This window comes from Dama dama, chromosome X, assembly GCF_033118175.1.
Source record: "Dama dama isolate Ldn47 chromosome X, ASM3311817v1, whole genome shotgun sequence".
In the NCBI taxonomy this organism is placed as follows: Eukaryota; Metazoa; Chordata; class Mammalia; order Artiodactyla; family Cervidae; genus Dama; species Dama dama.
In genome coordinates, this window is record NC_083714.1 from 156,228,169 (window position 1) to 156,372,347 (window position 144,179).

Sequence of the window (144,179 nt, forward strand, 5' to 3'; positions counted from 1 at the left end):
AATAGTGCTCCCAAATGGAGGTTTCTCTGGTACCTGGGTATATCATAACCCAGAACTAATTTTATATGAATATGGAAAACAGGCAGTAAAATCTGATGGTGAAGAATCTGCCTGAAGTAAGAGACCTGGCTTCCATCACTAGGTCAGGAAGATCCCCTGGATTTGGAAATGGCAACCCATTCCCATATTCTTGTCTGGAGAATCCCACCAACAGAGGAGGCTAGTGGTTTACAGTCCATAGGGTTGCAAAGAATCAGAGACAACAGTGAGTAACACTTTTAGTTTCACAGAAAAGATGTTTCAATACATTTTATAGTAATATTTAAAACTAAGGGTGTACTCCATAGAGAGCATTAAGTTTCATCTGTGTAAAGTTTTACATAATATTGATTACATAATTTACCTTATTTACATACACCTAGGATTTCGAATTTCGTAACTGACTGAACATATGAGATGGCTGCTGTCATCACAGTTGTATAAAAGAGGGCAGAGAGGTATTAGTTCATAGTAAGGTATACAATTCAAGAGTGAGGAATGGAAATCAGTCAGCTGAAGCCACAAACTTGAAATTTTAAGCTGTTACAGTATGTCATCTAGTCCGTCCCATTCTATGATTTTCCTCTATTTCTTTGCACTGATCCCTGAGGAAGGCTTTCTTATCCCTCCTTACTATTCTTTGGAACTCTACATTCAAATGAATATATTTCCTTTTCTCCTTTGCCTTTTGCTTCTCCTCTTTTCTCAGCTATTTGTAAGGCAACCTGAGACAACCATTTTGACTTTTTGCATTTCTCTTTTCTTGGGGATAGTTTTAATCACTGCCTCCTGTACAATGTGATCAATCTCCATCCATATTTCTTCAGTCATTCTGTCTATCGGTGAATCTGTTTGTCACTTTGACTGTATAATCATAGCAGATTTGTTTTAGGTCATACCTGAATGGTCTAGTGGTTTTTCTCTACTTTCTTCAATTTAAGTCTGGATTTTAAAATAAGTTAATAATCTGAGGGACAATCAACTCTAGGTCTTGTTTTTGCTGACTGTATAGAGCTTCTCCATCACTGGTAGCAAAGGATACAATCAGTCGGATTTTGGTATTGAGCATCCGGTGATGTTCATGTGTAGTCATCACTTGTGTTGTTTGACAGTTCCAAAGAATTGCAAGGAGAGAAAAGAAAGCCTTCCTCAGCGATCAGTGCAAATAAATAGAGGGAAATAACAGAATGGGAAAGACTAGAGATATATTCAATAAAATCAGAGATACCAAGGGAGCAGTTCATGCAAAGATGGGTTTGATAAAAGGCAGGAATGGTATGGACCTAACAGAAACAGAAGATATTAAGAAGAGGTGGCAAGAATACACAGAGGAACTGTACAAAAAAGAACCTCACAGCCCAGATCATCACAATGGTGTGACGATCTGTGAGCCAGACATCCTGGAGCCAGACATCCTGTGAAGTCAAGTGGGCCTTAGAAAGCATCATTATGAACAAAGCTAGTGGAGGTGATGGAATTCCAGTTGAGCTAATTCACATCCTGAAAGATGATGAGGTGAAAGTGCTGCATGGAATATGCCAGCAAACTTGGAAAACTCAGTAGTTGCCACAGGGCTGGAAAAGGTCAGTTTTCATTCCAATCCCAAAGAAAGGCAATCCCAAAGAATGCTCAAACTACTGCACAATTGCATTCATCTCACACGCTAGTAAAGTAATGTTCAAAATTCTCCAAGCCAGGCTTCAGCAATACGTGAACCGTGAACTAATTGAACTAATGTCCAAGCTAATTTTAGAAAAGGCAGAGGAACCAGAGATCAAATTTCCAACGTCTGCTGGATCATCGAAAAAGCAAGAGTGCCAGAAAAACATATATCTGCTTTATTGACTCTGCCAAAGCCTTTGACTGTGTGGATCACAATAAACTGTGGGAAATTCTGAAAGAGATGGGCATACCAGACCACCTCACCTGCTTCTTGAGAAACCTATATGCAGGTCAGGAAGCAACAGTTAGAACTGGACATGGACAAAGAGACTGGTTCCAAATAGGAAAAGGAGTATGTCAAGGCTGTATATTGTCACCCTGCTTATCTAACTTCTATGCAGAGTACATCATGAGAAATGCTGGGCTGGAAGAAGCACAAGCTGGACTCAAGATTGCCAGGAGAAATATGAACAACCTCAGATATGCAGATGACACCACCCTTATGGCAGAAAGTGAAGAGGACCCAAAAAAAGCCTCTTGATGATAGTCAAAGAGGAGAGTGAAAAAGGTGGCTTAAAGCTCAACATTCAGAAAACTAAGATCATGGCATCTGGCCCCATCCCTTCATGGCAAATAGATGGGGAAACGCTGGAAAAAGTGTTAGACTTTATTTTGGGGGGCTTCAAAATCACTTCAGATGGTGATTGCAGCCATGGAATTAAAAGACGCTTACTTGAAAGGAAAGTTATGACCAACCTAGACAGCATATTAAGAAGCAGAGGTATTACTTTGCCAACAAAGGTCTGTCTGGTCAAGGCTATGGTTTTTCCAGTGGTCATGGGCGAGTTGGACTGTGAAGAAAGCTGAGTGCCGAAGAATTGATGCTTTTGAACAGTGGTGTTGGAGGAGACTCTTGAGAGTCCCTTGGACTGCAAGGAGATCCACCCAGTCCATCCTAAATGAGATCATCCCTGGGTGTTCTTTGGAAGGACAGATGCTGAAGCTGAAACTCCAATACTTTGGCCACCTCATGTGAAGAGTTGACTCAGTGGAAAAGACCCCGATGCTGGGAGAGATTGGGGGCACGAGGAGAAGGCAAAGGAATGGATGGCTGGATGGCATCCTCGACTCGATGAACTTGAGTTTGAGTAAACTCCGAGAGTTGGTGATGGACAGGGTGGCCTGGTGTGCTGTGAATCATGGTGTCACAAAGAATTCGACATGACTGGGTGACTAAAATGAAATGAACTGTGTTGTTTGAAGAGGGTGTTTGCCATGACCAGTGTTTTCTCTTGGCAAAACTCTTCTTAGCCTTTGCCTGCTTCATTCCATACTCCAAGGCCAAACCTTCCTGTTGCTCCAAATATCTCTTGATTTCCTAATTTGGCATTCCAGCCCTCTATGATGAAAAGAGCACATTTCTTTTCTTTTTTTCTTTCCCCCTTGCTGTTAATTTAAGCAGGTATTATAGTTCTTCATAGAACTGTTCAACTTCAGCTTCTTTACTGAAGCTTTACTGGTTGAGGCATAGACCTGGATTACTGTGATAATGAACAGTTTGCCTTGGAAATGAACAGAGATCAGTCTGTCATTTTTGCGATTGCACCCAAGTACTGCATTTCAGGTTCTTTTGTTGACTATGAGGGCTACTCCATTTCTTCTATGGAATTACTGCCCACAGTAGTAGATACTATGATCATCTGTATTAAACTTGCCCATTACAGTACATTTTAGTTCAGTGATTCCTAATGTGTCAATGTTCTCTCTTGCCATCTCATTTGAGCACTTTCAGTTTACTTTGATTCATGGAGCTACCATTCCAGGCCCACATGTAATATTGTTCTTTATAGAATCAGATTTTACTTCTATCACCAGTCACATTCACAACTGGGTGTTACCTTCCCCTTTGACTCCATCTCTTCATTCTTTATGGATTCATTGCTCCACTCATTTCCAGTAGCATATTGGTTACCTACCAACCTGGGGAGTTGAACTTTCAGTATTTTTTTTTTTTTTTTGCCTTTTAATATTGTTCATGGGGTTCTCAAGTCAAGGATACTGAAGCTGTTTGCCATTCTCTTCTCCAGTGGGCCACATTTTGTCAGAATGCTCCACTAAGACCCGACTGTCTTGGGTGGCCCTACACAGCATGACTCATAGTTTCATTGAGTTAGACAAGGCTGTGGTCCATATGATCAGTTTGGTCAGTTTGCTGTGATTGTAGTTTTAATTCTGTCTGCCCTGAGATGGAGCAGGATAAGAAGTTTATGGAAGCTTCCTGATGGGAGAGACTGACTTTTGGGGAATCTGGGTCTTGTCCTGATGGGTGGCTCTTGCTCAGTAAACCTTTAATCCAATTTTCTGTTGATGGGTGGTGCTGTGTTCCATCCCCATTTTTTACCCTGAGGACAAATTATTGTAGGGGTAATGAAGATACTATCCTCCTTCAAAAGGACTTGTGCAGGTACTCTTTTATTCAGTGCCCCTGACCATTCAGTAGGACACTGTTGACCCATGTCTCCACCAGAGACTCCAGGACATTCACAGGGAAATATGGCTCAGTCTCTTGTGGGGACACTGTTCCTTTATCCTGGCTCCTGGTGCATACAATGCTTTGTGTGTGTCCTCCAAGAGTCTATTTCCCCAGTCCTGTGGAAGATCTGTAATCAAATCCCACTGGCCTCTAAACTCAAAGGGATTCTCAGATCTTCAGGTAAGGAAATCTGTTATGGGCCCTAGAACTTTCTGAACAGTGCAATTATTTCTTTTGTATACTTGTTCTGCCATTTGTGGGTCATCTTCTCAGTGACTCAATGGGGGCTAATGGAGACCTCCTCCAAGAGGGCTTATGCTACATGTTTTGTGACCCATGTCTGCTGCACCCAAAGCCCCTGACCTCTCAGCAGGCCACTGCTGACCCAAGCCTATAAAGAGGCCCTCAAACACTCAGTCAGGACTGGCTCATTCTCTCTGGGGTCTCTGGCTTTTGGTGCACACAAAGTTTGCTTGGGCCCTCAAAGCATCTCTGGTGGATATGGGGTTTGATTCTAAATGCAATTCTGTCCCTCCTACCAACTTGTTGGGGCGTGGCATTTGCCCTTGGATGTGTGGTATTATTATTATTATTTTTTTTTTCTCTTTTTTGGTGGGCTCCAACATTATCTTCTTGATGGCTATTCAGCAGACTTGTTATTTTGGAGTTCTCACAGGAGAAGATGAGCATAGGTCCTTCTACTCAGCCCTCTGGAGAGAATACTACTGCCTTCAAAAATTTCCTAGGCATGGTCATGATAATGAATCCAATACACAGCAGAAGATCAAGAAGGCAATTCAGGAGATGGCTTCACTCACACCCCAGATCAAATTCAAGGGAAGTGCTGTGAAGCTCATTGTCCTTGTGGGAACAAACATTTGTGGAGAAGCACTGTGGGTAGTGTGGACTAGTAGTCACCATGTGTTGGGCCCGTTGGATGACCTTCAGTTGCACCTTTCCACTCAGTGCCCTGATGCCACTGGCATGCCAGCAATCCATGGGCCAGGTCTTTCCTATGGGAAAGGCTAAAGATCTCTTCAGGAAAACTAGACACATCAAGGGAACATTTCATGCAACATTGGGCACAGTAAAAGACAGAAAATGTTTGAACCTAAGAGACTCAGAAGATATTATGAAGAGATGGCAGGAATACAGGGAAGAACTATAGCAAAAAAAAAAAAAAAAAAAAAACATCTAATGACCCAGATAACCACAAAGGTGTGATCACTCACTTAGAGACAGACATCGTGGAATGTGAAGTCAAGTGGGCCTTAAGACGCATCATTATGAACAAAGGTAGTGGAGGTGATGGAATTCCAGTTGAGCTCTTTCAAATCCTGAATATGGTGCTAAAGTACTGCGCTCAATATTCCAGAATATTTAGAAAATCAGCAGTGGACACAGGGCTGCAAAATCATATTAAAAAGAGACATTATTTGGGGATGAAGGTATAGTCAAAACTATGGTTTCTCCAGTAGTCATGAATGGGTGTGAGCACTAGATCATAGAGAAATCTGAGAATCAAGAAATTGGTGCTTTTAAATTGTGTTGTTGGGGAAGACTCCTGGGAGTTACATGGACTGCAAGGAGCTCAAACCAGTCAATCCTGAAGGAAATCAGTCCTGAATTTTCATTCAAAGAACTGACATTGAAGCTTAATCTCCAGTACTTTGGCCACCTGATTTAAGAACGGCCTCATTGGAAAAGACCCTGATGTTGGGAAAGATTGAAAGCAGGAGGAGAACTAGAGGACAGAGGATGAGATGGTTGGATAGCATCGCTGATTCGATAGCCCTGAGTTTGCCAGAGCTGGGGGAGTTGCTGATGGACAGGGAAGCCTGGCATGCTGCAGTCCATACGGTCTCACGGAGTCTGACACGACTGACGGAGGGAACAGAACTGAAAGTATGTGCTGTTGCGGTCGGGGGGAACACCTATGGGAAGTTTTACTTCTTTAAATTTTCTTTTTCCACCAAAATACACTGGATCGAACTCACAGGCTCCTGAACGTTCTCTATTTCTTGTTTTGATAGGCCAACACTTTACCACTGAGCTATGAAGGCAGTCCACAAAAACGATGTAACTACTGTATTTTACTTTTTACTTTGAACGGATTTTAAAATGGCAAGCCACTCCAAAGTTATTTACTGGAGAATTACATGGACAGAGGAGCCTGTGGGATTACAATCCCTGGTAGGAAACGACTGAGCTAGTAACACTAGTGATTGCAACCACTAGAGGGAGCTGTCTTCCCACTTCCTGTGGCACACGTAATGACGTCAGCCGTATTCCCTAGTGGGCGTGACAGAGAGTCAGGAAACGCTTTCGACGACAAGCGTAGCGGTCGCCATTTTGTCTCGGCGTTTGAGGTAAAAATGTATATCCGCGAAAGGGACAGCAGGGAGAGCAGGGAAGGCTGAGGCTGCAGCAACTATCCTTAGGTAGTCGGAGGGGGCGGAAGAGCAAAAAGAGTGCGGTGTCGGGTTTGGCTTCTGTTCCACGTGGAGTTGCCAGCGGAGCCACCTGGAGAGTCGGAATTGGTAACAAATGGCTTTTCTCCGCTGCCCTCCCTGGCAGCATTATCGGGAAGGGATTTTTAGGCAGCTATTTTCGGTAGCGTTTTCGGGAAGGGTTTTCAGGAGCTCCTGGGATACAGGAGAAGGGACAACAGAGGGTGAGTTGGTTGGATGGTATCACTGACTCAGTGGACGTGGGTTTGGGTGGACTCGGAGAGTTGATGATGGACAGCGAGGCCTGGTGTGCAGTGTTTCATGGGGTTGCAAAGAGTCAGACATGACTGAGCGACTGAACTGAACTGGGATACCCTAAACTGAGCTTAAGGGGCGGTGTAGGTGGAGGCACAAGGGCATAACATTCAAGTACAGGGTGGATGTTACCGTTTCTTCCCTTGGGTTGCAAAATCGAACCTCAGGGCTCCGGAGGCCCTGATTTCTGCCTTTAGAGGCTCAGGTCCAACATATCTAGTCAAAAATCTCATTCCCTAGTATGTTACAGCACCAGGTTCAGAATTGCTAGTCTTGTATTCCTATGAAGACCTTAAATTAAAATTATTACCCTCACAGCTTCCAAGAGGAACTAGAGCCCAGGCAAGGTCTGTTTACCCTTCAGTTTCCTCGAAGAGACCTTTCTCTGACATCTTTGCTTAGACACCATTTCACTCCCTCGTTTTCTCCTCCTATTCACTTTTAAGAGATTAATATGTTTTAATTAATTAATAGATTTATACACACACACACACACACACACACACACACACACACACACAAGTCTAGTGAATACTACTGACCCTAACACCTGCTCAGAGACCGCGGCCACACTGCTTAACCTGATTGTAATCGCTTACCATGGAGATCACACTGAGCCCAGTATTTCCAGTTAAAATACATTTTTTTTAACATGTCTGTTTAAAGACATTTCATTTCTACACCACCTTTAAGAAATGTTCCTGTACCCAAGATTTCTGCTTAGTTGCCCAGCTCGGCAAACTCGACTTTAGCATTTGCATCAAGAAACGCCTCTGAACCCAACTTTGTTGTACAGTAACATGCTTTCCTCATAAGGCATCATATACTGTTGGAGAATACCCAGTTTCTTCATTGTGTCACAGTTCTTTTCAAATAACCCCAAGTATCAGCCCTCAGAACCCCCTAAGGAGTAAGACACCAGGAAGGAATTCTTTGGATATATAATCGTTCAGACATCCTTCCCCACTTCCCTTCATCACTGTGGCAGCGTTTGAGAACGCCATGTCAGATTTTGGTCCTAAGATTTCTGTTAGAGGCTCATAGTCCCAGGCTTGCCTGGAGCTCTATCTGTGGATTCAAAAAGTAGCTAACTTTGTAGCTTTTTAAAAGATCCTGTAACTCCACATCTTGCTTTATAGTATACCCTAAGGGCCTTGGGAGGCCCTTGGCATCCTCGTTCAGAAGCTGGAAATCTTGACTTTCAGTCTCATTGGCGCATATAGCATTATCATATCCCCTCCTCCAACAGCCTTAGATCAGAAAGCATCCCCTTCTCAGCATCTATTCAGCCTGCATGAAACCCAGCCAGACTTCATGATGTAGCCATTGGGTGGTCACTGAGTGTTTAGTCTGTTATCTTCCTGAAGCTTTTCTTTTTTCTGTTCCTAGGGTATGTCAGCTGTCTGAGCTCGGCCTTCTGTTTCCTTCATCTCAGAGTGGCTTTGGTACCTAGCATATTTTCATTTTTCTTTTCTTAAATGAGATTATTAGTACTAAATCCCTTCTCTCCCTCAGAGTTACCATTAACAAAAAAGTCTGCCTACATCTGGCTCATCTCTGACTTTTTTTCTAAAGATGTCTAGCTTGCCACTGTCAAAGAAACAGTGTATGTCTGGGCCTGATTCAAAACCAAGTCCTGATTTCTCCTCCGCTTGTTCTGTAGTGTTCGAAGAGCCATCAGGATCAGCCAGCGTGAGTTTCTCTAAGATAAATCTTAGAGGTGGGATGGTGTTGTGGTTGGTGGGAAAGTATCTCTGTTATTTAAGCTTTTACTTTATCTTGTTGAAACTTTTTTCCCTCCATTCCTAGGGAATGCCAAAAAAGGGCAGTGAAACAGACATAGATGAAGGTCTTTACTCTAGACAGTTGTAAGTGTGACTAAACCTGGTTATATGAAGCCACAGAGGGACACAGAAGATAAAGGAGGGTTAGCCAAGCCCTAACCAAGTCTTCTTCAAATCTTGCAGGTATGTCCTCGGCCATGAGGCTATGAAGCATCTCCAGGCATCCACTGTGCTGGTATCAGGACTTCGGGGCCTAGGGGTGGAGATTGCCAAGAATATCATCCTTGGTGGTGTCAAAGCTGTCACCCTGCATGATGAGGGCACTGCTCAGTGGGCTGACCTCTCGTCCCAGGTATTCTTTCCTGACTCCCTTCCCTTGCCCCGGCACCAAACAGCTCGATCTCTGCATTCACATCACTTTTTTCCTTTCTGTACCTTCTTGTAGTTCTACCTGCGAGAGGAGGACATTGGTAAGAACCGTGCTGAGGCATCACAGCCCTGCCTTGCTGAACTCAACCACTATGTGCCAGTCAGCACCTACACTGGTGCCCTTGTTGAAGACTTTCTTAGTGGTTTCCAGGTATCTTGCAGCATCAACTTGCCTTCCTTTTCTCAGATTCATTTTCTGGTTTGTCCAATATATTTTTTAATGGACTGGGCCTGTGGGTGCTGATACTCTGCTTGGGGTTTCCTAAAGAACTTGGGCACTGGAATTCTTGTTATAGTGGTAGGAACTTACCCTTGTGAATAGGGAAGAAGATTCGGACAAGGACTCTTTCCATATTGTTGCTGAGCAGGGTTAGTTTTGTCCTGTTTTGTTTAGTATTAAAATGGAAAGTAATGAAAGTGTAGTGATTTGGGGTTAAATGCCAGCTTTTACAGAGTATGTGAAAGGGCATACTGGGTTGTAGGCAGGTAGGAGTGGGTGTCCATTTTTCAGAGAAGTGAATTAGTTGGTCTTCAGATTCTGTCCCATTAATACCTCTTTACATTTCTTGTCATAGTCTGGGAATTCATATTTATCTTGCACTTTCACCCTCACTGAGTATTGTTACAGTCTTTGTAGACCGGGACCTGGGGATTAGAGTTGACCAGAAGAGGGAAGCAGGGGACCCAAGTCTCAAAACAAGGTTGCTTTATTTGCAGAAACGCACATTTATATATCTTCATACAAGGCAGCTTTAGGCAGTAAAAAAATGAGCAAAAGCAAAGCCAGGCAAATAGCAATCTTTAAAGGGCCAGAAAGCGTTCCATGTCCTGAATAAAATGGGCATAACTGAATAGATTACATTTAAGTAAAAGGTCACTGAAGAGAGTCACTGAAAGGATTCCAAATAGGTGCCCTTTGTCATGATCTCAGACTTGAGAACTGCATGCAACTTTGCTCATTCCTGTTTTCCAGGAATTGATAAGAGAATAGAGAGTCCTTGAGAAATGACACCCAAAAGAAGAGAATAACATATTGGATCCCTTAAAGTTGAACATCCCCCGATGATTCCCCCTTTTTGATTTGTTCATAATTGGGGGTGACTGTAGACACTTTTGTGAAAAAGGCCCTGACCAATTGAGCTTGTTTAGTTTGAACAATTTTAGTTGAAAGGCATCGGTATACTACAAATGTAATCACCAGGACAGTTATCAGTGTTATAGTTTCAGATCCGATACTACATGTAATGTTTTAAAACCATCCTTGAGGGTCCAGCCCAGATAATTTATCAGTTAGCTGTTCAGCAAAGGTTTCCAAATTGTTGGAAGAGGGGAGACTCTTAGAGAAGGTTTCCAAAATTTTGTTTTGCCACAATTGCACATTTAAGGAAGTGTTATTATGTATATTTTGCAGTTTAAATTTGGTTTGTTCTCAATTGTAAGCATTATGGTTGAACCGAACAGCAGTGATACAATCTTGTGTAGGATTCCAACCACAGTTTAATAATATTTGTTTTAGTAAATCTATTAATTGATCTCCAACCCATTGGATGGCTATTTCTAATTTCTGAATTTTGTCTTGAACTTTTTCGTCTATCTGAACCTGAGTGACCCATATAGAATGAGCATCTTTAGTCCAATTTTGAATAAAGTTTTATGTTTGAACTGAAGTTTGTAAAGCAGTGTCTGCAACAATAGCAGTAGTGCAAATGGCTATTAATCTCAAAATGCCAAGAATCAGCCATCCAATTAACTGCTTAGATCGTCAGAGTAATTTACTGAGTAACTGGGAGGCAAGTCCTGTCATAGGACTTTCTTCCCACTGTCATTGGAGATCTGCTGGCAACCCTAGACTAAGTGGAGATCCAAGAATCGAAAGGGATTTCTTTTTTAGAGAAATAGAGGAATTAAGACAAGTATACAATTTGTAATCTATACAAGTCATAGAAAGTAAAGCCTTATTAAATTTTAAGTTTCCTGTGGCCGTAACAAACGGAAGGGGAACACGAGCTTATATAAAATATGAATGATTATAATGGAAGGAATAGTTACTGTGATTACAGCTAGTCTCTGTGAAATATCTAGTGCAAGTTTCAAGTTTTTCAGTACTCACAGCAAGTCTCCAGATGTCCCAATGTTTAGGTCCAGTCTGTATATTGAGGACAATTCGAGGGCAAGGAGGTGCCATTCCGCCATCAAGCCAGCCAGGGAGTCCTTTGTCATGGAAGTGTTCCATTGAACTGTTGGTAATCTTCCATGTTACTTGAGTAACATAATAACACATAGTACTGTTAATATCATCTGAGCAGTTAGATAACCACATATCATAGGGTCCACAGTCAACAATGGTGTAATTGGCCACAAACATTAACTTCCCTGATTTAGCTTGACATATATCCCAAAAAACAGGAGTGTATTTAAAGTCCTTATAAGTAAACACCTTATATTCCAACTTTTTTCCTTCTCCTAGAGTTTTGGTCGTATTGACATGGTTCTCATAAAAGGACAGGGCAGTAAACAGTCCAAGCAATGTGCGGAAGTTGTTTTTTTGGAGGCAGGACAAAAGTCCACGTTTCTTGAACATGAATACATGATACTGCTGGGCCCATGCGTAAAAGGAAGGATTTACTAGCCTAGAGAGATGTTAATCAATCTGCCTTCTTTCTCAGGATGAGAGGGCCCCTCCAAGTTCCAAGGAAAAGGCATATGTATTGACTTATTAGTGGATTGATCAGTCCTATGTCTGTCCATTTCGTGACCTGCAATAAAGGAGGGTTAGGTATGGCCCAATAAGTGTGCTTAATCAAGTCAGCCTGAGTGGGAGAAGCAAAAGCAAGCATAGCGACAAAAATATTTTCAGGATTCTGAGGAATTCTCTGTTGAGAAACGAGAGTTTCAGCTTGATTAGTAAGGATTTTTATCTGTCCCCAAGTAGGGAAATAAAAGGGCGATGACGTTCAGTGTGGCATTTCTTGGCAGTTTTTAAAGCCACCATGGCTTGTACTGGAAACTCTTCCTTCTGGGGATGTTGCCGTTTCGTCTCTGTCTTGAAGACCAGTGGCTCCCCTGGGGCAGCTCTTCTGAAGAGGGAGCCAACTGATTTCGTTGGATCCAGCTGGAGAAATACAAGCATACCTCTTTTCCCTGTAATAGTAATTTTCCAATTTTTCATTGTTTAGTCAACCCATCTTGATACCAAATAGGCAGAGGAAGGGAGGTGTTCCTTCAATGCCTCAAAATGTTTCTCTGCTTTTGTCAAAATATCTCCTTGTGGTAAGTTTAAAAAATGCAAAACAAAGCTGTATTAATAGTAGTTATAGGATTAAAGAATATATTGTGTTGGAATCTAGTGAAGTCTGCTCTGGATAAGGAGGATAGATGTGTTCCTGTGTGTTCCCCCTTTTTTAATTGTTTTATTTATAGTTTCAGTGTTCAACTGTGTCCTGTGCTTGTGGATTATAAGGAATACTTACAATATGTTTAATAGAAAATGAGTGTAAAAATTGTTGGAATTGTCTAGAATATAGGCAGGGCCATTGTCTGTTTTTATAGAACTAGGTGTTCCCTTTATTGCAAAGCAAGTTAACAGGTGGGTTATAACATGTTGTATAGTTTCACCTCGGAGAGGTGTGGCCCATATAAAAGAAGAATTTGTGTCAGTTGAGACATGTAAGAAGGCAGAGGGAGAAAGTTCAGGTCAATGAGTTATATCTATTTGCCATAGTTCATTGGGTTGTAATCTTCGAGGTTTGATACCTTGTGTAATGGGTTGAAGATGTAGGGGCCTATAAGTAGAGCAGTTATTAATGATTTCTTTAGCATGTCGGTATGGGATTTTCCAAATTTGATGTAATGAGCCAGCATTATTGTGTAATAGAGCATGTTGGCCACATAATATTGACATATAATAGGAGACTTCATCATTTTTTGAGGCAGTACAGTCTATTGATATCGTTTGTGAGGCCCCCTATGATTAGGATAAGGGAGAGAGGAAGCATGTCTCTCTAGGTCTAGAGGGTGTAAAGGTATATAGTATTCTAGAAGGGACTGTTTGAGGAAAAAGAAGAGAATCATTTATGACTGGTATATTGACGGCAGCATTGTTGGATGCTGCCTGGTTTTTGTTGATGGGGACCTGGTGAGTCCCCATCTTTGAGTTTCCTGAAATAAGATTTCTCTCAACATCATATTTAGATTGACCTTTTTTTAGCCCAGTGTGAGAGTTGGACTGTGAAGAAAGCTGAACGCCGAAAAATTGATGCTTTTGAACTGTGGTGTTGGAGAAGACTCTTGAGAGTCCCTTGGACTGCAAGGAGATCCACCCAGTCATCCTAAAGGAGATAAGTCCTGGGTGTTCATTGGAAGGACTGATGCTGAAGCTGAAACTCCAGTACTTTGGCCACCTCATGTGAAGAGTTGACTCATTGGAAAAGACCCTGATGCTGGGAGGGATTGGGGGCAGGAGGAGAAGGGGACGACAGAGGAGGAGATGGCTGGATGGTATTACTGACTCCATGGGCATGAGTTTGACTAAATTGCAGGAGTTTGTGATGCACAGGGAGGCCTGGCGTGCTGTGATTCATGGGGTTGCAAAGAGTCGGACATGACTGAGCGACTGAACTGAACTGAACTGAACTGATCCTCTTATGACAGTGAGGGCAGACTTTTGGAGGCTTTTGAATAGTTTCAATTTGTATATGTGTGTGTGTGTGTGTGTGTGTGTGTGTGTGTGTTAGGGCAATTATTTTAATGGCTCTTATCTCCATAAACAAAACAACTTTCATTTTCCTTTTTAAAGGTAGCAGCCATTGTTTTAGCTAATATTTGCGTTTTCTGAGTTTTTAATCTTAAGTTGTGACAAGCCTTCAAATAATAAGATTCTTGGTCTCATGAATTGGAGCAGTGGCTGTTTGATATTTCTGATTTGCATTCTCATATATAAGCAGTTTTTCTAACTGTATTTTGGCTTCTTCTCTGAGAACATTATGGGAGATGGCAACTCCCAGTCTAGCTAAAAAATCAGCATAGGCTTCATTAGGTCCTTATAATATCTTTGTGTAGCTACCTTTAGGTTCCCCTTGAGGAGTAATTTGATCCCAAGCATCAAGGGCAACTTCTTTCAGTTGTTCATGCAATAAAGGACGGCATTGTATCTGAACTTGCACCGAATCAAATTGCCCTTTACCGGTTAACATTTCAAAAGTAATTTGGTTTTGGGGAGTGCCAGTTCGAGCATTAGAATTGGCATGATCTTGGGCCACATTGTGAAACTATATTATCTACTGAAGATATTTTCTTGGTTTAGGAAGATCTTATATCAAAATTGGCCAACCATAAGGAATAAAATTTTCAATAGAAGATGCCACAGAGTTTAGAAGTTCCTTAGTAAAAGGTGAATAAGGGCCATACATTGTTACAACCTTTTTCATTTGTTGCATGTGAGAAAAACCAGTGCCTTCATATTGAGCTGTTAGTTGCCCTTGAGCATTAATATTTCTTTACACAGGAAAGGCAAGAAGATCATTGGCCTCAGAGACTTGAGATTGCAAAGTCAGTAAATCAGAAAGCCTTCATCGTGAAGAATGAGTGGATCATCTGTATTCATAAAAATGAGTGTGTGTCATGGGCTTATTATTGTCATCAAAAAGTATCGTTGGCTTTAGTGTCAAAGAGAGCAGCAGAAGAATCATCATCAGATTCATTTTGTTTTTTAATTGAGGGGACCTTAGTTTTCGTTCCTGTTACTAGAGGAAGAGGAGTGCTTGGGGTAGCCGGAGCAGGGATGGTGGGAAAGTTTTGAAACATTTTATGTTGCTCTAATTGGGCCTTTTGTAAAGTCTTATCATTTAATTTATATTCGTATAATGAGAGTTACGTTTGTTGATGATTATCGGGGGGCTAGAATTGCCTTGAAATGGCAAGATTATGGCTTTAATGAAGGCCCACAAGGGCCAGAAATCTATTGGAATATTTTCTCTCTGTCTTGTGGTTTGTTTAATTTTTTTTTTTTAACCCAGTTCCAAATTTTTAAATTGGAACTGCTTTCATCAGGGAACCAGGGATTATATTCAACCTCTGTTTGTAGACAAGCCTCTGTCTGCTGATGTGAAACTGAAAGTCCTGAACCTTAAATAAATGATGAAGTAAAGTAGAAAAGTGGTTGGGGCATTCCAGCCATTTGTCACATAACCCTGCAATTACCGAACTCCGTAGGTCCTAACAGTCACTCCATCTGCTTGTCAAGGGCATTCACCAGGTCCCTGTTGGGGCGCGACTTGTCACAGTCTTTGCAGACTGGGACCTGGGGACTGGGGTCAACCAGAATTGGGGTGCAGGCGACCCAGGTCTCGAGTGAAACAAGGGTGCTTTATTTGCAGAAACGCACATTTATATATCTTCATACAAGGCAACTTGTAAGGGAGTAAAAACTTTCAGCAAAAACAAAGCCAAGCACGTAACAGCCTTTAAAGGGCCAGAAAGTATTCCATATCTTGAGTAAGAGGGGTGTAACTGAATAATTACCTTTAAGTAAAATGTCACTGAAGGGAGTCACTGAAAGGAGTCCAAGAAGGTGCTCTTTCTCATGATCTCAGTCCTGAGAACTGTGTGCACCTCTGCTCGTCGCTGGTTTCCAGGAACTGATGAGGAATAGAGAGTCCTTGAGAAATGGCACACAAAAGAAGAGAATAACATATTGGATCCCTGAAAGTTGAACGTCCCCTGACAGAGTATAAAACATGTACTTTATATTTGTAGAAAAGGTCAGAACTAGTAAGCTGGAGCCCTGACCTTCTGCCAGTTCCTGACTTGCCTTTCTCCTTTTTTTTTCCTTCCTCCCCTTCACCTCAGTGCCAGTCATTTTTTCAGTGAGCTGCTTTCTTGTTACAGGTGGTGGTCCTTACCAACTCTCCTTTGGAGGACCAGCTGAAGGTGGGTGAGTTCTGTCACAGGCACGGAATCAAGCTGGTGGTAGCAGACACTCGAGGTCTATTTGGGTGAGTTCCACCTTCTCCCTTTATCCCTAACTCCTTCCTAGGCCAGGCCAAAACCCCCCTGGCTCTCAGTGCCCTAATGATACTCTCAGGAAAACCATGTATACAAGTCTGCATGTCCACCGCTGCCCATACTGCGTAAGCGCTGTCATATTACCAGCATGATGCCTCAGTACCCAAGTTCCAGGTCTCAGTCCTGTTTTCTCCTTTTACAGGCAATTATTCTGTGACTTTGGAGAGGAAATGATCCTCACGGATTCCAATGGGGAACAGCCTCTCACTGCTATGGTTTCTATGGTTACCAAGGTATGGAGTCTGGCCCAAGGCAGGCATGTTTGTAGCCTTGGTCCTTGTCTATGCGCCGGGTACCCTGATTCTACATGTGAGACTTTCTTTAACTTCTCTTCCAACCAGGGCAACCCTGGTATTGTCACTTGCCTGGATGAGTCCCGACACGGATTTGAGAGTGGTGACTTCGTCTCCTTTACAGAAGTTCAGGGCATGAATGAACTCAATGGCATCTGTCCACTAGAGATCAACGTCCTGGGTATGCTAAGCTGGGGGTCAAGAAATGATTACCTAGAACAAAGGGAGAATTGTCCCTGTGGTCATATGTATGTATACTGAATTGCACCACAGACCAAGAGGATATAACTCTCTGATCTCTCACCTGGGATTTACAAGACATGTGTCCATGTAGCCTTAGCTGAGAACTGTGAACTGAACCTAGAAGCAGAAAGATGAATACCGCTAGTATTTGATTCCATTTGGCTCATTGGTTGCACCTCTCTTTTATTTTTTCTTTAACTTTTAGACTGTGTAAATGTAAATTCTGCATTTGCTTTTCCAAGTAATACTTTATCACTGCGCACACACACACCAAAATAATTGCAATTTCATGTGCGTCATAAACCTCTTCAAGCATTAAAAACTAGAAGAGCTTTTTTATTTTATAATTGTCAAATTAAAATTATTTGTTGGGGTTTGGCAGTTACATGTTCTCTACATTTAGATGTGCATCCAAGTACCATTTTGCTTCCACTCAGGCTCTATCATATGTTGTACTTTAGTGGTGACTCTTCTTGCTTTTTGATGTTTGAAATTGTCTTTATTTCAGAATGCCTGATTTTGAAAAAAAAATATTTTTGCAGAGTGTAGCATTCTAGATATAATTGCTTAAAGATGTGGTACTCTTCTTTCCTGCCTGTTTTCCCCCACAAAGTCTCCTGTTCTTATCCTTGTTCCTTCGTATTTAACATTCTTAAATTTTCTACCACTGATCTTAAGAAATGGATTGATGATTATATACCTTAGTAAATTTTGCAATTATGATAGTAGACCTTTGTGTAATTTTCTCGGTGCTTCCTTTCAAATTTATATTACCTCTGAGATCATAGCTTTATCAGATTTGGAATATGTCTGTGCCCTCCCCCACCCCCACCACTTTCTTTCGTCTCAGTACTACTTTCTCAGCCCACTCCCCACTCCATCATCTCTTTGCAGATCTCCAGTTACATGCGTTTTAAGCCACTTTGCTCTTTGGTTTTCTCCATGCTCTTTGTTGTATCATGGATAATTTCTTCTACTTTATTAAATCTACTACTTTTTTCTTGTGTGTTAATTTGTTAAACATACCAAGTATATAAAATCAGCGCACACATGCATGCATGCTAAGTCACCAAAGTTGTGTCCAAGTCTTTGCGACCCTACAGACTGTAGTCTGCCAGGCTCCTCTGTCCGTGGGATTCTGCAGGCAAGAAAACTGGAGTGGAATACCGTTTCCTCCTCCAGGGGATCTTCCCACTGAGGGCTCAAACCTGGGTCTCTTTTAATGTCTCCTGCATTGGCAGGCAAGTTCTTTACAACTAGCACCACCTGTCAAGTCATAAATATATTTCAGGTGTCAACAGAGTTCTCCGTAATCATGAATATAGTACAGAATGATTTGGAAGATATAAAAAAGACATATGGCTGCTTCAAGTGAAAAAATACATGGAATCTAATAAATCCCAACAAAGGTGTGAGGCAGAAAAGCTTTTTAAAGAAATAATATTTCAAAGTTTACAGATTTGATGAAAATTAAAGCCAGAGATTCATGACCTGGAAATTTTTGATGGATGGAAGATAATTGTGGATTTTAGAGGTTCAAGCTGCATTTTCGTGTTCCTTTCATAATTTTTGAGCGTATCTCATTGATGTTGGATCCTTTAAGTGCTTGCTTTACTTTTTGCTCCAGAGTGACATATTGGACATAGAGTACCTATGCTATTGAAGAAATCAGCATTGTGGGGCTTTTTGTTTGTTTGTTTGTTTTTCATTTATTTTTACTAGTTGGAGGCTAATTACTTTACAATATTGTAGTGGTTTTTGTCACACATTGACATGAATTAGCCATGGATTTACATGTATTCCCCATCCCGCTCCCCCCTTCCACCTTCCTCTCTACCCGATCCCTCTGGGTCTTATGAAAGTATTTTAATTGAAGTGCAGTTGACTTAGAATCTTGTGTTAGTTTCTACTTTATAGTAGAACTATACTACTACTATAGTTCTACTATAGTCGAACTACTTTATAGTGGTTTAGTTGTATATACATTCTTTCATGTGTTCCTTTCCACTATAGTTTATCACAGGGAATTGGATATGGTTCCATGTGCTGTACAGCAGGACCTTGTTGTTATCCATCCTGTGTATAATAGTTTGCATCTGCTGATCCCATACTTTGAATCCAAGGGAGAGGTGGGTGGTGAGAGGGAGAGTTGGGTGGTTCTTCCATTCTGGTTTTGGTAGTCCTGTTGATCTTGGGAGGGTGTGAATTGACAGATAAATCTTAATGCTTTTTATCCTCTAGGGCCCTACACCTTTAGTATCTGCGATACCTCAAATTTCTCTGATTATATCTGTGGAGGCATTGTCAGTCAGGTCAAAATAACTAAGAAGATAAGCTTTGTAAGTATGTGCAGGAGGGTGTACTGTAAGGTTCCAGGTATTTCTCACTTCATTTTGTTTTGCTTTTTTAGTTCTGATGTGGTCTTCTCTGTTCTCCACCAGAAATCCTTGCTCAACTCACTGGCAGAGCCAGACTTTGTGATAACAGATTTTTCCAAGTATTCTCGCTCTGCTCAACTGCACATTGGTTTCCAGGCCTTGCACCAGTTCTGTGCTCAGCATGGCAGGTCCCCTCGGCCCCACAGTGAGGTAGGTGGGTGAACAAGCCAGCCTGGGTCCTTGCACCAAAGCTCTACCATTACTGCTTCTGTTTACTTTTTCTACCCCTCCCTCTCCTCACAGTGGCATGACTGGGTCTTTGTTTCTTGTGTCCTACCAGAAGGATGCAGCAGAACTGGTGACCCTAGCAGAGGCTGTGAAGGATCAAGCCCTGCCAGCAGTGCAGCAAGACAGTTTGGATGAAGACCTCATCAGGAAGCTGGCTTACGTGGCTGCTGGGGATCTAGCACCCATGAATGCCTTCATTGGGGGCTTGGCTGCTCAGGAGGTTATGAAGGTAGGTGTGGGTAGAAGGATAGTGGTGGAGTGGGCTCGGTTTCTTTCTGACTCTGCTACTTGCTGTCGGGCTCTGATTAACCAGAGATCACTTCCCCTTTCTTACCTCCTCGTCAGGCCTGCTCTGGAAAGTTTATGCCTATTATGCAGTGGCTGTACTTTGATGCCCTTGAGTGTCTCCCTGAGGACCAGGAGGCTCTTTCAGAGGACAAATGCCTTCCAGTATGTGATGGGGGCCCACAGAGAAGGTATTACTTTGGTCCTCTCCGGTGTACAATTTCTCTAATCCTCTCCTCCCTTCACATGACGCAGTGCCAGAACCGTTATGATGGGCAGGTGGCTGTATTTGGCTCCGGCCTGCAAGAGAAACTGGGCAAGCAGAGATACTTCTTGGTGAGAACTCCTATTGGGAACAAGCTCCTTTTATTTATCCTAGCTCTGGCCACCTCTTCTGGAGTCTTTGCCTTAGAAGGGAGGGTGTTTGATTGTACCCTCATCTCTTTTGTTTAGCATTTTGTTTTCATACCAGTTCCTTTGTTCCTGGTCTTCTGCCTCTTTCCTGATGACCTTGCGTTTTAATACTCTTGGAATTTAAATATTCAATACTAGAGTCTCTTGCCCAGCCCTCTCTTACAGTCTCCAGGAGGAATAGGACTGGGGTGGCTTTGTTACCCGAGTGCCCCTAACCATTACCTGTCTGTCTTCTTGACTGCCTCCCAGGTGGGCGCAGGGGCCATTGGCTGTGAACTGCTCAAGAACTTTGCCATGATTGGGCTAGGTTGTGGGGATGGTGGGTCAATCACAGTAACAGACATGGACATCATCGAGAAGTCAAATCTGAACCGACAGTTTCTGTTCCGTCCTTGGGACGTCACGGTGAGTGAGATGGACAGGGTTAAGTTGTTGGGTTTTTCTCCTTTTCTTTGTTATCCGTCATGCTAACTTAGGTCTCTTTTGTTTACCCCTTTCCTTCAGCTCCTCCCTTATTTTTTCTCTATGGTTCAGTCTTTGAGCAGACAGTCACTGAGTACTTATATCTTGCATTTGTCATTTTGCATCTCTCCCTACTTTTTTTCCTTTGATTTTTAGTTATGGCTTATGTGAGACTACAGAAGCTAGGATATAGAGGGAAGTTTTATGTAAAAGTCAGGGTTATTTTTTGCGTGCTAAGTGTCTGCCTTTCGTTTTATCATGCAGATACTAGGCACTGCTTTGATAGTTGAGATATATAAGAACATAGAGAAGTTTCTGCTCTTCTCTGATGCAGTGACATAACATTGAGAGTTTCTCAAAATTCAGTGGAGGTAGATAGCACTGTTTCCTCAAGTCCATAGATGTTTCAAGATTTACTAGGACACTATTTTGCTTTTATTTTCATTTCACCAGCTGAATGGTGAATCTCCCTCTCTACTTTGAAAAGCTGTCTGACAAGGACACAGGGTTTTCCAAATGACTCGATCAGTGTATGATGGTACAGAATTGTGCATTAAGGAAATTCACTTTCAATTCAAAAGGAATTGAAAACCAGTGAATGTTGATATGGATTCCACATTTCACCTTGCAGTTACATTTGTAAACACCTGTCAAGTTTTCTGTAGTTTTAAAATATCACCTAAAAATTGTTAACTGAAACATTTTTTGTAAGGCCGAATATTCCTTAGGTTCATTTAAACAAAATATATAATGCATTGACTGCAGTAGTTATGAAAATTCATCTGTCTTCTAAAATAGCTTAAGAGAAATGTGCAGAACTGTAAATACACTTGAAACCTGTCTTAAAGTCTTCATGTTGCAGTGTTTTTCTTAATGATGGTGTTATGTAATGGAATTATCATAGTCTTAAGCAGACTAATATTATTTAAACCTTTCTCTGTTTAAATGTCTAATGTAGGAAATAGTGATGGCTTTGCATCACATTAAAAAACAATCCTTTTTAAGACCTCTACATTTTCAACTGCTAGAATGGATAAATACTAATAGCAAAATGTATAGTTTGAACATGGGGTGAAAAATAATGTTTTAGGGTAAGAATCATTATCAAGATAAAGAACAAAGTGTCATGAGAGGGTAGTTTGCAATGTGGTAAAAAAGGTCTCATTGGAAAGGTGACATTTCCACAGAGAATTAAAAAGGAGAGAGGTGGAGTGGAAGAAATCTCAGGAAAGAATATACTATGTAAAGGTAGCAGCATGAGGAAAATCTCAAGGCTGAAATATTTTTTCTGTGGTTAAGAGATAGAGACGGTGGGAGATCATAGGAATAGAGAAACTTGTAAAAGTAATAGGGGCCACTTCATCTTATCCTTAGTTGAAATTAGGAAGTGATAGAGGGTTTTGAACAGAAGAGGAACTTGAGCTAATACAGGGTTTCAGAGGATCCTGGTTTTGTAAACCAGACGATCTTGGTTTTCTTTCAGTGAACACACCCCATGTGCATTCTGGGTGCTGGTAACTAAAACTAACAATACGTGTTGGGTAGATAGAAGAAACAGGTGCTCGACCCATTGTCTCCTGTTGGATCACTGTTTTCTTTTTAAGCCCTGTTGCCCATTTGTTTCAGCCTCAGCTATGTGGCATTTGTCATATGCCACCGAGCCCCTGAAGTCACAGTGTTGGTCTTGTGCATCATTACTTAATCAGTTTCCAGAATAGGCCTGCACAGGTGAGTTGGGTGATTATATGGATGACAGTTCTGTTTCCTCTGCCACTACCCAGAAGTCAAAGTCTGATACAGCTGCTGCAGCTGTGAGCCAAATAAATCCACACATCCGGGTCATAAGCCATCAGAACCGTGTGGGCCCTGAGACAGAGCATGTGTATGATGATGACTTCTTCCAAAACCTGGATGGTGTGGCCAATGCCCTGGACAATGTGGACGCCCGTAAGTGTTGTGCATGGGTGAGAACCAGGACAGAGCCATGTTTGTGTTTTGGGGAGGGAGTGTCATCTGTACTGATGTTTACTTCCCCTTCATCTGTTGACTCTTTGCCGCAGGCATGTACATGGACCGCCGTTGTGTTTACTACCGTAAGCCACTTCTGGAGTCAGGAACACTGGGAACCAAGGGTAATGTACAAGTGGTTATCCCCTTCCTGACAGAGTCATACAGCTCCAGCCAGGACCCTCCTGAGAAGTCCATCCCCATCTGCACGCTGAAGAACTTCCCGAATGCCATCGAGCACACATTGCAGGTGATCAGCTGTGGGGGTAGAAAGAGGTAGAACAGACAGGCATCTAGACAATGCCAAGCTCTTTTTATTCCAGTCATGCAAGCCTCAGTGTATATAAGATGTGCCCTCCCTTCAAATCTCCTTCATTCATTTTAGACCTACAACCCTAACCTTTTTGGAATGCTTTTTCTTAACTTGGGAATTTTATATTGGAAACATACAGGGAAGTATTATGTATACTATGTAAAACATTTTACTTAAGAAGCATGAATCTAAGATGTGAAGATGTCTGTCTTTGTGTAGAGGATACTGTTTTCTTGCTAAACAAAATCAACTTCTTAATATCAGCTCTGCTCGTTATTTAAACCCCTCTCTACTCAGTACATATTTACGACTAACATTTTGATTTTTGTCCAGAACACATTTAGCAGTTTGTTTGTCAGAATAATTGTTTATATAGTGTGTGTGTACATATGTGTGTGTGTGTGTGTGTGTATATATATATATATATATATATATATGTATGTATATATAAGAGCATATCTGTCATCTAGATTGACAATATAAAAGCCTCCCTTTTGCAGCCACTCAGAACCTGGCCCGAATCCCATCTTCTTTTTGGTCCCAAAATAACCATCATTTTATCAAAATAATTCCTAATGCAGTTTTTGAGGATGTTTAGGAAGTATGGGAGTAGTAAGAAAATGAGAAGAAACAGTTTAATCTGTCACTTTTCCTCTCAGGATGAGTTTTAACTTACAGACTCAGTACACAGTGTGTCTCTCCGCCTGTCCATGCCTCCCATGTTTGTGTGTGTATGTATATATTTATAGTTAGAGACTATATATCTATAGTTAGAGACAGAAGGAGAGGTAGTAAGATGTGTTGGAGTGTGTGTCTGTTTGTTTCAATATGTAAAACCTTTGCAAGATTATGGTTCTGTTACTTTGTTTCTTTCTACTAACATACAGAGAGGCCAGTAAAAGGGCTTTTGAAAGGAATACTGGTTTGATACTTGGACTTAAGTTCTTCATGCTTCAGATCCCTTATCTGTAAAACAGAAGTGAAAGTAGTAACTCTCACAGGACTTTTGTAAAGAAGTTACATTTGGTATGTCCTTGTGACATTCAAAATAAGTTTAAAATATATACTTGTGTGCTTATTCTATGATATTAATTCCTTGAGGTGTAGATACTAGTGATACAGAATTTTGAAATGAGGATATAAAAGTCAAGATGTACCTGAAGGTCACACAAGTGTGGCAGAGCTGGCACTTGAATCTGGATCTCCACCAACAGGATGGTTTACACCACTTTGCCTGGGACTATATTATCTCTTTAATTCTCCAGGAAAAGTGCTATTATTATTTTCTGCACAGGCCCTGCAAGATCATTGTAGAGAGATCATTCATGTTTTATTCTTGGTGTGAACTTTTTTTTTTTTTTTAATTTGAGGCATGACATACCTTGGGTAACGTGTTCAGCCTCAGAATAAGTTTACCACAGACTTACACTTGTGTAGGAATCTGCCCAGATTAACATCATTGATTTTTAAATGGAATGGTGGGTGTTTAAAAGTTTGAGGAGTCCCACTGGGATGGGTTCATTCCTGTTTTCCCATAGCAGCCGTGGTTTTCCTGTTGACTGTATTTCCCTGATGATCTCTCTAATGCCTGCAGAAACTTAACTTTGTTTCTCATACCTCATTTGTTTCCCGTATCTCAGTGTAATGTTTTCTGCTCTGTCTGCAGTGGGCTCGGGATGAGTTTGAAGGCCTTTTCAAGCAGCCAGCAGAAAATGTCAACCAATACCTTACGTGAGTACTTTGGTGCAAGTGCCTGCTCACCCTGTCTCTGGCCTGTCAGTCAAAGCATTTTGTGACCATTTAACAGTTAGGACCTACTGTACTTTTTTTTTTTTGGTGGGGGGAGGGTCAGGGACATACCAGGTATCACACAGTGGTGTGTGGACACTCAGGGATTGTATCCATACCCCCTGTGGTGGAAGCACAGGGAATTCCCTGGTCTACTTTCTGAATAAATTAGTGGTTGCTTGGGCCTTATACCTTTGGAAGTCAGGACTGACTTTCGCAGATATAAGCTTACTCCTGGAATCACTGTGTAATTCTGCATTGGTTTCCCTTCTGATTCTTGATAGAGACGCCAAGTTTGTGGAACGAACGCTGTGCCTGGCAGGCACCCAGCCTCTGGAGGTGCTGGAGGCCGTGCAGCGCAGCTTAGTGCTGCAACGGCCACAATCGTGGGCTGACTGTGTGACCTGGGCGTACTATCACTGGCACACCCAGTACTCCAACAACATCAGACAGCTGCTGCATAACTTTCCTCCTAACCAGGTAGTAACACAGTTGCAGGGACCATTTGTCAGAACCGTTTTACTGGGAACAGCCTGCCCCAGGGTTTTTTTAATATTTTTTAATGTATTTTTAAATGGAGGGTTGTTGCTTTACACTATTGTGTTGGCTTCTGCCATGCTTTTGACATGATTCATTCCAGTTAATTCAGTTGTGTCAAGCTTAGCAAGGCTTTGAGAGCTCTTAAAATGAATAAGCAAATGATTTTTGAGGTCAAAGACTGCTACCATTCTCCTCTAATGCCCAGTCAAACTTTTCTTCTAGCTGTCAGATACTTGGTATCAGTTTCCTTTAGACGTAGGATGTGTCATTCCAGATTCCCAGTCAAGACTGTCAAAACTGTAGAAGAAAAAATTCGGAGTTAATGGCATAGAATCTAGCTGTGTTCTCTTGGCACAAGTTACGCAGTTGCTCTCTGCACCTCAGTATACTCATGGAATTAGGAATAGTGATGACCTAATTTCATGAGAGTTTTGTGAAGGTTAATTGCTCTTTGTTAAGTTAGTAAATTAATTTGTTAGTACAGTGCCTGGTGGGCTTCCCTGGTGTCTCAGTGACAAAGAATCTGCCTCAAGTGCAGGAGACCTGGGTTCGATCCCTGGGTCAAGAAGATCCCCTGGCAAAGGGAATGGCTACTCAGGCCAGTATTCTTGTCTGGAGACTCCCATGGACAGAGGAGCCTGGCGTGCTGCAGTCCATGGGGTCCCAAAGAGTTGAACATGACTTAGCATCTGAACAAGAAGAGCACAGTGGCTGGCAGTCTGTAAAAGTTTCATAAATACCTATCTGGTAGAAAATGAGTGTCAAAGTATAGTGAGTTGGGCCTTCTGGGACTGAAAATGAGGAGTTGTGGTTATCAGAGAGACTTCTTGTGGCAGGGTCTGCTCCCCTAAATCTTTCTGTCTTCTAGCTTACAGGTTCAGGAGCCCCTTTCTGGTCCGGGCCTAAACGCTGCCCACACCCACTCATCTTTGATGTCAACAATGTAAGTCTACTCTCCTGGGTCTCCTGCAGTTGGGTGGAAAGTCGCTGAATGGGTGGTAAGGAGGCTGAGCCTCCGTAGGGGAGTACAGATGTTCTTTCCCTTCCTTACCTTGCCTTCTCTTAGCCCCTGCATCTGGACTACGTGATAGCTGCTGCCAACCTGTTTGCCCAGACCTACGGGATGATGGGCTCTCAGGACCGGAGTGCTGTCACCATACTCATTCAGTCTATGCAGGTCCCTGAGTTCACCCCGAAGTCTGGCGTCAGGATCCAAGTTTCTGACCAGGAGCTGCAAACCAGTTTCTCCGTTGGTGAGATACTTTAGCTGGGCTGGAGCCACCACGCTACTGTGGCCCATGTCCATGCAAGCCTCCTGCACACTGATATTTTGCCCCTGGCTCTGCTCTGAGATCTCCTGTCTGAGATTGATCCACCGCCCTCTTTCCTTCTTCAGTTTCCAGTGGGCTGGATGGAGACAAATTCTCTCTCGCGCTACTTCTTTCTTCTCCCTCTCTGAGTGGACCATGTCTTTTCTTTGTGTTTTTTTTTTTTTTTCTCTTTGTTTTGTTCTATTTTCCGTACTACTTTTTGTGTGCTTCTGAGGTAGAAATGGATATGATTTCCACCAGTAGTCTCTCTGCCTGATTTCTTCCCTGGTTCATCTTGACAGATCTCCTCATCTGCATCCCTACTTCTCTCTGATATGTATCTTTAACCTGTTATTAATCTGTGTGTATGTCTTTCTTCATCTCTCTCTCAATATATTCCTCATCTCTCCATCTGTAACTGTCCCCCAACTCAAAATTCCATGTCTCCCCTCCCCACCTCGTGTTCTAGAAGTCCTTGCCTACATTTTATCTTGTTTGTATCCCTCAGTTTCTTCCTTTGTATGTCTGTCGTCTCCTCTTACATCTTTTGCATTTTGTGTCTGAAATAGCTACTCTCTCACATTCCTGTTTGTATAGTTCTCTTTATGCATTTCCCTACCTGTCTCCCCTTCAGGTACTTTCTACTGTCTTCTTTCCTGTACACTTTTTTTTTAAACTGCACTGTTTATGCCCCTCCTTCCTTCTCAGATATGTCCTGTTTATCCCATTTCACTACTCTCTTCTTTCCTATCGGTGCATTTCCCTGCAATATTCCTTTCTGTAACTTTTATCCCCTGGTCTCCTGTTTGCTTTTGCGTCTTCCTTCTTATCTCCCCTTGTCTGTGTCGTTCTTCTTTAAGATGTCTTATTTTATGTTCTCATTGACATCCTGCGTTTGTTTGTTTAATATTTTGGTAAAAAACACAAGAGATTTACCATCTTAATCATGTTTAAAACTATGCTTAAGTAATATTAAATACAGTCACATTGTACAGGAAATTTCTAGAACTTAACTTGCAAATCTTAAACTCTATACCCATCAAACAGTAACACCCCAGTCCCCTTCCCCTCTGCCTCTGGCAAACACTAAGGTATACTCCGTGTCTGTGATTTTGATTTTTAGGTAACCTTATGCAGTACTTGCCTTTCTACCTCTGGCTAAGCATGTAGTTCTGAGGCCATTTGTGCTGTTAAACTGCCAGGATTTCAAATGTTCCTCTTTAAGGAGACTTAATGTTTCACTGAATTGATAGACCACGTTTTTGTATACACTCATTCATCAGTGAGCAACCTGGGTTGCATCCATCTTTATTGAAAATAGTTTTGCTGTCTAAACCTTTCTTAGTGTCTCAGTCGTTGTCCCTCAGTGTCTCTAGTTATGCTCCTTTTCACGTCCCACACACCTGTCTACTTCTTTTCTCTTTGGGGTGTTTCTGCCTTATCTTTCCTGCTTCCTTTTACTCTCTCACGTGATGTCTCTCCTTTTTAAATCCTTGATCTGCGTGAACTTCTCTGCCTTACTTTGGACTCCTGCTTTCACCTCAGACCCTGGCCTGGAATCTAATGTGTATCTGAGGACTGACATGTACTACCTCCTCTTGGCAGATGATAACCGCCTACAGGAGCTCAAGGCCATGCTGCCAACCCCAGAGAGCCTTTCTGGGTTCAGGATGTACCCCATCAACTTTGAGAAGGTGCTTGGGAGAGGGGTGCCCTCAGCAGGATAGGAGGATAGGCTGAGCCATCTTTAGCTTTTGTGGGGTTACACGCCTACCATATGGCCCATTTTTTTTTTGGTGGTCTGGGACATCTTTGGCTGCATTGGCAGGTAATGGGGAAAAATAGATGTTGGTCCGTAGTACTATCTAGAAAGCCTTTTGCTCCTGATCTGCTTCCTCTATTCTTCCTCTTGTCTCCACTCAACAACAGGATGATGACACCAACTTCCACATGGATTTCATTGTGGCTGCATCCAATCTCCGGGCAGAGAACTATAACATTCCCCTCGCAGACCGGCATAAGGTAACAAAAATTTGGATCTAACCTTGAACCCTTTCTAAATTTGAATCTGCCACATATGACCTTTTCAGTGGGCTGTCAACTTCTCTTAACAATCACCTCTGCTCGTCACATTCTGTGTCATAGAGCAAGCTGATTGCAGGGAAGATCATCCCAGCCATTGCTACAACCACAGCAGCTGTAGTTGGCCTTGTATGTCTGGAGCTGTACAAAGTGGTACAGGGACACCAACAGCTTGAGTCCTATAAGAATAGCTTCATCAACTTGGCCCTGCCCTTTTTCTGCTTCTCTGGGCCCCTTGCCCCACCCCGTCACCAGGTAAATTCTTGTATTTATGGGAACCTTCGGTATCACGCATCAGTGAGTGACACATGTATGTATATGAGTGGGCAGTATATGTATCTTATCCTTGGAGAACTGGCTCTGGTTTTCATCATTCTGGAGGTTTGCTTTAATTTTGTGCACCCCGTGTTCACTGTTGGAACCTGTGCACTGTGGAAATGAAACTCTCATATCTGTGATTTAAAGAGGAGAGTGTAACCTCGGCTTGTCCCCTGATTTACTCTGCTGTGCTTTATCCTGCAGTTTTATAACCAAGAGTGGACACTTTGGGATCGCTTTGAGGTCCAGGGGCTGCAGCCTAATGGTAAAGAGATGACCCTCAAGCAGTTCCTTGACCATTTTAAGGTAAGACTCCTTCTTCACTTACTACACGTAGGGTAGTGCTTGTCCAGGTCCTTGGTATTGTCCATCCTAGTGACACCGTGGCCCCTCCTTTCTACTATCTTCAGACAGAGCACAAATTGGAGATCACCATGCTATCCCAAGGTGTATCCATGCTCTACTCCTTTTTCATGCCACCCAGCAAGCTGAAGGAGCGGATGGATCAATCGTGAGTTGGGCTCACTGGGCAGGGAGAAATGTTCTGGTCCTGTCTCGGCTAGGAAGCATCAGCTATCTATGCAACTCATGTTTACCGTTTTCCTTAGTTATTTGCCCCTTTATGTCCTTTCCTCTTTTTCTACTTACCTGACCCTGTTATTCCTCATACTAGGATGACAGAAATTGTGAGTCGAGTATCAAAGCAAAAGCTGGGACACCACGTGCAAGCATTGGTGCTTGAGCTGTGCTGCAGTGATGAGGATGGCAAAGATGTGGAGGTTCCTTATGTACGATACACCATTCGCTAATTCCTTTATGCGCCTCTTCCATGTTTTCAGTCAGCTCAACTTTCTGGCATAAGCTGAGCCTTACGTCCTTTTGAGAATTTCTTGTTGCTGCTTGCTGTGTGTAGTGTTGGGATTCTTAATAAAGAGGAGTTCATTCAAGCGTGTCCTATCCTACCTTTGGCAGAGGCCCGAACCTAGTTGTCTTCAGAAGGAGCAGGTTCACATATTAATCCAAAAAGCTCCGCACTGCACCCGTGTGGAATTTCTCTCAAATTCAGGGTTATCAGATAAGATTACATCCAGTTGTTCTGCCGGATGCTTGCCTTGGTCCATTTTCCTCCTGTCCTCTGCTTACAGAGAAATAGAGACATTCTAGGTTGGATGTAGAGCATATCTAGTCTTACCGCTTACATTAAATCTGGTTGAAGTTCTACTCCCTTCCCTTCCCACAAGTATCTTGCCATAGCAGTTTTCAAGGTGGTAGACTCTGGGTCTGGATTATGGGTCTGAATTCTAAATCTTGCCAGAGTGAATATTCTTTGTTTCATCTCTTGAATCATCAGATGAAGAGTTGTTTGGAAGAATAAAAAGATTTTATTAATACCTATAAGTGTTGCAAGTAGTATTGCACATGGTTTTTTTTTTTTTTCAGTGAGAATATACAGAGCTTGGTCTTCTTCTAGCTTACTTGCACTCAGATGGTTTATAACCATGCTTTTTACCTGTGCGGGAGCCTCATCTTAAGCTCTGCTCAACTGTTTAATGTCCTTAAGATGTCTCGTACACTTAGGAAGAAATTATTGACCAGACAAGAAATGTCCCTTTGTGCTGTGCCCTGCTTCCCTCATCTGTGGGTCTCCCTGTTTTTCCCTTGAATATCAGCAGACTGGGGAGACGTAAAGGAGTTTTTCTCATAGGTCAGCAGTGAGAGTACCAACAGTGGCCGCACAAACACTGTCAAGCACACCAGGCACACTGTCCAGATGGCTGAAGAAATGAGTGTTTTCACCTGCCACCGTGTCCCTTCCTTACCCTCTGGTACCAGCTTGGGTTCTTAAAGGTAACTACTCATACCCTCTGTATGTCATCCAGATATGTAAGACCCTTGTTCTTAACACACCGCTTGGAAACATCCCTTATTCTTCCACTCAAACCTGGGTATTGCAGCTAGCTCAGCCAGTCCATCAACCAGGCAGGCCTGTCCAAATCCGGGCTACTGTCTGGGCCGTCTACAGGCCAGACACTGTGTATGTGTCCTTGACTCTTCAGGGCCACACTATTAATCTGCTGGGTGACCTCAGTTCTTCCATATGTTCTTTTTGTTCCCAGAAAACCTCGGACACAAAGAACAGAATTTCTTTACCTCTGGTGTCTTACTGAATGGCAGTGTTATTTGCCAAGCTTAAAACAAGAAGTTTCTCCAGGATAGGTGCTTTTACATCATCGTTGCTCTACATTACTGAAGACACTAACATTTGTCCACTGTTTCCATCATCGTAGTGTTCGAAGGTTACCTAGAAACTGTATTCTTCTCTTTTTTCCACTCTCACAGGTTCAGATCCTCTAGCACAGGATTGTGGGACTGTCCGGACAAATAGTTCTGTTGCTCAGCACTGTAACGCTTAAACCTCGTGTGGTTGTGTAGCACTTGAACTGAGGCTGCCACTACTGATTAACTTAATGCTTCATTTTTTTTGTAAATTGAAGCATCTACATATAGAAAGGGGCTATGCACTGAAAAGAAAAACGTCCCTGCTCCTCGGCCTTCATGTAGATCAACTTGTGAATCACTCAAGTCATACACACTGCCAAGGATGAGACCCAAGAATTCACGTGACGACTACCAGGCTGAGCAATGGGGCATCTTCAGAAGGACCACTATTACCTAGTCCCTGGAAATGAATACCAGCAGGCTCTGAACTGACCCCAGGGCCTTCCCTGTCTCCTACTGCCCCAAGGTCCCTTAGGACAAGCAGCCAGCCCACCATCCTTGCTTCCTACCTGTTCCCTCCCTCACAGGCACACGCTGGCAGAGGGGCACACATGTACACCCCACACCTGCGCTTTCCTCACCTTTCTGTACTGCCAGGGAGGTTGCCAAGTGCCTGGAGGCATTCCACACTCACCCCCTGTCTCTGCTAGGGTGCCTGGGGTTTCACACAGACAGCCTACCTTAGCACGTCTCACATTTTGTGTCGCATCATGCCAGTGTATGCCACCCTTGGGAAGGGAGCATGCTGCCGGATGGGCTGATCCTGGGCAGCACAGGCCCAGGACCTTCCCGGGTATCCTTCTCAGGTGTGTGGAACAAGTCTCCAGTGCAGCAGGCTCTCTGTGCCTCTTCCTCCTTCAGGTCTCTGCCCTCTCTTCAGGACCTTAGCGTCCTTACCATCCTGGGTCCTACTGTCGCCACGTCCACCATTTCCACAGACTGGCACATTTCCCCACAGACTGGCATTTTCCCCACAGACTGAGCGGTCCACAAGCAGTGGTTTCAAATTCCCACCCCATCTGATTTGCTCTGGGTGAATCCTCACACCTTACAACCCCAACACAAGAAAACACAGTAGAAATTATAATCATGTTTATCTGTTGATTTAATTTTGATCTAAATCCAAATTTGTGCAGCCCTGGTCCAGAGTTATCTCTGGCCATCCTTCCCTCATTCCTGTCCTGGACAGGGGCACTGCAAAGATAGGTCAACCATCCACCCCATATCTGGGGACCTTCCATGCCTCCTCTTTAGGTTGTTCCATGTCTTGGCTCCTTTTGCTTTCATCACTGCATCAGCCCTGGGCGACACAAACAAACCAACACAGGTGACACAAACACACGTATGTACACACAAACATGCATGACACAGGGACAGAAAGGCAAAGAGGAAATACAGGTGTTTCAGTAGCTGGAGATGGTACTTAGTGTCAGGGGAAGGATGCTTCTACAAAGATGCTTAGTTCACCCTGCCTCTAGGAGAATCATCTAGGACTCTTGCATTACAACCACACCTGCTTTGAGGGAGACTTGCTTCACTTATGGACACACAGAGTCCCCAAGTCCCCACTCTCAGCACATCACCTACTACATGCATGACCTGAATACAGGGTCCACAGCCAGGTTGCATGAGCCTAAGCATCCCCATTTGGGAAAGGACAGTGTCCCAGCCTCTACACAACTGTCACTTCAGGGCCCACCTCCAGATTCCCTCACCACCTGTGTTTCTATCAGTTACCTCTAATGGCAGAACCTTCCTCCCTGGGGTAGTACTTCAGGGGATCATCCCACATGTCTTCACTGATGATCTGCTGGCAACAAGAGCAAGGTCAGCCCTGGGCTGACCAGGCCCCTGACCCTCCTGTGAGCAGCCAAAGGCTCCAACATCAATCACCAACTGTGTGTGGGCCCAAGCCAAATCCACCTCAGCAATCCTGTTCGATTCTGGGCAGTTGTGGCTGTGGCCTGACAACTAGTTGAGAAAGTTAAGGCTCCTGGTGACAGGCCTGTGGCTGGGTGCTCCCTGTTCAAAGTCCCAGAACCAGTGGACTGGAGTGGAACGACATGCCCTATACCCTGGACAAAGGCAGGGGAGACAAGGGCAGATCCAGCAGGTGGAGCATCCAGCCCCTTGCACACCCACACTCACCATCCTGGGAGACTCGTTAACCAGTGATGTCAAAGTAACACTCCTAAATGAGCACTGTGTTCCAGAAGTACGGGTTGTCCCGAAAGGAGAAAATCAGCTTGCAGCGGGACAGTGGAAGGCTCCACACCTGCACCTGCCAGCACAGGGAGGAGGGAAAAAGTGCAAGCTCCTAGGGGCCTCAGCTTGCCTCCCAGGTGGGCATTAATAGCCTCCATGATATCTCTCCAAAGTCTCACAGCACAGGCCCATGGATAACACCATCCCCCAACTCCCCATCAAGTGCCATATCAACCCGTCCTCAGTCTCCCTCACTGACATTCAAGTCTATCATGGAGCTAAGAAAGTCTTCATCTGGGGTGCTGATTATGATGGACACTTGAGGGTGGTTCATAATCTGCTTTTGGTCAAGGAGCCATTCAGGCCACATGCCAGGCCAAGTAGAGCCAGGAGCAACAGCCCTAGTCTGGGGTGGAAGAAGGACACTGGATCAGGCATCTGCAAGGATGCTGGGCACTCCCACTTCCCCGGCCACCACTGACGTCTTCAGGCCTTGTCATACCATCAGACATGCTCATGGCTCTGGGTTCCCTCTGCTATTCTGCAGCTCAGGTGGTCTGCATCCCACAAGCAGGGGCTCTTTCTGGCTGCTACTGCCTTCCTCCTGGCCGGTTTGTTCGGGATAGTGTCAGGTAACTGATTACATGGTCAGGACTTGCTGTCCTTGTGACAAATCGTACCTCAAAGAAAGTGGGGTGTGTATTTATGTGTGTGTGTGTGTGTGTGTGTGTGTGTGTGTGTGTGTGCGCGTGTGTGAGTGTGTGTGACTCCCATGTCTAAGCAATTTCCTGGGATCATCCACATTTACAATAACTCTCTACAGTTTCTTCTCTCATGTACTGTCTCTGGTCATTCCTGACTTAGAGGCCTTGGATGCTGCTCCTTCCTCAGACGCAGGCCTGAAGGAGACACCCAGAGTCATGGCTGCGACACTTACAAGTGTGGCCCTTCCCAGATTTGACTTGGCTATGTCTTTGGAACCTGCCACTGCCCAGGACCACAGTTCCTTCAGGGGCTTCCATCGCCCTTCCTGTGTCCTCGCCCCCACCCATCCTCCTGCTTCTGCCCCTCCTCCCCTTCCTCCTGAGAGGCAGACCACTAGGAGCAGCAGTAAGGATACAGCTTTGGCCCAGAAGCCATGGATGACCCTGGATGATGGCGGTCCTCCGAGCCAAGTGACACTTCCTCCCCTGATGATTCTTGTGCATGAACCGAACCTGGGCCCCGCGGTTATTCCCATGCTCAGAGCTCAGTTACGCCTGCAGGGCGGCCAGTGCCTGCAGTGCATCTAGCACTGGCCTCTCACTCGGGTCTCTGGGCCTTTCCTATCCCTACTCCTCCAGCGTTTCCTTCTCCAGCTCCTGGAAGGACCGCTGTTCCTGCTCCTCATCCGCCACAACCTCCACCTCCTCCATGATGTGTCTCCCCAGCAGCTGGCACTCCCGCCCGATCCCCGCCTTGTCTCTGTCCCCAGGGCCCTGCCGTCCTCCACCACCTCCACCCTGTACAGGGTGACCTCTTTGCCTGGCGTGCCAACTGGTGGCTGCAAAGCCCCAGCCGTGCACAGCATAACGATGGCAGGCCGCGTGGTCACTGCCCCCTGAGCACCAGGGCTCCCAGCCAAGAAGGTCCAGAGTCCCGGGATGCTGCTGCCTTCCTCCAGCCGCCTCTCATGCTCCTCTGGGCCCAGGCCATGACCCCGAGCTGGGGCAGATGCGAAGGGACCAGACATAGTAGCTCAGCAAGTGGTGCGCAATGGCGGGCCCAGCAGTAACCAGGTGGGGGTCCCTAGCTCTTTGTGGGCAGGGTGAGAGAGGAATGGTCAGGACGTGGGGGCTGGTGTGTTGCGGGTGGCCTGAGGCTGAAGAAAGGGGCTCTGGACAGGCCAGGACAAGGTGCCCTGGCCCTGGGAGATCAGCCCAATATGTGGGACGCCTAGGCTGTGAGCCATGCTCAGGCTGCTGGGCCAAATCTGGACCAATGACAGAGAGGGTAGTGGGTGGCACCCTGATGGACACGCCCCTAGAGCAGAGGGCAGCTTCCCCACTTCCTAGGCTCCAGCGTCCCCAGGTGGCCGCATTCGACTCCAGGAAGGGCGGTGGTTTTGCATCTGGCGCTACCCCAGGCGCTGTTACACAACTGGTCTCTGAAAATTCGAACCGTGTTCCCGCTGTGCAATCCAAAGAGCACACTCTTGTGCCCCATGGGACCCTCAACCCATGGGAAGTCTCCCTGAGTATCCAAAAGATAGGCAGGGGTGCAAAGTGGCTGGATACTTTCTTCCCTAGGACAGGAGGCTGTCGCTGTCCAGATGGTAGGGGAGTGGGTACAAACCCCAATGCTTGCAACACTTGACCTCCGCTGTTCAGGAGTACCAAAGCCATAGGGTACAGATCTCTCTCTGTGTCTCTTTACTCTGCTCGCATAGCACTGTTTCTGGCAATCCTTCTGTGTATGTACCAGCGGCTGGTGTCTGTGTGTCTCCTTCTCTCTAAGTGGTGCTGTTGCCCTCTGTCACTCTCTGGACACCAGCGCTGAGAAGAGACTCTTAACCTTGGAGTGAAGGCAAGCCCTTGTTCACTTCAGTGAGATGCACACACGGGAGATCAGAATATTTTCAGCCCACACAGTCGGAGAGTGCTTTCTCAAACTTGAAAGCCAACAGTGGGAGGTCACTACAGAACCACATATAGAGACAGGCGAACAGCCCACAGTTGCTGGGTTGACATGAATGCTACACAAACTGCCATGCTTGGCCACACCTTGCACAGTGGGAGGGAAGGGACATGCTCTGTTGGCATGAGGGAACTCCCTGAACCTTGTTTGAATACCTGCCAGTGAGACGCTAAGGACACCTCACCATTAGGTTCCAAAGCTCACCAGTGCCGGAGCCATGCATGTCTGCCCATTTACCTTATCCTGGCTCTTTGAAAGTGGTTCCGTTCTCCCGGTGAGAACACACCCCAGCCTAGCCTGTCGTCCAACACTGTGGGGCCGGGAGCAGCAAGAGGATCAACCGAAGCCATCCTTCCTATAGTCTTCATACATGATATAGGTGTTCTGCAATGAGTACAAAGAGTGATGTTTCACACTGGAAAATTCTGCAGGTAGCAGGTGCTGCTGCATCTCTGAAACCTTACAGAAAAGACAAGGGGTGCTCACGCTCCTGGCCAGGTCATGGAAAGAATGCCCTGCATTTGAGAAGGATGCAAAGGCCCTCATTGCTGGGTGTCCAAAGGGCTGTTGGCTCACCCACCAGGGCCTCTGTGCCTGGGACTGCAGCCCAATCTGTGTCTCGGCCCCTCTGCACTCACGGATCGCCCCCAGATGATTTCCTCCTGCCTCTCCTTTCTGCCAGGGGTCCTGGCTACAGGACTCTATTTCCATTTAGGACTTGCAAATTCAGTGAGATCAAAGGGCATGATTCCCTGGCCTCACTGCTTCTGCTGGCAAGAGTCTATGTACCTTTCACTAGTACCTTCATGTTTCCGCTATCCATTCTTCCGTCACCTAGCTAGGTCTCTTCAGACTGCTCATACACACAAGTGTACTGGAAGGTGCTTCTGCGCACATATGTGCACACACATCCAAGTGTACACACTCACATCCCTGAGAGGAGACTTACACATATGGAGAAGTACAGGCTTTCCTGTCCAGGAACATGAATTTTGGTAAGCACCCGACATTCTTTGTCCCAGTTATTCTCTTTCACTTGCTTGTCGATCCTGTCAGCTTGCACTTCTAACTCTGTGTCTTGTCCTCAAGGGTAACAAAATCTTGGCATTGTTCATGACAGGGACCGATCTGCAGAGCGTCGGGCAGGCCTGGATGTGCTCGCCGTGGACCGCTGAGTGACCTGCAGCTGTGTTCCACATTCTCCCATACCTTGGGCTGATTCACAGTACCAGTCACGTTGGCATGATTCCATTACATGTGCATTCCTTGAAGGAACCAGAAAACAAGGGCCTTTGGGCTCAGCTGACTTGGAGAACCACTTTCTCGGTGTGCACCTCTCTATGTCATGCCTCATCATGTCTGTGCCCCGTTGCAACCCTATCATCTGTTAGGGCCCAAAACATTCTGGGTGAGGCCCCCTGGCCTCCCTATCTCTGGAGCTTTCTGTGTGCACCTGTCTACCTGCCACCCCAAGCGCTATCTCCCTGTAGCAGGGAAAGGTCAATTAGACGCTCGAGCCTCCAAGGGCTCCAAGAGACTGTGGCAGGCCAGGGACTGATAAAATATTGTGAAAAAGGTGCACATACATCTACAGGGTCTCTTCCAATATAAGACATGGGACCTGAGGCCAGAAAGCTAAGGTGGCATCCCTAGACATAGTCCCATCAGTTTACTACTACCCAGACCCACGGAGACCCTGAATGGATGATGCCCTGGAAACTGGCCCTTTTAGGCCCACAGCTCATGCCTCCCTTGGGCAGAAAGCACTGTTTCCATCTCAAATGCACCAAGAGGGCTTCATCCCACCCAAGGTCTCACTCATTTGATAAATGCCAAGGCTCCATTTCAATTTCTTTCACTAGGCCCAGGTAGGTGATTATGTTTAGACAAGACTGCTTGCTTTCTGCAATGAGAATATTGACACCTGACCATGTTCTGTGTGCACGAGGATGTGGAGACCTTGGTGCGGAATGGGCCTGACCTCCGTCCTGGAAAACTCCATGCCTGTGTCTGAATGTCAGTGCTCAGAGGTCTGGGGTCTGGAGCTGAGGTGGGCTTCTCTGGGTAATGTGCCCTCCTCTGAGTGGGGTTCCATGGCCCTTCCAGGGGTCAGTGCTGACTTAGGGCTCTTAGTCTTTCCTCCTTCCAGGCTCACCTGCCCTGAAGCTCATGGAGACTCCTCAGGTGGGCTACTTGGTAATTATTCCAGTTTTTCAGCAGATTCAGTTTGAGTAGAGAGGCAGGTTCACCTGGCTAATTGATTCCAGGGTACAAGGATCAGGCAAAAAAAAATTGGGCAGCAGGTGAAGTTGCTATGTGATCGCCTTCCATTTGGCCGTCCCTGCTCAGCAGACACCAGACCTGCCCCCCATCTTCTAGACCCACACCTGATGTATTTTCTCAATGCCTCAGTGGGAAAACAAAGAATGGAGCCCACTGGAACCAAGGCAGTGTGTTCAGCATTATCATGACAGCTGTCAAAACAGTATCAGACAGAACCGAAGGGCAGGAGAGGGGGGACTTCTCTGGGACGAGAGATCGTTCCAGGAACCCACTCATTTCTGCCTTTGGGGCCCAGCCATCAGGGACTTGGTGTCCTAACCAAGAGTCATGCAGCCCCAGAGGCAGGGTTTGGGTACCGTGTGGGTCTCACGCCATCAACACTGTTCTGGATCCTGTGCCCAGAGACCCCGTGTCTGCTCTTCACCTCTGTGTGTCTTTCCCCTTGGAGATTCCCAACTTCTGAATTGAGGCTGTTGCCCTGATTAACCTGTGGTCTTTCTTCTCTTAATCTTGTGACTTTCACATGAGGTCAGGCAACATTGAATGGGATGCTGCTCTGTGTTCTGCTGGGTGAAAACCTTTGGCGGTGTCATATTAACATCATAGTGTATCACAGACCTAATCTGCAGGCTCGCCACTGTTTGGGGACGCCTAGATGAATTTTCTGTAATTTAATTTTGATTTTCTATTGGAGTCAGGTTCATTTCCATTGTTTTATTAGTTTTAGCTGTACAGTAACTTAATTTGATTTTATATAGAAGGGAATCTATTCTTTTTCCATTTTTTCCCCTCATATAGATGATTACAGTCTCTTTAGTAGAGTTCCCTGTTCTTTTCACTAGGTCCTATTTGCTTATCAGTTTGTTAGATCCTAGTGTGTATATAAATCCTAAACTCTTTATCCCTTCTTTCTTTCTTTTGATACTCATAATTTGATTTTTGCAGGCTGTGAAGTCCGTTTTGTACATTTGGTCACTGGTATGAATTTATAGATTGTGCCCATAAGTGATCTCTCATGAGATTTGTCTTTCCGTCTCTGAGTTCCCTCACCTGGTGTGATGATTTCTTAGCACACCCATGCTGCTGACAGCATCCCTGTTTCACTCTGTTTTATGGTTGAGTGGTGTTCCAGTTGTAGATGTACTGCCTATTCCTCAAAGGCTAATAGAGTTCTGCCAAGAAAATGCACTGGTCATAGCAAACACTGTCTTCCAACAACACAAGAGAAGTCTCTACACATGGACATCAACAGATGGATGACACCGAAATCAGGTTGATTATATTCTTTGCAGCCAAAGATGGAGAAGCTCTATACAGTCAGCAAAATCAAGACCAGGAGCCAACTATGGCTCAGATCATGAACTCCTTATTGCCAAACTCAGAGTGAAATGGAAGAAAATAGGGAACACCACTAGATCATTCAAGTATGACCTGAATCAAATCCCTTGTGACTATACAGTGGAAGAGAGAAATAGATTTAAGGGACTAGATCTGTTGGACAGAGTGCCTGATAAACTATGGATGGAGGTTCATGGCATTGTAAAGGAGACAGAAATCAAGACCATCCCCCAAAATACAGAAAAATAAAAGAAATACAAAAAATCAAAATGGCTGTCTGCGGAGGTCTTACAAATAGCTGTGAAAAGAGGGAAGTGAAAAGCAAAGGAGAAAAGGAAGCATATACCCATTTGAATGCAGAGTTCCAAGAAGAGCAAGGAGAGAGAAGAAAGCCTTTCTCGGTGATCAGTGCAAAGAAATGGAGGAAAACAATAGAATGGGAAAGACTAGAGATCTCTTCAAGAAAATCACAGATACCAAGGGAACACTTTATGCAAAGATGGGCTCAATAAAGGACAGAAATGGTAGGGACCTAACAGAAGCAGAAGACATTAAGAAGAGGTGGCAAGAGTACACAGAAGAACTGTACAAAAAAGATCTTCATGACCCAGATAATCATGATATTGTGATCACTCACCTCGAGCCAGACATCCTGGAATGTGAAATCAAGTGGGCTTTAGGAAGCATCACTATGAACAAAGCTAGTGTAGTTACGGAATTTCATTTGAGCTATTTCAAATCCTAAAAGATGATGCTGTGAAAGTGCTGCACTCAGTATGCCAGCAAATTTGGAAAACTCAGCAGTAGCCACAGGACTGGAAAGGTCAGTTTTCATTCCAATCCCAAAGAAAGGCAATGCCAAAGAGTGCTCAAACTACCCCATGATTGCACTCATCTCACATGCTTGTAAAGTGATGCTTAAAATTCTCCAAGCCAGGCTTCAGCAATACGTGAACCGTGAACTTCCAGATGTTTAAGCTGATTTAGAAAAGGCAGAGGAATCAGAGATCAAATTGCCAACATCCACTGGATCATCAAAAAAGCAAGAACTTCCAGGAAAAAAATGTATTTCTGTTTTATTGAGTATGCCAAAGCCTTTGCCTCTGTGGGTCACAATAAACTGTGGAAAATTCTGAAAGAAATGGGAGTACCAGGCCACCTGACCTGTCCCTTGAGAAACCTGTATGCAGGTCAGGAAGCAAGAGTTAGAACTGGACATAGAACAACAGACTGGTTCCAAATAGAAAAAGGAGTACGTCAAGGCTGTATATTATCACCCTGCTTATTTAACTTATATGCAGAGTACATCATAAGAAACGCTGGTTGGAGGAAGCACAAGCTGGAATCAAGATTGCTGGGAGCAATATCAATAGCCGGAGATATGCAGATGACACCACCCTTATGGTAGAATGAGAAGAACTGAAGATCCTCTTGATGAAAGTGATAGAGGAGAGTAAAAATATTGGCTTAAAGGTTAACATTCAGAAAACTAAGATCATGGCATCTGGTCCTATCACTTCATGGCAAATAGTTGGGGAAACAGTGGAAAGAGGGCTCCAAAATCACTGCAGATGGTGATTGCAGCCAGGAAATTAAAAGACGCTTGCCCCTTGGAAGGAAAGTTATGCACAACCAAGGTAGCATATTACAAAGCAGAGACATCACTTTGCCAAAAATGGCCCGTCTACTCAAGGCAATTTTTTTTCAGTAGTCATGTATGGATATGAGAGTTGGATTATAAAGAAAGCTGAGCACTGAAGAATTGATGCTTTTGAACTGTGATTTGGAGAAGACTCTTGAAGAGTCCCTTGGACTGCAAGGAGATCCAACGAGTCAATCTTAAAGGAGATCAGTCCTGAGTGTTCATTGGAAGGACTGATGTTGAAGCTGAAACTCCAAAACTTTGGCCACCTGCTGCAAAGAGCTGACTCATTGGTAAAGACCCTGATGCTGGGAGGGATTGGGGGCAGGAGGAGAAGGGGACGGCAAATGATGAGATGGTTGGATGGCATCACCGCCTCAATGGACATGAGTTTGGGTAAATTCCAGGGGCTGGTGATGGGTGAGGAGGCCTGGTGTGCTGAGGTTCATGGGGTCGCAAAAAATTGGACACAACTGAGCAACTGAACTGAGCTGAGGATAAAAATTTGTTGTAAGTGTCATGCATTGAAGTTAAGTAAGAACCGTGCTGTTATTTTAATAAAACCTGTGTCAGCATAGGGTTTGGAGAAGGCAATGGCATCCCACTCTAGTATTCTTGCCTGGAAAATCCCATGAATGGAGGAGCCTGGTAGGCTGTGGTCCATGGGGTCATGAAGAATCAGACATGACTGAGTGACTTCACTTTCACTTTTCACTTTCACGCATTGGAGAAGGAAATGACAACCCACTCCACAGTTGTTGCCTGAAGCATCCCAGGGACGGAGGAGCCTGGTGGGCTGCTGTCTATGGGGTTGCACAGAGTCGGACTCGACTGAAGCGACTTAGCAGCAGCAGCAGCAGCAGCACGGAGTTATACAAAACAGGTCCACATGCCCCTGGCCCCGCTTTCTCACATCCACGCCCCCGTGCCCTGCATCCCCACATCCACGCCGCGCAAGCCAGCATTCTGCCTCCTCTTTCCAGTCAGTCGTTGGGCTTCGCTGAGGTGTTTTGGCCCTGGGGAAGGAAATGGCAACCCACTCCAGGAATCTTGCCTGGAACATCCCATGGACTGAGGGGCCTGGTGGGCTACAGTCCATGGGGTCACAAAGAGTTGGACACAGCTGAGCAACTGAGGTGTTATACAAAATTGCCTGTGGTGCCGCTGTGTTTGCATCTGCCGTCCACACCGTCATCCAATGAGCAGGAAGGACATAATCCCGGCTCCTTCTCAGCCAGTAAGTCATTGGAAGACATTATTAGAGGTAAGAAGAATTAGTATTGTAACAAGGAAAAGAAGTATTTGAAGAATCAGTTAATGTTGGTGTCTGAGTGAACGGATCATGTTGAGAAGTCTATAATTGATCATATGAAAAATAGGGCCACCAGCACACGTTATTGAGAAATAATCTATTTTAGAACTGAATGATAGCTTAAGGGTTTGTAGTGTGATTCAGTGCTAGTTTGAGATAATTATCTCTTGGCCCGTATACATGAATATTATTGTTGGAACTAAGCTAATGGTGAAGGCATATGAGATAATCTTACATATAGAGTGTATGTGGTGCTTTTATAAATGTTAGTGCTTGTTATTATGACCGATGATATAAATAGTGAGTCTAGAGTGAAAGAGGAAATTTAATTTATCACTTTTATTTGCAGTTGCACCAATTATTTGGTTCCTAACACCAATGGATAAAAGTTTGAAAAAGCCATGCTGTTTGTCAAGGGAGTATAGAATCAGCAATTCTTATCTACTTCTGTGGTAAATAAGAAGGTATTGTCTTTTCTTCCTAGATTCACAATCAAGTGTTTTTCTCTAAACTATATACACAGTATAGGGGGCCTAGGATGATTTTTGGGTTTAAGGATAGGAGTGGAAGAGGTAGGATGGGGAAAGATATGAGAGCATTTTCTCATGTAAAAGATGGAGAGATACTGTTTATGTGCTGTGTGTATTTGCCTCACTGTGTTGTAATGAGTATATATAAAGCGTATAGGGCAGCAATTACTGTATGAATTCCTATTCAAATAATTGCAATGTTTGATCACAAGAAGGATATTACTACAAATAGCTCTGCAATCAAGTTAATAGTTGGGGGTAGAGCTAGGTTTGTTTAACTTGCTGTAATCATCAGGTTGCTGATTATTAGTAGGAGGAACATTTGTAGGCTTTAGGCTAGGATTATTGTTTGGCAATGGACCTGGTAATTTGAATTTACCAGGCAGAACAAAACAGAGGATGGGCAATTATTAGGGCTGTGGCTCCTATACCACTTCAAGGTGTTCGGGTAAGGATAGCAAAGTGCTATGTGGCTGACAGAAGAGTATGCAGTGAGTGATTTTAGGTCTGTCTGGCATAAGCAAATGGAGCTGGTTATAATTATGCCTCATAAGGACAATAGAATGAGTGGATACCCTATGAAGTCTGTTAGTGGGTTTCAAATTATTGTAATTTGTATTTCGTAGTATACCGTAGCATCCAAGGTTTAGTAGTGCTGGCAGCATAGCCAGAACCATGAAGCCTGCAATAGGGGCCTCTTCTTGTGCTTTAGGTAGTCAAAATTGGAGGCCATAAATGGTATTTTTACTATAAAGGCAATTATGCATACTAACCATATGAAACCATTGGATCAAGAGTTGGATACTGATTGGGCTCAGCATTAGAATATTTAAAGGTCCTACTGTATTTTGAATATAGTCAAGTATTCCTAAGAGGGCGAGAGAACTTACTACGGTACAATATAAATAGAGACCTGCATTAAGGTGTTCTTCTTGATTTCCTCTTTGGGTAATGATAATGAGTGTTGAAACTAGTGTTGCTCCAAATAGAATATATAAAAGAATTAATTTTATGACAGTAAATGTTATAATTAAAGTAATTATAGTATGACTAGCAGTGATAATATTTTCTTTCTGGTAGAGATTCTTTTAATACGTGATGTTGACAATTATATAAGCGGTCATAATGATGTAGTTAAAATCAGTGGTGGTGTCCATAGGGAGTGGGAGAAAACTAGTGAGAAATTGAGACTGTTATCATTGAATAAGGAGGAGTAGGCTTGTGAGTCTAATTAGTAGGCCATGCGTGGTGGTGTTAATTCAGATTAACCTGGTGATCAGGTGAGTGGAATTGTTGCTTACCATAGTCTTGGCCTTCTCTGCCTGCTGAAGCTGAATAAAAGAACATGGAGACTGAGTCTGGAGGAAATAGAAAGCTGGCTTCAATTCTCAGCTGGCAGAGAGGGGAACCCAGCAGGCTCATGCCTCAAGACCTTTGCTGCCCCCCTTGAGGAGTCTAGGTGTTCAAAGAAGGAAGGGTTCACAGTCAGCAGGCAGTGTGATAAACAAAGGGATAGGACTTTGAATTCTTCCTCTTGCATTTATTCACAGTTGCATCAGTTCAGTTCAGTTGCTCAGTCATGTCTAACTGATGATGGGAAAGACTGAAGGCGGGAGGAGAAGGGGATGACAGAGGACGAGATTGTTGGATGGCCTCACTGACTTAATGGGCCTGGGTTTGAGTCAACTCCTGGAGTTGGTGATGGACAGGGAGGCCTGGTGTGCTGCAGTCTATGGGGTCACAAAGAGTTGGACACGACTGAGCGACTGAACTGAACTGAAACCACTCCAGTAGATTCTTCCAAGTGTGTAGCCCAGAGCGTTCTGCCTGAGGGAGTTGAGATCACACAGGTAAAACATGTAACAGCTCACAGGGTGCTCAGGGCTGTGGAAATGACAGCCCTTCCTGGGCAGCCAGGAACCTGAGCAGTGATGAGACGCTGCCCCTTCGTGGTCCCAGGGAGAAGGAAGCTGATCGGCCTGCCAGCCAGTCCGAGTCACTGCTGAGAGGTCCCTGTCTACCCTGACCACTGGAGCGGCCCAGGGGGCCACTCTCTCAGGCCCCACCAAGGCCCTGCCCCAGACCCATGTGGATGGTCCTTCCAGACCGTCGTGATGGGAATCTGTGGTGGGAACTCAGCAGAAAGTGCGTGAGGGCAGCTGGGACGTTCCTTCACTGGGACGTGATATCTCCAGGTACACTGAGGTCACGCAGGTGGCAGGGAGGCCGTTTCCGATGGTGGTCTGTGCTGAGAAGGACACAGGACTCGGGGAGGCAGGGCCTGACGGGCGGCGAGTCCAGAGAGGCGCCTTTTTGGAGGAGGGGGGATGCTCAGACAGAACTGCATCTGGGCCCGGAGTTCCAGCAGGGTTGGCCAGTGGGTGAGAAGGGCAAGGCCGGGGCTCAGTCCCAGAAGTGGTGCATCTGGCCTCTGGTAGAGTTTCTGCTCCCCAAGGACTGGGGTTATTGTCTGTCTCCTCACGGCTGTCCCGTGCCTGGGACACGACTTGGCCAGAGGCAAGTGCTAAGCAAATATCTGTGAATGAGTGGACGGTCCGAGTGTGGAGATGCACAGGACAGGCGGCGTCAGGCTGCAGAGTGGGGGTTAAGTAGATTAGGAGGCCGAGCCGGGAGAGAGGCATACAGGGTTTCTGAGTCTGGACTCCCAGCCCCATTTGGCTCAGCTCAACCCAAGCCCATCTGTTCCCCAGACCCTCTGTTTTCTCCAGCACATTCCCTCTGGCCTTCACTCACCTGCGTGTCCTGCCCTGCATGACTTAAAAGCGGCTCCATGTCTGCTCCTACCACCTTTGCCTGAAGCCTCTTTATGCTTAAGGTGGGGGATCCCAAGGGCGCCCCCTTCGATGGGGACACTTCCCTGCCCGGGGTAGGGTGCACCTTGTCTGTGCCGTAGACTCTGCTCTCTGCAGTTGTCTGCCTGTTCGGGTCTCTGCCTAATCCAGGGCCGGGAGTGTTCATGGATCGGTGTGTCCCTGGTGATTCTAGCCATCCTCCAGGCTGAGTCCTGCTGGCCTACATCACAACACCGCCATTTACTGGTGACACATGGCCCACCCTGGAGCACCGCTGACAACGTGCCCACTGGTCTCAGCTGGACCTCGCTGTTGGGCCGGGAGCCAGAAGGTCAGTGCTGCTGGTGCCTGTGGGCCTGGCTGCCATCACAAGCCTTCACCTTGGGGCTCAGCAGCTGAGCCATCAAGGCATGTGCAGAACGCACTGCAGACCAGCACAGGAGGCCAGCACTGGGCCTCAGCCAGAGAGTGGAGGCACCGACATGGACCTGCCCTCCATTAGGACACTTTCTGGCCTCCTGGGCTCTGTTTTGTCAGACTTTCAAAGAATGGGTGGAGCTGCTGCGCTTATCCTGGCCCACCTACTCCAGAACTGCCCTCACAGACCTCCCCTGCAGTGGGGTCTGACCAGTATATTCCTGGTCCCAGTACCAAGCCAGGGCGTCCTGGGGCCCCTTCAGTTAAGGGGTCAGGGGAAGCAGAGCTGCTTTGTTTTGAGGTGGAGTGGGAGTCCTTTGGGTAGAGTTCTCATTTCCTCCAGCGACACTTGTGGCTTATGGTGCCCAGGGCTCCCAGCCAGCCTGTGGGCCGCCGTGGGACCCCGTCTCCTGTCGGCCCCTCTTCTGACTGGTTGGTCCATGTTCTGACTGCTTGGCACTTGGTGCTCCTGGGTTGAGTGTCTATTGTAATTGGCTAGGGTCTATTCTATTTTTTTTTTTTTTTAATCAGTATTTTTTTTCTTTTTTCTTTGAATTATGGCTGGCTTACAATGTGTTAATTTCTGCTGCACAGGTCAGAGATACACTTATACAGATATATACATTCTTTTAAAAAATATTCCCTTACAGTTTATCATTGGATACTGAATATTGTTCTCTGCTATGCAGCGGGGCCTTCTTTAACCATTCTACTTACAAAAGCTACATCTGCTGACCCAGCCTCCCACTCTGGCCCTCCACCGCCCCCTCCTCCTCGGAGAGCGCCAGTCTGTTCCCTCTGTCCCTGAGTACATTTCTGTTTCATATGTGTGTGTGCTCAGGTGTTCAGTTGTGTCTGATTCTTTGCAACCCCATGAACTGTAGCCCACCAGGCTCTTCTGTCCATGGGATTCTCCTGACAAGAATTCACCACTGGGTGAGTGCAGGTTCGTGGTCACTCTGACCTGTCACAGGCCTCTCAGAGGCCGTCCGCCCTGTGAGTGCAGGCTTGTGGTCACTATGGCCTGTCACAACCCTCTCAGAGGCCATCCACTGGGTGAATTCATGCTTCAGGAAACTCTGGCCTGGCACATCCCTCTCAGAGGCCATCATCTGGGTGAAAACATGCTTGTGGTAACTCTGGTCTGTCACAGACCTATCAGAGGCCATCCACTGGGTGAGTCCAGGCTCGTGGTCACTCTGACCTGTGTCAGACCTCTCAGAGACCATCTGCTGGGTGAATGCATTCTTGTGGTCACTCTGGTGTGTCACCGACTTATCAGAGGCCATCCGCTGGTTGAGTGCAGGCTTGTGGTCACTCTGGTCTGTCACAACCCTCTCAGAGGCCATCCATTAGGTGAGTGTAGTCTTGTTGTCACTCTGGTCAGTCACAGACCTGTCAGAGGCCATCGGCTGGGTAAGTGCATGCTTGTGGTCACTCTGGCCAGTCACAGACCTGTCAGAGGCCATCCGCTGGGTAAGTGCAGGCTCGTGGTCACTCTGGCCTGTCACAGACCTCTCAGAGGCCATCCACTTGCTGAATACACGCTTGTGGTCACCCTGCTCTGTCACAGACCCTCAAAAGCCATCTGCTGGGTGAGAGCAGACTCGTGGTTACTCTGGTCTGTCACGGACCTCTCAGAGGCTGTCCGCCATGTGAGTGCAGGCTTGTAGTCACTATGACCTGTCACAGACTTCTCAGAGGCCATCCACTGGGTGAGTGCAGTCTCGTGGTCACTCTGGTCTGTCACAGACCTTTCAGAGGCCATCTGCTGGGTAAATGCATGCTTGTGGTCACTATGGTCTGTCACAGACCTCTCAGAGGCCATCTGCTGGGTGAATGCATGCTTGTGGTCACTCTGGTCTGTCACAGACATCTCAGAGGCCGTCCACCGATGAGTCCAGTCTCGTGGTACTCTGGCCTCTCACAGACCTTTCAGAGGCCATCCGCTTGGTGAGTGTAGGCTCGTGGTTGTGTTTTCTGTCACTGAGCTCTCAGAAGCCATCTGCTGAGTGAATGTGGGCTCCTGGTCACTCTGGTGCACAGTTTCCACAGGGCTGTCGAGAGGCACCCTGTGGCTGCCCCAGCTGGGCCCACTGTTGTGCTCTTGCTGCCCCCAAGCTACGTCTGGAGAAGGCTAATCCCAATGAGAGGCTACTTTCAGACTTTAGCTCACATCCCAGGAACTAGTCTTCCAGCCTAAGCAGGTCACTTGCGGTTTCCTGTGTTAGTGCTCACATTCCCTAGAGAGTGGTCCATGTCTGGGGACACATGTCCTCTGCTGCTAAAACTGATATTAGACTGTGTTCCCAGGGATGGACCACAAGGGGTGATTGGAGAACGTCTGCCCTACCTGCTTGGAGGCACTGTGCCCCAGCCCCTGCCTTCTCCCCACTCAGGTACAGATGTGGGAGAGCAGGAGGGGAAACCTGGGTCCCAGTGAGACCCTCTCAGCAGAGCTGGGCCTGGGTCAGGCTTGGAGGGTGTGACCGAGAGGTTACTGGACAGGACGTCACGTTTAGAGGGCCTCCTGCAGTGTAGGTTTCAGGGCTAAATAGCAACTAAGTGCAGAGCATGGTGGCTGAGCTGACGAATGTGGATCCTGCAGGTTGAACGCTGAGCCCTGAACGTTGGAAGTTTGTCTGGAATCACAGGACGTGCTTGCTGTCTCTGCTGAGATGATCTCAATGGGGACCCAGGTTCCCCCTCCTACTGTCTAGAAGCCATCAAACTGAAGCCACTCCTCATGGTGAGCTCTGAGGACCCTCAGGAAAGAGAAGAATACCTGCTTTCCAGCAGCCATCAGACTGCAGCCACTCCCCACTGTGATCCCCAAGACATTCAGGAAGGATAAATCAGGATGCTGGTCACAGGTAGTAAGGTATGTATCAAAGGGGATGATTTCAGTGAGATGGCTGCTGCATCTTCCCACACATAGAAAAGTGCTAAGTTCCATAACTTTAGATGCTGCCACCTGGTTTTGAAGTCCTAAAAGTTTTGTACTGAATAAAACAACACTCAACACCTGTATTATAATATTATTATGTCTATACATATGAAGTAGAGACCTTCCAAACAACAAGAAAAGTCAAATCTCAACATTCAGAACAGTGGCACCAGTGGTGGGCACTCCCCAAAAGATTCAACTAGTGGGGCAATTAGAACAGTCATCACCCCTTTCCCATAAGATTGTGGAGTCGACCCTGACACTGGGGAATTGTTACGGGGAAGAAAAAATCTGACTCCATGTTGAATGCTTTACTCTAAACTTTGCTTCCTGTTGGTCTGTTTGCTACAGGGATGCTGTCCATACATCATGGCGTGCCTCAGGAAACCCCGCCCCTCTGCCTCTGTCCGGGACCTGTCTACCTGTTGATGGCTATAGGAGGGAGAAAGTAACATATATCCCTCCAAGACTGGCCATTCCGGAGATATTTGCCAGATTAATGGCCTTTATACTTTATTTCCTTACCTCCCAGCACTGTGTTCTATAAAAGACACTGGCATCCAGACCCTGACAAGATGGTTTCTTCGAGATATTAGTCTGCTATCTTCTCAATCTGCTGGCTTTCCAAGTAAATTCATATTCTTTGCCTCAGCATCTCGGCTCTGATTAATCGGCCTGTTGTGAGGCGTGCAGAACAAGCTTGGACTTGGTAACAATCCCACATGCATTGCAGTAAAAAAATTGAAACATAAAATGGAAGCTATATTGTAACAGATTCAATAAAGACTCTGAAAATGGACCACATAAAAAGATCTGAAACCAAAAACCAAAAGGAACTCAGTGGTTGTCTGAAATATTTAGAAAGGTGTTAGTGCCCTTCTTGCCTGTATCCCCTGAAGCCACACTGGACAGTCAGGCCCTATCCATTCAGGACACCCTCTCCAGACCCCGGTGGAGGTGCTCTGCCCTCAGTGCCACCTGGGTCTCAGGAGTAGAAGAGACACAGCCTGGGGGGTCTCCTCTCTGGTGCAGGGGAGCGTCACACGAGCCACCCTGTCTACCTGCCCATAATAAGGAGGGTTGTCAACACCTGGGCAAGTGATGCTGTGGGCACCTGGACTGCCTCATCCTTGTGAGATTTGGTATGAAGACAACACAGAAGGAGGACCAGCTAAGAGGGATCCAGGGAGCAGTGAACCCTTCTTCACAGGGACCCTGTGAGACCCAAGACTCACTCTGCACACCCTTCTCTGACTTTTGGGAACTGGCCTTTGTCATTCTCTGGGCAGGAGGTGGGAAGGTCAACAGGGTCTCTCTTCCACCTCCTGAGACCCAGGTGGGCACTGGGGGCATCAGCCCTCCACCTGGGGTCCAGAGAGGGTGTCCTGAATGCACAGGACCTAACCGTTCAGTGAGGCCGGCCCTCGTCCACAGTGCACTGACCTGCTGCAGGGTCTCGGGTTCCCTGGCATCCAGCTCGCCCATCGCCAACCCCAGCTTGGTGTCTTGGGGGCCCCTCACTGGGGGGCACCCAGCAGGTGAAAGCTGCATGCCCAGCGAGAAGGAGGAGAAGCCGGTGGGGCAGGGGTCCAGCATGCAGTGTCCAAGGCCCCTCTGCTCCCCCAGGAACACCCAGCCCCGCCTGCCGTGGCCTTTCTCCTCTTCAGTATGTGTCTTTGTGGTTGATGTTGCCAAACCCCTTCCTCTGGAAGAGAAGGCTCCATGACCATGGAAGGGGTGGAGGTGAGGAGGTGCTGTATCCCTAAACCCAGAGAGCTTCAGAACTGATTTCCCTGAGCCCTGAACGTACTGCCTATTACATCTGTACCAACCAAGGCCGAGATCCAGGCAGATTCTCTGTGGAAACACTTTTCTGTCCAACAAGAGAGGTCTTGTTAACCCACAGCTGAACCCCGAGACGTGGGACGTGCTGTAACTGTGGATGCAGCAGGGAAGGTGTTTGAGAGGCTTCTTCCCGGGCAGCTCCCCGAGGCCCCTGGAGTTACTGAACCCAGAGGTGGAGCACTCGCGCTTCTCTCCTCACTGCAGGCCAAACGGTGCCCCCAACCACACAGCACTACTCCTCCACCTCCCTGAGTTCAACAGAAACCCCCCAGTCACGAGTGCAAAGCGCAGTCTTCTTGGTGAGCAGAGCAGAGGCCGGTGGGAAGAGGGGTGGAGGCTGAAAGCTTCTTTGTAGAAGAAAAACACGGACGTGTGTTCCCGTGTGTGGTGGCCACATGCTGCAGTAATTGGTGTTCCCCACACATTTATGGGTGGGTTTTAGTTTCTGTATTTTCTAAGTTTCTTCTTTTTTAAACAGCTGCATATTATGAGAAGATTTTGCAATCAACCATGAGCACTTGCAAAATAAGCTCTTATTTTTTTTTCCTTTTTCTAAAATGTTGCAGTTTTCTATGGTGACAGATGAACAGCCTCCTACTTTTAAGTATTCATTTAATTGGCTGCGCTGGGTCTTAGCTGTGGCATGCAGGGCCTTCAGTTGCAGCATGTGGGAAATAGTGCCCTGACCAGGAATTGAACGTGGCTCCCTGTGCTGGGACCTCAGAGTCCTAGGTTCTGGATGAGCAGAGAATGCTGCGATCTCCTACTTAAAGCAAGGTTATATATTTATTTTCGGCTTGCTGGGTCTTCGCTGCTGTGCGGGCTTGTCTCTGGCTGTCAGGCGTGGGGGTTGCTCTCTCGTTTCTGTGCTGAACTTCTCCCTGCGGGGGCTGCTCTGGGTGGGAAGCAGAGACTCTAGGCTCTTGGGCTGCAGTAGTTGTGAACGGACTTAGTTGCTCCACGGCATGTGGGGTCTTCCCAAATCACGGATTGAACCCGTGTCTCCTGCATTGGCAGGTGGATTTTTAACCACAGCACCAAGGGAGTCATTCCCCTTCCCGCTTCCTGGCAACATCTTCCTGTAAAAAAAGCCTAAAAATAATCAGCTTAGTAAGTTTTCAGGAGTCTGAGCTCTGAAGTCAGCGTCTGTGGTGTCATTCTCCCAAAGGCATCTTGGCTTCAGAGACTGGCTGGGCTCATGAGTCCAGTAAGCAGGGCAGCTCTGGTGGCTGAAGACAGGCTTGGCCTCTGGAGCTCTGCCCTCACCGACTCACCCAGGGTCCCCGAGCCCTGGCAGCCAAGCAGAGCCGTGCGCCGGCGGGGCTGGTACAGCCACGGGGCCACCGTGGTCAGGGTGAAGCATGCGGCGGAGGCAGCTGGCTGTCCGTCCCATGATTGCTGGTGTCCTGTGTGCCCGTGCAGGGCAGTCACGGTGTCAGGTGGGGCCTGGCCGCTGTCCTGGGGACAGGATGGGACCTCAGAGAGCTCGCATCCCCACTCCCCATCTCCCAGCTCTGATTCAGATCCTGGCTTGTGCCTACTGGCAGCTCCTTGGGCTGGGAGGCTGTGTAAAATACCAACCCCCTTGCTCAAGGTCAGCTGAGACCCCCAGCGCTGGGGTCACACACCATCTGTGCCACCACCCAGGCCATCCCACTTCTGAGAGGGAGGGCCTATGTGGGGCTGTGGGTGATGGGGGATTTGGGGGTGTTGTGGGCTGGCCCCAGGAGTCAGCTTTTTGGGGGCAGGGGAGCAGAGGGGAGGGGAGGGAGAAGGTTTGACCTGCTCAGGGTTCCAGGGGATTCCAGGCCCAGCTCTGGTGGGAGGTGCAGGTGAGACGCCCCTGCAGGTTTCTGGATTCCTACCGTTTTTCAGTTGAAGACCCTCTGCCTACACCACCCCTAACTCTCCATCCCGTGGCCCCGGCCTGAAGCCACAGAAGATGGGGAGTTTATGTGGCTTCCCTTACTGTAGGGAAACCAAGCCACAGACAAACGCGTTCCTTTAAGAAAGCATAGAACCCGGTAAATAATAGTGGGTGGTTATCACTGATGCGGTTCATGTAGAGACGCTTCACAAGCCTGGCACATGGAGGGGACTGAGGGCCGTTGTCCCGAGTCCTGGACTTCGCACCCTCCACTCCCCGCCCCGTGGCCCACTCTCCCCTTGGTGTCTTCTGGTGGCCTGGAAGGATCAGGCCGGGGCAGAGGTCATTCACAGAGGGGAGGGTGTGTTCGAACTTAAGAACGCCATTGCCCCCACTCTGTGTTGGAGCTCAGTTCCGGGTCTGAGCAAGCGTGGCTTCCTGGTGCTGTCCCCACCCTCACTCACCCAGAGTGGGGGGGCTTTGTGTCCACCTTCTCCCCTCATGCAGCCGGTCACCCCAGGACCCATTCTGTGTGTGCATCTGCTCTGCTCACAGCTCAACCCGGGGCCCATCAGACTTCACTCCTGAAAGGGAAATGTAAGGACGAACTATTCCATGGTTAAGAATTTCAAGGTCACGATAGCGTTGCCCAGAGCGCACGGGCACAGGTAGGAGGCCCATGCAGAGAGAAGCCGCGGTGTGGGATTCAAGGACCCTCCGTGTGGGGGAGGGATGGGGGCGGACAGGGATTTCCTGCAAACCTGGCTCCAGGCTCTGTTCTCTGCAGAGGGATGACTGTGGGCACTGCCTGTTTGTGGAAGAGACGTGGGGCTGCCCAGCTCAGCAGTAACGGCAGGGGTGGGAAGGGTGTTTGGCCTCCCTTAGCACCCCCGACCTCACAGCCCCTATCAGGGCACCCCACTGCCTAAACAGCCCCTTCCTCATCTAGCTCTGAGGATCTGGAAAGTGTGGGGGCTGGAGGACATGCAGGAAACAAATTCTGTAAAGCAATTATCCTTCTATTAAAAAACAAAACAAAAAAAAAAAACGATTGAATGAAAAAACAAAAAGGAAAGCAAAGGTGTGGCTTGCATTCTCAGCCAGCCTCTGCCAGATTACACCTGTGCTTACGCATCAGACCAAAATGCTGGTGCTCCCACCTCATATCACAGATGAGAGTAGAGACACAGAGAGTTTGAGCATCTTTCCCCAGCTCACACAGCTGCTGGGGGCAGGGCTGAGAGCTGGACTCCTGTGGTCGCATCTGGAGTTCAGATGCTGTGATGACCCTGAGGGAGCAACAGAGACAAGATTGCCCATACTGAGCCAGGCGCGTGCACACACACACACACACGTGCTCATGGCCTTCACCTTTGCGGCTACAGAAGTCAAAGGGAAACAGAGGGCCACCAGGAGAGGCCAAAGGAGAGTCGGAGTCTATAAGGAGGAGAGGTCCCAATTCCCAGGAGGCCAAGGAATTCCCTTCCCTGGTGAGTCTGACTCCACTCTTCATTCCTCCCCTGGACCCAGGATTGACTGTCCAGTGACCTAACTGACGTGGCTCGAGAGTTATGCCTTCCCAGGGGTTCAGCTACGACTGGACTCCACTACTGTCAGTGATACGGGGGGAATGAGTACATAGTCTGGGCTTCAGATTTGTTTGGAGACAAAATTTATTAGAAGAGGAGTACTAAAAAACCACGAAGGCAATTGGCATGAACATCTCCAGAACACTTAAGAAACTCTCTGCTGTTTATCTACCTCCTCTCCTGTCACAAAAGTGGAAGGTCTATTTAACAAGTAATTCTTGCTTATCACACACTTTCTTTAAAATATTTATCATATATTTATTTATTCGGCTGTGCTGTGTCTTAGTTGCAGCCTGTGGGATCTAGTTCCCCAATCAGGTATTGAACTTAGGTCTCTGCATTGGAGTCTTGACCCCTGGACGACCTGGGAAGTCTCTCCTCATACTCTTGGGGACAGTAATGGTTCACAGGCCTCCTCTGAGGCCTCCTTAGAGCTGAGGCATGGGGTGTCTGCAGTAATCCTCCTGTGGCTAAGGTGTGGTTTGTTGGTCATGACTCACTCACACTCCCTACAAACATATGGCTACTCCCCTGTGTGTGTCCTCTGTTGTCTGATGAGGGGTGAATTCCGACTGAAGCTTTGCCCATATCCCCGCAAACATAGGGCTTCTCCCCTGTGTGTGTCCTCTGGTGTGAGATGAGATTTGACTTATCATTGGAGCTTCTCCCACAATCCCTGCAAACATGGGGCTTCTCCCCTGTGTGTGTCTTCTGGTGTCTGATAAGGTTGAAGTTCTTAATGAAGCTTTGCCCACACTCCCCACAAAAATACGGCTTCTCCCCTGTGTGTGTCCTCTGGTGTGAAATGAGATGGAACTTCTGACTGAAGCTTCGCCCACACTCCCCACAAACATAGGGCTTCTCCCCTGTGTGTGTGTCCTCTGGTGGGTGATGAGGACGGACTTCTGACTGAAGCTTCGCCCACACTCCCTGCAAACATAGGGCTTCTCCCCTGTGTGTGTCCTCTGGTGTCTGATGAAATCTGACTTCTGATTGAAGCTTCGCCCACACTCCCCACAAACATAGGGCTTCTCCCCTGTGTGTGTCCCCTGGTGTCTGACGAAATCTGACTTCTGACTGAAGCTATGCCCACACTCCCCGCAAACATAGGGCTTCTCCCCTGTGTGTGTCTTCTGGTGCCTGATGAGGGCTGACTTCTGACAGTAGCATCGCTCACACTCCCCGCAAACATAGGGCTTTTCCCTGTGTGTGTTCTCTGGTGTCTGATGAGGGTGGACTTCCGATGGAAGCTTCGCCCACACTCCCCGCAAACATAGGGCTTCTCCCCTGTGTGTGTCCTCTCGTGTGTGCTGAGAATTGACCCGTCCTTGGAGACTTGTCCACACTCTCTGTACATGAACCTCATAATCCTCGAGACCCCTGCCCCCGTGAGGAACGTGCCTGTGCCCTCTGGATTCAGTTTCTGGCTTGTGCTAGGCTCGTCTTTCATTCTCTCATGCACCCAAGAACCCCCCATTTGTCCTCCGGGTGAGTAGGCACAGGCCCTTGAAATCCTCTTCAACCTTGTGCTTTTCAGCAATTGTTGGGGCCTCTCCTTGACCTCCTGACCCTCAGGTTTGTCGCTAGGGCTGTGTGGGTCTGTGTATCGCTGATTTTGATTGCCTGGGATCCTCTAGTTGGAGGAGGACTCTTTCAGATGGCCTCAGGAGATTCTTAGAGGAGTGACTGCGTTGGGTGTGTTGGCTGAGAAATTTCGGACTGGAGAAGGCCAGAGAGCAGGAGGCACATGGGTGGATCTTGGGCTTCGGTTCTGCTGAAAGAGGAAGCTTTTGGTCAGGTAGCTGGTTTGCCATGGTCAGGCCTGCCTCACTAATTATCTAAGTGTTGACAGTGCACGATTTGTCTCCCATTGGGGGTCTCTTTATTGTCCCCGATTCCACTCCACTCTTATTCTCTATATCTACAGAAATTCAGGAAGTTGGTGTCAGGGGCCTTTTCTACATATCACCCAGGTGGGGACCTTCAAGCACCATCAGAGGCAGCATCTCTCCTGATAGAGGTGGATCTGTAGGGAATTTCCCTGCGTCTAAGTGTCTGAAATGTCATGTCACAGTGGCCACAGGTATTTACCCTACTGAGGGATAAGACTTGATGACTTAGGTGAAATGTCCTGAGAGGCTCCCTGTGAGGGGAAAGGGTCTATTAAGTTAGGGGCGCCTGGCCTGGAGCTCTCTGCATATGGGAGGCAGCACAGGGGGTGGTTACAGCAGGTGTGGGTAAATCTGACTTTGTGGCTCCTTGTTCAAAAAGCAGCCTTTGTGCCGATTGCTGCAGGAAGTGGGTTTGAGACTGGATGAGACCGAGCAGCCCAGGTCCCACTGACTAAAGGTCTCTGGCCCCTGTGGCCCAAACTGGTTCACAAATTGCTCCTCTCTCTGTTTCCCATAAATCATAAAATAAAGGCATATCCTTTCTCCAGCCTCAGCAGTACTCATACCTCATTTATTTCATTCAGTCTTAGTCCATTTAACGTGCACTAGGAAGCCCTATTTAAAAATACATCTCCAGCCAGACTCTTCACACCCACACTCCCAAGCAAATTAAACTAGCCCAATCTCCCCTCATGTCTGGCAATGAACTGACCTCTGAGTGGACTCCCCCCTGCTGTCTCTTCCGAAAAATGAACCAAAGCATCGTCTTAGCACAGAGAACATGATGCTTGCAGGTGAAAGACACGTGGTTGTTCTGTGTCACCCAGGAGGACCCCTGGTGCCTGCACGTGGACACAGGCCCTGAGGCTTCCGTGTCCCATCCAGCCTCCTTACTCTCCCTCTGTGCTTCCTCCCACGACCCGTGGCATGGTCACTCTTCCTGGACCTGGGGCTGTAGCACTGGCTGCTTCCCTGCCCGGAATCCTTCCCCACGGGTGTTATCTCTGCACAGACCCCACCGCACCGTCCTGCACCACACCCCACCCTCTGCTCACGCTGACCCGAGGCATGTTCCCTGCGCTGGTTTTCCTCAGAGCACCAGCCCCTGTCTGGTGTGAAGCCCCTGCTGCCCCTGGGCAGTGGTTCTGTCTGTTTCGGTGCGTGGATCCCCCCTCTGGCACAGAGTATGAACACACATGACAGCAAACTGGACCAGTACTGAATGCACATCACTGTACATGTGTTGCTTAGAAATGGGAGGAAATGAGGAAGAAATAGGTAAAGGGCAGAAAGCTGGTAGGTGCTAGAAATGTTGCTTTTTGCTTCTAAGCCTTTCAGCAGAAGGTGATGTTACATATTTTTTTTGCATGAAATATTAAAAATTAGAACTAGCATTTTTAATATAATAATTTTTCCTAACAATTATATGACAAGAATCAAATTCTGAGGCATTTTAATTGCAACTCAACTGACTTTACACTGGATCATACTCTGCTTCGAAATCGGACCACGGAGGCTCCCAGGATGGGGTCGGTGCTGGAAGAGGGCTGACACTCACCTCTCCCGGTCGCGAGCTCACTCTTCCCCCTGCTGTTCCTCTTGATGCCAAGGTACTGACCATACTCATCCCCATACCAGACCAGCAGCTCACAGCCCGGCCTGACCACCTGGCAGGTTCGGTAGAAGATCTGCCCATGATACTGGAAGGCCACCAGGTTCTGCTCCTCATCGTCCCGGGCACAGTTCACATACCTGGGGTAGAGACCGGGAAAGGGAAAGAAACCTCAGGTGATGAGTGCCCTCCACTCTCCGACCATGCCCAGCTCCTTGCCTTCCGCCTCCGAGGCCGCCCCTCATGTGGACCTTCTGTTCACACCTTCGGGTAGGCCATGTGAATTCCCATGCTTTTCTCTCCTTACCTAATTAGCCATTTATCCAGAGCCCAGTTCCAGACTCATCTCCACCTGGACTGTCCTTGAGGCTGGTGACCTCCAGCTCCTCTAAACTTTGAATTAAGCTCTCTTTCATCCACAGGTCTTGGTGCTCCTTGGCTAACACACAGCCCTCAGCACTCATCCCAGCCTGCCTTCTCTCCCAAGACTATCTCCCATCTCCCCACGTGTATCCAGGGTTCTATTTGCTTGCCCACCCCCTCCCACGGAAACTTGGAGAGAGCTCTGATATAGCTTGAGACACAGAACAGTAATTGTTTGTTCACTGTCTGCCTGCCCTGATGAAAGGAGAGGCCCTCAGAGAATGGCCCTGCTCAGGGCCATGCTGCCCCCCATTCCTTCCCAGGCCTCAGGGCCCACTTCTTACTGGAACCAAGACTGAGGAGGTTGTTGCCAACATAGAGTCAAGGTCTCCTGTATTCGCTTATCCTGGCACTGTGTAGTTACTGAAAGATAGAAAAACTAAGGTTACTGTTCCTAAAATCAATTGACTAATGTCTGTCTGCAGTATGTTCCCCAAAAGGACATGGGTTGTGTGATCTGCTTCAGTAACGAAGTTCACTGTCTAAACTGAAACATAAAGTGCATGGTAAGTGTCCATTAAGTGAGTTAAAGTGTCCCTGGTGAATCTAGACTCCTAAAGTTGTTTTCAAGTCCACCAGTTTTGTTCAGCATATAGACTTGTATCTTGATGGCACATGCCATATTTTTATTTGCTTCTTTCTAGTGTCTTTTGAAATGAAACAGCATGCTATGGAGCGAAAAGAGGAAAGAAGATGTGAATGCTGTTGAGGGAGCCGGGTTGAGAAGGATAGGGGCGTGGGATGGAGGGAGTCTCAATGTCTACACACTGCAGACTAACTGCACTCACCTCATCCAGTTGGCCCAAGACGTGTCCGTTCCATCCACATATTCATAGCAGTTCTTGCTTTGGTGATCTGAGTGTCAGAGAAAGAGTTACAAGCTTTCCTCTTTCTTTTATTTTTTCTTGGTAGGAAGATATAGAAGAGCTATTTCCCTCTGTAGTCATTGATGCTTTTCAGCCTGCATGGATTCACCTGCCAGTCAGACCACACAGTAAGCCCCTTACTCATCATTCCAAGTCTGAGTCTCTTGGTTCATTGAAGGCAAGGGCTCCACAAGGGAGGAGTCACTTCTGTGTGTCTGTACTACTGTGTTCCCACCTCTCTTCAGACCTTTAGACAGAGGTCCTGAGTGTGTGTACACAATGGTCCCACCTCTCCTCTGACCTTTAGATAGAGGTCCTGAGTGTCTTTACACCGTGTTCCCACCTCTCCTCTGACCTTTAGATAGAGGTCCTAAGTGTCTGTACACTGTAGTCCCACCTCTCCTCTGACCTTTGGATAGAAGTCCTGTGTGTCTGTAGACTGTGTTCCCACCTCTCCTCTTATCTTTAGATAGAGGTCCTGAGTATCTGTACACTGTGGTCCCATCTCTCCTCTCATCTTTAGATAGAGGTCTTGAGTGTCTCTACACTGTGTTCCCACTTCTCCCCTGATCTTTAGATAGAGGTCCTCTGTCTCTCTACTCTGTGGTCCCACCTCTCCTCTGACCTTTAGATAGAGGTCCTGAGTGTCTGTACACTGTGGTCCCACCTCTCCTCTGATCTTTCGATAGAAGTTTTGAGTGTCTGTACACTGTGGTCCCATCTCTCCTCTCATCTTTCGATAGAGGTCCGGAGTGTCTGTACACTGTGTTCCCACTTCTCCCCAGATGATTAGACAGAGTTCCTCTGTCTCTTTACACTGTGGTCCCACCTCTCTTCTGGCCTTTGGATAGAGGTCCTGAGCGTCTGTACCCTGTGGTCCCACCTCTCCTCTGACCTTTAGATGGAAGTCTTCTGTTGACGCCCAGGGCACACAGTACCCAGGGCTGACTGTGTCATTGCTGACCATGTTATCACCATGTGCGTCCTCACATGTAGACATGAAGTACCCCCCACCACACACAAGCGGTTAGAGGTCAGAGGACAGGGAAACGGGTGCTTCTCACCTGCCAGGCATATCCAGTCTTGGCTGCCTCTTCATCGTCTGTGATCTGGCCCTCATAGGGGCCAAAGTGCAGGCCCAGTGGCAGATCTGATACCTCGTTCCACACTCCAAGCCCAGCATCAGGGATGCCCGACAGTTTGATGCTTAACCCAGGGGGCAGAGTGAGGGCTGAGTGGTTGACATGCCCCTTTTCCACTGCACAGTACTTTACAAAGGTTGGGGACCCATGGGCAGCACAGCTGTCGATGAAGAAGTTCTGACCCTCCTCACAATCTGGAGGTGAGAACAGGGATGAGAGGAAGTATAGTGAAGTTGCTGGTCGTAACGACCTCCTCGAAAGAACTGGGGCACTCATGGTGTTAGGGGAAGCACACTGTTTGAGATCACCCACCCTGTTCAGGCACCATAGTAACCATTTACATGAGTTGTTTTATGACAGGAGATCCTGATAAGGAATACGGAACTAATAAGCTACCACCAACCGGAAGAGTTCGGGAAAGATCAAAAGGAGACACCGCATGTCTGTCCACGTCCCAGAATCCCTCTCGCTATATCCACCTTGGCTGAGGGATGTGTCAGCCACCAGGAAAGACTCTGAATTAAAATGATTCGCCAAAGACCACCCGGAAACTAATCCATCACCATAAAACCTGAGACTGTGAGCCACGAGGCAGAACACTTCTCCTGGGTTCCCTTACCTCCTGCTCCCCGCCCAGGTGCTCTTTCCCAACAAAATCTCTTGCTTTGTCACAATGTGTCTCCTCAGACAATTCATTTCCGAGTGTTAGACAAGAGCCCAGTTTCGGACCCTGGAAGGGGTCCCCCTTCTTGCAACAAATGGCGACTCTGGTGGGACTCTTCTTCACTGAGACTGATATCCTGACCACTCGGGGTACTCAGGGCCAAGCTTGCCTGCCAATGGGCCAGACCCAGCGGCTGCAACTGGGACTTTTTTGTCCCTGGCCTTCTCCTGATGTGGACAACTGGCCAGAGTGCCCTGACCGGTAAGAAACAAGAGACTTTGTTGACCTCTCGCCTTCCGTCTCTCTTTCCTCTCCCTAGCCCTTCCTATCCTTCCCATTTTTCTAGTCCCCTGGTCCTGGACGCAGGAATCTGGTGGAAGGGCCTCAGCTTGAGCTGAGGATTGGAGACCTATCACCTCCTCTTGGCAGAGAACTCGAATTTTCTGGTCTGGTTTCTGGTAGGGCCGGGTTCCAGTCCTCCCTTTTCTGGAAGCCCAGGGAAAAGTCCCGTAACGCCTGGGTGTCTGTAAGTGGCAGGAGACGTCTGTAAGGCCACCCCTTTTGTCCCCCTTTGCCGCCTCCTCCTCCTTCTTCTTTCAACCTGGCTTCCTTTCCTCCTTTTGAAATCTTTGAAGACATCTGAAGTTTTGTGTCTCTATGGAAGGCTTTCTGAGAGATTGTATGTATTTAAGGGAGTGTCTGATGAGGACTGCCAGGTTTATATGTGTGTGCTTTAACTCTGTTCTGTGTTGTGATTTGTGATGGCCATTTTGCTTTGTCTGGCCACAATTTAGACCTGCTGCCATTTTGTTAGAACTTGATTTTCTTTCCCTGTGCCTTGAGACCAGGGCTCTCAGTAACACTTACATAGATCATCTCTAACTCCTGAGACTGAGAGAAAAAGGAAAAAAGCCTTTAAAAGTGTTATTTATTTCAACTTTTTTATAAACTAGTAAATTTTATATTGTACTATCTAATTCATGACCTAACTTAGAAAATGAAGCTAGATCTTGCACTGTGTCTGTCTAAATATGTTTTGGTATGTCTTTGTCTCTGGGTAATATTTTTTAGGTTAATTTGTAAATTAGCTCTATTTATTTGGCTTAAAAAAAGATAAGTGCTTACAAATCAAATAATTCTAAATTAAACAATAAATTCCAGGTTTAGGTGAACTGGGAAATATTCAGTAGTAAATACCTGATATTAATGTTTGTTTGTTGACCTATCTAATATAGACATGTCTTAGAGTAATTAACATCAAGTAGAATATTTTCATTGTACCTAGGTTTAATATAAGTTAAATATTATACCTGTTACAAGTTTGTCAACAAGGAAATTACCTCGAGTGAAAAAACTTCTAAAAAATGTAAATGAGGTATGAGTTTGTATATAAACTCTATTAAGAATAATTATTCTTTAAAAATATCTGTTTAAAATAATCTCCCCAGATTGGCATACCTTGAATTTCTAAGGGTTGTGCTAAACTAAGTATTGGAAGTCAATTAAATAATTAGATCATTTCCAAATGAAATAAGATTTTGAAACATTTACTACTAAACACTGATTTCCTTTTACAGAAAAACTAAAGAGATTTGGGACTATAAATGAATAATGTTTGATGCCATCCTAACATGTTTTAAAAAGCAAGGGTTTTAGAAATTATCACTGGTATTTATGCTCACCAATCTATAAAATGCTAATATAAAAGTTAGCTCTTGGTTGCTAATTGAAAGCAGGAAGTGTGCTTTCAGTAAAAAAGTATGAAAAAATACTAAAAAGAGTTAAGCATGATCAGGATTTTCTAAAATTGGATTACAATTAATTAGATAAATGGATTTTGTTAGGAATGACAGGGTCATAAGAAAACTGGTTAGAGCCTCTTAGGTCCAAGATGGCGGAGCTGACTCATGGTCAAGTTTATGAGCAAAAAGGGGCTCTGCCAATTAAAGATTGACACTTGCCATCTACATCTACAGAGATTAAATCATGGCCTGTGCCACTGCTGACTTTCAACAGCCCTGAAAGAAGTTCAGGGTGAAAATCAGGAATGAGGAACTCGGTGCTCTGAAAAAAACTGGCAGAACAGGCCTTCAGATAGTTAGATCTTTTCAAGAGATTTTATGAGTCCCAATTCTTGCATCTTCTCATACCTAGAAAAACACTGACGTCAGTAGTGGTGATATCTGCTTTGGCTATTGAGGAAAATTTTACGACTACAAATCAAAATAGAGTACTCAGCTATGGTTCAGACATCCTGGAAAATAACCAGGTGTTGCTATGGGTGTAATTTCAGATTAGACGTTATATTGCTAAACACTTGAGTTTTCTGAGTCGTGTCAGGCTTAGATGCCACCATTCTCAAAACAATGTCTGCTGGATGCTAATAACTTCTACCTTACTTTTTATAAAACTAGACTACTGGCCACCCGGCTAAAAGTCTCCCTGAAGTGCCAGGACTAGACTGGGTTTCAGGCCTATTTTTATTTTTATTTTTTTTTTATTTTTTTTCAGACCTATTTTTAAAGAGAAGAGATTTATTTTGTCTATTAAAATTCCAGTTATCCCTCCTGCAGCTACTACTAATTGGGTCTGTTACAACAAAATGGCAGAACAAAAGATTGAGATTTTAATCATACAAGGCTCAGATCTAGGACTTAGAACTCAGGAATACTTCCAATTCAGTGTCTCTTCTCCAAGCTGAGGCGGTCCTATGCCCCATTTTGACAAAAACTTATCACAGTCATAGTTGCCCTGTTCCCTAAATTAAAACTGAGCAGGACTCTGTGGGTGGTGACTCTGGAGTACAGATCTGCTGTATGTTCCCCATTTCTCATCTGTAAGATATAGGCTTCTTTCAGCTTCCTTGACCTTCCCTGAGTTCCAAAGAGTGGATTCAAACGATTGCAAATCAGGGAAGGGAGAGAATACTGAAACAGGAGAAACAATCATATGGTGGTGCAGCCTTGAGACAGGGTCCTGGTTCCTACTCAAAGAAATATGCATAACAATGTCTTTTGAATTCTTCTACAGACCTGGAGCCACCACCCAGGTGGAAGATGGTAACTTTAGACTAAACCCGATTCCTGGAGCACAGCTCTGTTCCTTCACCACCAGCCAAGCAAAAAAAAAAAAAAAAAAGTCACAAACCCTGCAGCCCTCACTCCAAATGTTGCCTCCTATTTCTGGGGACCAGTGATGACCATCCTGGAAGGTCTCCTGTTTGGCCCCTGTCTATTTCATCTCTGAGAGGCGCCAACAGTTTCAAACTAAATTGCTGTTATTACAAGAGTAAAAGCTGGTTTCAGATGTAGAACACCCCAACTTAGATCAGGTAGAGAGAGACTTCTGCTCTGCTAGGCAGGCCCATGCCCAGGCACAGCAGGAAAAATTTACAGAAGAAAGAGACCTCCGCCCCAATTCCCAAGAAGCATCTTGAGTATAAAGTCTCTCAGGGGGGAGTTGTTAGGGGAAGCACACTGATTGAAACCACCCACCCTGGTCAGGCACCATAGTAAACATTTGCATGAGTTGTTTTATGACAGGAGATCCTGATAAGGAATACGGAACTAATAAGCCATCACCAACCGGAAGAGTTCAGGAAAGATCAAAAGGAGACACCGCATGTATGTCCACTTCCCAGAATCCCTCTCGCTAGCATCCATCCTGGCTGAGAGATTCGTGCACCACCAGGAAAGACTCTGAATTAAAATGATTCGCCAAAGACCACCCGGAAACTAATCCCATCACCATAAAACTTGAGACTGTGGGCCACGAGGCAGAGCAGTTCTCCTGGGTTCTCTTACCTACTGCTCTCCACTTGGGTGCCCTTCCCAATAAAATTTCTTGCTTTGTCAGCATGTGTCTCCTTGGACAATTCAGTTCCGAGTGTTAGACAAGAGCCCAGTTTCGGGCCCTGGAAGGGGTCCCCCTTCTTGCAACAATGGCATTTGGCCTCGATCCTGCACCTCAAGTCATAGAGGAAGGGGATGACCGGGGGACCAGATGGTGAGGTGAGGTTAGTGGACCAAGGCCTCGTAGCCCCTTCTCCATGAGTGGGCCAGCAGGGTCACTCACAGAGCTAGTCGTCATCCTGGGGCTCGCTGACCTCTTGGTACACATGGCCCTTTCTTTCTCGTAGACTGTACCTCTTCACTCCAGTCTCCTTTCTTCTGAGTTCTAAGATGGAAAATAGAAGCTAAGCAAGGCTGGTGGGGTCTGGAGAATTAGTCTCTGTTTTATCAGAATGTGTGAGATCTCCTACCTGTCCATCTATACACTTTGTTAAAACTTTCTTTCATGTATTTTTCAAACTTTTACTTTTTTAATTTTATACTTTATTGTTCCATTATTTATTTCTTGGCTTGTGGGATGTTAGTCCCCCGATCAGGAATGGAACCCACACCTCCTGCAGTGGAAGCATGGAGTCTTAACCACTTCACCCCCAGGAAGTCCCTTCTCTATACTTTTTTTAATTTCCCTTTAACTACTGGTTCAGGAGACTGAGGCTCCAATGACCACAGGTGCCCAGTTCAGTGATAGCATTCTGCACTTCCCGTTAGGAGGTTTAACTTCCGAACCTTCTAACTTAGGAAATAGTTCACCAACACATCTACTCAGAAAATATATGTTAAGGGCACACGACACATAAGGCACTGAACAGAGGTCTGGGCATAAACACTGACAAAGCACGGTTCCCATTATCACAGCTGGATTTATTGAACTACTTTTAGGTGTCAGACTTTTGCATTTAATGTAAGGCTTTCAAGCACTGTATGAGTTATGTATCCTTATCCTCATTTTAAAGACAGCAATCAGGACCTCAGAAAATGTATAAGATTTTCCCAAGGCCCCAGTGCTAACTTCGTGTCTCAGACCAGTCCAGCTTAAACCCCACCTACCCAAAGTCCATGCCACACACCTAGGCCATACTTATTAGTTTTTCCTCAGGGATTAGAGGAACTAATTAGAGGAACTCCCCAAAGTTTTTCTTACCGACTTTTTCTCTGGGGTGCTGTCCAGGGGTCCTTGCTTTTCTGTGATGGGGCACTGGTTTCTGAGGCTGCTTGGAGCCACTTGTTTTCAGCAATTTTGCTGCTCCTGGCAATTCCATCAAACTAGATTCCTTACTTAATGGTGCCCTGGACATTCTCTTCCATGTGAGTAAAAGACAACATTCATTTCTTTAGTTCTTTAGGACTTTATGAAGTGTTTTCACATGCATGACTTTAGTTAATACTTTGACAATTCTTGGAAATACCTGATTTTTTTTTTTTTGGGGGGGTGGGTGGTCTGAACACTGGAGTGTAACAAAAGGACCTAGGTGGATAGTGAATCAAAACTAGAATTCAAGATGGTGGAGGAGTAGGACGGGGAGACCACTTTCTCTCCTACAAATTCATCAAAAGAATAACTGAACGCAGAGCAAACTTCGCAAAACAACTTCTGATCGCTAGTTGAGGTCATCAGGCGCCCAGAAAAGCAGCCCATTGTCTTCAAAAGGAGGTAGGACAAAAGATAAAAGATAAAAAGTGAGACAAAAGAGCTAAGGACAGAGGTCCGTCCCAGGAAGGGAGTCTTAGGCGGCATTGCTTGGGGTAGGGTCCGGGCCTGAGTGCCCTGAGGACAATCGGAGGGAGCTTCTGTGAGTTGCCAACTTGAACTGTGGGAGATCAAAAGAGAGAGAGTAAATTAACCGGCCCGAACACTCTGCCGGCCCTTCGCAGAACAAAGGGACCGAGAAAGTCCAGAGAAGAGCTCGCAGGCTGCGGACCGGCCCATCTCCGCCGTAGGCAGGAGGCAGGGGGGAGGGGAAGGTCACGGCGAGACACAGGGCGCAGGCACCTGAGTGGCGCGGGCGGGGACTGGGGCTGGGGACGCGGAGGGCAGAAGGCGCACGCACCCGACTGGCGCCAGAGGAAACTGAGATTGGGTCTGTGGAAGGGAGTGGGCGCGCCACACCTGGGGAGAGTGCGCCCACAAGCCCCTGGCTGCCTGGACTGCTCTGACGGGGAAGGCACAGAGAGCAGGCGCAGCTTTTCGTTCCGCGCTTTTGTGGAACACCCGAGGGCTGGAACCTCACGCAGCGCGGGGCGCGCTCCATATAGAACAGCCGGAAGCCTGAGCGGCGCAGACGGAGAGGGCAGCGTCGGCCCCTCCCGGCAGCGCCAGCCTTTCCCCGCGGCGCAAGCCCGTCACCACAGCGACAACCCCTCCCGGCAGTGCAAGCCCCTCCCCGCGGTGCAAGCCCCTCCCCGCAGCGCCAGCCCCTCCCCACAGAGGGACAGAACTAGCTACCTGAATAAGAGTCCACTTCTGCCCGCCTGTGTCAGGGCGGAAATGAGGCTCTGAAGAGACCTGCAAACAGAAGCCAAATAAACAAACGGAACCGCTTAAGAAGGGACTGGTGCAACAGATTAAAATCCCTCTAGAAAACACCGACTACACAGGAAGGGGCCTGTAGATATCAAAAAGCGTAAGCTGGAACGAGGAGCTATCGGAAACTGAGCCAAACCCACACTGACCGCAAGAGCTCCAAAGAAACTCTTAGATATAATTTTACTTTTTTCTCTTTTTTTCTTCTTTTTTTATTTTTTCTTTTTTATTTTTTCTCTTTTATTTTCCTTTAAAATCCCCTATTACTCCCCCATTACTCCTTAACTTTCATTTCCATAGATTTTTACGATTCTTTTAATTAGGGGAAAAAAATTTTTTTTTCTTTTTTTTCTTTTTCTTTTTTTTCTTCTTTCTTCTTTCTTTTCTTTCCTTTTTCTCTTCTATTTTCTATTTTTCTTTTTCTCTTATTTCTTTTAAAGTCCTCTAGTACTCCTCTACTGCTCCTTAATTTTCATTTTCAATACACTATAACCTTACAAAAAGAAAAAAAAAAAAAAAGAAGAGAAGCCCTATTTTTAAACCGAAGATTATTCTCTCCCAATCTTGACTCTCTGTTTTCTACCTCAGAACATCTCTATTTCCTCCTTTCCCCTTCTCTTCCCAATCCAATTCTGTGAATCTTTGTAGGTGACTGGGCTACGGAGAACACTCTGGGAACAGACAGCTGCGTAGATCTGTCTCTCTCCTCTTGAGTCCCCCTTTTTTCTCCTCCTGCTCATCTCTATCTCCCTCCTCCCTCTCCTCTTCTTCATGTAACTCTGTGAATCTCTCTGGGTGTCCCTAATGGGGGAGAATCTTTTCACCATTAACCTAGAAGTTTTCTTATCAGTGCTGTATAGTTGGAGAAGCCCTGAGACTACAGGAAGAATGAAACTGAAATCCAGAGGCAGGAGACTTAAGCCCAAAACCTGAGAACACCAGAAAACTCCTGACTATATGGAACTTTAAGTAATAAGTGACTGTCCAAAAGCCTCCATACCTACACAGAAACCAACCACCACCCAAGAGCCAATAAGTTTTAGAGCAAGACCTACCACGCAAGTTCTCCAGTAACGCAGGAACATAGCCCTGAACATCAACATACAGGCTGCCCAAGGTCACACCTAACACATAGACCCCTCTCAAAACTCATTACTGGGCACTCCATTGCTCTCCAAAGAGAAGAAATCAAGTTCCATGCACCAGAACACTGACTCAAGCTTCCCTAACCAGGAAACCTTGAGAAGCCAATAGTCTAACCCCACCCACTGGGTAAATCCTCCACAATAAAAAGGAACCACAGACCTCCAGAACACAGAAAGCCCACTCCAGACACAGCAATCTAAACAAGATGAAAAGGCAAAGAAATACCCAACAGGTAAAGGAACATGAAAAATGCACACCAAGTCAAACAACAGAGGAGGAGATAGGGAATCTACCTGAAAAAGAATCTAGAATAATGATAATAAAAATGATCCAAAATCTTGAAAACAAAATGGAGTTACAGATAAATAGCCTGGAAACAAAGATTGAAAAGATACAAGAAATGTTTAATAAAGACCTAGAAGAAATAAAAAAGGGTCAATTAAAAATGAATAATGCAATGAATGAGATCAAAAACACTTTGGAGGCAACCAAGAGTAGAATAACAGAGGCAGAAGATAGGATAAGTGAGGTAGAAGATAAAATGGTGGAAATAAATGAAGCAGAGAGGAAAAAAGAAAAAAGGATCAAAAGAAATGACGACAACCTCAGGGACCTCTGGGACAATGTGAAACGCCCCAACATTCAAATCATAGGAGTTCCAGAAGAAGAAGACAAAAAGAAAGGCCATGAGAAAATACTCGAGGAGATAATAGCTCAAAGCTTCCCTAAAATGGGGAAGGAAATAGCCACCCAAATCCAAGAAACCCAGAGAGTCCCAAACAGGATAAACCCAAGGCGAAACACCCCAAGACACATATTAATCAAATTAACAAAGATCAAACACAAAGAACAAATATTAAAAGCAGCAAGGGAAAAACAACAAATAACACACAAAGGGATTCCCATAAGGATAACAGCTGATCTATCAATAGAAACCCTCCAGGCCAGAAGGGAATGGCAGGACGTATTGAAAGTAATGAAAGAGAATAACCTACAACCTAGATTACTGTATCCAGCAAGGATCTCATTCAGATATGAAGGAGAATTCAAAAGCTTTATAGATAAGCAAAAGCTGAGAGAATTCAGCACCACCAAACCAGCTCTTCAACAAATGCTAAAGGATCTTCTCTAGACAGGAAATGTAGAAAGGCTGTATAAACGTGAACCCAAAACAACAAAGTAAATGGCAATGGGACCACACCTATCAATAATTACCCTAAATGTAAATGGGTTGAATGCCCCAACCAAAAGACAAAGATTGGCTGAATGGATACAAAAACAAGACCCCTATATATGCTGTCTACAAGAGACCCACCTCAAAACAAGAGACACATACAGACTAAAAGTGAAGGGCTGGAAAAAAATATTTCATGCAAACGGAGACCAAAATAAAGCAGGAGTTGCAATACTCATATCAGATAAAATAGACTTTCAAATAAAGGATGTGAAAAGAGACAAAGAAGGACACTACATAATGATCAAAGGATCAATTCAAGAAGAAGATATAACAATTATAAATATATATGCTCCCAACATAGGAGCACCGCAATATGTAGGGCAAACACTAACGAGTATGAAAGAGGAAATTAATAGTAACACAATAATAGTGGGAGACTTTAGTACCCCACTCACAACTATGGATAGATCAACTAAACAGAAAATTAACAAGGAAACACAAACCTTAAATGACACAATGGACCAGCTAGACCTAATTGATATCTATAGGACATTTCACCCCAAAACAATCAACTTCACCTTTTTCTCAAGTGGACATGGAACCTTCTCCAGAATAGATCACATCCTGGGCCATAAATCTGGTATTGAAAAATTTAAAAAAATTGAAATCATTCCAGTCATCTTTTCTGACCACAGTGCAGTAAGATTAGATCTCAATTACAGGAAAAAAATTGTTAAAAATTCAAACATATGGAGGCTAAATAACACACTTCTGAATAACCAACAAATCATAGAAGAAATCAAAAAAGAAATCAAAATATGTATAGAAATGAATGAAAATGAAAACACAACAACCCAAAACCTAGGGGCCCTGTAAAAGCAGTAATAGGGGAAGGTTCATAGCATTACAGGCTTACATCAAGAAACAAGAAAAAAACCAAATAAATAACCTAACTCTACACCTAAAGCAATTAGAGAAGGAAGAAATGAAGAACCCCAGGGTTAGCAGAAGGAAAGAAATCTTAAAAATCAGGGCAGAGATAAATGCAAAAGAAACTAAAGAGACCATAGCAAAAATCAACAAAGCTAAAAGCTGGTTTTTTGAAAAAATAAACAAAATTGACAAACCATTAGCAAGACTCATTAAGAAACAAAGAGAGAAGAATCAAATTAACAAAATTAGAAATGAAAATGGAGAGATCACAACAGACAACAGTGAAATACAAAGGATCATAAGAGACTACTCCCAGCAACACTATGCCAATAAAATGGACAACTTGGATGAAATGGACAAATTCTTAGAAAAGTATAACTTTCCAAAACTGAACTAGAAAGAATAGAAGATCTTAACAGACCCATCAGAAGCAAGGAAATCGAAACTGTCATCAAAAATCTTCCAGCAAACAAAAGCCCAGGACCAGATGGCTTCACAGCTGAATTCTAACAGAAATTTAGAGAAGAGCTAACACCTATCTTACTCAAACTCTTCCAGAAAATTGCAGATGAAGGTAAGCTTCCAAACTCATTCTATGAGGCCACCATCACCCTAATTCCAAAACCAGACAAAGATGCCACAAAAAAAGAAAACTACAGGCCAATATCACTGATGAACATAGATGCAAAAATCCTTAACAAAATTCTAGCAAACAGAATCCAACAACATATTAAAAAAAAAATCATACACCATGACCAAGTGGACTTTATCCCAGGAATGCAAGGATTCTTTAATATCCACAAATCAATCAATGTAATACACCATATTAACAAATTAAAAGATAAAAACCATATGATTATCTCAATAGATGCAGAGAAAGCCTTTGACAAAATTCAACACTCATTTATGATTAAAACTCTCCAAAAAGCAGGAATAGAAGGAACATACCTCAACATAATAAAAGCTATATATGACAAACCCACAGCAAGCATCACCCTCAATGGTGAAAAATTGAAAGCATTTCCCCTGAAATCAGGAACAAGACAAGGGTGCCCACTCTCACCACTACTATTCAACATAGTGTTGGAAGTTTTGGCCACAGCAATCAGAGCAGAAAAAGAAGTAAAAGGAATCCAGATAGGAAAAGAAGAAGTGAAACTCTCACTGTTTGCAGATGACATGATCATCTATATAGAAAACCCTAAAGACTCTACCAGAAAATTACTAGAGCTAATCAATGAATATAGTAAAGTTGCAGGATATAAAATTAACACACAGAAATCCCTTGCATTCCTATATACTAACAATGAAAAAACAGAAAGAGAAATTAAGGAAACAATACCATTCACCATTACAACAAAAAGAATAAAATACTTAGGAGTATATCTACCTAAAGAAACAAAGGACCTATACATAGAAAACTATAAAACACTGATGAAAGAAAGCAAAGAGGACACAAACAGATGGAGAAACATACCGTGTTCATGGATTGGAAGAATCAATATTGTCAAAATGGCTATTCTACCCAAAGCAGTCTATAGATTCAATGCAATCCCTATCAAGCTACCAACGGTATTTTTCACAGAACTAGACCAAAGAATTTCACAATTTGTATGGAAATACAAAAAACCTCGAATAGCCAAAGTAATCTTGAGAAAGAAGAATGGAACTGGAGGAATCAACCTGCCTGACTTCAGACTCTACTACAAAGCCACAGTCATCAAGACAGTATGGTACTGGCACAAAGACAGAAATATAGATCAATGGAACAGAATAGAAAGCCCAGAGATAAATCCACAAACCTATGGACACCTTATCTTTGACAAAGGAGGCAAGGATATACAATGGAAAAAAGACAACCTCTTTAACAAGTGGTGCTGGGAAAACTGGTCAACCACTTGTAAAAGAATGAAACTAGAACACTTTCTAACAGCATACACAAAAATAAACTCAAAATGGATTAAAGATCTAAATGTAAGACCAGAAACTATAAAACTCCTAGAGGAGAACATAGGCAAAACACTCTCTGACATAAATCACAGCAAGATCCTCTATGATCCACCTCCCAGAATATTGGAAATAAAAGCAAAACTAAACAAATGGGACCTAATGAAACTTAAAAGCTTTTGCACAACAAAGGAAACTATAAGCAAGGTGAAAAGACAGCCCTCAGATTGGGAGAAAATAATAGCAAATGAAACAACAGACAAAGGATTAATCTCAAAAATATACAAGCAACTCCTGCAGCTCAATTCCAGAAAAATAAATGACCCAATCAAAAAATGGGCCAAAGAACTAAACAGACATTTCTCCAAAGAAGACATACAGATGGCTAACAAACACATGAAAAAATGCTCAACATCACTCATTGTTAGAGAAATGCAAATCAAAACCACAATGAGGTACCATTACACGCCAGTCAGGATGGCTGCTATCCAAAAGTCTACAAGCAATAAATGCTGGAGAGGGTGTGGAAAAAAGGGAACCCTCTTACACTGTTGGTGGGAATGCAAACTAGTACAGCCGTTATGGAAAACAGTGTGGAGACTTCTTAAAAAACTGGAAATAGAACTGCCATATGACCCAGCAATCCCACTTCTGGGCATACACACTGAGGAAACCAGATCTGAAAGAGACACATGCACCCCAATGTTCATTGCAGCACTGTTTATAATAGCCAGGACATGGAAGCAACCTAGATGCCCATCAGCAGATGAATGGATAAGGAAGCTGTGGTACATATACACCATGGAATATTACTCAGCCATTAAAAAGAATTCATTTGAACCAGTCCTAATGAGATAGATGAAACTGGAGCCCATTATACAGAGTGAAGTAAGCCAGAAAGATAAAGAACATTACAGCATACTAACACATATATATGGAATTTAGAAAGATGGTAACCATAACCCTATATGCAAAACAGAAAAAGAGACACAGAAATACAAAACATACTTTTGAACTCTGTGGGAGAATGTGAGGGTGGGATATTTCAAAAGAACAGCTAGTATACTATCTATGGTGAAACAGATCATCAGCCCAGGTGGGATGCATGAGACAAGTGCTCGGGCCTGGTGCACTAGGAAGACCCAGAGGAATCGGGTGGAGAGGGAGGTGGGAGGGGGGATCGGGATGGGGAATACGTGTAAATCTATGGCTGATTCATATCAATGTATGACAAAACCCACTGAAATGTTGTGAAGTAATTAGCCTCCAACTAATAAAAAAAAAAATAAATAAATAAAAATAAAAATAAATAAAAATTAGAAAATAATTATAAAAGAAAACTAGAATTCATATCTTAAGGTTCTTCCCCTGCAACTTTCTGCATAAAAATGAGAGCAAGGCAGAGAGAATAGCTGGAGGCCAGGGAAAGAAGAAGGTAAGGGCTCGTAGAGAGATGCGGGGGGTTTCTATTAATCACTGGTCCTTTGATGGGCGAGGAAGTATGGAAAATTACAGAGGGGACAAAACACATCTGGAAAAAAAGGTGACAACACAGTAAGATTAAGAAGAGAAAAGACGATCCGCAGAAACGCATTTAGACAATAAAGGAAAAGAAATGAAAGTTGCAGGTTGTCATGTCCTAGAGACAATATTTGGAATTAAAGTAGCTGGTCTCATCAGTTCTCCTTGAACAAGGCTGTATGACTCGCTGGTTCTCCTCAGTTTCCTGATCCATTAATTGGTATACAGGCTAATTCTTAATATTATAGTGGACATGAAATTTAATAACCTTCACCAAATTGTTGTGTGAGGTATTTAATACAGTTAGAACATGAGCGAACATCCCTGGTATCAATTTATACCCTAAACTGCATCTATATTTGAAGTCTACCTCACAGATACTATATTCAGCATCCTTTGACCTTTCTACTCTTAGACGAATGCTTAAATGTGGAGTCAGTACATTCACAAAACATTCAGGCGGCCCTCAGGGGCTTTGAGCTGGGCCTGGACTTCTGAGAATGAATGAGTGTGGGCTAGCCTCCCAAAGCTCACAACACAGGGGCAGGCTAAACAAATGATTCCAAACAGGAGAGTTGCCTATTAGAGCTCAGAGGAGGAGCTGTTCCTCCCTCCTGCAAGAATGAGCATTTGAAATGATGCCCAGATGATGCGTTTCTACTCAAAAGTGGGTAATCTATGTGAAGTCCTTCTGTTATTTTCTTATTTGTTGCTTTTCACTCATATACCTGAGGCTTCTCAGGGTTGTGAGTTGCTTCTTCTAATTGGAGTGGGAGGCCCTGAGGTAGGGATCCTGTCTCCTTCTTCATCTTACACTGTTAACTCTACTAACTGCCCAGCATGTCCTTAAGCTTCCCTTAGTCAGATGTCTTAGTATATCCCTCCCTAGCACAGCACAAAAAAACTGAGATTGAAAACATCTCTCAGATGAATGATATAAAGATATATGAATCAGCTTCATAGAACTATGGAAGTTTTAATCAGTTTGTAAGCGGTTTAGAGAACATGCATTGGTTTAGATTGCACTACCAGTGATACTGTGATCTCAGGCATATAATCAAACGTTTTTTACCTCATTTTTTGAATCTATAATGGTGATAGCTATACCTATTTATAGGTACTGTAGGATTGATTTAAGGTTTAAGTAAGTTTATTCACATATAATGCTTAAAGTCTGAAACATTATGAAAATAATGTAACAACAGAACCGCCTACTACTGCTTTTGTTCTTACTAACTGTAAAGGTGGTGATGATATCAGACAGTGTGCTAAAGATCCAGGGCAGGAAGGCAGCCGTCTCCTGGATCTCTGTGTTTCCTCCTATTCTCACCTGTGACTGGATCAATGAGGAGGATATTTTGGCAACAGGATTTGGGAAATACTCACCTTCTGGTATTTACTGTGCTCCACTCTGAAGGCCATCGAGGAAGGTTTACCTAAAAAATGATGAGAAGCAGTGTTTTGGTTGGGAAATGTTTCCAAACTCTGGGTATTCTAACTAAGGATACATAATTCTAAGCCAGAGAGTGACAAAGACAATGATTACCAAAGAAGGAATGGAAGATGATTTCTGTATCATCAACTTCTGTGCTTCCACTGGGAGCATTACATAATTTTCTTAAAATTAAAAAAAAAAAAAAAAAAAAAAAAAAGAAACTTCATCTGTGCCTCATCTGATGTTCCGTAGAGTATCTAATAAATTTACTAGTCGTTCATGACAATAGTACTCAACAATGTAGAAATAGGAGGAAGTGACTGCAATATAATAAATGTCATATATTGAAAATCTAGCTCTAGCATCATAGTCATCAGTGAAAAAGATCAAGAAAAAAAGGCAAGGATGCCCGTTATCAACGTTTCTGTTCACCATAATATTAGAAGTCCTAGCCAGGGTTTTAGGTTAGAAATGGAAACAAAAGGCTTCCATTAGGAAAGAAAGAAGTAAAATTATGTCTACTCACAGGGGCATGGTTTTATGTGCAGAAAAATCTTTAAATCCACACACACAAAAATCCTGTACAGAAAGTTGCATGGTACAAAATCAACATTCAAATATCTTTCCATGCATGAAGAATGACCATTCCGAAAAGAAAAATAAGAAAACAATCCTATTTATTTTTTATTTTTTTAAAGCTACAGTCAAGAGCTAAATTTAAAAAAAAATTATTTTTATTTATTTGTTTGTGCCAGGTCTTAGTTGCGGCATGTGGGGTCTAGTTCCCTGACTAGGGACTGAACTCAGGTTCTCTGCACTGGGAGTGTGGAATCTTAGACACTGGACAAAGAATCTTGTTTGTAATAGCATTGAGAAAAATGAAGTAATTAGGAATAAACTTAAGGAGATGAAAGACTTACATGTTGAAAACTACAAAGTATTGCAGAAAGGAATCTGACATAAATAAATACATAGGTGTCTCGTGTTTATGGATTTGGAGGCTTAATATTATGAAGCTGTTCATACTACCCAAAGCAATTTAAAGATTCAAAGAATTCCTAATAAAATCCGAATGGAAATTTTTTCAGATATAGAAAATCCATCCAACAGTTAACACGGAATCTCAGAGCACCCCAAATAGGCAAAGAATCTTAGAAAGAACAGCAAAGCTGGAGGCCTCTGATTTCAGAACATAGTACAAAGGTACAGGAACCAAAAGAGTGTAGATATGGCAAAAAAAATGTGTGCTTAGTCACTCAGTCTTCTTGACTTTTTGTGACCTTTTGCACTGTAGCCCACCAGGCTCCTCTGTCCAGGGGATTTCTCAGGCAAGAATACTGGATAGGGTTGGAATTTCCTTCTCCAGGGGCTCGTCTTAACCCATGGATTGAACCCGCATATCCTGTGTCTCCCGCACTGCAGGCAGATTCTTCACCTGCTGAGCCACTGAGGAAGCTGGCTGGCATAAAGACAGATATGACAATCAATGGCACAGAATAGACAGCCAGAAATAAACTCTTGGATACATGGTCTAGTGATCTTCATCTAGGGTGTCAAGATAATGGGGAAAGTTTAATCCCTGTAATGAATGGTGCTGGGCAAACAAAATAACCATAAGCAAAATAATGAACATCTTACATCTTGAAGAAAAATCAATTCAGAATGGATTGAAGACCTAAATGCAAGACTTGATAAGACTCTCAGAAGAAAACAAGGGTAAAGCTTCATGACATTGAATCAGCAGTGATTTCTTAGATATGGTACCAGGTGCACAATTATTAGTAACAAAGTACAAATAGACAAATGAGATTAATCTTAAAATCTCTGTGCAGCAAAAGGACACTGAACAGTGTTGAAAATTCCACCTCCAGGATGGTAGAACATATTTGTAAAATATGCATCTGATAAGGGGTTAATAAGCATATACCAGTGTGAAGGTTACCGATAAGCCAGGAAGAGAAACTGACTGACCATGTTGGCACCTTGATATCAAATTTCCATGTTCCAGCATTGTAAGAAAACAAATTTCTCTGGTTTAAGGAATGCAGTCTGTTTTGTTATGGCAGTCTGAGCTTACTAACCGTGAGAGAAGGAATTGAATAGACCTTCCTCCAGAGAAAATACACAAATGGCCAACAAACATATGAAAAGATGCTCAATATTACTAATCAATAGAGAAATACAAACTGAAACCTTCTGTGATGGGCAATATGTATAAGAAGACAATAGCAAGTTTGGTAAGGATATGGATAAATTGGAACCCTTATACACTACAGTTGGCAATGTAAAATGTTGCAAGCTTTCTAGAAAACAGTATGGAGTTTCGACAGAAAATTAGAACTGCTGTATGATCTAGCAATCTCACTCAAGAGTGTGTTTCCATAAAGAATTGAAAGCAAGATATTGACTAAATAGTGGACACATGTATGGTCACTGCTGCATTATTCCCAATGGGCACGATGTGTAAGCAATCTAAATGTTCATTTCTGGATAAAAGATAAAGATTATATATTAGATATATGTTATAGCTATTACATTCACATGCACACAACGGAATGTTTTGAGGCCTTAGAAAAGAATTCTGTCATATGCTCCGTCTTGGATGAGCCTTGATGATATTATACTAAGTGAAATGAACCAATCAAAAAAGACAAATATTGCCCGATTCCACGTCTAGGAGGTATCTAAATTAATCAAATCCATGGAAACAGAAAATATAACCGTGGTTGCCAAGGGCTGTGAGGAGGAAGGATTGGAGAATTGTCACTCAGTGGGTTAGGGCTTCAGTCACGCAAGATGTAACATTTCTACAGATTTGTTATACAGCAATGTGGATATATCCCCGGTGGCTCAGCGGTAAAAAATCCACCTGCAATGCAGGAGATGCAACAGATGCAAGCCCAATCCCTGGGTTGGGAAGATCACCTGGAGGAGGAGATGGCAACCCACTCCAGGATTCTTGCCTAGAGAATCCCAGGGAGAGAGAGGCCGGGTGGGCTACAGTCTATGGGTACGCAGAGTCAGACATGACTGAGCAATTAACACTATGGCCACTAACACTAACGTGCACATAGTTAGCAACAGTGTGCCATACACTCAGAAATTGTTAAAAAGGTAAATAAAGACGTGCAGGTGTATGGTGAACCGAGGCGTATGTATTCCCTGTAAAGAATCTCTCCTTATGTCAACACCTTTGCAGACAACCAAATGTTTGGTTTTCATGTCCATTTCCCTAGTTTTAATAGCCTCAGGGAACAGAGGGACTTCCCTGGTGCACAGTGGATGAGAATCTGCCTGCCAATGAAGAGGACACAGGTTTGATGGCTGGTCCAGGAAGATTCCACTTTCTGCGGGGCAACTAAGCCTGTGTGTCACAAACTACAGAGCCTGTATATGCTCTGCAATGAGAAGACACTTACTGCAACCAGAGAAACCCATGAACAGCAGCAAAGACCCAGTGCAGCCAAAACTAAATAAATAATTTTTAAAAATCTCGGAGAACAGAAATCCACAGATGGAGAATCATAGAACTATCTAAATTGTTTTCTCCAGTCTAGGCAGATTAACTCTTCTAAACTCTTTGAGCAGCTGAACAGGAAGTGAGTGCTCACTTCTATTTTACAATAAGTGTACTTCATTTTATTTACCTGATGCCATCTCTGGTCAGTGAAATGTGGGAAAGATCATGGAGAATAAACAGGTCTCTCCAATTCTTTCCCAGAATCAAAATATAGAATTAGTTTAACCTTAGGGTAAGAAGATCATGGGTTTTGTTTTATATACTTACATAAATAATGTATCTTAATATAATATGTTAATTATTTCCTTTTCGAAGAGATTTCATCCAATAACCAATGAGATTAGTATTAAATCTGTTTGGTGAATTTATTTCTAAGGTTTCTTTAACTGCCTTTCACTAAGAATGTTTAGCAAAAATAATTCTTTTTTAAAAAGAATCATACATTTTAACCATAAAACTTTTGAGAATTACAAGGGAAAACTTATACATTCATCTTCATTCAGGCTTATGTAAATATTTGGCCACAACCACTTCAAAATGCTGAAAATTTTGTGTCCCTTGCTAATGGCTGAGATGAAGTTGAAAACTAAGCCCAGGCTGGTTTCAGGAAGACACCTCCACATCCTCCTGGCCTCTCACCTTGCTGCCTTGGTGTCCATTCTTCATCAGAATCTTCAGTGTCATCTACCTGAGGTTTGATGACCTGCCTGCGGTGATGCATGAAATCTGGTCGAGTGACTCTGAAACCTGGAAAGAAGCAAAATATTTGTCATAAGAAGGAGAAACAAACCACAGAAGCCATGGGAAGTGTCACAAAGTCAGGGAATCAGTGGGATGGGCTGGGGGAATCTAGAATAATGCAAGAGGGTCAACCTCCCGCTGGTACAGAACTGTAAACATTTCCTCCAGTTTAGTCTCCACACAAAAGGGACCTGTGAGCAGATGAAGCCACCTAAGAGCCGGCCAAGTGAACACTGAGGGTGAGGACCTGTTTCATGTTTCCCAGGCTCAGGCACCCAACACTCCTGGTACCTATAGCAATCAGCGCTTCGTAGTTTCTTCTCACATTCCTATATCGGATTTTTTCCCATTCTCCCATCTCTTTCCATTCTTCCTTGGAGAAGTATACGGAGATATCTTTGAAAGCATCTTTGTCCTAAGGAACATAATAGATTTCATCAGTGATTTACTAATCTAAGTCAGACCTTAGAGCTGAGGCTTCTCCTCCACCTTTTGTGCAGGGAGTAGCCTGAAGCTACTGGATGGTCTGAGTGAGACAGGGATGAAGACTTTCCTTCCCGACTGTGTCCTGCTTACCTGAACAAACACTGAGCATTTTCCTAACTCTCCCTGGACACAGAGCAGTTGATGAAGCTAGTGTCCTGTTTTGTCCCACTCCACCCCCACCATCTCAGACAGGACCAGACATTCCCATCCTGTGTATAGTCACAGGGAAGTTCACTCAGCTGCCCAGGCAAGCAGTCTGTGGTGCTTCAGGTACCAGCACCGTGTCCTTCCCATAGAGCTGGCTTAGAGCCCAGGTTTGCCGCCTCCACCTCTCACCATGGGCTTCCACTCTGTTCTCCCGGCATCTCCCTCAGTGCTCTCCTCTGGAGACCTGTTCGGCCTCATGGCCATTGGAGTGATCAAGACCAAGATGCCTGTGGAAGTAGAAGGTGCTGAGAGAGTCCAGACTAGTGTCCAGAGCCTGGTCTGTCTTCCTTGGGTGGAGTGTCCAGGGCAGGAAGGTGAGGGGAAAGTCAGGGTGAGGGTACTGGTGGGATGGACAGATATTGACTAGATATGACAGATCAGCCTATTGTGAACTAGATTTGGTTTCTTTGGTTCCCCTACAATTCAGGCCTTCTGAGGGAAGGCACTGGGAGGGAAGTGTCTGTGGGTGACGGAGGGATTCTTGAGGAGACCCGGAAATACCTAACCGCTGGACTGGGGTCAGGCTGAAATCAGGGCTCTTTTCCAGTGCAGCAGAGGGAATGTTTCTCCAATAAGGATTTTGAGGATCTCCACTCAGAAAAATCTGGGCATAACGTAGGTTCTACGTCTAAGGGAGAAGTCACTCGGCTTGAGGAGATCTGGGTCCCAAGGGCTGAAGTAACTCGGGTCCTCAGACAGAGGGGACTGGGGATCTTCTGGCTGATGTAGAATGCGCAGTTTGAGAAACCTTGGGATCTGTGAGGCTGAGGAATCGGGGGTTTCTTATTAAGGGACTTTAAGTCTCTAACAGGCAGGACAGTTAGGGTCTTGAGGAGGAAGTTTCAAGAGCTCTCAGGCGGAGGGATTCCGGGTCTGTGAGGTTGAGGAAATTTGGTATCTCTGCAGGTGGTATTTTTAGGGTGCCTCAGGCTGAGGGGAACTGGGGTTAATCTAGGTGTTTGAGGGTCGCAGCACTAAGGGCTTTGGTGGGTGAAGGGACTTGTAATCCCTAAGCTGACGAGACGCAAGCCCACTTCAGAATAGGACTCAGGCTACTCAAAGTTGACAGGATTTCGGACCTCCCACCCTGGAATTTGAAGCCATTAGGCTAAGGGTTTATGAGGGCTGCACAGGGCGCTTTCCTGTCAGCCTCCCAGCTGTCCTGCCGTGCTGTCCACCCTGTCCCCAGGAGAGCTAGAGGTTAAGCCAAGTCCAGTCCTTCCGCGCTGAGGTAAAGTGAAGGGCCAGCAGCCTGCCTGTACCCTGTCAGGCACAAGCGACCAATCGGTGATGTGACTGAGGCAGTCTGGCCAATAGGCGCCCGGAGGTGTGGGGAGCGGGATGGAGGCCCCGCCCCTCCGCTCGGGGATTGGCTGCTCTGTGGGCGTGTCTGTCAAGCCTCCAGTGCGCAGGCGCAGTTTGGCTGGTTTCTTTGTTTTCATGCCTGGCCTCGTAGGCCTGGATCCTCAAGTGGGCGGGTGGTCCTCAGGCTGAATGTTTCTTTCCAGTGCCCTCAACTCGTATATCGTCTCCACCAGACTGTAACCGTGCTCCCGGAGTTTATCCTAGGCCCACCTGTACCCTACCTTATCAAATCCAGTTTTGTCAAGAACTCTTTGTGGTGAGTACTGCATTATTCAAGGGAAACGGTGTAATTAACTGCATTCTGAGGAGACACAAGATAAACACCGTGTGGTCAAAGATTTAAACACAACGCATGGAATAAGGATGTTAGAAAACACTTGGAGGATTTTTAACCTGAAAGTAGAAGTGGCAGTGATGAGCCATCTGTATATTTAATGTGGGTATGGAAAGCCTTCAGAAATGAGGTATAAATAAAACCTCAAAGCCTTGCAAGTGTTTTCTGTAAGCCGAGGCATCAATCTGGAGGACTGTGGATCCACTGAGCTGAGTTTGCCTGCCACCTACTGGCTTCACAAGGTAAAATGGGGACACTGTTTCTGGCCCTTAGGTAGCTTTGCTCACAGAAAATTAATGTGATTTCCATGTATTGGAAGCAAAGCGACTGACTGTAGAATTAGTGTCAAGTGGTGGTTGGGAGTCTGGATGGAGAAATGTTACCAGAAAAGCGAGTTTACCTCTTGGTGGGTGTAGAGCCAGAAGGTGCAACCCAGCCAAAGCTCATGGGAAGGAAAAGTGTATTACTTGCAGAACTATGGAGAACACCATGGAGCTTTCCAGAGCAGTGTCTCTGTAAACCACAAAGTTGGGTAAGCTTTAATCTATGAGTACAGGCATGTTCTGGCTTCTGTGGTGACTCAGATGGTCAACAATCTCTGCATAGCAGAAGACCCGGGTTCAACCCATAAGTGTGGAAGATCCCAAGAGGAGGGTGGGGCAGTCCACTCCAGAATTCTTGCCTGGAGAATCCCATGGAGAGAGGAGGCTGATGGTCCATGGGGTTGCAAAGAGTCAGACATGAATGAGTGACTAACACTTTAACTTACAGGCATCTTCATTAAAAGTCTTGGGCTGTGGGAGACTCCAAGCTTCAGTCGATTGAAGTCTTGAGAGTCAGAACCAGTCATCATCAGCATCCCTTACATTCCAGCTGGTCTGGTATACATATAGATATCTATTCTTGATATAGATATAGATATCTATTCTTCTTCATATTCTTTCCCCTTATCAGTTCAATTCAGTCACTCAGTCGTGTCCAACTCTTTGCAGCCCCATGGACTGTAGCACGCCAGGCCTACCTGTCTATTGGTAACTCCCGGAGTTTACCGAAACTCATGTCCATTGAGTCGGTGATGCCATCCAACCATCTCATCCTCTCTTGTCCCTTTCTTGTCCTGCCCTCAATCTTTCTCAGCATCAGGATACTTTGAAATGAGTAAGCACTTCACGTCAGGTGGCCAAAACATTGGAGTTTCATCTTCAACATCAGTGTTTCCAATGAACACTCAGGTCTGATCTCGTTTAGAATGGACTGGTTGGATCCCCTTGCAGTCCAAGGGACTCTCGAGTCTTCTCCAACACCACAGTTCGAAAGCATGCATTCTTCAGCAGTCAGCTTTCTTTATAGTCCAACTCTCCCATCCATACATGACCACTGGAAAAACCGTAGCCTAGACTAGACATACCTTTGTTAGCAAAGTAACGTCTCTGCTTTTTAATATACTGTCTAGGTTGGTAATAACTTTTCTTCCAAGGAGTAAGTGTCTTTTAATTTCATGGCTGCAGTCACCATCTGCAGTGATTTTGGAGCCCCCCAAAATAAAGTCAGCCACTGTTTCCCCATCTATTTGCCATGAAGTGATGGGACCAGATGCCATGATCTTAGTTTTCTGAATGTTGAGCTTTAAGTCAACATTTTCATTTTCTTCTTTCACTTTCATCAGGAGGCTCTTTAGTTCTTCTTCACTTTCTGCAATAAGGGTTGTGCCATCTGCATTGCTGATATTTCTCCCGGCAATCTTGAATCTAGCTTGTGCTTCATCCAGCCCGGTATTTCTCATGATGTATTCTGCATAGAAGTTAAATAAGCAGGGTGACAATATATAGCCTTGATATCCTCCTTTCCCGATTTGGAACCAGTCTGTTGTTCCATATCTGGTTCTGACTGTTGCTTCTTGACCTGCATACAGATTTCTCAAGAGACAGGTCAGGTGGTCTGGTAGCCCCATCTTTTGGGAATTTTCCACAGTTTATTGTGACCCACATAGTCAAAGCCTTTGGCATAGACTATAAAGCATAAATATATTTTTTTCTGGAACTCTCTTGCTTTTTCGATGATCCAGTTGTTGTTGGCAATTTGATCTCTGGTTTCTCTGCCTTTTCTAAAGCCAGCTTTAAGATCTGCACGTTCACAGTTCACGTATTGTTCAAGCCTGGCTTGGAGAATTTTGAGCATTATTTTGCTAGTGTATGAGATGAGTGCAATCGTGCAGTAGTTTGAGCATTCTTTGGCATTGCCTTTCTTCGGGATTGGAATGAAACCTGACCTTTTCCAGTCCTGTGGCCACTGCTGAGTTTTCCAAATTTGCTGACAGATTGAGTGCAGCACTTTCACAGCATCATCTTTTAGGATCTGAAATAGCTCAACTGGAATTCCATCTCCTCTACTAGCTTTGTTTGTAGTGATGTCTCCTAAGGCCCATTTGACTTCACATTCCAGGATGTCTGGCTCTAGATGAGTGATCACATCATTGTGATTATTTGGTTGATGAAGATCTTTTTTGTACAGTTCTTCTGTGTTTTCTTGCCACCCCTTCTTAATATCTTCTGCTTCTGTTAGGTCCATACCATTTATGTCCTTTGCTGAGCCCATCTTTGCGTGAAATGTTCTCATAAGCATAAGTTTTAAGTTCGCTATTGCAGGGAATGGCCACAAGGCGTCAGGACTTTTTCATGCCCAGTTGTGACTACCTTGAAAGTGAAAACTTTCAAGTTTTAACTCAACACTGTAATTCAATATGGAATGTAGCTGAAGAAACACCCAAAAGCTTCTGTACTCTTTCTGAACATAATTATTTATTTATTTTAATAATTTTTTTCATTTACTGGCGGTGCCATGGGGCATGTGGGATTTTTAGTTCCCCAAACAAGTGTCGAACCATTGGCCCCTGCATCTGAAGCACAGAACCTTCACCACTGGACTGCAGGGAAGTCCCCCTAAGCATTATTTTTTTTAAAGTAACCTTTATTTCATATTGTAGTAACACTGATATACCATGTGTTGTTGGTGGCAGGTGAACCGAATGTATTTTCTTTTTGGTTGCTGTTCAGTTGCAGAGTCAGGTCTTTTTGTAGGAGCGTTCCCTTTTCTACAGGCCCTGTTATACTGGTAAGACATCTATTTATATATACCTAAGTGTACATAAATGTAAATATCTAGGTACATAGATATGTAAATGTCCAGTTAGAGATATAAATGTCTAGGTATGTAGATATACAAATGTTTATGTGCTTAGAAATATACATTCTAGGTACATAGATATATAAATACCTAGGTTCATAGAGACATAAATATCTATATACTTAAACATATAAATAAATATGTACCTATAGACATACCTAACTATACAAAACAGAAAAAGAGACACAGATGTACAGAACAGACTTTTGGACTCTGTTGGAGAAGGCGAGGGTGGGATGTTTTGAGAGAATAGCATCGAAACATGTATATTATCTAGGGTGAAAGAGATCAGCAGCCCAGACTGGATGCATGAGACAAGTGCTCGGGCCTGGTGCACTGGGAAGACCCAGAGCAATTGGGTGGGGAGGGAGGGAGGTGGGAGCGGGTATCAGGATGGGGAAAACATGTAAATCCATGGCTGATTCATGTCAATATATGACAAAAACCATTACTATATTATAAAGTAATTAGCCTCCAAGTAATAAAAATAAATGGACAAAAAAAGAAATATACATTCTAGGTACATAGATGTATAAATAACTAGGTTCATAGAGACGCAAATATTTATATACATAGACGTATAAATACTTATGTACATATAGACATGACTATGTATATACAGATATAATTATCTATTATAGATACATATAGACACAGACATCTATATACTTAGACATGTAAATATCTGTATACACAGAAGATGGTTACACAGTGGACAATGAAGGAGACCACCTTATAGACAAAATAAGTGATACAGATAGTAGCATTTATAAGAGCATACTAGGAGAGAGAAACATGAACAATTTCAAACAAAGAGAACACAGCTAAGCTAGATGCATGTGACTAGTTTTAATGTGATGGCACTAAACCAACAAGTCCGCAGGGGGTCAGTAGATGAAGGCAAATTCTGGAAGGGTGAGATAGTGAAAACTAGTTAAATATTTCATCTTTGTTTACAAAGTATACCTCATACGTTTTTGGATTCATACTTGTTACCTCCTTAAGTATGTATCACCTATATATCCTCATATGCCCACATCCAAACTGTTTCAACTCAAATCAAGCATAACTCCAACTTGTTGCAACTCTAGTTAGTCAACTGTTGCAATTTCATGAAAAAGACACATTGGGATTCTTTTGTATAGACCAGTAATGGTTAGGATTTCTGTCTAATGTTTTCTTTTTTTTTTAGGGTCCTTAGAGATCATTTAAAATTTCAACACTTCTCCCTGCTTCACCTTGTTCTGATTTAATTGACATTGGAAAAGTTATGGAAAGAGTGTTTAATATAATCTGAACTCACCAGGTATCTATTGTTTGGTGTACATAAAGATCTGAGAAGTAGGCTTCGATGGATTTAAAAATAAATATTGTGGATATAGAACATATTTAGAAATTGTGAGAGTCACTGGACCAGAGATCAATCACAATGGATCCACTTCATCTCCCACACCCATGAGGACAAGTTTATCTTGGTAATAATATCAGCAACTGAAGAGTTAAACTGTTATCACTGTGAAATTTGATTATGAAAAGAAATCTATGGAATGTTTTCATAGATAGGATGCAACTTTCCAAGAGGCTTTAAATTTCAGGTGAATGTTTTATTATTTGAAATCTTGAGTGGATTACAGACTCTGTAAGTTTCACAGACTGTTCAAAGTTGCATTCTCTTCCATCCTGGACTGAATCCATTACCTTTTGGTTCATGCACTTGTGACACACTTCATCAGCTTAGAGACAATCTGTGTTGGGGAGTGTTCTAAACCAATGTGTGCGTACCAGCTGCAGGTCTGACAAGAAACATTCACTCTCATGTTGTTGTAGTTGCTGTTCAGTTGCTAAGTTGTGTCTGACTCTTTGTGACCCCATGGACTGCAGCACGCCAGGAATCCCTGCCCATCACCAACTCCTGGAGATTGTTCAAACTGCTGTCCGTTGAATCAGTGATGCCATCCAACCATCTCTTCCTCTGCCATCCCCTTCTCCGTTTGCCTTCAACCTTTCCCAGCATCAGGGTGTTTTCCAGCGGGTCAGCTCTTCACATCAGGGGGCCAAAGGATTGGAGTTTTGGTTTCAGTGTCAGTCCTTCCTATGAATGTTGAGGACTGAGTTCCTTTAGGATTGCTGGTTTGATCTCCTCGCAGACCCAGGGACTCTCAAGAGTCTTCTCTAGCACCACAGGTCTAAAGCATTAGTTCTTCAGTGCTCTGACTTCTTTGTGGTCCTACTCTCACATCCGTACATGACTACTGCAAAAACCAGTAGCTTTTACTCTCACATATGGGATACCAAATTTGTTTTTACATATTGCCTGCTATATTTAGGCTCTTGGTTCATACTTCATGTACCCATGTAGTGTTGTATTTCAATCCAGTTTGAAACAGAGCTTTATTAGAAGAACGTTTTGCCCACCAGCAGCGTTCTATTCTCACCAGCACCTCTTACCTTGGTGTGACATCTCAAAACTCAGAAACTCTTACATGTTGATATGAATATCAATTTCATTTTAGCAGAGTTTAAACAGAGAAGTGACAAAATCAGGGTGCCTATTTTATCAGGTTTCTCCAGGCAGAAAATCTTGATGTGAAGCTTGATGTGGTTCAGTTGCTCAGTCGTGTCCAACTCTTTGCAACCCCATAGACTGCAGCATGCTGGCTTCCCATCCCTCACCATCTACCAGAGTTTGCTCAAACTCATGTTCATTATGTCGGTGATGCTCTCCAAGCATTTTGTCCTCTGTCATCCCCTTCTCCTCCTGCCCTCAGTCTTTGAAATTGAAATTGTTAGAAGGCAGAGTTCATACAGCTTACGAGCCCCTTGACTCCATTTTCTCTTGCAAGAATTTTCTTAGCTATTTTTCAAGTGTGATCTTTCATTCATATAATAGCAAAAAACAGAATTAGAAGAAACCAATTTGAAACAACAGATGGTTTCTCTCCTGACAATCTGAACACAAAGGAACCAGTGAGAACCACAAAGATCTGGGTGCCAAGCTTTTAAGAATATTTTAGGTTTGCAAATACTAACTAGTATGCTTTCCACTTCAACAATTCTTATTCTGATACAGAATATCCTTTTCTAGAAGGCTTCCAGTGTGGCTGCCTCCTGCTGGAAGCATGGAAGAAGGAATCAGGGAACATTCTGTCTGTCTTTACAAAACACTGGACTCAACTCTAAGAAATCCCTGGATCTTCCCTGGATCCTGACCACCACATGGCCAAAGATAGTGGTAACAGTTTTGTTTTGCCTGTTAAAGTGTTTAATGACAAAGATTCTCTCGGTTTCCTGATGTGGGTGACATGTGGGGCCCAGTGATGATTTTTTCTTTAAGAAAGTTACTTGCCGGTTCCCACCTGAGGGTGATGCCCCTGTCCAATGATGAGAGACTTGTGCCTCCAGGAGTGCAACATTATGCTAGTTTAAACCTGACCAACTTCTGTCTGCATGGTAGATTTAGACCTCTCTGTCTTGTCTAGGGGCTTCCTTGGTGGCTTAGATGGTAAAGAATATGCATGCAGTGCAGGAGAACTGGGTTCATCTCTGGATTGGGAAGATCCCCTGGAGAAGGGAATGGTAACTGAATGCAGTATTTTTGCCTCCAGAATCCCATGGACAGAGGAGGATGGAGGGCTACAATCCATGTGGTCACAAACAGTCAGACATGTCTGAAGGATGAATACTTTGATTTTTCAATCCTGTCTGCATGATTATGTTTAGACAGGACATCTTGCTTTCTGCAATGAGAATATTGACACCTGACCATGTTCTGTGTGCACGAGAACATGGAGACCTGGGTATGCACTGGGCCTGGCCTACGTCCTGGAAAACTCCGTGCCTGTGTCTGAATGTCAGTGCTCAGAGGTCTGGGGTCTGGAGCTGAGGTGGGCCTCTCTGGGTAATGTGCCCTGCTCTGAGAAGTGTTCCATGGCCCTCCCAGGGTCAGTGCTGCAGTAGGGCTCTTAGTCTTTCCTCCTGCCAGGGTCACCTGCCCTGAGGCTCATGGAGACTCCTCGGGTGAGCTACTTGGTAATTATTCCAGTTTTCTAGCATATTCAGTTTGAGTAGGGAGGCAGGTTCACCTGGCTCATTGATTCCAGGGTACAAGGATCAGGGAAAAAACCAACGGGCAGCAGGTGAGGTTGCTATGTGATCGCCTTCCCATCAGCTGTCCCTGCTCAGCAGACACCAGACCAGACCCTGGTCTTCTAGCCCCACGCCTGGTATGTTTTCTCAACACCTCAGTGGGAAAATAAAGAAGGGAGCCTGCTGGAACCAAGGCAGTGTGTTCAGCATTATCGTGACAGCTGTCAAAACAGTTAGTATCAGGCAGAACCAAAGGGCAGGATAGGGCAACTTCTCTGGGATGAGAGAAGCTTCCAGGAACCCAGGGGTTTCCAGGAACCCACTCGTTTCTGCCTTTGGGGCCGAGCTATCAGGGACCTGCTGTTCTAACCAAGAGTCTTGCAGCCCAAGAGGCAGGGTTTGGGGACTGTATGGGTCTCACCCCATCCACACGGGTCTGGATCCTGTGCCCAGAGACCCCGTGTTTGCTCTTCACCTCTGTATGTCTTACGCCTTGGAGATCCCCAACATCTGAATTGAGGGCATTGCCCTGATTAACTTTTGGTCTCTCTTCTCTTCAACTTGGGACATTCACATGAGGCCAGGCACCTTTCAATGGGTTGCTGCTCTTTGTTCTGCTGGGTGAAAACCTTTGGCGGTGTCATATTAATCTCATAGTGTATCACAGACCTAATCTGTAGGGTCGCCACTGTCTGGGGTCCCCTAGATGAATCTTCTGTAATTTAATTTTTATTTTCTATTGGAGTCAGGCTGATTTCCATTGTTTTATTAGTTTTACCTGAACAGTAACTTAATTTGATTTTACATAGAAGTGAATCTATTCCTTATTCCATTTTTTTCCTCATATAGATTATTACAGTCTCTCTAGTAGAGTTCCTTCCTCTGTTCATTAGGTCCTATTTGCTTATCTATTTGTTAGATCTTAGTGTGTATATAGATCCTAAACTCTGTATCCCTTCTTTCTTTCTTTTGATACTCATAATTTGATTTTCGCATGCTGTGAAGTCTCATTTGTACATTAGTCATTGTTATGAATTTATAGACTGCGCCCGTAAGTGATATCTCATGATGTTTGTCCTTCTGTGTCTGAGTTCCCTCACCTGGTGTGATGACTTCTTAGCACACCCAGGCTGCTGACAGCATCCCTGTTTCACTCTGTTTTATGGTTGAGTGGTGTTCCAGTTGTAGATGTATGCCTTGTCTTCACTTTTTTTTCCACTGGATCTTTTGGTGGATTCCATGTCTTGCCTATTGAAATAGTGCTGCCCTGAAAATCAAGGTGCACGTGTCATTTTGAATGGTGATTTTCAGTGGACCATGCTTCCCTGATAGCTCAGTTGGTAAAGAATCCGCCTGCAATGCAGGAGACCCCAGTTCAATTCCTGGGACAGGAAGATCCGCTGGAGAAGGGATGGGCTACCCACTCCAGTATTCTCGGGCTTCCTTTGTGGCTCAGCAGGTAAAGAATCTGCGTGCAATGCGGGAGACCTGGACTTGATTCCTGGGTTGGGAAGATCCTCTGGAGAAGGGAAAGTTTACCCACTCCAGTGTTCTGGCCTAGAGAATTCCATGGACTGTATAGTCCATAGTGTTGCAAAGTGTTGAACACGACTGAGTGACTTTCACTTCACATTATCTGGACCTAGGCCCAGGAGTGGGATTGCAGGGTCATAGGATACCTCTATGTCTTGTATTTCTTGGAAGCTCCACGCTGTTTTCCATAGTGCCTTCACCATTTACATTCCCAAAAAGATTGTAGGAGGATTTCATTTTCCTTATATTCTTTGCAGATGTTTTATTTTATTTATTTATTTATCTTTTTTTTTGTAGATCATTTTTATGATGGTCTCCGTGACCAGCGTGTGGTGATACCTCATAGGAGTTTTGATTGGCAGTGATTTAATTAGTATTGGGGTGGACTATCTATCCATGTGCTTTATTATTTTATACTTTGTGAGTACAATTTATCTCTTGAAACTTGCCTCTTGAAACTTGGCCCTGTTTGGAATTCTTTTCTGATGAAATACCCCAGGACAGTTCTTGAGGGCAGATGTCATTTAAAGCCCTGTCAAACTTGTGACTATTTAGAGCCCTTCAGCACCTGTTTTATGGCTTCCCTGCTCACTTGGTGGTAAAAGAACCCACCTGCAATGCAGGAGACTTTCAGGAGACCTGGGCTCGATCCCTGGGTTGGGAAGATTCCCTAAAGATGGAAATGGCAAACCACTCCACTCTTCTTGCCTGGAGAATCCCATGGATATCCTTTGTCCTGGCAGGCTACAGTCCATGGGGTTGCAAAGAGTCGGACATGACTGAGCAACTAAACAACAAAAACCGCACCAGTTTTGACATGTAAATATAGATCTGACCAGCTAATTACTCCCCCCACCCCTTGCCACCTTTCCATTTTGTTAAGGGTAAGTTTCTGAGTCTGTGAATCTGTTTGCATTTGGTAATCATGCTCATTTGTATCCATTATTAGATTCCACAGAATTGATACTCTCTATTATCTGTCTTTCCGTTTCTCAGTTATTTCACTTAGTTTGATCACCTCTAGTTACTTCCCTGTAACTGGAAATGGCATTATTTCATCCTTCTTCATGTCTGAGCAATATTTCATTGTGTATATGTACCTCATTTTCTGTGTCAGTTCGTCTGTCCTTGTACAATTAAGTTGCTCCCTTGTCGTGGCTGTCATACATAGTGCTGCCATGATCTTTGGAGTGCAGGTGTCTTTAAAATTGTGCTTTTTTCTGGATCTACTCCTAGGTATTGGATTTCTGGGCCACTGGGTACTTCTGTGCTTAGTTTTAAAAGAACCTCCATAATGTTCTATCTAGTAGGTGTACCAATTTACATTCCAACAAACAGCGTAGGAGGCTTTCTTTCTTTCCACACCCTCTGCAGACTTTACTGTTGTAGGTTTTTGATGTTGTCATTCTGACTAATGTGGGGTGATACCTCATGGTACATTTGATTTGCCTTTCTCAAAGAACTAATGATGCTGAGCATCTTTTCATGTGCTTTTATCACCGGCTCTATGACCTGTTTAGAGAAACATGCATTTAGACCTTTGGCTGATTTTCTTGTTGATTTTTTTTTTTTTTTTAATAAGCTGTACTAAAAATGTGTATGTGTTAAAGAGAAAGTTCTTGTGAAATCAATCCTGAATATTCACTGGACGGACTGAAACTCCAACCTTTTGGCCACCTGATGCAAAGAGTTGACTTATTGGAAAAAACCCTGATGCTGGGAAAGATTGAGGCCGGGAAGAGAATGGGCAGCAGAGGATGAGATGGTTGAATGGCTTTACCCACTCAACAGACATGAGTTTGAGCAAACTGCCAGAGATAGTCAGGGACAGGGAGGCCTGGCATGCTGCAGTCCATGGGGTCACAAAGAGTCAGACAAGACTTAGCAACTGAGCAACTACAAAAACCTGAATCCTCCTGAATATTAACTGCCTAGCAATTCAGCTGGCATTTAATATTCAGTTGTCCAGTATGAAAAGACAAAAAGTTATGACACTGAAAAATGAATTCCCCTGGTTGGTAGTTGCCCAATATGCTACCGGAGAAGAGTGAAGAAATAAATCCAGAAGGAATGGAAAGGCTAAGTCAAAATGGAAACAGTTGTTGGGTGTGTATGGTGGTGTAAGTAAAGTCTGATGCTGTAAACAGCAATATTGCATAGGAACATGGAATGTTAGGTCTATGAATCCAGGTGAATTAGAAGTTGTCAAGAAGAAGATAGCAAGAGTGAACATTGACATTTGTGGAATAAGTGAACTACGATGTGTGGGTTAGGGTTAGGGTTAGAATGTGGTCCACGGGAGAAAGGAATGGCAAACCACTTCAGTATTCTTGCCTTGAGAACCCCATAAGCAGTGTGAAAAGGAAAAAAAATGTTAAGACACTGAAAGATGAAATCCCCAGGTGGGTAGGTGCCCAATGTGTTACTGGAGATCAGTGGAGAAATACCTCCAGAAAGAATGAAGGGATGGAGCCAAAGCCAAAACGACACCCAGTTGTGGATGGGTCTGGTGATCAAAGGAAGGTTCGATGCTCTCAAGAGCAATGTTGCATAGGAACCTGGAATGTTAAGTCCATGAATCAAGGCAAATTGGAAGTGGTCAAACAGGAGATGACAAGAGTGAACATCGAAATTTTAGGAATCAGCAAACTCAGGTGGACTGGAATGGGTGTATTAAACACAGATGACCATTATATATATTACTGTGGGCAGGGGTCCCTTAGAAGAAGTGGAGTAGCCATCATAGTCAACAAACGAGTCTGAGATGCAGTAATTGGATGCAATCTCAAAAACAACAGAATGATCCCTGTTAGTTTCCAAGGGAAACCATTCAATGTCACAGTAATCCAAGTCTATGGCCCAACCAGTAATGCTGATGAAGTTGAAGTTGAATGGTTCTGTGAAGACATACAAGACCTTCTAGAACTAACACACCCAAAAAGATGTCCTTTTCATTAAAGGGGACTGGAATTCAAGAAACGCCTGGAGCAACAGGTAAATTTGGCCTTGGAGTACAGAATGAAGCAGGGCAAAGGTTAATAGAGTTCTGCCAATAAAATGAACTGGTCATAGCAAACACCCTCTTCCAACAACACAAGAGAAGACTCTACACATGGACATCAACAGATGAACAGCACCGAAATCAGGTTGATTATATTCTTTGCAGCCAAGGATGGAGAAGCTCTATACAGTCAGCAAAAATAAGACCAGGAGCCATTTATGGCTCAGATCATGAACTCCTTATTGCCAAATTCAGAGTGAAATGGAAGAAAATAGGGAAACCACTAGATCATTCAGGTATGACCTAAATCAAATCCCTTATGACTATACAGTGGAAGAGAGAAATATATTTAAATATATTTAAGGCACTCTGATAGATAGAGCGCCTGATGAACTATGGATGGAGGTTCATGGCTTTGTAGAGGAGACAGAAATCAAGACCATCCCCCAAAATACAGAAAAATAAAAGAAATACAAAAAATCAAAATGGCTGTCTGAGGAGGCCTTACAAATAGCTGTGAAAAGAGGGAAGTGAAAAGCAAAGGAGAAAACGAAAGACTTACCCATCTGAATGCAGAGTTCCAAAGAAGAGCAAGGAGAGAGAAGAAAGCCTTCCTCGGTGATCAGTGCAAAGAAATGGAGGAAAACAATAGAATGGGAAAGACTAGAGATCTCTTCAAGAAAATCAGAGATACCAAGGGCACACTTTATGCAAAGATGCGCTCAATAAAGGAAAGAAACGGTAGGGACCTAACAGAAGCAAAAGACATTAAGAAGAGGTGGCAAGAGTACACAGAAGAACTGTATAGAAAAGATCTTCATGACCCAAGTAATCATGATAGTGTGATCGCTCACCTAGATCCAGACATCCTGGAATGTGAAATCAAGTGGGCCTTAGAAAGCATCACTATGAGCAAAGCTAGTGGATTTATGGAATTCCATTTGAGCTATTTCAAATCCTAGAAAATGATGCTGTGAAAGTGTTGCACTCAATATGCCAGCAAATTTGGAAAATTCAGCAGTAGACACAGGACTGCAAAGGTCAGTTTTCATTCCAATCCCAAAGAAGGGAAATGCCAAAAAATGCTCAAAGTACCCCACGATTGCACTCATCTCACACACTAGTAAAGTGATGCTTAAAATTCTCCAAGCCAGGCTTCAGCAAGACATGAACCGTCAATTTCCAGATGTTCAAGCTGGATTTAGAAAAGGCAGAGGAACCAGAGTTCCAATTGTCAACGCCCGCGGGATCATCAAAAAAGCAAGAGAGTTCCAGAGAAGATCTATTTCTGTTTTATTGAGTATGTCAAAGCCTTTGCCTGTGTGGGTCACAATAAACTGTGGAAAATTCTGAAAGAGATGGGAATACCAGGCCACCTGACCTGTCTCTTGAGAAACCTGCATGCAGGTCAGGAAGCAAGAGTTAGAAGTGGACATAGAACAGACTGGTTCCAAATAGAAAAAGGAGTACTTTAAGGCTGTATATTATCACCCTGCTTATTTAACTTATATGCATAGTACATCATAAGAAATGCTGAGCTGGAGGAAGCACAAGCTGGAATCAAGATTGCCGGGAGCAATATCAATAACCTCAGATATGCAGATGACACCACCCTTATGGGAGAATGAGAAGAAGAAGTAAAGAGCCTCTTATTGAAAGTGAAAGAAGAGAGTGAAAAAGTTGGCTTAAAGCTTAACATTCAGAAAACTAAGATCATGGCATCCAGGCCCATCACTTCATGTTAAATAGATGGGGAAAGAGTGAAAACAGTGGTTGACTTTATTTTTCTGGGCTCCAAAATCACTGCAGATGGTGATTGCAGCCATGAAATTAAAACACACTTGCTCCTGGGAAGGAACGTTATGAACAATCTAGACAGCATATTATAAAGCATAGATGTTACTTTGCCAACAAAGGTCTGTCTAGTCAAGTGTATTCTTTTTCCAGTGGTCATGTATGGATGTGAGTATTGGATTATAAAGGAAACCGAGCACATAAGCATTGATGCTTTTGAACTGCGGTTTTGGAGAAGATGCCTGAGAGTCCCTTGGACCACAAGGAGATCCAACAGTCCATCCTAATGGAGATGAGTCCTGGATGTTCGTTGGAAGGACTGATGTTGAAGCTGAAACTCCTATACTTTGGCCACCTGATGCAAAGAGCTGACTTATTTGAAAAGACCCTGATGCTGGGAGGGATTGAGGGCAGGAGGATAAGGGGACGACAGAGAATGAGATGGTTGGATGGCATCACCAACTTGATGGACATGGGTTTGGGTGAACTCTGGCAGTTGGTGATGGACAGGGAGGCGTGGTGTGCTGCGGTCCACGGGGTTGCAAAGAGTCAGGCATGACTGAGTGACTGAACTGAACTGAAATAGTGTTGTCGAAAAATTGTTTGATGTAGGTGCCCTGGGAGCGCATCTGATTTTCGTCCTAGAGAAGGCACGGCTCACGAGTGTAGCACACCTTCTGTGGAAATTAACATTTAACTATCGCTATAGGTAAAACAACTCAATCATCTACTTCCCAATACCTTGGCTTTAACTCTGATATTGGAATTATATAGGAGTCAAAATTCAAGTCTTCATAATCTGTATATTCGTAGCTTCAATATCTTTGGTGCCATAAGGCATGGAGTGTTAATTTTGTCTATTATGTATAAAAGGCAATTAAGATGAAAATAATAGCTGCTAAGATTTTTCAGATAGTCTACTTCTTGTGTGTCTATAGTGCCAGTGTGTGTGAGTTTTGTTGTCAGAATAAGTGAGATAATATAAACTACTAGTGAGCTGATTAAGAAAACAATTACTAATGTGTTATCAACAAGTGTAAGAATTCTTCAATGATGGCTGGTGTTGCATCTTGAAAGTCTAGTTGTAGAGGATATGCCATTGATATATACAGATTTTTCACCTATAACTTAACTTCAACAAAGTGATATAATATTTTACTAATATCTCATAAATAGAGAAAGAAATCATGGTTATGATTTTGGCTTGAAATCAGTAGTCGGGGGTTCGATTCCTTCCTTATTTATTTTCAAATGATGTGCATAGGTTCTTTGGGTGTGTGATATGGTTGGTCTACTGTTAAGACCTCGTCTTGATGTAAATGCTTCTCAGGTAATGAGAATTATTGGTATTACTGTGGTTAAAGAAATGAATGGACCTATAGATGAAATAGTATTTCATACTGTGTATGCATCTGGGTGGTCAGAATATTGTTGTGGTATTCCAAACAGGCCTAGCAAGTGTTTTTGGAAAAGGTTATGTTAACATCTACAAATACATTTATGAAGTGAGTTTTTACTCAAGTCAAGTTGGGTAGCCTGAGAATAATGAGATTCAGTGCAGAAAGCCCCCTATAATAGCAAATCTCCCACTGAAAGTACATAATGCAACTATGTAACTACATAGTGTATCTCATGAAGAAAATATCTGAAGATGAATTAGCCAGGAAAATTCCTGTTAACCCTCTGACTGTGAAAAGAAATATAAAACCTAGGACTCACATTATAGCTGGGTATCGTTTAATGCTACTGTCATGAGGCATTGCTAATCAACTGAACATTTTTACTCTTGTTGGCCTGGTGATAATTATAGTGGCTGATGTGAAATAGGCTTGTGTGTCAACATATATCCCTACTGTGAATATATGATGTTCTCATACAATAAATGCTAAGAATCCAGTTGACACTATAGCTCAGGCCATTGCCATGCACCTGTAAGTTTCTTTTACCCTAAGTAATAGGTCACAATATGTGAAATCATCCTAAATCCTGGCAAAATCAAAAGATATACTTCAGAGTGTCGGAAAACTCAGATCAATGTTGATACAGTATTGGGTCCTCTCCTCCTTCTGGATTTAGATTTCAGTCTGTTAATAGCATAGTAAACATACCAGCTGCCAATACAGGTAGTGATAGTAATATGGCTGTGACTAGGACTAATCAAATGAATAACAGCGTTTGACATTGGGATATGGCAGGGGTTTATATTAATAGTTGTAGTAATAAAATTGATAACAACTAAGATAGAAGAAACACCTGTTAGGTGTAGAGAAAAAGTAGTAAAGTCTACTTAAGCTCCAGCAAGAGCTAGATTTCTGGCTAAAGATGTAGATAGCTCAGCCTGTGCCAGTGCCTGCTTCAGCTATTGGTGATGCAAGCAGTAAGAGGAAAGAGGGAGGGAGAAGTCAGAAGCTTATTTATTCAAGGAAAACTATGTCATTAGCTCCAGCTATTAGGGAAACTAATCAGTTACCAAAGCCTCCAATCATCATAGGGAGTACTATAATGAAAATTATTACAAATGTATGAGCTGTTACAATTTCATTATAAATTTGGTCATCTCCAAGTCGAGCTCCAGGTTGGCCCAACCCAGCACAGATTAAGAACCTTGGGGCTGTGCCTACTGTTCCCAGCCAAAATCTTGGCCTTCTTTGCCCACTGACGCTAATCGAAAAATATGGAGACCGGCTTTGGAGGAAATAGAAAGGTGGCATTTATTCTTAGCTGGAAGAGAGGAGAAACACAGTAGGCTTATGCCTCGAGGGCTGTGCCCTGCCCCCCGTGAGGAATCTAGGGGCTTATAGAAGGCAAGAGCTCACAGTCAGGAATCAGTGATGAGGAGCAAAGGGGATAGGATCTTGATTTCTTCCTTTTGCATTGTTTCAAAGACAGTAGGAACCTGATGTCAATAACCCAGTAATTCAGTCTGGCATTCGGTGACCCTGTGGCCTTCTTTCTGATATGTAACTACAAGGGGAAGAGTGTTCTGAGGGTAAACAGCAGAGATGGGATATATTTAGCACAGAGTCAAAGGAACATAGTTGCCAAGTGTACCTTCTGCAGAGTTTAGGGACAGAAAAGCAAACTTAGTCCCAGACATTCAGCGTGAGGAGCAGTTACAGGAAAAACAAAAGTTAGGAATGTTCAGGCCTGCTCACTCTTCTCTTTATCTTCTTTGTTGTCAGAAAAGAAATGAGAAAAACTCACTCCTCCTTTTTCTCTTTCACTGCAAACCTGCCTCCCGGCTCAAGCACCAAATAGTAAGTATATAGTACTGATATCTTTATGGTTAGTTGAAAATGATAAGCAGTTAATGAACATAGGCAGAATGGCTGAGTAAGGTTTAGACCGTAAATCTAAAGACAGGTGTTTAATCCACTTTTTTTTTTTTTTTTTTACTAAGTCCTGTATGAATATTTCACTTTGAATTGCAAATTCAAAGAAGCCAGTTCAATTTGCTGGGACTTATACCGCTTTTTTTTTTTTTTTTCCCTATTTTCCTTTTGCAATAGAAGTAGGTTGAAATCAGTTGACCAGGATAATTAGCTGTTAACTAAAAGTTCATGGGGTTATAGCCCACCAATCTAGAGAGGGTTCAGCTTGAGGTGGCTTGTTTGCATTCAACTGATGTAAGATATAATCTTGCAAACCTTATGAACAGGAATTAAGTAAATTATACTTGCTCAGGGCTTTGAAGTATAAGGAACATCCTTGTAGTACAGGAATTTTCCTGTATTTCATACAATAAAGAACCTGCTTGCAATGCAGGAGACCTGGGTTCCATCCATGGATCGGGAAGATCCCCTGGAGAAGGGAATGGCAATCCACTCCAGGATTCTTACCTGGAGAATCCCATGGACAGAGGATTCTGGTGCGCTACAGTCTATACGATCGCTAAGAGTTGGACATGACTGAGCGACTAAGCATACAGCACACAGGGCATTGAAGGCTCTTAGTCTAGTTAACCTAAATTCCTATTCCAGCGCTGAGATAATTGGTGTTATGGGTGGAAATATTGTGGCTATTGCAGTTATTGTGGATAGGAGTGTTATTTGTTTCATAGAGTAGAATCGTCATGTTTTCTCTGTTATTTGTGGAGAGGAATAAATTTAATGCCGTGGAGTGTGTGAGTCATATGTTGAAGTACAGTAGTGCCATGATTGCTATTACTGTTGGTAAAACGATGCTTTTTTTGCTCGTTGTTATCTTTTAAATAATTATTCATTTGTGTTTGTATCCTAATAGTGGTGGAAGGTCTCCTATTGATAATAGAATGATGAGGATAAGGGTTGTTATGATTGATATCTTGTTGCATGTATGTGATAGCGATAATGTGGTGGTGGTGGAGTTGGTTATGGACATTCTGAATATGGTGGAAGTTGAGATAATATAACCAGGTTTAGTGGAGAAGGCAATGGCAACCTACTCCAGTACTGTTGCCTGGAAAATCCCATGGATGGAGGAGCCTAGTAGGCTGTGGTCTATGGGGTCGCGAAGAATCAGACACGATGGAGTGACTTCACTTTTACTTTTCAATTTCATGCATTGGAGAAGGAAATGGCAACCCACTCCAGCGTTCTTGCCTGGAGAATCCCAGAGATGGTAGAGCCTGGTGGGTTGCTGTCTATGGGATTGCAGAGTTGGACATGACTGAAGCAACTTAGCAGCAGCAGCTGCAACCAGGTTTAGTGCTGTCAGAGTGGGATTACATAATACGATGGTGTTTATACATCCTATGTGGGCCGTTGATGAATAGGCTGTGATTTTGCATACTGCATCTGATTTCACCATCCTCAGCCTCCAATTATAGTGGGTAATGTGGATATAGCTTGTATCAACTTGGGCTTCCCTGGTGTTTCAGATGATAGAGAATCTGCCTGCAATGTGGAAGACCTGGGTTTGATCCCTGGCTTGGGAAGATCCCCTGGAGGAGAGCATGGCAACCAACTCCAGTATTCCTGCCTGGAGAATGCCCACAGCAGAAGAGCCTGGTGGGATACAGTCCCTGGGGACAAAAAGAGTCAGACACGGCTGAGCGACTAAGCCCAGCACACAGTACACTATTAAATTAATTGATGGTTAAGTTTGGTATAGCACAGACATGGGTACAAGTTTTTGTCATGGTCATAGAATGAAGCCAGATGTTAGTAAAATGTCTAGTATACCTTCTGGTACTCCAATGTGAAATGCAGATATTTCCAGTTTTCATAAGGCTATTGTTAGTAATATGGATGCTGTTGGATTAAATAGTTTTGTGACAGTCCATTGGCCTGAGAATAATAAACAATGACAGTTATCATGAGTAATATTGATGTGGTGGATTGTGTCAAGTATTTAGTTGATGCTTCTGTTGTTCCTGGGTAAAATTTATTTATTATGATGGGGATGATGCCTAATATATTTATTTCAAAGCCAAACAGATAAGTAATCAATGGAGATAATTATAATGACAATAAATCCTGAGACAATAGTTGATAGGATAATGATAAATATGATGGGAATTATTAGTACAGAAAGGGTATAAATGAACATTTTTGGGGTAGAGGCCCAATAGTTTAATTAGCTGACCTTACTTATAGAATGTGGTGTAATTTGGTAGCACAAAGAACTTTGGATTCTTAGGGGTCTGTTCAATTTCTATGACTCTAGATACAAGAGGATTTAAATCCTTATTATTTACTCTTTCAAAGTAACTCTAGTCAGATGCATTTCTTATGCTTGTGGAAGAGCACTTGATAATCGGGTGGATAGGATATGTGTCATATGCATAGGGCTTATTGTTAGGGATTGAAAATATTTGAGAGTAAATGTATTCATTGGTCACATTGGAATCAGGGGTCTAATGCTCAAATTGATAGGAAGGAGACTGTTAATAACAGTGATTTGGTTCAGTTCAGTTGCTCAGTCCCATCCGACTCTTTCTGACCCGATACACTGCAGCACACCAGGCCTCCCTGTCCATCACCAACTCCTGGAGTCAATCCAAACCCATGGTCCATTGAGTTAGTGATGCCATCTCACCATCTCATCCTCTGTCTTCCCCCTCTCCTCCCACCTTCATCTGACCCAGCATCAGGGTCTTTTCAAGTAAGTCAGCTCTACACATCAGGAGGCCAAAGTATTGGAGTTTCAGCTTTAGCATCAGTCCTTCCAATGAACATGCAGGGCTGATCTCCTTTAGGATGGACTGGTTGGATCTTCTTGCAGTCCACGGGACTCTTTAAGAGTCTTCTCCAACACCACAGTTCAAAAGCATCTGTTCTTCAGCCCTCAGCATTCTTTATAGTCCAACTCTCGCATCCATATATGACCACTGGAAAAACCACAGTCTGGACTAGACGGACCTTTGTTGGCAAAGTAATGTCACTGCTTTTTAATATGCTGTCTAGATGTGTCATAGTTTTTTTGTTTTTTTTTTTGTTTTTTTTTTTTCCCAAATAGTAAGCATCTTTTAATTTCATGGCTGCAGTCACCATTTGTAGTGATTTTGGAGTCCCCCAAAATGGTCTGTCACTGTTTCCAATCTTTCCCCATCTATTTGACAAGAAGTGATGGGACCAGATGCCATGATCTTGGTTTTCTGAATGTTAAGATTTAAGCCAACTTCTTCACTCTCCTCTTTCAGTTTCATCAAGAGGCTCTTTCGTTCTACTTCACTTTCTGCCATAAGGGTGATGTCATCTGCATATCTGAGGTTATAGTTATTACTCCTGGCAATCTCAATTCCAACTTGTGCTTCCTCCAGCCCAGGGTTTCTCATGATGTACTCTGCATATAAATTAAATAAGCAGGGTGATAGTATACAGCCTTAACGTACTGCATTTCATGTTTGGAACCAGGCTGTTGTTCTATGTCCAGTTCTAACTGTTGCTTCCTGACCTGCATACAGGTTTCTCAGGAGGCAGGTCAAGTGGTCTGGTATTCCCATCTCTTTCAAAATTTTCAATAGTTTATTGTGATCCACACAGTCAAAGGCTTTGACATAGTCAATAAAACAGAAATAGATGTTTTTCTGGAACTCTCTTGCTTTTTTGATGATCCAGCAGATGTTGGCAATTGGATCTCTGGTTCCTCTGTCTTTTCTAAAACCAGCTTGACCATCTGGAAGTTCACAGTTTATGTATTGCTGAAGCCTGGCAGAGCCACCCTCCACCCCCCGGCCCCAAATAAATTCTGTCACTGTTTCCGTTGTTTTCCCATCTATTTGCCATGAAGTGATGGGACTATTTGCCATGACCTTAGTTTTCTGATTGTTGAGTTTTTAGTACACTTTTTTTCCAAAGAGGGTGTTTGCTTTTACCAGTGCATTCACTTGCCAGAACTCTATTAGCCTTTGCCTTGCTTCATTCTGTACTCCAAAGCCAAATTTGCCTGTTACTCCAGGAGTTTCTTGACTTGCTTCTTTTGCATTCTAGTCTTGCAGGTCTTCATAGAACTGTTCAACTTCAGCTTCTTCAGCAATACTGCTCAGGGCATAGCCTTGGATTACTGTAATATTGACTGGTTTGCCTTAGAAATGAACAGAAATCCTTCTGTCATTGTTGAGACTGCATCCAAGTACTGCATTTCAGACTCTCTTGCTGACTATGATGGCGACTCCATTTCTTCTAAGGGATTCTCGCCCACAGTAGTAGCTATAATAGTTTCAATAATACGTGAACTGTGAACATCAAGATGTTCAAGCTGGTTTTAGAAGAGGCAGAGGAACCAGAGACCAGATTTCCAACATCCACTGGACCATTGAAGACAAGAAAGTTCCAGAAAAATATCTATTTCTGCTGTATTGACTATGCCAAAGCCTTTGACTGTGGATCACAATAAATTGTGGAAATTTCTGAAAGAGATGGGAATGCCAGACCACCTGACCTGCCACTTGAGAAACCTGTATGCAGGTCAGGATACAACTGTTAGAACTGGACATGGGACAGCAGACTGGTTCCAAATTTGAAAGAAGCATGTCAAGGCTGTATATTGTAAGCCTGCTTATTCAACTTATATGCAGAATACATCATGAGAAACGCTGGGCTGGAGGAAGCACAAGCTGGAATCGAGATTGCTGGGAGCAATATCAATAACCTCAGAAATGCGGATGACACCACCCTTATGGCAGAAAGTGAAGAAGAACTAAAGAGCCTCTTGATGAAACTGAAAGAGGAGAATGAAAAAGTTTGCTCAATGCTCAATATTTAGAGGCGAAGGCAATGGCACCCCACTCCAGTACTCTTGCCTGGAAAATCCCATGGTTGGAGGAGCCTGGTAGGCTGCAGTCTGTGGGGGCACGAAGATTCGGACACGACTGAGCAACTTCAGTTTCACTTTTCACATTCATTGATTGGAGAAGGAAATGGCAACCCACTCCAGTGTTCTTGCCTGGAGAATCCCAGGGATGGGGGAGCCTGGTGGGTATCCATCTACGGGTTTGACAGAGTCGGACACGACTGAGCAACGGAACTGACTGACTGATGTTTCTATCATATGCTGGAGCAGCAATTGTGTCACACTCGAGTGACTCTGAGGAGATACTCCACGTCCAGGGGCAAAGGCGAAGCCCCAGAAATATGGTACAAGTGGCACAGTCATATTCAGAATCAAACCCCACACCTGCCAGAGACACACAGAGAGCTCAAACGCACCCTGTGCACACCAGGACCTCAGCCACACAGAGACTGAGACAGAACTGTGTCTGGGTGTGTCCTGAGGAGATACGGGTCAGCAGTGGACTGCCGCAGGGCCAGGGACTCTGGGTGCAATAAACCTGGGTATGGCAGAAGCCCTCTTGGAGAAGTTCACCATTAACCCACCACAGAGCTGCCAGGACGTCCACAGGACTGGGGAAACAGACTCTTGGAGGGCACAACAGAACCTAGTGCACACCAGGACCCAGGAGAAAGGAGCAGTGACCCACAGGAGACTGATCAAGACGTGCCTATGAGTGTCCAGGAGTCTCTGCTGGAGGCGTGGGTTGGCGGCGGCCTACTGCAGGGTTGGGGACACTGACTGTAGCAGGGCCCGCATGGCATCTTTTGAAGGAGGTCGCCATTATCTTCATCACCTCCACAATAGTTTGGCCTCAGGTCAAAAAACAGAGACGGAACACAACCTCGGCCTTCAACAGAAAATTGTATTTCCATCAGAGGGCAGACAGACTGAAAACCACAATCACAGAAAACTAACCAATCTGATCACATGGGCCACAGCCTTGTCTAATTCAATGAAACTATGAACCATGCTGTGTAGAGCCAGCCAAGACAAACGGGTCCTGGTGGAGATTTCTGACAAACATGGGCCACTGGAGAAGGGAGTGACAAACTACTTCAGTATTCTTGCTTTGAGAACCCCATGAGCAGTATGGAAAGCAAAAAGATAGGACACTGAAACAGAATCTCCCCAGGTCGGTACGTACCCAATATGCTCCTGGAGATCAGTGGAGAACTAACTCCAGAAAGAATGAAGAGACAGAGACAAAGCAAAAGCAACACCCAGTTGTGGATGTGACTGGTGATGGAAGTAAAGTCTGATGCTGTAAAGAGCAATATTGCATAGGAACCTGGAATGTTAAGTCCGTGAATCAAGGCGAATTAGAAGTGGTCAAACAGGAGATGGCAAGAGTGAACATTGACATTTCAAGAATTAGTGAAATAAAATGGACTAGAATGGGTGAATTTAACTCAGATGACCATTTTGTCGTTTGGGCAAGAATCCCTTAGAAGAAATGGAGTAGCCCTGATTGTCAACAAAAAAGTCTGATGCAGTACTTGGATGTAATCTCAAAAATGACAGAATGATCTCTGTTCATTTTCAAGGCACACCATTCAATATCACAGTAATCCAAGTCAATGCACAGACCAATAATGCTGAAGAAGCTGATATTGCACGATTCTATGAAGACCTACAAGACCTTCTAGACTTAAATTGAAGAAAATAGGGAAAACCACTAGACTGTTCAGGTATGACCTAAATCAAAACCCTTATGACTCTATTGTGGAAGGGACAAATAGATTCAAGGGGTTATATCTGCTAGACAGAGTGCCTGAATAACTATGGATGGAGCTTCATGACATTGTACAGGAGGCAGTGATCAAGACCATCTCCAAGGAAAAGAAATGCAAAAAGGCAAAATGGTTGTCTGAGGAAGCCTTACAAATAGCTCTGAAAAGAAGAGAAGCAAAAGGCAAAGGCGAAAAAGAAAGATATACCCATTTGAATACAGAGTTCCAAAGAAGAGCAAGAAGAGGTAAGAAAGCCTTTCTCAGTGATTAGTGCAAACAAATAGAGGAAAACAATAGAATGGGAAAGACTAGAGTTCTCTTTAAGAAAATTAGAGATACCAAGGGAAGAGTTCATGCAAAGATGGCACAATAAAGAACAGAAATGTTAGGAACCTAAGAGAAGCAGAAGATATTAAGAAGAGGTGGCAAGAATACACAGAAGAGAGAGAGGAGCCAAGATGGCGGAGGAGTAGGACGGGGAGACCACTTTCTCTCCTACAAATTAGTCAAAAGAATAACTGAACACAGAGCAAACTTCGCAAAACAACTTCTGATCGCTAGCTGAGGTCATCAGGCACCCAGAAAAGCAGCCCATTGTCTTTGAAAGGAGGTAGGACAAAATATAAAAGATAAAAAGTGAGACAAAAGAGCTAAGGACAGAGGTCCGTCCCAGGAAGGGAGTCTTAGGCGGCATTGCTTGGGGTAGGGTCCGGGCCTGAGTGCCCTGAGGACAATCCGACAGAGCTTCTGTGAGTTGCCAACATGAACTGTGGGAGACCAAAAGAGAGAGAGTAAATTAACTGGCCCGAACACACTGCCGGCCGTTCGCAGAACAAAGAGACCGAGAGGTTCCAGAGAGGAGATCGCAAGCTGCGGACCGGCCCAGCTCCGCCGGAGGCAGGAGGCAGGGGGGAGGGGAAGGTCGCGGCGAGACACAGGGCGCAGGCACCCGACCGGCGCGGGCGGGGACTGGGGCTGGGGACATGGAGGGCAGAAGGCGCGCGCACCGACTGGCGCCAGCGGAAACTGAGACTGGGTCCGCGGAAGGGAGGGGGCGCGCCACACCTGGGGAGAGAGCGCCCACCAAGCCCCTGGCTGCCTGGACCGCTCTGACGGGGAAGGCACAGAGAGCAGGCGCAGCTTTTCATTCCGCGCTTTTGTGGAACACCCGAGGGCTGGAACCTCGCGCAGCGCGGGGCGCACTCCATATAGAACAGCCGGAAGCCTGAGCGGCGCAGACGGAGAGGGCAGCGTCGGCCCCTCCCGGCAGCGCCAGCCTTTCCCCGCGGCGCAAGCCCATCACCACAGCGACAACCCCTCCCGGCAGTGCAAGCCCCTCCCCGCGGTGCAAGCCCCTCCCCGCAGCGCCAGCCCCTCCCCGCAGAGCGACGGAACTAGCTACCTGAATAAGAGTCCACCTCCGCCCGCCTGTGTCAGGGCGGAAATGAGGCTCTGAAGAGACCGGCAAACAGAAGCCAAATAAACAAAGGGAACCGCTTCAGAAGGGACTGGTGCAACAGATTAAAATCCCTCTAGGAAACATTGACTACACCGGAGGAGCCTGTAGATATCGAGAAGTGTAAGCTGGAACGAGGAGCTATCTGAAACTGAGCCGAACCCACACTGACCGCAACAGCTCCAGAGAAACTCCTAGATATAATTTTACTTTTTTCTCTTTTTTTATTTTTTAAATTTTTTTCTTTTTTTCTTTTTTCTTTTTTAGTTTTTCTCTTTTATTTTCCCCCTAAAATCCCCTATTACTCCCCCATTACTCCTTAACTTTCATTTCCATAGACTTTTACGATTTTTTAATTAGGGGGGAAAAAAAATTTTTTTTTTCTTTCTTTTTTTTTTCTTTTTCTTTTCTTTTTTTTTCTTTCCTTTTTCTCTTCTATTTTCTATTTTTCTTTTTCTCTTATTTCTTTTAAAGTCCTCTAGTACTCCTCTACTACTCCTTAATTTTCATTTTCAATACACTATAACCTTACAAAAAAAAAAAAAAAAAATAGAAGAGAAGCCCTATTTTTAAACCGAAGATTATTCTCTCCCAGTCTTGACTCTCTGTTTTCTACCTCAGAACACCTCTATTTCCTCCTTTCCCCTTCTCTTCCCAATCCAATTCTGTGAATCTTTGTAGGTGACTGGGCTACGGAGAACATTCTGGGAACAGACAGCTGCGTAGATCTGTCTCTCTCCTCTTGAGTCCCCCTTTTTTTCTCCTCCTGTTCATCTCTATCTCCCTCCTCCCTCTCCTCTTCTTCATGTGACTCTGTGAACCTATCTGGGTGTCCCTAACAGGGGAGAATCCTTTAGCCATTAACCTAGAAGTTTTCTTATCAGGGCTGTATAGTTGGAGAAGTCCTGAGACTACAGGAAGAATAAAACTGAAATCCAGAGGCAGGAGACTTAAGCCCAAAACCTGAGAACACCAGAAAACTCCTGACTACAAGGAACTTTAAGTAATAAGTGACTGTCCAAAAGCCTCCATACCTACACTGAAATCAACCACCACACAAGAGCCAATAAGTTTTAGAGCAAGACATACCACGCAAATTCTCCAGCAACGCAGGAACATAGTCCTGAACATCAATATACAGGCTGCCCAAGGTCACACCTAACACAGAGACCCATCTCAAAACTCATTACTGGGCACTCCATTGCTCTCCAAAGAGAAGAAATCAAGTTCCACGCACCAGAACACTGACGCAAGCTTCCCTAACCAGGAAATCTCGACAAGCCAATCGTCAAACCCCACACACTGGGTTAATCCTCCACAACAAAAAGGAACCACAGACCTCCAGAATACAGAAAGCCCACTCCAGATACAGCAATCTAAACAAGATGAAAAAGCAAAGAAATACCCAACAGGTAAAGGAACATGAAAAATGCCCACCAAGTCAAACAAAAGAGGAGGAGATAGGGAATCTACCTGAAAAAGAATTTAGAATAATGATAATAAAAATGATCCAAAATCTTGAAAACAAAATGGAGTTACAGATAAATAGCCTGGAAACAAAGATTGAAAAGATACAAGAAATGTTTAATAAAGACCTAGAAGAAATAAAAAAAGAGTCAATTACAAATGAATAATGCAATGAATGAGATCAAAAACACTTTGGAGGGAACCAAGAGTAGAATAACGGAGGCAGAAGATAGGATAAGTGAGGTAGAAGATAAAATGGTGGAAATAAATGAAGCAGAGAGGAAAAAAGAAAAAAGGATCAAAAGAAATGACGACAACCTCAGGGACCTCTGGGACAATGTGAAACGCCCCAACATTCGAATCATAGGAGTTCCAGAAGAAGAAGACAAAAAGAAAGGCCATGAGAAAATACTCAAGGAGATAATAGCTGAAAACTTCCCTAAAATGGGGAAGGAAATAGCCACCCAAGTCCAAGAAACCCAGAGAGTCCCAAACAGGATAAACCCAAGGCGAAACACCCCAAGACACATATTAATCAAATTAACAAAGATCAAACACAAAGAACAAATATTAAAAGCAGCAAGGGAAAAACAACAAATAACACACAAAGGGATTCCCATAAGGATAACAGCTGATCTATCAATAGAAACCCTCCAGGCCAGAAGGGAATGGCAGGACGTATTGAAAGTAATGAAAGAGAATAACCTACAACCTAGATTACTGTATCCAGCAAGGATCTCATTCAGATATGAAGGAGAATTCAAAAGCTTTACAGATAAGCAAAAGCTGAGAGAATTCAGCACCACCAAACCAGCTCTTCAACAAATGCTAAAGGATCTTCTCTAGACAGGAAATGCAGAAAGGTTGTACAAACGTGAACCCCAAACAACAAAGTAAATGGCAACGGGACCACACCTATCAATAATTACCCTAAATGTAAATGGGTTGAATGCCCCAACCAAAAGACAAAGATTGGCTGAATGGATACAAAAACAAGACCCCTATATATGCTGTCTACAAGAGACCCACCTCAAAACAAGAGACACATACAGACTAAAAGTGAAGGGCTGGAAAAAAATATTTCATGCAAACGGAGACCAAAAGAAAGCAGGAGTCGCAATACTCAGATAAAATAGACTTTCAAATAAAGGAAGTGAAAAGAGACAAAGAAGGACACTACATAATGATCAAAGGATCAATCAAAAAAGAAGATATAACAGTTATAAATATATATGCACCCAACATAGGAGCACCGCAATATGTACGGCAAACGCTAACGAGTATGAAAGAGGAAATTAATAGTAACACAATAATAGTGGGAGACTTTAATACCCCACTCACATCTCTGGATAGATCAACTAAACAGAAAATTAACAAGGAAACACAAACCTTAAATGACACAATGGACCAGCTAGACCTAATTGATATCTATAGGGCATTTCACCCCAAAACAATCAACTTCACCTTTTTCTCAAGTGCACATGGAACATTCTCCAGAATAGATCACATCCTGGGCCATAAATCTGGTCTTGGAAAATTCAAAAAAATTGAAATCATTCCAGTCATCTTTTCTGACCACAGTGCAGTAAGATTAGATCTCAATTACAGGAAAAAAATTGTTAAAAATTCAAACATATGGAGGCTAAATAACACGCTTCTGAATAACCAACAAATCATAGAAGAAATCAAAAAAGAAATCAAAATATGTATAGAAATGAATGAAAATGAAAACACAACAACCCAAAACCTATGGGACACTGTAAAAGCAGTGCTAAGGGGAAGATTCATAGCATTACAGGCTTACATCAAGAAACAGGAAAAAAACCAATTAAATAACCTAACTCTACACCTAAAGCAATTAGAGAAGGAAGAAATGAAGAACCCCAGAGTTAGCAGAAGGAAAGAAATCTTAAAAATCAGGGCAGAAATAAATGCAAAAGAAACTAAAGAGACCATAGCAAAAATCAACAAAGCTAAAAGCTGTTTTTTTGAAAAAATAAACAAAATTGACAAACCATTAGCAAGACTCATTAAGAAACAAAGAGAGAAAAACCAAATTAACAAAATTAGAAATGAAAATGGAGAGATCACAACAGACAACACTGAAATACAAAGGATCATAAGAGACTACTACCAGCAGCTCTATGCCAATAAAATGGACAACTTGGATGAAATGGACAAATTCTTAGAAAAGTATAACTTTCCAAAACTGAACCAGGAAGAAATAGAAGATCTTAACAGACCCATCACAAGCAAGGAAATCGAAACTGTCATCAAAAATCTTCCAGCAAACAAAAGCCCAGGACCAGATGGCTTCACAGCTGAATTCTACCAAAAATTTAGAGAAGAGCTAACACCTATCTTACTCAAACTCTTCCAGAAAATTGCAGAAGGTAAGCTTCCAAACTCATTCTATGAGGCCACCATCACCCTAATTCCAAAACCGACAAAGATGCCACAAAAAAAAAAAAAAACTACAGGCCAATATCACTGATGAACATAGATGCAATAATCCTTAACAAAATTCTAGCAAACAGAATCCAACAACATATTACAAAAATCATACACCATGACCAAGTGGGCTTTATCCCAGGAATGCAAGGATTCTTTAATATCCACAAATCAATCAATGTAATACACCACATTAACAAATTGAAAGATAAAAACCATATGATTATCTCAATAGATGCAGAGAAAGCCTTTGACAAAATTCAACACTCATTTATGATTAAAACTCTCCAAAAAGCAGGAATAGAAGGAACATACCTCAACATAATAAAAGCTATATATGACAAACCCACAGCAAGCATCACCCTCAATGGTGAAAAATTGAAAGCATTTCCCCTGAAATCAGGAACAAGACAAGGGTGCCCACTCTCACCACTACTATTCAATATAGTGTTGGAAGTTCTGGCAACAGCAATCAGAGCAGAAAAAGAAGTAAAAGGAATCCAGATAGGAAAAGAAGAAGTAAAACTCTCACTGTTTGCAGATGACATGATCCTCTACATAGAAAACCCTAAAGACTCTACCAGAAAATTACTAGAGCTAATCAATGAATATAGTAAAGTTGCAGGATATAAAATTAACACACAGAAATCCCTTGCATTCCTATATACTAACAATAAAAAAACAGACAGAGAAATTAAGGAAACAATACCATTCACCATTGCAACAAAAAGAATAAAATACTTAGGAGTATATCTACCTAAAGAAACAAAGGACCTATACATAGAAAACTATAAAACACTGATGAAAGAAAGCAAAGAGGACACAAACAGATGGAGAAACATACCGTGTTCATGGATTGGAAGAATTAATATTGTCAAAATGGCTATTCTACCCAAAGCAGTCTATAGATTCAATGCAATCCGTATCAAGCTACCAATGGTATTTTTCACAAAACTAGACCAAAGAATTTCACAATTTGTATGGAAATACAAAAAACCTCGAATAGCCAAAGTAATCTTGAGAAAGAAGATTGGAGCTGGAGGAATCAACCTGCCTGACTTCAGACTCTACTACAAAGCCACAGTCATCAAGACAGTATGGTACTGGCACAAAGACAGAAATATAGATCAATGGAACAGAATAGAAAGCCCAGAGATAAATCCACAAACTTATGGACACCTTATCTTTGACAAAGGAGGCAAGGATATACAAAGGAAAAAAGACAACCTCTTTAACAAGTGGTGCTGGGAAAACTGGTCAACCACTTGTAAAAGAATGAAACTAGAACACTTTCTAACACCATACACAAAAATAAACTCAAAATGGATTAAAGATCTAAATGTAAGACCAGAAACTATAAAACTCCTAGAGGAGAACATAGGCAAAACACTCTCCGACATAAATCAAAGCAAGATCCTCTATGACCCATCTCCCAGAATATTGGAAATAAAAGCAAAACTAAACAAATGGGACCTAATGAAACTTAAAAGCTTTTGCACTACAAAGGAAACTATAAGTAAGGTGAAAAGACAGCCCTCAGATTGGGAGAAAATAATAGCAAATGAAACAACAGACAAAGGATTAATCTCAAAAATATACAAGCAACTCCTGCAGCTCAATTCCAGAAAAATAAATGACCCAATCAAAAAATGGGCCAAAGAACTAAACAGACATTTCTCCAAAGAAGACATACAGATGGCTAACAAACACGTGAAAAGATGCTCAACATCACTCATTGTTAGAGAAATGCAAATCAAAACCACAATGAGGTACCATTACACGCCAGTCAGGATGGCTGCTATCCAAAAGCCTACAAGCAATAAATGCTGGAGAGGGTGTGGAGAAAAGGGAACCCTCTTACACTGTTGGTGGGAATGCAAACTAATACAGCCGCTATGGAAAACAGTGTGGAGACTTCTTAAAAAACTGGAAATAGAACTGCCATATGACCCAGCAATCCCACTTCTGGGCATACACACTGAGGAAACCAGATCTGAAAGAGACACGTGTACCCCATTGTTCATCGCAGCACTGTTTATAATAGCCAGGACATGGAAGCAACCTAGATGCCCATCAGCAGAAGAATGGATAAGGAAGCTGTGGTACATATACACCATGGAATATTACTCAGCCATTAAAAAGAATTCATTTGAACCAGTCCTAATGAGATGGATGAAGCTGGGGCCCATTATACAGAGTGAAGTAAGCCAGAAAGATAAAGAACATTACAGCATACTGACACATGTATATGGAATTTAGAAAGGTGATAACGATAACCCTATATGCAGAACAGAAAAAGAGACACAGAAATACAGAACAGAGTTTTGAACTTTGTGGAAGAATGTGAGGGTGGGATATTTCAAAAGAACAGCATGTATGCTATCTATGGTGAAACAGATCACCAGCCCAGGTGGGATGCACGAGACAAGTGCTCCATCCTGGTGCACTGGGAAGACCCAGAGGAATCGGGTGGAGAGGGAGGTGGGAGGGGGGATCGGGATTGGGAATACATGTAAATCCATGGCTGATTCATATCAATGTATGACAAAACCCACTGGGAAAAAAAAAATTAAAAAAAAAAAAAAAAAGAATACAGAGAAGAACTGGACAGAAAAGATCTTCCAGACCCAGATAATCATGATGGTGTGATCACTCACCTAGAGCCAGACATCCTGGAATGTGAAATCAAGTGGGCCTTAGGAAGCATCACTATGAACAAAGCTAGTGAAGGTGATGAAATTCCAGTTGAGCTATTCCAAATCCTAAAAGATGATTTTTTGAAAGTGCTGCATTCAATATACCAGCCAATTTGGAAAACTTAGCAGTGGCCACAGGACTAGAAAAGGTCAGTTTTCATTCCAATCCCAAAGAAAGAGAATTCCAAAGAATGCTCAAACTACTGCACAATTACACTCATCTCACATGGTTGCAAAGCAATGCTCAAAATTCCCCAAGCCAGGCTTCAACAGAGCGTGAACCATGAACTTCCAGATGTTCAAGCTAGATTTAGAAAAGGCAGAGGAATGAGAGATGAAATTGCCAAGAACCACTGGATCATTGAAAAAGCAAGAGAATTCCAGAAAAATATTTACTTCTGCTTTATTGACTATGCCAAAACTTTTGACTGTGTGGATTACAACAAAGTATGGAAAATTCTTCAAGAGATAGGAATAATAGACCACCTGACCTGCCTTCTGAGAAATATGTACGCAGGTTAGGAAGCAACAGTTAGAACTGGACATGGAACAATAGGCTGGTTCCAAATAGGATAAGGAGTACGTCAAGGCTGTATATTGTCACCCTGCTTATTTAACTTATATGCAGGGTACATCATGAGAAACCCTGGGCTGGATGAAGCACAAACTGGAATCAAGATTGCCAGGAGAAATATCAATAACCTCAGATATGCAGATGACATCACCCGTATGGTAGAAAGTGAAGAAGAATTGAAGAGCCTCTTGATGAAAGTGAAAGAGGAGAGTGAAAAAGTTGGCTTAAAACTCAACATTCAGAAAACTAAGATCATGGCATCTGGTCCCATCACTTCATGGCAAATAGAGGGAAAAACAGTGGACACAGTGGCTGATTTTATTTATTTATTTTTTTTTTTTTGGTTGCAAAATCACCGCAGACAGTGATTCCAGCCAAGCAGTTAAAAGACACTTGATCCTTGGAAGGAAAGTTATGAGCTACCTAGACAGCATATTAAAAGGCAGAGACATTACTTTGCCAATAAAGGTTTATCTAGTCAAGGCTGTGGTTTTTTCAGTAGCCATATATGGATGTGAGAGTTGGACTATAAAAAAAGCTGAGCACAACAGAATTGATGCTTTTGAACTGTGGTGTTGGAGAAGACTCTTGAAGAGTCCCTTGGACTGCAAGGAGATCCAACCAGTCCATCTTAAAAGAGATCAGTCCTGGGTGTTCATTGGAAGGATTGCTGTTAATGCTGAAACTCCAATACTTTGGCCACCTGTTGGGAAAAACTGGCTCATTTGAAAAGACCCTGATGCTGGGAAAGACTGAAGGCAGGAGAAGAAGGGGAAGACAAAGGATAAGATGGTTGGATAGCATCACCAGCTCAATGGAAATGAGTTTGGGTAAACTCCAGGAATTGGTGATGGACAGGGAGGCCTGACGTGCTGCGGTTCATGGGGTTGCAAAAAGTCGGCCATGACTGAGCAACTGAACTGAACTGAGGATAAAAATTTGTTGTAAGTGTCATGCGTTGAAGTTAAGTAAGAATCATGCTATTGTTTTAATAAAACCGGTATCAGTATAGGGTTCAGAGAAGGCAATGGCACCCCACTCCAGTACTCTTGCCTAGAAAATCCCATGGACGGAGGAGCCTGCTAGGCTGCAGTCCATGGGGTCGCAAAGAGTCAGACACGACGGAGTGACTTCCCTTTAACTTTTCACTTTCATGCATTGGAGAAGGAAAAGGCAACCCACTCCAGTGTTGCTGCCCAAAGAATTCCGGGGACGGAGGAGCCTGGTGGGCTGCCGTCTATGGGGTTGCACAGAGTCGGACCTGAGTGAGCAACTGAACTGAACTGAGGATAAAAATTTGTTTTAAGTGGCATGCGTTGAAGTTAAGTAAGAATCACGCTATTGTTTTATAACCGGTATCAGCGTTGGGTTCGAAGAAGGCAATGGCATCCCACTCTAGTACTCTTGCCTGAAAAATCCCATGAATGGAGGAGCCTGGTAGGCTGTGGTCCATGGGGTCACGAAGAATCAGACACGACGGAGTGACTTCACTTTCACTTTTCACTTTCATGCATTGGAGAAGGAAATGGCAACCCACTCCAGTGTTGTTGCCTGAAGAATCCCAGGGACAGAGGAGCCTGGTGGGCTACCATCTATGGGGTTGCACAGAGTCGGACACGACTGAAGCGACTTAGCAGCAGCAGCAGCAGCACGGGGTTATACAAAACAGGTCCACACGCCCCTGGCCCCGCTTTCTCACATCCACGCCCCCGTGCCCTGCATCCCCACATCCACGCAGCACAAGCCAGCACTCTGCGTCCTCTTTCTAGTCAGTCTTTGGGCTTGGCTGAGGTGTTTTGGCCCTGGGGAAGGAAATGGCAACCCACTCCAGAATTCTTGCCTGGAACACCCCATGGACTGAGGGGCCTGGTGGGCTACAGTCCATGGGGTCGCAAAGAGTCGGACACAGCTGAGCGACGGATGTGTTATTCAAAATTGCCTGTAGTGCTGCCGTGTTTGCATTTACCGTCCACACCATCATCCAATGAGCAGGAAGGACATAATCCCTGCTCCTTCTCAGCCAGTAAGTCATTGGAAGAGATTATTAGTGGTAACAAGAATTAGTATTATAACAACGAAAAGGAGTGTTGAAGAATCAGTTAATGTTGGGGTCTGAGGGATCATATAGAGAAGTCTATAATTGATCATATGACAAATAGGGCCACCAGCACACGTTATTGAGAAATAATCTATTTTAGAACTGAATGATAGCTTAAGGGTTTGTAGTGTGATTCAGTGCCAGTCTGAGATAATTATCTCTTGACCTGTATACATGAATACTATTATTAGAACTAAGCTAATGGTGAAGGCATATGAGATAATCTTACATATAGAGGGTATGTGGTGGTTTTATAAATGTTAGTGCTTGTTATTATGATGGATGATATACATAGTGAGGCTAGAGTGAAAGAGGAAATTTAATTTATTACTTTTATTTGGAGTTGCACCAATTATTTGGTTCCTAACACCAATGGATAAATTTTTGAAAAAGCCATGCTGTTAGTCATGGGAGCATAGAGTCAGCAATTCTTATCTACTTCTGTGGTAAATAAGAAGGTATTGTCTTCTCTTACTAGATTCACAATCGAGTGTTTTTCTCTAAACTATATATACAGTATAGGGGGCCTAGAATGATTTTTGGGTTTAAGGATAGGAGTAGAAGAGGTAGGATGGGTAATGATATGAGAGCATTTTCTCCTGTAAAAGATGGAGAGATACAGTTTATGTGGTGTGTGTATTTTCCTCACTGTGTTGCAATGACTATATATAAAGAGTATAGGGCAGCAATTACTATATGAATTCCTATGAAAATAATTGCAATGTTTGATCACGAGAAGGATATTACTACAAATAACTCTCCCACCAAGTTAATAGTTAGGGGTAGAGCTAGGTTTGTTTAACTTGCTGGTAATCACCAGGTTGCCATTAGTAGGAGGAACATTTGTAGGCTTTAGGCTAGGATTATTGTTTGGCAATGGACCTGGTAATTTGAATTTGCCAGGCAGAACAATACAGAGGACGTAAGACTATGGGCAATTATTAAGTCTGTGGCTCCTATACAACTTCAAGGTGTTCGGGTAAGGATAGCAAAGGGCTATGTGACAGACAGAAGAGTATGCAGTGAGTGATTTTAGGTCTGTCTGGCATAAGCAAATGGAGCTGGTTATAATTATGCCTCATAAGGACAATAGAATGAGTGGATACCCTATGAAGTCTGTTGGTGTGTTTCAAACTATTGTAATTCGTATTTCATAGTATACCATAGCATCCAAATTTTAGTAGTGCTGGCAGCATAGCCAGAGCTATGAATAGCTCTGCACCTGCAATAGGGGCCTCTTCATGTGCTTTAGGTAGTCAAAGGTGGAGGCCATAAAATGGTATTTTTACTATAAAGGCAACTATGCATACTAACCATATGAAACCGTTGGATCAAGAGTTGGATACTGATTGGGCTCAGCAATAGAATATTTAAAGGTGCTACTGTATTTTGAATATAGACAAGTATTCCTAAGAGGGGGAGAGACCTTACTAGGGTATAAAATGATTAGAGACCGGCCTTAACGTGTTCTGCTTGATTTCCTCTTTGGGTAATGATAATGAGTGTTGAAACTAGTGTTGCTCCAAATAGAATATATAAAAGAATGAATTTTATGGCAGTAAATGATATAATTAAAGTAATTATAGTATGACTAGCAGTGATAACATTTTTTTTCTGGTAGAGATTCTTTTAATACGTGGTGTTGACTTTTAGTATAAGGTGTCATAATCATGTAGTTAAAATCAGTGGTGGCGTCCATAGGGAGTGGGAGAAACCTAGTGAGAAATTGAGGCTGTTATCATTTATTAAGAAGGAGTAGGCTTGTGAGTCTAATTAGGAGGCTGTGCATGATGGTGTTAATTCAGATTAACCTGGTGATCATTTTAGTGGTATTGTTGCTGACCATAATCTTGGCCTTCTCTGCCTGCTGAAGCTAAATAAAAGGACATGGAGACAGACTCTGGAGGAAATAGAAAGCTGGCTCCAATTTTCAGCTGACAGAGAGGAGAACCCAGCAGGCTCATGCCTCAAGACCTGTGCCTGCCCCCTTGGAGGAGTCTAGGGTCTCATAGAAAGAAGGGTTCACAGTCAGGAGGCAGTGTGATAAACAAAGGGGATAGGACTTTGAATTCTTCCTCTTGCATTTATTCACAGTCGCATCAGTTCAGTTCAGTTGCTCAGTCATGCCTGACTGATAATGGGAAAGACTGAAGGCGGGAGGAGAAGGCGACGACAGAGGATGAGATGGTTGGATGGCCTCACTGACTCAATGGACATGGGTTTGAGTAAACTCCGTGAGTTGGTGATGGACAGGGAGGACTGGTGTGCTGCAGTCCATGGGGTCGCAAAGAGTTGGACACAACTGAGCGACTGGACTGAACTGAAACCACTCCACTAGATTCTTCCAAGTGTGTAGCCCAGAGCGTTCTGCCTGAGGGAGCTGAGATCGCACAGGTAAAACGTGTAACAGCTCACAGGTTGCTCAGGACTGTGGAACTGACATCCCTTCCTGGGCAGCCACGACCCTGAGCAGTGATGAGAGCCTCGCCCCCTCGTGGTCCCAGGGAGAAGGAAACTGATCGGCCTGCTGGCCGGTCCGAGCCACTACTGGGAGGTCCCTGCCTACCCTGACCACTGGAGCGGCCCAGGGGCCACTCTCTCAGGCCCCACCGAGCCCCTGACCCACACCCGTCTGGAGTGTCCTTCCAGGCCGTCGTGACGGGAATCTGTGCTGGGAACTCAGCAGAAAGGGCGTGAGGGCAGCTGGGACCTTCCTTCACCGAGGACGTGACATCACCAGGTACACTGAGGTCACGCATGGTGGGGATGCCGTTTCCGATGGTGGTCTGTGCTGAGAAGGACACAGGACACGGGGAGGCAGGGACTGATGGGTGGCGAGTCCAGAGAGGCGCCTTCTTGGAGGAGGGGGCATGCTCAGACAGAACTGCATCAGGCCCCGGAGCTCCAGCAGGGCTGGCCGGCGGGTGAGGAGGGCAAGGCCGGGGCTCAGCCCCAGAAGTGGTGCATCTGGCCTCTGGTAGAGTTTCTGCCCCCAAGGACTGGGGTTATTGTCTGTCTCCTCACGGCTGTCCCGTGCCTGGAACACGACCTGGCCAGAGGCAGGTGCTAAGCAAATATCTGTGAATGAGTGGACGGTCCGAGTGTGGAGATGCGCAGGACAGTTGGCGTCAAGCTGCAGAGTCGGGGTTAAGTAGATTAGGAGGCTGAGCCGGGAGAGAGGCTTTCAGGGTTTCTAAACCCGGACACCCAGCCCCCATGGGCTCAGCTCCACCCAAGCCTGTCTGCTCCCCAGACACACTGTTTTCTATGGTACATTCCCTCTGGCCTTCACTCATCTGAGTGTCCTGCCTTGCATGACTTAAAAGCAGCTCCAAGTCTGCTCCTCCCACCTGTGCCTGAAGCCTCTTTATGCTTAAGGTGGGGGATCCCAAGGGCGCCCCCTGAGATGGGGCCCTTTCCCTGACCGGGGACGGGTGCTCCTTGTCTGTGCCATGGGCTCTGCTATCTGCAGTTGTCTGCCTGTTCGGGTCTCTGCCTGACCCAAGTCCGGGAGTGTTCATGGGTCGGTGTGTCCCCACTGATTCTAGCAATTCGCCAGGCTGAGTCCTGCTGGCCTGCATCGCGACACTGCCATTTGCTGGTGACTCGGGGCCCACCCTGGAGCACCACTGACAAGGTGCACACTGGTCTCAGCTGGACCTCGCTGTTGGGCCGTGAGCCAGATGGTCAGTGCTACTGGTGCCTGTGGGCATGGCTGCCATCACAAGCCTTCTCCTTGGGGCTCAATAGCTGAGCCGGCAGTGCGTGTACAGAACATCTGCAGACCGGCACAGGCAGTCAGTGCTGGGCCTCAGCCAGAGAGCGGAGGCACCGACGTGGGGCCTGCCCTCCATTAGGGCACTTTCCGGCCTCCTGGGCTCTGTTTTGTCCGACCTTTGAGGAATGGGCAGAGCTGCTGTGCTCATCCTGGCCCGCCCGCTCCAGAGCTGCCCTCACAGACCTCCCCTGCATTGGGATCTGACCAGTACATTCCTGGTCCCAGCACCAAGCCAGGGCGTCCCGGGGCCCCTTCAGTTAAGGGGTCAGGGGAAGCAGAGCCGCTTTGTTTTGAGCTGGAGGGGGAGTCGTTTGGGTAAAGTTCTCATTTCCTCCAGCGACACTTGAGGCTTATGGTGCCGAGGGCTCCCAGCCAGCCTGTGGGCCGCCGTGGGACTCCGTCTCCTGTCGGCTCCTCTTCTGATTGGTTGGTCCATGTTCTGACTGCTCGACACTTGGTGCTCCTGGGTTGAGTGTCTATTGTAATTGGCTAGGGTCTGGTTTTTTTTTTTTTTTTTTTTTTTAAATCAGTATTTTTTTTTTTTTTTTTGAAGTATATCTGGTTTACAATGTGTTAATTTCTGCTCATAGCTCAGAGATACACTTATACACACATATACATTCTTTTTAAAAATATTCTTTTACAGTTTATCATTGGATACTGAATATTGTTCTCTGCTATGCAGCAGGGCCTTCTTTAACCATTCTACTTACAAAAGCTACATCTGCTGACCCAGCCTCCCACTCTGGCCCTGCACCGCCCCCTCCTACTTGGAGAGCGCCAGTCTGTTCCCTCTGTCCTTGAGTCCATTTTTGTTTCATGTGTGTGTGTGCTCAGGTGTTCAGTTTTGTCTGACTCTTTGTGACCCCATGGACTGTAGCCCACCAGGCTCTTCTGTCTATGGGATTCTCCAGGCAAGAATTCACCGCTGGGTGAGTGCAGGCTTGGTCACTCTGACCTGTCTCTGACCTCTCAGAGGCTGTTCTCTCTGTGAATGCAGGCTTGTGGTCACTCTCGTCTGGCACAGACCTCTCAAAGTCCATCGGCTGGGTGAGTGCATGCTTGTGGTCACTCTGGCCTCTCACAGACCTGTCAGGGGTTGTCTGCTGGGTGAATGCATGCTTGTGGTCACTCTGCTCTGTCACAGACCTCTCAGAGGCCATCCACTGGGTGAGTGCAGGCTCGTGGTCACTCTGGTCTGTCACAGACTTATCAGACTCTGTCCGCTGGGTGAATGCATGCTTGTGGTCACTCTGGTCTGTCACAGACCTGTCAGAGTCTGTCTGCTGTGAGTGCAGGCTCATGGTTGCTTTAGTCTTTCACAGACCTCTCAGAAGCCATCTGCTGGGTGAATATGGGCTCCTGGTCACTCTGGTGCACAGTTTCCACAGGGCTGTCGAGAGGCACCGTGTGGCTTCCCCAGCTGGGCGCCACTTATTGCAGTCTTGCTGCCCCCAAGTTACGTCTGGAGAAGGCTAATCCCAAAGAGAAGCTATTTTTAGACCTCAGCTCACATCCCAGGAACTAGTCTTCCAGCCTAAGCAGGTCACTCAGGGTTTCTTGTGTTAGTGCTCACAGCTCATACCCCGAGAGGGTGGGCCGGATCTGGGGACACATGTCCTCTGCTGCTAAAAGTGACATTAGACTGTGTTCCCAGGGATGGACCACAAGGGGTGATGGAAGAACGTCTGCCCTACCTGCTGGGAGGCACTGTGCCCCCAGCCCCTGCCTTCTCCCCACTCAGGTACAGAATGTGGGAGAGCAGGAGGGGGAACCTGGGTCCCCAGTGAGACCCTTTCAGCAGAGCTGGGCCTAGGGCAGGCTTGGAGGGTGTGACTGAGAGTTTGCTGGACAGGGCACCACATTTACAGGGCCTCCTACAGTGCAGGTTTCAGGGCTACGTAGTAGCTAAGTGCAGAGCATGGTGGCTGAGCTGACGAATGTGGAACCTGCAGGCTGAACGCTGAGCCCTGAACGTTGCAAGGTTGTCTGGAGTCACAGGATGTGCTTGCTCTCTCTGCAGAGATGATCTCAATGGGGACCCAGGTTCCCTCTCCTACTCTCTAGAAGCTATCAAACTGAAGCCACTCCTCATGGTGAACCCTGAGGAACCTCAGGAAAGGAAAGAATACCTGCTTTCCAGCAGCCATCAGACTCAGCCACTCCCCACTGTGAAACCTTGGGAAATTCAGGAAGGAGAAGACAGGATGGTGGTCCCAGGTGGTAAGGTGTGTATCAAAGGGGATGATTTCAGTGAGATGGCTGGTGCATCTTCCCACACATAGAAAAGTGCTAAGTTCCTTATCTTTAGATGCTGCCGCCTGGTTTTGAAGTCCGAAAAGATTTTTACTGAATAAAACTCTCAACACCTGTATTATAATATTATTATGTCTATCCATATGAAGTAGAGACTTTCCAAAGGACAACAAAGACAAATCTCAACATTCAGCACACTGGCACCAGTGGTGGGCACTCCCCAAAACGTGCAACTAGTGGAGCAATTAGAACACTCATCACCCCTTTTGCCATAAGATTGTGGAATGGACGCTGACACTGGGGAATTGTTATGGGGAAGAACAAAATCTGACTTCATGTTGAATGTTTTCCTTTAACCTTTGTTTCCTGTTGGTCTGTTTGCTACAGGGATGCTGTCCATACATAATGGCCTGCCCCAGGAAACCCCGCCCCTCTGCCTCTGTCCAGGACCTGTCCCCCTGTGGATGGCTACCGGAGGGAGAAAGTAACACATCACCTCCCGAGACTGGCCATTCCAGGAGATGTTTGCCAGATTAATGGCCTTTTTACTTTATTTCCTCACCTCCCAACTCTGTGTTCTATAAAAGACACTGGCATCCAGAACTTGACAAGATGGTTTCTTCGAGATATTAGTCTGCTATCTTCTCAGTCTTCTGGCTTTCCAAGTAAAGTCATATTCCTTGCCTCAGCAACTCGCCTCTGATTTATCACCCTGATGTGAGACAGGCAGAATGAGCTTGGACTTGGTAACAACCCCACATACCTTGCAGTCAAAAAATGAAAACATAAAATGGAAGCAATATTGTAAGAGATTCAATAAAGACTCTGAAAATGGACCATATAAAAAGATCTGAAACCAAAAGGAACTCAGTGTTTGTCTGAAATATTTAGAAAGGATTTAGTACCTCTCTTGCCCATATCCCCTGAAACCACAGTAGACAGTTAGGCCCTGTCCATTCAGGACACCCTCTCCAGAGCCCAGCTGGAGGTGCTCTGCCCCCAGTGCTCACCTGGGTCTCAGGAGTAGAAGAAACACAACCTATGGGGTCTCCTGTCTGGTCCAGGGGAGCATCACACCAGCCACCCTGTCTCTCTGCCCATAATAAATAAGGAGGGTTGTCAGCACCTGGGTGAGTGATGCTGTCGGCACCTGGAATGCCTTGTCCTTGTGAGATTTGGTATGAAGACCACACAGAAGGAGAACCAGCAAAGAAGGTGCCAGGGAGCAGTGAACCCCTCTTCCCAGGGATCCTGTGAGACCCAAGACTCACTCTGCCCACCCTGTTCTGACTTTGGGGAACTGGCCTTGTCATTCTCTGGGCAGGACATGGGAAGGACAACCTGGTCTCTCTTCCACCTCCTGAGACCCAGGTGGGCAGTGGGGGCACAAGCACCTCCACCTGGGCTCCAGAGAGGGTGCCCTGAACTCACAGGGCCTAACCGGTCAGTGAGGCCGGCCCTCGTCCACAGTGCACTGACCTCCTGCAGGGTCTCGGGTTCCCTGGCATCCAGCTCCCCCATCGACAACCCCAGCTTGGCGTCTTGGGAGCCCCTCACTGGCGGGCACGCAGCAGGTGAAAGCTGCATGCCCAGCGAGAAGGAGGAGAAGACGGTGGGGCAGGGGTCCAGCATGCAGTGTCCAAGGCCCCTCTCCTCCCCCAGGAACACCCCGCCCCGCCTGCCGTGGCCTTTCTCCTTTTCAGTATGTGTCTTTGTGGCTGATGTTGCCAAACACCTTCCTCTGGAAGAGAAGGCTCCATGACCATGGAAGGGGTGGAGGTGAGGAGGTGCTGTATCCCTAAACACAGAGAGCTTGAGAACTAACTTTCCTGTGCCCTAAACTTACTGCCTGTTACATCTGTACCAACCGAGGCCAAGATCCAGGCAGATTCTCTGTGGAAACACTTTCCGTGTCCTTTAAGAGAACCAACCGAGGCCAAGATCTGGGCAGATTCTCTGTGTAAACACTTTTCTGTCCAACAAGAGAGGATTTGTTAACCCACAGCTGAACCCCGAGACGTGGGACGTGCTGTAACTGTGGAGACTGCAGGGAAGGTGTTTGAGAGGCTTCTTCCTGGGGGGCTCCCCGAGGCCCCTGGAGTTACTGGACCCAGAGGTGGAGCACTCGCGCTTCTCTCCTCACTGCAGGCCAGACGGTGCCCCCAACCACACAGCCCTGCTCCTCTGCCTCTCTGAGTTCAACAGAAACCCCCCGGTCGTGAGACCAAAGCACAGTCTTCTTGGTGAGCAGAGCAGAGGCTGGTGGGAAGGGGAGTGGAGACTGAAAGCTTCTTTGTAGAAGAAAACACGGATGTGTGTTCCAGTGTGTGGTGGCCGCATGGTGCAGTAATTGGTGTTCTCCACACATTTATGGGTGGGTTTCAGTTTCTGTATTTTCTAAATTTCTTGTTTTTTAAACAGCTGCATATTATGAGAAGATTTTTGCAATCAACCATGAGCACTTGCAAAATAAGCTCTTATTTTTTTTTTTTTCCTTTTTCTAAAATGTTGCAGTTTTCTATGGTGACAGATGAACAGCCTCCTATTTTTAAGTATTCATTTAATTGGCTGTGCTGGGTCTTAGCTGTGGCATGCAGGGCCTTCAGTTGCAGCATGTGGGAAATTGTGCCTGACCAGGGATTGAACGTGGCCCCCTTTGTTGGGAGCTGAGTCCCAGCCTCTGGATGAGCAGAGAATGCTGCGATCTCCTACTTAAAGCAAGGTTATTTATTTATTTTCGGCTTGCTGGCTCTTCGCTGCTGTGCGGGCTTTTCTCTGGCCGTCGGGCGTGGGGGCTGCTCTCTCGTTTCTGCGCGGAACTTCTCCCTGTGGCGGCTGCTCTGGTGGGAAAGCAGAGACTCTAGGCTCTTGGGCTGCGGGAGTTGTGAACGGACTTAGTTGTTCCACGGCACGTGGGGTCTTCCCAGATCAGGGACTGAACCCTTGTCTCCTGCATTGGAAGGTGGATTCTTAACCACAGCACCACCAAGGTATTCATTCCCCTACCCGCTTCCTGGCAACATCCCCCTGCCAGAAAAAAGCCTAAAAATAATCAGCTTAGTAAGTTTTCAGGAGTCTGAGCTCTGAGATCAGCGTCTGTGGTGTCATTCTCCCACAGGCACCTTTGTCCTGAACTTTGCACCCTCCGCCCGGCTCCCCGTGTCACACTCTCCCCTTGGTGTCTTCTGTTCGCCGGGAGGACTTCAGCCTACTGAGCCCCTTCTGGAAGGATCAGGCCAGGGCAGAGGTCACTCACAGAGGGGAGTGTGTGGTCGACCTTAAGAACGCCATTGCCCCCACTCTGTGTTGGAGCTCAGTTCCGGGTCTGAGCAAGCGTGGCTTCCTGGTGCTGTCCCCACCCTCATTCACCCAGGGTGGGGGGTTTTGTGTCCAACTTGTCCCCTGGTGGATCCTGGTCATCCCAGGACCCGTGCTGTGTGTGCATCTGCTCTGCTCACAGCGCACCCCGGGGCCCATCAGACTTCACTCATGAGAGGGAAATGTAAGGATGAACATTTCCATGGTTAAGAATTTCAAGGTCGTGACAGCGGTGACCAGAGCACACGGGCACAGGTACGAGGCCCATGCAGAGAGAAGCCGCGGTGTGGGCTTCAAGGACCCTCCATGTTGGGGATGAATGGGGGCCGGACAGGGATTTCCTGCAAATGCGGCTCCAGGCTCTGTTCTCGGCAGGGGGACGACTGTGGGCACTGCCTGGCTGTGGAGCGGCCCTGGGGCTGCCCAGCTCAGCAGGAACGGCAGGATTGTGAAGGGAGGTTGGCCTCCCTTAGCACCCCTGACCTCACAGCCCCTCATCAGGGCAGCCCAGTACCTAAACAGCCCCTTCCTCATCTAGCTCTGAAGACCTGGAAGTTGTGGGGGCTGAGGGACATGCAGAAAACAAAATTCCATAAAGCAATTATCCTTCTATTAAAAATAAAAAAAGATTAAAGAAAAAACACAAAGGACAGCAAGGTGGGGCTTGTGTTCTCGCCAGCCTCTGCGAGATTCCGCCTGCACTTACGCATCAGACCAAAAGTCTGGTGCTCCCACCCAGCATCACAGATGAGAATAGAGACACAGAGAGGTTGAGCATCTTGCCCCAGCTCACAGAGCTGCTGGGGGCAGGGCTGAGAACTGGACCCCTGTGGTCGCATCTGGAGTCCAGAAGCTGTGATGACCCTGAGGGAGCGGCAGAGACCAGATGGCCCATGCTGAGACAGGCGCGCACACACACACATGTGCACGTGGCCTTCACCTTTGCAGCTACAGAAGTCAGAGGAAACCAAAGGGCCACCAGGAGAGACCAAAGGAGAGTCGGGGTCTATAAGGAGGAGAAGCCACACTTCCCAGGAGGCGGGGGAATCCCTTTCCTGGTGAGTCTGTCACAACCCCTAGATTTCTCTCCCTGGACCCAGGATTGACTGTCCAGTGACCTAACTGACTTGGCTACAGAATTATGCCTTCCCAGGGGTTCAGCTATGACTGGACTCCACTACTGTCAGTGATAAGTGGGGAATGAGTACCTAGTCTGGGCTTCAGATTTGTTTGGAGACAAAATTTACTAGAAAAGGAGACCTAAAATACCACGAAGGCAATTAACATGAACATCTTCAGAACACTTAAGAAACCCTCTGCTGTTTATCTACCTCCTCTCCTGTCACAAAATTGGAAGGTCTATTTAACAAGTAATTCTGTGCTTACCACACTCTTTCTTTAAAATATTTATTATATATTTATTAATTCAGCTGTGCTCTGTCTTAGTTGCAGCCTGTGGGAGCTAGTTCCCCAATCAGGTATTGAACGTGGGTCTCTGCATTGGAGTCTTGGCAACTGGACCACATGGGAAGTCTCTTCTCTTACTCTTGTGGACAGTAACGGGTCACAGAACTCCTCTGAGGCCCCCTTAGAGCTGAGGCATGGGGTGGCTGCAGTAATCCGCCTGTGGCTAAGGTGTAGTCTGTTGGTCATGACTCACTCACACTCCCTGCAAACATAGGGCTACTCCCCTGTGTGTGTCCTCTGGTGTCTGATGCGGAACACTCCACGCAAACATGGGGCTTCTCCCCTGTGTGTGTCCTCTGGTGTCTGATGAGGACGGCCTTCTGACTGAAGTTTCGCCCACACTCCCTGCAAATGTAGGGCTTCTCCCCGGTGTGTGTCCTCTGGTATCTGATGAGGACAGCCTTCTGACTGAAGCTTCGCCCACACTCCCCGCAAACATAGGGCTTCTCCCGTGTGTGTGTCCTCTTGTGGGTGATGAGGACGGACTTGTGACTGAAGCTTCACCCACACTCCCCGCAAACATAGGGCTTCTCCCCTGTGTGTGTCCTCTGGTGTCTGATGAGGACGGACTTCTGACTGAAGCTTCGCCCACACTCCCCACAAACATAGGGCTTCTCCCCTGTTTGTGTCCGCTTGTGTGAGATGAGATTTGACCCGTGATGGAAGCTACGCTCACACTCCCCGAAAACATAGGGCTTCTCCCCTGTGTGTGTCCTCTTTTGGGTGATGAGGACGGACTTGTGACTGAAGCTTTGCCCACACTCCGTGCAAACATAGGGCTTTTCCCTGTGTGTGTCCTCTCGTGTCTGATGAGGGCTGACTTCTGACTGAAGCTTCGCTCACACTCCCCGCAAACATAGGGCTTCTCCCCTGTGTGTGTCCTCTCATGTCTGATGAGGGATGACTTCTGACTGAACCTTCGCTCACACTCCCCACAACATAGGGCTTCTCCCCTGTGTGTGTCCTCTGGTGTCTGATGAGGGCTGGCTTCTGACTGAAGCTTCACCCATACTCCCCAAAAACATAGGGCTTCTCCCCTGTGTGTGTCCTCTCGTGTGCGCTGAGACTTGACCTGTCCTTGGAGCCTTGTCCACACTCTCCGTACGTGACTCTCATAATCCCCGAGACCCCTGCCCCCATGAGCAGTGTGCCTGTGTTCTCTGGATTCAGTTTCTGGCTTGTGCTGGGCTCGTCTTTCATTCTCTCATGCACCCCAGAACTCCCCATTTGTCCTCCAGGTGAGTAGGAAGAGGCCCTTGAAATCCTCTTCAGCCTTACGCTTTTCAGCAATTGTTGGGGCCTTCCTTGGCCTCCTGACCCTCATGTTTGTCGCTCGGGTTGTGTGGATCTGAATATCGCTGATTTTGATTGCCTGGGCAGGGATCCTCGGGTTGGAGGAGGTCTCTTTCAGATGGTCTCAGGAGGGTCTGAGAGGGGTGACTGCGTTGGGTGTGTTGGCTGAGGAATTTCTGACTGGAGAAGGCCAGAGAGAAGGAAGCACATGGGTGGATCTTGGGCTTTGGTTCTGGTGAAAGAGAAAGCTTTTGGTCAGGTAGCTGGTTTGCCATGGTCATGCCCTCCCTCCTAATCATCTAAGTGTTGACAGTGTACGATTTGTCTCCCATCGAGTGTGTCTTTATTGTTCACTTCCCCACACCACTCTTATTGTCTACAAATACAGAAATCCAGGAAGTTGGTGTCGGGCCTTTTCTACATATCACCCAGATAGGGACATTCCAGCAGCATCAGAGGCAGCATCTCTCCTGATAGAGGTGGATCTGCAGGGACTTTCCCTGTGGGTAAGTGTCTGAAATGTCATGTCACCGTGGCCACAGGTATTTACCCTACTGAGAGATAAGACTTGATGACTTAGGTGGAATCTCCTGAGAGGCTCCCTGTGAGGGGACAGGGTCTGTTAAGTTAGGGGCGCCTGGCCTGGAGCTCTCTGAATATGGGAGGCAGCACAGGGGGTGGTGACAGCAGGTGTGGGTAAATCTGACTTTGAGGCTTCTTGTTCAAAGAGCAGCCTTTGTGCTGATCTATGCAGGAAATGGGTTTGAGACTGGACAGGACCAAGCGGCCCAAGTCTCAGTGACTACAGGTCTCTGGCCCCAGCTGCCCAAACAGTTTTACAAATTGCTCCTGTCTCAGTTTCCCATAAATCATAAAATAAAGGCATATCCTTTCTCAAGCCTCACCAGTACTCATACCTCATTTATTACATTCAGTCTTAGTCCATTTAACGTGCACTAGGAAGCCCTATTTAAAAATGCATCTCCAGCCAGACTGTTCACATCCTCACTCGAAAGCATCTTCAGACAGCCCACTCTCCCTCATGTCTGGCAATGAACTGACCTCTGAGGGGGCTCCCCGCTTATGTCTTGTCCCCAAAATGAACCAAAGCATCATCTTGGCACAGAGAACATGCTGCTTGCAGCACAAACGACACGGTTGTTCTGTGTCGCCCAGGAGGACCCCTGGGGTCTGCACGTGGACACAGGCCCTGAGGCTTCCGTGTCCCGTCCAGCCTCCTTCTCGCACTCTGTGCTTCCTCCCATGACCCCCGGCCCTGGGGCTATAGCACTGGCTGCTTCCCTGCCCAGAATCCTTCCCCACGGGTGTTATCTCTGCACAGACCCTGCCACACCGTCCTGCACCACACCCCACCCTCTGCTCACACTGACCCGAGGCACGTTCCCTGCGCTGGTTTTCCTCAGAGCACCAGCCCCTGTCTGGTGTGAAGCCCCTGCTGCCCCTGGGCAGTGGTTCTGTCTGTTTCAGTGCGTGGAGCCCCATCTGGCAGAGAGTATGAACTCACATGACAACAAACTGGAACAGTAACTGAAAGCACATCACTGTACATGTGTGCACCCCAATGTTCATTGCAGCACTGTTTATAATAGCCAGGACATGGAAGCAACCTAGATGCCCATCAGCAGACGAATGGATAAGGAAGCTGTGGTACATATATACCATGGAATGTTACTCAGCCATTAAAAGGAATTCATTTGAATCAGTTCTAATCAGATGGATGAAACTGCACCCATTATACAGAATGAAGTAAACCAGAAATATAAAGACCATTAGAGCATGCTAACGCCTATATATGGAATTTAGAAAGATGGTAATGATAACCCTATATGCAAAGCAGTAAAAGAGACACAGATGTACAGAACAGAATTTTGGACTCTGTGAGAGAAGGCGAGGGTGCGATGTTTTGAGAGAACACCATCGAAACATGTATATTATCTAGGGTGAAACAGATCACCAGCCCAGGTTGGATACATGAGACAAGTTCTCGGGCCCGGTGCACCAGGAAGACCCAGAGGGAACGGGTAGGGAATGAGGTGGGAGGGGGGATCGAGATGGGGAATACATGCAAATCCATGGCTAATTCATGTCAATGTATGACAAAAACCACTACAATATTGTAAACTAATTATCCTCCAACTAGTATAAGTAAATGAAATAAATAAATAAATGTAAAAAATACTGCTGACTAAGGAATTCCATTTACTTTCTTTAAATTAGCAGATGTCAATCGTAAATTTCCTGGTGTGACTCTTTAAATATCTTTGTCCTATAAATATTTTAAAATAAAATGTCTTTATTTTAGTGAAAAAAAAAAAAAAAAAGAAATGGGAGGGAATAAGGAAGAAAGAGGTAAAGGACAGAGAACTGGTAGGTGCTAGAAAACTTGCTTTTTGCTTCTAAGCCTTTCAGCAGAAGGTGATGTTACATATTTTTTTGCATGAAATATTAAATATTAAAACTAACATTTTTACTATAAAAATTTTTCCTAACAATAATAGGAAAAGAATCAAATTCTGAGGCATTTTAACTGCAACTCAACTGACTTTGGACTGGATTGTACTCTGCTCTGAAATCGGACCATAGAGGCTACCAGGATGGGGTGGGGTGCTGGAAGAGGGCTGACACTCACCTCTCCTGGCTGCAAGCTCACGCTTCCCCCAGCTGTTCTGCTTGTTGCCAAGGTCCTGACCATACTCGTCCCCGTAACAGACCAGCAGCTCACAGCCCGGCCTGACCACCTGGCAGGTTCGGTAGAAGATCTGCCCGTGATACTGGAAGGCCACCAGGTTCTGCTCCTCGTCGTCCCGGGCACAGTTCACATACCTGGGGGCGAGGCCAGGAAAGGGAAAGAAACCTCAGGTGATGAGTGCCCTCACTCTCCGACCATGCCCAGCTCCTTGCCTTCCGCCTCCGAGGCCGCCCCTCATGTGGACCTTCTGTTCACACCTTCGGGTAGGCCATGTGAATTCCCATGCTTTTCTCTTCTTACCTAATTAGCCATTTTCCGGATCCCAGTTCAAGACTCATCTCCACCTGGACTGTCCTTGAGGCTGGTGACCTCCAGCTCCTCTAAACTCTGAATTAAGTTCTCTTCCATCCACAGGACTTGGTGCTCCTTGGCTAACACACAGCCCTCAGCGCTCACCCCAGCCTGCCTTCTCTCCTGAGTCTTTCTCACATCTCCCCACGTGTATCCAGAGTTCTATTCGCTTGCCCACCCCCTCCCACGGAAACTTGGAGAGAGCTCTGATTTAGCTTGAGACACAGAACAGTAATACTTTGTTCACTGTCTGCCTGCCCTAATGAAAGGAGAGGCCCTCAGAGAATGGCCCTGCTCAGGGCCATGCTGCCCCCCGTTCCTTCTGAGGCCTCAGGGTCCACTTCTCACTGGAACCAAGCCTGAGGAGGTTGTTGCCAACATAGAGTCAAGGTCTCCTGTGTTAGGTTATCCTGGCGCTGTGCAGTTACTCAAAGATAGAAAAGATAAGGTTACTGTTCCTAAAATCAATTGGCTTATGTCTATCTGCAGGATGTTCTCCAAAAGGACACTGGTTGTGTGATCTGCTTCAGTAAAGAAGTGCACTGTTTAAACTGAAACATAAAGTGCGTGGCAAGTGTCCATTAAGTGAGTTAAAGGGTCCCTGGTGAATCTAGACTCCTCAAGTTGTTTTCAAGTCCACCAGTTTTGTTCAGCATATAGACTTGTATCTTGATGGCACATGCCATATTTTTATTTCCTTCTTTCTAATGTCTTTTGAAATGAAAGAGCATGATATGGAGGGAAAAGAGGAGGAAGATGTGAAAGCTGTTGAGGGAGCCGGGTTGAGAAGGAAAGGGGCGTGGGATGGAGGGAGTCTCAATGTCTACACACTGCAGACTCACTGCACTCACCTCATCCAGTTGGCCCAAGACGTGTCCTTTCCATTCACATACTCGTAGCATTTCCTCCCTTTGGTGATCTGAGTGTCAGAGAAAGAGTTACAAGCTTTCCTCTTTCTTTTATTTTTTCTTGGTAGGAAGATATAGAAGAGCTATTTCCTTCTGTAGTAACTGGTGCTTTTCAGCCTGTATGGATTCACTTGCCAGTTGGGCCACACGGTAAGCCCCTTACTCATTATTCCAAGTCTGAGTCTCTTGGTTCATTGAAGGCAAAGGCTCCACAAGGGAGGAGTCACCTCTGTGTGTCTGTACACTGTGTTCCCACCTCTGCTCTGACCTTTAGATAGAAGTCCTGTGAGTGTGTACCAAGGTGTTCCCACCTCTCTTCTGACCTTTAGATAGAGGTCTGAGTGTCTGTACTCTGTGTTCCCATCTCTCCTCTGATCTTTAGATAGAGGTCCTGAGTGTCTCTACACTGTGTTCCCACCTCTCCTCTGACCTTTAGATAGAAGTCCTGTGAGGGTGTACCAAGGTGTTCCCACCTCTCCTCTGACCTGTAGATAGGGGTCCTGAGTGTCTGTGCACTGTGGTCCCACCTCTCTTCTGCTCTTTAGATAGAGGTCCTAAGTGTCTGTACACTGTGGTCCCACTTCTCCTCTGACTTTTAGATAGAGGTCCTGAGTGTCTGTATACTGTGGTCCCACTTCTCCTCTGACCCTTAGATGGAAGTCCTGTGTTCACGCCCAGGGCACACAGTACACAGGCCTGACTGTGTCATTGTCGACCGTGTTATCACCATCTGTGTTCTCGCATGTAGACATGAAGTATCCCCCACCACATACAAGTGGTTAGAGGCCAGAGGACAGGTAAACGAGCACTTCTCACCAGCCAGGCGTATCCACTCTTGGCGGCCTCTTCATCATCTGTGATCTGGCCCTAATAGGGCCGAAAGTGCAGGCCCAGGGCAGATCGGACGCCTCGTTCCACACTCCAAGCCCAGCGTCAGGGATGCCCGACAGTCTGATGCTCAACCCAGGGTGCAGCGTGAGGGCTGAGTGGTTGGCATGCCCCTTTTCCACTGCACAGTCCTTTACAAAGGTTGGGGGCCCATGGGCAGCACAGCTGTCGATGAAGAAGTTCTGACACTCCTCACAATCTGGAGGTGAGAACAGGGATGAGAGGAGGTATAGTGATGTTGCTGGTCGTAAAGCCCTTCAGAAAGAATTGGGACACTCATGGCATTTGGCCTCGATCCTGCACCCCAAGTCATAGAGGAAGGGGATGGCCGGGGGACCAAATGGTGAGGTGAGATTCGTGGACCAAGGCGCCGTAGCCCCTTCTCCGTGAGTGGGCCACCGGGGTCACTCACAGAGGTAGTCGTCATCCTGGGGATTGCTGACCTCTTGGTACACGTGGCCCTTTCTTTCTGGTAGACTGTACCTCTTCACTCCAGTCTCCTTTCTTCTGAGTTCTAAGATGGAGAACAGAAGCTCTGCAAGGCTGGTGGGGTCTGGGGAGTTAGTCCCTGTTTTACCACAAAGTGTGAGATCTCCTACCTGTCCATCTATACACTTTGTGAAAACTTTCTTACATGTATTTTTCAAACTTTTACTTTTGTAATTTTATGTTTTCATGTTACATTATTTATTTCTTGGCCACGCTGCATGGCTTGTGGGATCTTAGTTGCCCGACCAGGAATGGAACCCACAGCTCCTGCAGTGGAAGCGTGGAGTCTTAACCACTTAACCCCCAGGAAGTCCCTCCTCTATACTCTGTTTCTGCTCCCTTTAACTACTGGTTCAGGAGACTGAGGCTTCACTGACCACAGATGCCCAGTTCAGTGATAGCATCCTGCAGTTCCCATTAGTAGCTTTAACCCTAAACCTTCTTACTTAGGAAATAGTTTACTGACACATCTACTCAGGAAATATATGATAAGGGCACATGACACATTAAGGGCACATGAGCAGAGTTCTGGGCATAAACACTAACAAAGCACGGTTCCCATTATCACAGCTGGATTTATTAAACTACTTGTAGGTGTCAGACTTTTGCATATAATGTAAACCTTTCAAGCACTGTATGAGTTATGTATCCTTATCCTCACTTTATATATAGTAATCATGATATCAGAAAATGTATAACATTTTCCCAAGGCCCCAGTGTTAACTTCATGTCTCAGATCAGTCCAGCTTGAACCCCAGCCTACCCAGTCCATGCCACACACCTCGGTCATACTTATTAATTTTTCTACAGTGATTAGAGGAACTAATTAGAGTAACTTCCCAAATTTTCTCTTACCAGCTTTTTTTCTGGGGAGCTGTCCAGGGGTCCTTGCTTTCCTGTGATGGGGCACTGGTTTCTGAGCCTGCTTGAAGCCACTTGTCTTCAGCAATTTTGCTGCTCCTGGCAATTCCTTCAAACTAGATTCCTTATTTAATGGTGCCCTGGACATTCTCTTCCATGTGAGTATAAGACAACATGCATTTCTTTAGTTCCTTAGGACTTTATGAAGTGTTTTCACATGCATGACTTTAGTTAATACTTTGAAAATTTTTGGAAATACCTGATATGTGGGGAGGGTCTGAACACTGGAGAGTAATAAAAGGACCTAGGTCGATAGTGAATCAAAACTAGAATTCATATCTTAAGGTTCTTCCCCTTCAACTTTCTGCATAAAAGTGAGAGCAAAGCAGGGCGAATAGCTGGAGATGAGGGAAAGAAGAGGGTAAGGGCTCGTAGAGAGATCCGGAGAGTTCATTAGTGGCCCTTTGATGGATGAGGAAGTATGGAAAATTACAGAGGAGGCAAAACACATCTGGAAAATAAGGTGACAAAGCAGTGAGATTAAGAAGAGAAAAGACGACCGGCAGAAACACATTTAGACAATAAAGAAAATGAGATGAAAGTTGCATGTTGCCATGTCCTAGAGACAATGTTTGGAATTAAAGTAGCTGGTCTCATCAGTTCTCCTTGAACAAGACTGTATCACGAGCTAGTTCTACTCAGTTTGCTGATCCATTCATTGGTATACAGGCTAATTCGTAATATTATAGGGACATGAAATGTAATAACCTTCAACAAATTGTTTTGTGAGCTTTTTAATACAGTAAGAACATGAGCGTACGTCCTTGGTATCAATTTATTCCCTAAACTGCCAGTATATTTCAAGTGTAGCTGACAGATGTTATCTTCAGCATCCTTTGACCTTTCTACTCCTAGATGAATGCTTAAGTGTGGAGTCACTCATTCACAAAACATTCAGGGGGCCCTCAGGGGCTTTGAGCTGGGCCTGGACTTCTGAGAATGAATGGGTGTGGGCTAGGCTCTCAAAGCTCACAACACAGGGGTAGGCTAAACAAATGATTCCAAACAGGAGATTTGCCTATTAGAGCTCAGAGGAGGAGCTGTTACTCCCTCCTACAGGAATGAGCATTTGAAATGATGCCCAGATGATGAGTTTCTACTCAAAAGTGGGTAATCTATGTGAAGTCTTTCTGTTATTTTCTATTTGTTGCTTTTCAGTCATAAACCTGAGGCTTCTCAGGGTGGCGAGTTGCTTCCTCTTATTGGAGTGGGAGGCTCTGAGGTAGGGATCCTGTCTCCTTCTTCACCTTCGACCATCCACTCTACAAACTGCCCATCATGTCTTTAGCGTCTTCATCTTGGACTGTCCACTCTACAAACTGCCCAGCATGTCCTTAAGCTTCCCTTAGTCAGATGTTTTAGCATATCCCTCCCTAGCACAGGACAAAAGAACTGAGGTTGAAAACATCTCTCAGACGAATGATATAAAGATGTATGAATCAGCTTCATAGAACTATGGAAGTTTTAATCAGTTTGTAAGCAGTTTAGAGAACGTGTATTGGTTTAGATTGCACTACCAGTGATACTGTGATCTCAGGCATATAATCAAATGTTTTTTACCTCATTTTTGGGATCTATAATGGTGATAGCTATATACCTACTTATAGGTACTGTAGGATTGATTTAAGGTTTAAGTAAGTTTATTCACATAAAATGCTTGAGGTCTGAAATATTATGAAAATAATGAAAATAATGCAACAACAGAACCGCCTACTACTGCTGTTTTTCTTACTAACTGTAAAGATGGTGATGATATCAGGCAGTGTGCTAAAGATCCAGGGCAGGAAGGCAGCCGTCTCCAGGATCTCTGTGTTTTCTCCTATTCTCACCTGTGCCTGGATCCATCAGGAGGACATTTTGGCAACAGGATTTGGGAAATACTCACCTTCTGGTGTTTACTGTGCTCCACTCTGAAGGCCATCAAAGAAGGTTTACCTAAACAGTGATGAGAATCAGTGTTTTGGTTCGGAAATGTTTCCAAACTCTGGGTATTCTAATTAAGGTCACATCATTCTAAGCCAGAGAGTGACAAAGACAATGATTACCAAAGGAGGAATGGAAGATGATTTCTGTATCATCAACTCCCATGGTTCCACTGGGAGCATTACATAATTTTCTTAAAATTAAAAAAAAAAAAAAAAAAGAAAAGAAACTTCATCTGTGCCTCATCTGATGTTCATAAAGTATCTAATAAATTTAGTAGCCTTTCATGTCAAAGCACTCATCAATGTAGAAATACGAGGAAGTTACTGCAATATAATATAGGTTATATATTGAAAGTCTACCTCTAACATCCTAGTCATCAGTGAAAAGCTGAAAATTTCTACGATCAACAAAAAAAGGCAAGGATGCCCGTTATCAACATTTCTGTTCACCATAATATTAGAACTCCTTGCCAGGGCTTTATGTTAGAAATGGCAACAAAAGGCTTCCATTTGGAAAGAAAGAAGTAAAATTATGTCTGTTCACAGGGCCATGGTTTTATGTGCAGAAAAATCTTTAAATCCACACACATAAAAATCCTGCACAGAAAGTTGCACGGTACAAAATCAACATTCAAATATCTTTCCGTGCATGAAGAATGACCATTCCAGAAAGGAAAGTAAGAAAACAATCCTATTTATTTTTTATTTTTTTAGAGCTATAGTCAAGAGCTAAATTAATATATATATATATATATATATATATATATATATATATATATATATTTTTTTTTTTTTTTTTTTATTTGTTTGTGCCAGGTATTTGTTGTGGCATGTGTGATCTAGTTCCCTGACTAGGGACTGAACCCAAGTTCTCTGCACTGGTAGTGTGGATTCTTAGCCACTGGACAAATAATCTTATTTATAATAGCATTGAAAAGAATGAAGTAATTAGGAGTAAACTTAAGTAGATGAAGAATGAAGTAATTAGGAGTAAACTTAAGTAGATGAAAGACTTATATGTTGAAAACTATGAAATATTGTTGAAAGGAATCTGACATAAATAAATAGATAGCTGTCTCATGTTTATGGATCTGGAGGCTTAATATTATTAAGCTGTTCTTACTACCCAAAGCAATTTAAAGATTCAATGCATTTCCTATCAAAATCCCAATGGAATTTTTTTCAGATATAGAAAATCCATCCAACAGTTAACACGGAATCTCAGAGAACCCCAAACAGGCAAAGAAATCTTAGAAAGAACAGCAAAGCTGGAGGCCTCTGATTTCTGAACATACTACAAAGGTACAGGAACCAAACGAGTGTAGATTTGGCAAAAAATGTATGCTTAGTCACTCAGCCTTCTTGACTTTTTGTGACCTTTTGGACTGTAGCCCACCAGGCTCCTCTGTCCAGGGGATTTCTCAGGCAAGAATACTGGACAGGGTTGCAATATCCTTCTCCAGGGGGTCGTCTTAACCCATGGATTGAACCCACATCTCCGGTGTCCCCTGCACTGAAGGCAGATTCTGCACCTGCTGAGCCACTGAGGAAGCTGGCTGGCATAAAGACAGACGTGTCAATCAATGGAACAGAATAGACAACCAGAAATAAACTCTTGGATACATGGTCTAATGATCTTCATCTAGGGTGTCAAGATAGTGGGGAAAGTTTAATCCCTGTAATGAATGGTGCTGGGGAAACAAAATAATCATATGCAAAATAGTGAACATTTTATATCTTGAAAAAAAATTAATTCAGAATAGATTAAAGACCTAAATGCAAGACTTGATAAGACTCTTCCAAGTGTGAAGCTTCACGACACTGAAACAGCAATGATTTCTTAGATATGGTACCAAGTGCACAAGTATTAGTAACAAAGTAAAAATAGACAAATGAGATTAATCTTAAAATCTCTGTGCAGCAAAGGACACTGAACAGAGTTGAAAAGGCCACCTATAGGTGGTAGAAAATATTTGTAAAATATGCCTCTGATAAGAGGTTAATAAGCATACACCAGTATGAAGGCTACCTACAAGCCAGGAAGAGACCCTGATTGACCATGATGGCACCTTGATATCAAATTTCCATGTTCCAGCATTGCAAGAGAACAAATTTCTGTGATTTGAGGAATGCAGTCTGTTTTCTTATGGCAGTCTGAGCTGACTAACAGTGAGAGAAGGAATTGAATAGACATTTCTCCAGAGAAAATACACAAATGGCCAACAAACATATGAAAAGATGCTCAATATTACTAATCAATAGGGAGATACAAACTGAAACCTTCTGTCATGGGCAATATGTCTAAGAAGACAATAGCAAGTTTGGTAAGGATATGGATAAATTGGAACCCTTATACGCTATTGTTGGCAATGTAAAATGTTGCAAGCTTTCTAGAAAACAGTATGGAGTTTCCACAGAAAGTTAGAACTGCTGTATCATCTAGCAACCCCACTCAAGAGTGTGTTTCCTTAAAAAAATTGAAAGCAAGATATTCAATAAATAGTGGGCACATGTATAGTCACTGCCGCATTATTCCCAATGGGCGAGATGTGTAAGCAACCTAAATGTTCATTGCTGGATAAAAGATAAAGATTATATATAAGATATATGTTATAGCTCTTATATCCACATGCACACAACTGAATGTTTTGAAGCCTTAAAAAAGAATTCTGTCACATGCTACATCATGGATGGGTCTTGATGATATTTTACTATGTGAAATGAACCAATCAAAAAAGACAAATATTGCTCGATTCCACTTCTATGAGGTATATAAATTAATCAAATCCATGGAAACAGAGAATAAAATCGTGGTTGCCAAGGGCTGTGAGGAGGAAGGATTGGAGAATTGTCACTCAGTGGGTTAGGTCTTCAGTCACGCAAGGTGTAACATTTCTACAGATTTGTTGTACAACAATGTGTATATATATCCCCGGTGGCTCAGTGGTAAAAAATCCACCTGCAATGCAGGAGATGCCACAGATGCAGGCCCAGTTCCTGGGTTGGGAAGATCACCTGGAGCAGGAGATGGCAACCCACTCCCGTATCCTTGCCTAGAGAATCCCACGGACAGAGGAGCCTGGTGGGCTACAGTCTATGGGTACGCAGAGTCAGATATGACTGAGCGATTAGCACTATGGCCACAAACACTAACGTGCACATAGTTAGCAACAGTGTGTCATACACTCAGAAATTGTTAAAAAGGTAAATAAAGACGTGCAGGCGTATGGTGAACCGAGGCGTATGTATTCCCAATGAAGAATCTCTCCTTATGCCAAAACCTTTGCAGACAACTAAATGTTTGGTTTTCATGTCTGTTTCACTACTTTTAATAACATCAGGGAACAGAGGGACTTCCCTGGTGCACAGTGGATGAGATTCTGCCTGCCAATGCAGAGGACACAGGTTTGATGGCTGGTCCAGGAAGATTCCACTTTCTTTGGGGCAGCTAAGCCTGTGTGTCACAAACTACAGAGCCTGCACATGCTCTGCAATGATAAGACACTCACTGCAATCAGAGAAACCCATGGACAGCAGCAAAGAGCCAGTGTAGCCAAAACTAAATAAATAATTTTTAAAAATCTGGGAGAACAGAAATCCACAGATGGAGAATCACAAAACTATCTAAATTGTTTTCTCCAGTCTAGGCAGATTAACTCTTCTAAACTCTTTGAGCAGCAGAGAGGAAGTGAGCTGCTCACTTCTATTTTATAATAAGTGTACTTCATTTTATCTACCTGATGTCATCTCTGGTCACTGAAATGTGGGAAAGATCATGGAGAATAAACAGTTCTCTCCGACCCTTTCCCAGAATAAAAATATAGAATTAGTTTAACCTTAGGGTAAGAAGATCATGGGTTTTGTTTTATATACATACATAAATAATGTATCTTGACATAATATGTTAATTATTTCCTTTTCGCAGAGATTTAATCCAATAACCAATGAGATTAGTGTTAAATCTGTTGGGTGAATTTATTTCTAATGTTCCTTTAACTGCCTTTCACTAAGAATGTTTAGCAAAAATAAATCTTTTTTAAAAAGAATGATGAATTTTAACCATAAAACTTTTGAGAATTACACTGGAAAACCTATACATTCATCTTCATTCAGGCTTATGCAAATATTTGGCCACAACCACTTCGGAATGCTGAAAATTATGTTTTCCTTGCTAATGGCTGAGATGAAGTTGAGACCTAAGCCCAGACTGGTTTCAGGAAGACACTTCCACATTCTCCTGGCCCCTCACCTTCCTGCCTTGGTGTTCATTCTTCATCAGAATCTTCAGTGTCATCTACCTGCGGCTCGATGATCTGCCTGTGGTGATGCATGAAATCCGGTCGAGTGGCTCTGAAACCTGGAAAGAAGCAAAATATTTGTCATAAGAAGGAGAAACAAATCACAGAAGAAATTGAAAGTGTCAGAAAGTCAGGGAATCAGTGGGATGGGCTGGGGGAATCTAGAACAAGGCAAGAGAGTCAACCTCCCTCTGGTACAGAACTGTAAACATTTCCTCCAGTTTAGTCTCCACACAAAAGGGACATGTGAGCAGATGGAGCCACCTAAGAGCGGGCCAAGTGAACACTGAGGGTGAAGACCTGTTTCATGTTTCCCAGACTCAGGCACCCAGCACTTCCTGGTACCTATAGCAATCAGCGCTTCGTAGTATCTTTTCACATTCCTATATTGGATTTTTTCCCATTCTCCCATCTCTTTCCATTCTTCCTTGGAGAAGTATACGGAGATGTCTTTGAAAGCATCTTTGTCCTAAGGAACATAATAGATTTCATCAGTGATTTACTAATCTAAGTCAGACGTTAGAGCTGAAGCTTCTCCTCCACCTTTTGCGCAGGGAGTAGCATGAAGCTGCAGGATGGTCTGTGTGAGACAGGGATGAAGACTTTCCTTCCCGACTGTGTCCTGCTTACCTGAACAAACACTGAGCATTTTCCTAACTCTCCCTGGACACAGAGCAGTTGACGAAGCTAGTGTCCTGTTTTGTCCCACTCCACCCCACCATCTCAGACAGGACCAGGCATTCCCATCCTGTGTATAGTCACAGGGAAGTTCACTCAGCTGCCCAGGCAAGCAGTCTGTGGTGCTTCAGGTACAAGCACCATGTCCTTCCTATAGAGCTGGCTTAGAGCCCAGCTTTGCCGCCTCCACCTCTCACCGTGGGCTTCCACTCTGTTCTTCCGTTATCTCCGTCAGTGCTCTCCTCTGTAGACTTGTTCGGCCTCATGGCCATTGGAGTGCCCACGGCCAAGGAAGAAGAAGGTGCTGAGAGAGCCCAGACCAGTGTCCAGAGCCTGGTCTGTCTTCCTTGGGTAGAGTATCCAGGGCAAGAAGGTGAGGGGAAAGTCAGGGTGAGGGTGGGATGGACGGATCCTGACTGGATATGACATATCAGCCTAATGTGAACTAGGTTTGGTTTCTTTGGTTCCCCTACAATTCAGGCCCTCTGAGGGAAAACACTGGGAAGGAAGTGTCTGTGGGTGACGGAGGGAATCTTGAGGAGACCTGGAAACCCCTAACTGCTGGACTGGGGTCAGGCTGAAATCAGGGCTCTGTTCCAGTGCAGCAGAGGGAATGTTTCTCCAAGAAGGGTTTTGAGGATCTCTTCCTGGACACTCAGAAAAATCTGGGCATAACGTAGGTTCTACGTCTAAGGGACAAGTCGCTCAGCTTGAGCAGATCTGGGTCCCAAGGACTGAAGTAACTGGGGTCCTCAGACAGAAAGGACTGGGGATCTTTTGGCTGACATAGAATGTGCAGGTTGAGAAAATTTGGGATCTGTGAGGCTGAGGAAATAGGGGGTTTCTTATTAAGGGACTTTAGGTCTCCCACAGGCAGGAAAGACAGTTAGGGTCTTGAGGAGGAAGAGTTTTAAGAGCTCACAGACGGAGGGATTCTGGATCTCCGAGGCTGAGGAAATTTGGTGTCTCTGCGGGTGCTATTTTTAGGGTGCCTCAGGCTGAGGGGAACTGGGGTTAATCTAGGTATTTGAGGGTCGCAGCACTAAGGGGTTTGGTTTTTCTGTGGGTGAAGGGACTTGTAATCCCTGAAGCTGAGGAGACGCAAGCCCCCTTCAGATTAGGACTCAGGTTACTCAAAGTTGACAGGATTTCGGGCTTCCCACCCTGGAATTTGAAGCCATCAGGCTAAGGGTTTATGAGGGCTGCACAGAGTGCGTTCCCGTCAGCCTCCCCCTTGTCCTGCCGCGCTGCCCACCCTGTCCCCAGGAGCGCTAGAGGTTCAGCGACGTCCAGTCCTTCTGCGCTGAGGTGAAGTGAAGGGCGAGCAGCCTGCCTGTACCCTGTCAGGCACAAGCGACCAATCGGTGATGTGACTGAGGCAGTCTGGCCAATAGGCGCCCGGAGGGTGGGGAGCGCGATGGAGGCCCCGCCCCTCCGCTCGGGGATTGGCTGCTCTGTGGGCTTGTCTGTCAAGCCTCCAGTGTGCAGGCGCAGATTGGCTAGTTTCTTTGTTTTCATGCATGGCCTCTTAGGCCTGGAACCTCAAGTGCGCTGGTTGTCCTCAGGCTGAATATTTCTTTCCATTGCCCTCAACTGGTATATCGGCTCCACCAGACTGTAACCGTGCTCCCGGAGTTTATCCTAGGCCCACCTGTACCCTACCTTGTCAAATCCAGTTTTGTCAAGAACTCTATGTGTTGACTGCTGCATTGTTCAAGTGAAACGGTGGAATTAACTGCATTTTGATGAGACACAAGATAAACACCGTGTGGTCAAAGATATAAACACAACACATGGAAAAAGGATGTTAGAAAACACTTGAAGGATTTTTAACCTGAAAGTAGAAGTGTCACTGATGAGCCATTTGTATATGTAATGTGGGTATGAAAAGCCTTCAGAAATGAGGTATAAATAAAACCTCAAAGCCTTGCAAGTGTTTTCTGTAACGCAAAGCATCGATCTGGAGTACTGTCGATCCACAGAGCTGAGCTTGCCTGACACTTACTGGATTCACAAGATAAAATAGGGACACTGTTTCTGGCCCTTAGGTAG

General features: G+C 44.7%; 2 protein-coding genes and 1 pseudogene across 2 annotated transcripts; 1 reads left to right on the plus strand and 2 right to left on the minus strand.

Moving 5' to 3' along the window:
- The first annotated feature begins 8,574 nt into the window (after positions 1-8,574).
- Positions 8,575-29,804, plus strand: LOC133053081 (ubiquitin-like modifier-activating enzyme 1). The gene is made up of 25 exons (XM_061137890.1): positions 8,575-8,691; positions 8,809-8,867; positions 8,967-9,135; positions 9,229-9,363; positions 16,098-16,204; positions 16,417-16,507; positions 16,616-16,748; positions 19,052-19,149; positions 19,252-19,398; positions 19,529-19,705; positions 19,822-19,926; positions 20,017-20,097; positions 20,425-20,580; positions 22,419-22,584; positions 22,698-22,894; positions 24,624-24,688; positions 25,030-25,225; positions 26,154-26,228; positions 26,352-26,538; positions 28,201-28,289; positions 28,525-28,617; positions 28,741-28,932; positions 29,200-29,301; positions 29,406-29,506; positions 29,669-29,804. Exons 1-25 carry the CDS (start codon positions 8,575-8,577, stop codon positions 29,802-29,804), a joined length of 3,174 nt encoding a protein of 1,057 aa, XP_060993873.1.
- A 3,200-nt stretch (positions 29,805-33,004) lies between these two features.
- On the minus strand, positions 33,005-35,212 carry LOC133053007 (testis-specific Y-encoded protein 1-like; annotated as a pseudogene).
- Positions 35,213-35,302: 90 nt separating this feature from the next.
- On the minus strand, positions 35,303-81,021 carry LOC133052968 (histone-lysine N-methyltransferase PRDM7-like). The gene is given in 12 exon segments (XM_061137728.1): positions 35,303-35,452; positions 50,882-50,958; positions 52,558-52,741; positions 58,122-58,383; positions 59,455-59,507; positions 60,576-60,868; positions 65,413-65,514; positions 66,331-66,487; positions 75,821-75,870; positions 80,029-80,136; positions 80,422-80,538; positions 80,946-81,021. Coding segments are annotated over 12 exon segments (1,629 nt in total).
- Positions 81,022-144,179: the final 63,158 nt, after the last annotated feature.

Bases quoted from the DNA above. Each gene is read 5' to 3' on its own strand.
- LOC133053081 (XM_061137890.1), top strand. From the start codon at position 8,575: ATGTCTAGCTTGCCACTGTCAAAGAAACAGTGTATGTCTGGGCCTGAT. The intron at 22,895-24,623 runs GTGATCAGCTGT...CTCTGTCTGCAG, and splicing joins CCATCGAGCACACATTGCAG to TGGGCTCGGGATGAGTTTGA. The intron at 26,229-26,351 runs GTAAGTCTACTC...GCCTTCTCTTAG, and splicing joins TCATCTTTGATGTCAACAAT to CCCCTGCATCTGGACTACGT.